General features: G+C 43.0%; 1 protein-coding gene and 1 long non-coding RNA gene across 2 annotated transcripts; one reads left to right on the forward strand and one right to left on the reverse strand.

Moving 5' to 3' along the window:
* Positions 1-35,349: 35,349 nt before the first annotated feature.
* Positions 35,350-120,603, forward strand: DRC11 (dynein regulatory complex subunit 11). The gene is made up of 19 exons (XM_083403223.1): positions 35,350-35,625; positions 36,544-36,871; positions 38,276-38,395; positions 43,413-43,604; positions 46,159-46,230; positions 56,977-57,182; positions 75,389-75,473; positions 78,533-78,673; positions 81,588-81,663; positions 86,375-86,481; positions 88,152-88,244; positions 96,068-96,138; positions 97,731-97,813; positions 100,980-101,087; positions 103,658-103,857; positions 113,209-113,295; positions 116,379-116,556; positions 118,406-118,644; positions 120,268-120,603. Exons 1-19 carry the CDS (start codon positions 35,615-35,617, stop codon positions 120,406-120,408), a joined length of 2,538 nt encoding a protein of 845 aa, XP_083259349.1. The 5' UTR covers positions 35,350-35,614; the 3' UTR covers positions 120,409-120,603.
* Positions 70,775-74,348, reverse strand: LOC310659567. Its single transcript, XR_014502814.1, has 3 exons — positions 74,299-74,348; positions 71,727-71,899; positions 70,775-70,981 (listed from the first exon to the last, which is right to left on the reverse strand). It is a non-coding gene; the product is annotated as an uncharacterized lncRNA (long non-coding RNA).
* Positions 120,604-140,377: the final 19,774 nt, after the last annotated feature.

The raw sequence follows: 140,377 nt of genomic DNA on the forward strand, positions 1-140,377 counted from the left end.
CAATATTGAAGGAATTTATACATCAGGATCAGGGAGGCTTTCTTCCAGGCAGACAAATGAAAGATAATATAAGAAATATTATAGATGTCATAGAATAGCTGGAAGTAAGAAATGAAAAACAGGCAGCATTGATATTTATAGATGCGGAAAAAGCATTTGATAATGTCTCATGGGAATTTATGAAAAAAGTCCTTGAAGGAATGACTTTTGGAGAAAATTTTAGGAAAGGGGTCCAAAGTGATATACTTTGATCAAAAAGTCAAATTAATTGTGAATCAGGTAGTAACAGATAACTGTAAAATTCGGAAAGGAACGAGACAGGGATGTCCATTATCACCTTTATTATTTATTTTGATTTTAGAAGTCCTGACAAGAAATATCAGGGCAGATGAAACTATCAGTGGAATTACCGTGGAGAATAAAATGTATAAATTAAAGGCATATGCAGATGACCTTGTAATTACAGTTGAGGATCCCAAGTACTCTCTTCCAAAAGTGTTAGAAAAAATACAGGAGTTTGGGCAAGTGGCAGGTTTTAAGTTGAATAAAAATAAGACAAAGCTGTTAGTGAAAAATTTACCAGAAAATGATAAAAAAGAATTGCAACAGAATATAGAAATAAAGATCCATAAAAAGTGAAATATTTAGGAATTTGGTTGACAACCAAAAATATTAATATTATTAAATATAATTATGAAAAAAATTGGAATGAAATAAAAAGAAATTTAGAAACATGGGGAAGAATGAATTTATCATTGTTAGAAAGAATTGCAGTGATTAAAATGAACGTATTGCCAAAAATGTTATTCTTATTTCAGTTAGGACCAGTTATAAGCAATGCAGCATGCTTCAAGAAATGGCAAAAGGATATTTCAAAATTTATCTGGAAAGGGAAAAAACCAAGAATGAAATATAAATTACTTACAGATATTAAAGACAGAGGAGGTTTTCCTCTTCCAGACCTGAAATTATATTATGAGGCTGCCTGCATTGCTTGGATCCAGGACTGGATTAAATTAGAAAATACAGATTTGTTAGATCTTGAAGGACATGATAATAGATTTGGATGGCATGCGTACTTGTCGTATGATAAAGTGCATAAAGGATTTTATAATCATATAATCAGGAGATCACTTCTAAAAGCCTGGGAAAGATATAAAGATTTATTTGAACAAAAGACTGTGGTGGTTGTCACCAACAGAAGCAATAGCAATAAAATAAATAAATAAGAAAGAAAAATAGTTTACATTATAGAGATCTCTTAAAGAAAAGGAAGGGAAATTAAAATTGAAGGATTTTGAAGAGGTCCGAGAACACATCAATGACTGGTTGCAGTATTTTCAATTAAATGAGGTATTGAAAGAAGTCAGTAAGAAAAGATTTAGTTATACTTTATTTAGATTTCAAAGAGAAATTATAGACGACAATACTAAAATATTGAGGAAGATGTACAATCTGTTGCTAGAATGGGAAACTAAAGATGAAGAAGTTAAATGTCTAATGATTAAATGGGTGCAAGATTTAGGACATAATATACAAATGGTTGACTGGGAAAAATTATGGGAGGTGGATTTAAAATTCATTGACTGTATAGCCTTGAAAGAGAATTATATGAAAATGATGTATCGATGGTATATGACCCCTGTTAAACTTACAAAAATGCACAGCACAAACTCTAATAAGTGCTGGAAGTGCAAAGAGCTAGAAGATACATTTCATCGTATGTGGTGGAGTTGTAAAGTGATCAAAAATCATTGGGAAATGATTTATAATGAATTGAAGAAGATGTTCAAGATAACTTTTGTTTAAAAAAACCCAGAAGCCTTCTTGTTAGTCATTATAGGGCAGGGACTGCCAAAAAGGGCGGAATAAGTTCTTCATGTACGCTACAACAGCAGCTAGGATTCTAATAGCCCCAAAATGGAAAGACGACAAGATAGCAACGAAAGAAGAATGGCAAGTTAAACTTATGGAATACACAGAAATGGCGAAACGTACGGGAAGACTCAGAGACAATGACAATGAAGACTTTAAAAAAGACTGGGAACCGTTCATATTGTATAAAGATAGAGGACACCGTATCAATGCTTGTTACCAGACTGTTTGCTGGATGATGGCCAGCAGACCAGAGTTGGCCAGATTCACATGTACCTGTGCTCCACTTCAACACCACCCCCCTGGCAAAATCAGAACATCATCATGGAGCTCACACCTCCCTTTCCCATCTGTTTATGTATCTTTGTGGTTCTAGCCTCAGTTTGAGAGATCTCATACTACAAAGCCAGCTCAACAGGCAAATGCAAAAGGAACAGAAAGATCTCCATAGTGCATGAAGGCAAACTGTTGCTGCAGTTGTGAAACTAACATGGCTTGCTTAAATACATACATACAAACACACACACACACACACACATATCCTAGGGAGACATCTTTTTCTTAAGGAGGTGTAAATAATTTTTTATGGGCATTAGGGTGTGTTTGACTGGCAGTGATAGCCTCTCACTTATGAGTGCTGTTAAGGGTCAGCTAAACATCTGGCGCAAATGACTCATTGCTTCCATCTCCAGCACTCTGCACATGGGGCCCTGGCTCTGTCAGAGACAATACCGGAGGGAATGTAGAGCCGATACCGGGATGTGGGCTGTAACTGTTACTTAAAGTGTTGTGCAGTCTGTTTACACAGAAGGGAAGGTGCCACTTACCATGTTTATGTTGCATCTTGGGAATGAGATGGACTATCAATAATACTTTGTGATTTACTGCAGGTTCAAGATAGGTCAATGTGCCATGAAGAATAACCTCAGGATGGAGATTAATGCTCCAGTGGAGCTACTATTTACTTTATGCCATCTGCAATGTAACTTCTGCCAGTGGTGCACAAACTAACATAGACAGGCTGCAGCATGCTGATTATATTAAAACCCTTAAGAGCTGTTTTGTCGAAAGACCACCAGGCCTAACTGCTGAATTAAAAGAAATAGAAACCTGAGGCCATGCAATATCAAAATGATCATCATCATCATCATCATCAACTTTTCACATTCCTCCCTGCTAGCATTGCAGTATCAATATGATTGAAATGTTGCAGGGCAGGAAGTCAAGAGAAGGCTGCTTTGCTTTCCAACTCTGCAGGATTGCCCTGGAGTTGCTGTTCAGAAAAGGAACGCCATGCTTTCCAGAATGACTGTAACAGTCGTACCTTGGATTTTGAACAGCTTAGTTCTCAAACGTTTTGGCTCCTGAACACCGCAAACCCAGAAGTGACTGTTCCGGTTTGTGAACTGTTTTTGGAAGCTGAACGTCCAACGGGACTTCCAATTGACTGCTTTGGTTTTCGAACATTTTGGAAATCGGACGGACTTCCGGAACAGATTCTGTTTGACTTCCAAGGTATGCCTGTATATACCTCTGCAAGTGGAAGTATGTTTGTACAGTCATTGTGGTCTAGCAACAACAGAGCTGCACAAACTTGCGACAAAAACAGAAGGGAAAATAGCCAGGCTGGGTTTTTCTTACAAAATGACCTGGTGCATTTCAAGCTTTGCCATTTTCTCCAGCCAGTGATAGTCTATTGTCATCTAGACTGATAGCAAAATTAAGACACGCACGGAATGATCCCTGCTGCTGTACTTCCAACATGAAGAAATGTGTTTTCCCAGATAGAAAGTTATTCAAATGGACCATTAATATCTCATGACATTTCCATCACATGCAGCATTCAAATTTGCCCTTTACCACCGAACCGGACCAAACGGCAACCAGTTTTCTGCAGATTGCTGTTTGCGTTTGTTCCAATTGAGTGGTAAAGAACAGGTTTTCGCAGGGAAAGCGGCAGAGCAAATGCAAAACCATTCAGACCTATCCCTAGAAAGCAGAAGACAAGCAAAAGGCTTCTTGGAACTGTGCTTTCTAGGCACAGAACAAATGGAAGTGTGGATGAGTCCCCGGTTATGAGACTAAGGTCCCATCCATGCCATGCATTTCAAGCACTATCCTACCACTTTCCCCAAAGAATCCTGGGAGTGGTCATTTGTTAAAGAAGCTGAAAGTTGTTAGAAGACCCCCTATCCCCCCCCCCGCTACAGTTCTTAGGGTGGATTAGCGATCATTCCCTCTTCCCAGCAAACTCTGGGCTTGCTCGGTAGGATAGGAGCTGTAGTCCAGCTACATCTGGATGGCCAAACTTTCCCCAGGCCTTTTCTAGCACTTAGTCAGCAATTCTGTTTATTTAGCATATTTTTAATACTCCAGGGTGGTTTACAATATTTCTGATTAAAGCAATTAAATTCAGTACAACAACCAACAAACCCAATGATAAGCCCATCTATTTAAAAGAAGCAAAACTTAAACCAATACATCTGAGGACATTATCATTACAACTGGCCTCGAACAAATGATTGATTGATTGATTATATTTCTGTGCCGCTTTTCATTCAAATGAATCCCAAAGCAGCTTACAAACAATCAATAGCAATGACATGATAGAACATAATAGAATATCACAAACACAGCACAAATCATATAGAACAATTAACAACTGTTTAATCATCAATTAAACAATTATAATTTATAAAACACTATTAACAAAACAGCTAAAAAAGAAATCTAAACAGCGCAATTGCAACCAAAGTTATATTGTAGTATTCACAAAGTATTACAGCATTTGTAATCTATAAAACAACACTAACATTAAAGGCAAACCATATTCAGACCGAATATGCCTATGTGTTTTGAAGGAAGTTGAAACTGCTACTTGTGCCCTAGTACATTTTCATTATTGCAGGGCTATACATTCTACCTCCTTCATGGATCACTGCCTTGTCGTGGCGAAGGGGCTTGAATAACTCAGAGAAGCTAAGAGCTATGCCGTGCAGGGCCACCCAAGATGGACAGGTCATAGTGGAGAGTTTTGACTAAACGTGATCCACCTGGAGCAGGAACCGGCAAGCCACTCCAGTATCCCTGCCAAGAAAACTCCATGGACAAAAACAACAGGCATATAAAAGTTATGACGCTGGAAGATGAGCCCCTCAGGTCGGAAGGCGTCCAACATGCTACTGGGGACGAGCGGAGGACAAGTACAAGTAGATTCAGAGCTGATGAAGTGGCTGGGCCAAAGCCGAAAGGTCATTCAGTTGCGGATATGCCTGGAAGCGAAAGGAAAGTCCAATGCTGTAAAGAAAAATATTGCATAGGAACCTGGAATGTAAGAGCCATGAACCTTAGTAAGCTGGATGTGGTCAAAAATGAGATGGCAAGAATAAATTTTGACATCCTGGGCATCATGAACTAAAATGGATGGGAATGGGCAAATTCAGTTCGGATGACCATCATATCTACTACTGTGGGCAAGAATCCCGTAAAAGAAATGGAGTGGCCCTCACAGTCAACAAAAGAGTGGCGAAAGCTGTACTGGGATGCAATCTCAAAAATGATAGAATGATCTCGATACGAATCCAAGGCAGACCTTTTAACATCACAGTAATCCAAGTTTATGCACCAACTACTGGTGCTGAAGAAACTGAAATTGACCAGTTCTATGAAGACTTACAACACCTTCTAGAAATGACACCAAAGAATGTTCTTTTCTTTATAGGGGATTGGAATGCTAAAGTAGGGAGTCAAGAGACAAAAGGAACAACTCTCCCTAGAAAAGACCCTGATGTTGGGAAAGATGGAGGGCACAAGGAGAGGGGGACGACAGAGGACGAGATGGTTGGACAGTGTTCTCGAAGCTACGAACATGAGTTTGACCAAACTGCGGGAGGCAGTGGAAGACAGGAGTGCCTGGCGTGCTCTGGTCCAGGGGGTCACAAAGAGTCGGACATGACTAAAGAACAACATACATTCTATATTTATAAGTCCAGAAAATATTATGAAAATGATATACAGATGGTACATGACCCCAGTCAGGTTAGCAAAAATTTATCACCTACCCGATAATAAATGTTGGAAATGTAAAGAAGTTGAAGGTACATTCTTTCACCTTTGGTGGACGTGCCCAAGGATTAAGACCTTCTGGGAAATGATATACAATGAAATGAAAAAAGTGTTTAAATACACCTTCCCAAAGAAACCAGAAGCCTTTCTTTTGGGCATGGTCGGCCAACAGGTGCAAAAGAAAGATAGGACTTTTTTTATGTATGCTACAGCAGCAGCAAGAATACTCATCGCACAGCATTGGAAGACACAAGAACTACCCACCCTGGAAGAATGGCAGATGAAAGTAATCGACTGTATGGAACTGGCTGAAATGACCGGCAGAATCAGAGACCAGGGAGAAGAGACGGTGAAAGAAGACTGGAAGAAGTTCAAAGACTATTTACAGAAATATTATAAGATTAATGAATGTTAGAAGACATCAGAATGAATGTAATAAGGTTATTAGTTAAAAAAAATTAAAATTAAAGGACCCAACATTGTACGATACAAGAACTGAATAAGTTAAGTTAGGATATTTGAATTAAGATAAAAATTTATTTAAGATAGAGGGAAGGGATTTGCTGTCTGATGGTATGATACAGGGAAGGGAGGCTTGGGGAAGTTGGAGAAACAAGTTAATGCAAGGAACAGTATGAAGATAAAAATGTTTTTATTTTTTGCTATTTTTATTTTTTTATTTTTATTTTTCTATTTGTAATTGTGTATTTTCTTCTGCTTTGTTTGTTGTTCATTGTATGTTCTCTTTATGTTTTTCTTATTAAACTTAATAAAAAATATTTTTTTAAAAAAAATATAAGTCCACCAGTGCTTTGGGGGGGGGCACAGGGGTTGGATACCCCTAAACATTTTGGGAATCTTTGTACTTTTGTCCAATCACTGTATTTATTTTTCCCGATTTGAACTATAAAATGGTGATTTTCTTGAGTCAAAATGAGAGTACCCCTAAACAGTTTTTTAAGAAAAAAAGCACTGACTCTAATCATGCAGCAAACCCCAAGCTTAACTGATGATTACTGCTTAAAATAGAGTGGTACCTCGGGTCAAGTACTTAATTTGTTCCGGAGGTCTGTTCTTAACCTGAAACTGTTCTTAACCTGAAGCACCACTTTAGCTAATGGGGCCTCCTGCTGCTGATGCGCCACCGGAGCACGATTTCTGTTCTCATCCTGAAGCAAAGTTCTTAACCTGAAGCACTATTTCTGGGTTAGCGGAGTCTGTAGCCTGAAGCGTATGTAACCTGAAGCGTATGTAATCTGAGGTACCACTGTACTTAATAGAGGACAGGGAACCAGAGATTATTTTAAAAGTGGTTAAATTCTGTGCTGCTGTTATAAAATTAAGGAAGCAAGCTTTGAATGAATCCAACGGCCAATGTCTGAATCTGTTTTAAATTAGTGGTTAAGGTTAGTGTTGAATAGTGGGTAGACATGGCAGACGACACAGCGATTTCTCCAAAGCAGCTCTTTATTTCTAAGCTGGAACAGAACTGAACAGCAAACAGCTCAGCCGGCCTGCTTTTATAGGCAGCCGGCTGTCAACATTGTAGCAACAACAACCCAGGGTTTCCCGCCTAAATAACTGACGTGGACCTGAGTGAAAACTATCTACAGTATCCCCCTGCTGGCCCAGGGTGAGAACTTCAGTACATAACAGTTAGGCACAGGTTCTGTTCTGGGCTGCCGTTCACTTCACTGGGACATGCGTAGGTGGGGAAACGGGTTGGGGTGGAGTCAGGCTTGCGGGAGAAGCCTGTCCTGTTTCAGCACCTGAAGAGAAAAGGGAAGGTGCTGCTCCCGGCCCCACCCACTGACCCACCCCACTTCTCCTGGAGTGCCTCCTCTCATTGAATCTCAGCAGGAGGGGGCATTCTGCAAGGCCTTGTCGCTCATCTGCTCTGCCCTGAGGCAATGCAGCCTGCCAGAAGTGGTGGAGCAGGTGGGGTGCCGCCTCTTGCCCTTCTGCCACCTGAGGCAGCTGCTTCACCCTGCCTCATGGGTAGGACGGCTCCGAATGCTCAGTGTCACGATGTTCAAGGGTCCCAGCACCCGGTTTTGTTTGGAATTGTGAAACTATATAAACTGTGCAGATTACAAAGGTGCAGAGAGAGGGCGCAGGGTGGGATTCACCAAACACACCCCATCAGCCGAAGCCCTGAGCAAGGCCTTCTCTGTGTGCAGTGGGCCTTCGCTGCCCCTCTCCTGCCCCTGCACAACCTCTGAAGTTGGTTTTGCAGGGGTTGCTCCAGAACAGCACACCGGCTGAACAGCCTATTCTAACAGCTACTATTTGATTTGTAAGCATAAGTTCATATAATCATAGAATCATAGAATAGAATCATAGAATCATAGAGTTGGAAGAGACCACAAGGGCCATCGAGTCCAACCCCCTGCCAAGCAGGAAACCCCATCAGAGCACTCCTGACATATGGTTGTCAAGCCTCTGCTTAAAGACCTCCAAAGAAGGAGACTCCACCACACTCCTTGGCAGCAAATTCCACTGTCGAACAGCTCTTACTGTCAGGAAGTTCTTCCTAATGTTTAGGTGGAATCTTCTTTCTTGTAGTTTGGATCCATTGCTCCGTGTCCGCTTCTCTGGAGCAGCAGAAAACAACCTTTCTCCCTCCTCTATGTGACATCCTTTTATATATTTGAACATGGCTATCATATCACCCCTTAACCTCCTCTTCTCCAGGCTAAACATGCCCAGCTCCCTTAGCCGTTCCTCATAAGGCATCGTTTCCAGGCCTTTGACCATTTTGGTTGCCCTCCTCTGGACACGTTCCAGTTTGTCAGTGTCCTTCTTGAACTGTGGTGCCCAGAACTGGACACAGTACTCCAGGTGAGGTCTGACCAGAGCATAATACAGTGGCACTATTACTTCCCTTGATCTAGATGCTATACTCCTATTGATGCAGACCAGAATTGCATTGGCTTTTTTAGCTGCCGCGTCACAGTGTTGGCTCATGTCAAGTTTGTGGTCAACCAAGACTCCTAGATCCTTTTCACATGTACTGCTCTCAAGCCAGGTGTCACCCATCTTGTATTTGTGCCTCTCATTTTTTTTGCCCAAGTGCAATACTTTACATTTCTCCCTGTTAAAGTTCATCTTGTTTGTTGTAAGCGCACAACCGGAATCTCCACTTGGTTTTCTTGCGTTGCATTTCTTGCATGTCCCTTAGGGCCCTTTCTAATTCTATTTCTATGATTCAGTGATTCTATACAGTGGTACCTCGGGTTAAGTACTTAATTCATTCTCTGTTCTTAACCTGAAACTGTTCTTAACCTGAAGCACCACTTTAGCTAATGGGACCTCCTGCTGCCGCTGCACCGCCGGAGCACAATTTCTGTTCTCATCCTGAAGCAAAGTTCTTAACCTGAGGTATTATTTCTGGGTTAGCGGAGTCTGTAACCTGAAGCGTCTGTAACCTGAAGCGTATGTAACCCGAGGTACCACTGTACTGGGAATTTTTTTTCATTCTTCACAACTGAAATGCCACAACAACCCTGTGAGATGGGCAGAGTGAGAATAGTAGCTGGTCCAAGATGAGCAGAGTAGGCATTCGGATCTCCTTGTTTCGTGTACGCAACTCTGTTTTCTATACCACAATGGCTCACAAGGTCAGGGGAACTATTAAAACAATGTGTGAACCAATAAATTGTGTGGACTTTGCAGGGCTGCTTTCCTTCTAGGTTCTGCTTTCCCCAGCCCAGCTGTTCATGGATTTTATGGTCCTGTTTGGCGGTCATAAGCTTTGCTCCATTGGGACAGGACCAGCTTCTAAACCAGTGGGCTTCCTTACAGCACTAGCATCTCACATGCTTCTAATGCTGCTTTGTTAGGCCCTGAACTAGAGAGGTTTAACATGCTGTCGCCTGTATGGGGTGGGGTGGAATGAATTGGATTTAAAAATAAATAAATAACCCAGACCACATCCTGTGGATGTTGACGTTGCTGGGATGCACGTGCATAGATATTTACAAATGCTTTCAAAATGCTATTGAAAAAACAAGTAGTAACAAATTATGAACCTTCTTGAGTGGTTCTGGGTTCCCAAGATGCATTTTAAAAAGATTTACAAGAATCGTTTAGAGCTCTTTTAATGCATCGCTAGTACTTTTAAAGAAAAACACTTTTTGCAGAGCAAATGTAAATCAATTCATGAGAGTTGTTACATGCAGTAATAGGTATCTTGAGAGCCGAAGCCTGTGAAATTCACCTTTACCCATGTAAGTGCATTCTAAGCACTAAAAGCAGAGCGCACATGTAGCAAGCATAGGACAATGCACAAAATTTTCCCACTTCCAAACACCAGCAGCAGCCAGCCTGCTTTAGTTGAGAAACTGAAAAGGAGACCTACCAGGCTATATTTTTTTACTGCTGTTCATGAGAGCGAGGTCCTTAAAGCAGGAAGCCAATTAACCTTCCAAAGTCTTATACATAAGCCTAGTACCATCAACTAACACAGTAAATTTGGAAATAAATATAATTTGCTATGTGAGTAAACACAGATATAAAAACAGGGTATAAAAATAAAAACAGAGGACTTTCTCCCCTTGTATTTAGGATACAGATCAACTCTCTGCAATCATCCCTTTCCTTCCCTGGCTGCATGAATGGGACAACCAGTGATCTGGGTGCTGTACTTCTGTTGATGCAGCCTAGAATTGTAGATTTTAAACCCTGGTTTGATGTATCAGCTACGCTGTGTGGCACTGCAAAATGCAGCTTTGGGCTTTTGGGTGACCCTGTAACCTCCAGATCTGAGGGTCTATTGCTTCATTTGTGGGGCTCTGCAAAACATGGGGTGTTCACTGCAAAACGACTGCAAAACACTGGCACCAGTTTTGTTTTGGTTTTTTTTTTATAATAATATTTATTAGTTTTCCAACAAATTGAACACAAACTACAAAAAAGAAAAAACATACAAAAATACAATACAATACAAAAAAAACACTACAAAACACTAGCATACAACTAACAAAACAAAACAAAACCCATTTAAAACACAATCCAATTTCAATATCTTGTCTTTCTTTCACTAGTTTCCACGACCTCCTCACACCTCCCTTTTTGTATTCCACTTCTATTAATTGTTTCAGCAATTGCTTTCCATCTTCCTCTGTTTTCTATCCTATAATTATCTTAACACTTTCTAACCTTGTTTTTCCCTTTAATGCTCTAACAACCTATTTATACTTAATTCCTTATAACATTTCTACTAAAGCCATATAACATTTTTCTAACATTCATTAATTTTACAGTATTTCTGTAAATAGTCTTTAAACTTTTTCCAGTCTTCTTCCGCCGACTCGTCTCCCTGGTCTCGGATTCTGCCAATCATTTCTGCCAATTCCATGTAGTCCATCAACTTCATCTGCCATTCATCCCTGGTGGGTAAATCTTGTGTCTTCCAATATTTCGCAATGAGTATTCTTGCTGCTGTTGTTGCATACATAAAGAAAGTTCTATCCTTCTTTATACTGGCACCAGTTCTGAGGGTGGATAGTTAATGAAGCTAAATCTGACTCATGTTTAGTTTGTGGTCTGCTAACACCCCTGGATCCTTCTCACATGAACTGATTATCTTCTCCCACCTAAATGCAAATTACTAGTTACCTCTTTTGACATTCGTTTTGCCCAATTCTCCAACCTGTAAAGAATATCTTGAATCATGTTTCTCTGATCTATGGTATCAGCTACCCCCATAGCTCCCATTCCCTTTTCTTGCAAGGAATCCTATTCGGAATAAGGGAATTTCCCTTAAAAGGGGGGAAACATTGACAGCTATGGCTACCCCTCCCAGTTTTGTTGTCCTCTGAGAACGTCATGAGCCTTCCCTCTATTTCTTTGTCCAAGTAATTCATGGGGATACTGAAGAACACCAGACGCAGGAGGACAGACCCTATGGAGCCCACAGCATTTCTCTTCAAGCTGTAAAGAAGCCATTTTGGTACAATTTGTCAATTACTGATCCACCCAACAGTAGCATTGTCTAGCCCACATTTTACAGCTTGTCAACAAGAGTATCAAAAGCCTTGCTGAAACCAAGATATATACAGTGGTACCTCAGGTTACAGACGCTTCAGGTTACAGACTCTGCTAACCGAGAAATAGTACCTCAGGTTACAAACTTTGCCCCAGGATGAGAACAGAAATCGCGCGGCAGCCTCGGGAGTTCCCATTAGCTAAAGTGGTACCTCAGGTTAAGAACAGTTTCAGGTTAAGAATGGACCTCCGGAATGAATTAAGTTCTTAACCCAAAGTACCACATACAGTACACAGCTTAGCCCTGATCTACTAAGTTAGTAAGGTAAAGGTAAAGGTACCCCTGCCCGTTCGGGCCAGTCTTGACAGACTCTAGGGTTGTGCGCCCATCTCACTTAAGAGGCCGGGGGCCAGCGCTGTCCGAAGACACTTCCGGGTCACATGGCCAGCGTGACATCGCTGCTCTGGCGAGCCAGAGCCGCACACGGAAACGCCGTTTACCTTCCCGCTAGTAAGCAGTCCCTATTTATCTACTTGCACCCGAAGGTGCTTTCGAACTGCTAGGTTGGCAGGCGCTGGGACCGAACGGCGGGAGCGCACCCCGCCGCGGGGATTCAAACTGCCGACCTTTCGATCGGCAAGTCCTAGGCGCTGAGGCTTTAACCCACAGCGCCACCCGCGTCCCATCACTAAGCTAGTAACTCTATCTCAAAAAAGGAGGTAAGAACGAGTCATGCACTCCTCATTGTTAAGAAACTAGTACTGGCTCTTTATAATCTTTATAATCACAGCATTCTTTTCTATATGCTCACAGACTTAATATGTGCATTTGCAATATTCTGGGCCAAAATAATTTGAAATTTGGTTTAAAATATCACAAAACAGATTTTTCTGTGGGATCATTTATATAAGCACCAATTGTCTACGTAAGCATTTTACAGTACACTTCTATGGACATATGGGGAGCAGAAAACAATCATTGGAAGGGTTCCACCCGCTCCTGAGAAAATCAGGAAGTTTGTGGTCTCTGGTGTGTTCTCAGGTTGCCCTTGAGAAAAGGATAAAAATAAAACAGGGAAACGCTGGACAGCCCTGGATCTCTTAGAAGTTTCCATTGCATGCTAAAGAAGCAAGGGGATCTTAGTTTACTTTTTTAAATGTAAAGTGGGGGGGGGGAATAAAACTACCCATTTACCACTTTCATTGCAAATACTAAATGTGTGAATGCTAGTTGCAAATGCTAAAAAGTGGTTAAAACTATACAGTGTCTCATTTGTACTGCCACTTTTCAAGTCAGACAGCCATAAAACGCATTCATTTAAGGACTACCCCACTATGAAATGCACTTTGGTAGCTCACTACTAGGGGACGCTGGTGGCGCTGTGGTCTAAACCACTGAGCCGCTTGGGCTTGCCGATCGAAAGGTCAGCGGTTCGAATCCCCGCGAAGGGGTGAGCTCCCGTTGCTCAGTCCCTGCTCCTGCCAACCTAGAAGTTCAAAAGCACGTCAAGTGCAAGTAGATAAATAGGTACCGCTCTGGCAGGAAGGTAAACAGCGTTTCCGTGCACTGCTCTGGTTCGCCAGAAGTGGCTTAGTCATGCTGGCCATATGATCCGGAAAAACTGTCTGCAGAAGTGGACAAACGCCGGCTCCCTCGGGCTTTAAAGCGAGATGAGCGCCACAACCCCAGAGTCATTCGCGACTGGACTTAATTGTCAGAGGTCCCTTTACCTTTAATCCACTGCTATTCTCCTCTAACCTCAGTGAAGCTATGGGATGGTAGAAACTGAGGTGGAGAAAATTGATAGAATCACACCTCACACACTTAGAATTGACCTGTGGTCTTCTTTTGCAGTTTTGTGTATGTTGCCCCCACATTTTTTTTACTTTAAGAATAAGTGTACAGTGGTACCTCAGGTTAAGTACAGTGGTACCTCGGGTTAAGTACTTAGTACCTTCCGGAGGTCCGTTCTTAACCTGAAGCACCACTTTAGCTAATGGGGCCTCCTGCTGCTGCTGCACCGCCAGAGCCCGATTTCTGTTCTTATCCTGAAGCAAAGTTCTTAACCCGAGGTAATATTTCTGGGTTAGCGGAGTCTGTAACCTGAAGCGTATGTAACCCGAGGTACCACTGTACTTAATTCGTTCCGCAGGTCTGTTCTTAACCTGAAGCACCACTTTAGCTAATGGGGCCTCCCGCTGCCGCCGCACCGCCAGAACACGATTTCTGTTCTCATCCTGAAGCAAAGTTCTTAACCTGAGTTACTATTTCTGGGTTAGCGGAGTCTGTAACCGTATGTAACCCGAGGTACCACTGTATTTCTCCTTCTGATCCACTCTACTTCCTCCTCTGATCCATGCCCAGAAACATTCATCATTTGCTTAATCAACACAGGCCAAACTTGGACATGCATCCAAGTGTGTACTTGAGACTATCCACCGAGTCTCCACTGCGTTGCTCTTGGTGAAAAGGCACATTTCCATCTCTTTAGCAGACAACCTCACTAACAATGACGGTGACATCTAGAGCAATGACCCTTCATCTGACCTGAATTCGCAGGAAGTATTCACATGTGAGGCAAGGTGCTTTGTAAGGCATCATGATCCCAGGCCACTTGGGGCTCTGTAAATCAAATCCAGTCCCCCAGACTTGGTTCAAAAACAAACTGACAGCCAATACAAATCAACGGAAAGAATTAGATTCTTTCTCTGCAGCCTGCTCCGGCTGAGAGCTGGACCGCAGTGTGCAGAATAAGTTGGAGTTTCCCATAGATTTTGGGGAGCAGCAGCAGGACTATAGTGCTTGCACAGAAAATAGCTGCCTGCTTCCATAGCTAGCAATTACATGGTGCCACTGGAACAATTTGGGCTTTGGAGCCAGGGAGGAAATAACAGTCCCCCTGAGCATGTATGGAGTTCATTTACCATATGACGATAATATAAGTGTGTTAAACTTAGTGCACTTACTACATGTTTCAGCATTTTAAATTTAATTTAATTATCAATATGTGGTTCCTGACTAAAGGAAAGTCTTAGTATGCACATCAAAGCTGCTATTATTTCCTTCCAGTTTGTAATAATATTAACAGTTTTAAGTGGGGTACGCTGTAGATAAAAGCTGATTTTCTGGGGGTATCCTTCCAGAGCGTGATCACGGCACCCTCCATCAACAGCCACTAATGTGCACAAATGTATATTAGAGTCATATACTTAACAGGCTTCTTTTGTTTGTGGGCATGTGGATGTAGCAATCCTGACAAAGGGCTGCAGCCCGTGAGTCAGCTCGCAAGTCGATCCCATGTAATATGCATTTTATGTTTTGCATATGTTTTGCAGCAATGGAGTGGTTCGGGGTTTTTTAAACTGTAAGTCAATGCGAAATGCTTAATTCCGCATTTATTTTCCTTGCGAAAAGGAAATGGCTTTGTAGCTGAAAGGCACCAAGTAATGAGATATGGCCTATGTGAGACCAGGTCGCAGGTTCAAATCCTGATGACATCAGAGAGGACAAATGCTAAAAGTTCACAGAAACTGATTTATGAACTAATGCAATCAGGATGGTTACCATGGAAACAGACTGGTGGGACAACTAAGGGATTCCTTTCCCACTGCTAGATTTTTTTATGCTAATTCTTGGAATGAACAATCAGATCTTTTAATCAACATTTTATTCCATATTTACCCCAAAATTAGATGAATTGAGAAGTATGTACTAACGATGTATTTTTTAAAATCAATATATCAAGAAAACACGGTCCTTTCTCTCAACTGAGTAAAAATAAGCCAGAAGAAATGCACAAAGCTGCTGGAAACTTCAGTTGCCTGCAGCAGCCCTGCTCCATTCTTCCAGCCCTCTCTGCTTTTGCTCTTCCATTACATTGTATGGCACACAATGCCGTACCTGGACTCGCTCAACTACGAGCCGCAGAATGGGTGACCTAAGTGTGCTCCCAGCCATTCTCTAGCAGCCAGGCTTTGCAGCAGCAATATCAAAGGGTACTTGTTAACTTCCTTCTTAGGCCCTCAGATGTGAAACATAAAGTTCCAGGGTAAAACTCAAGCCGCTGTGGAAATACCTGTGATTTACAAACTTCACAGTAAAGTGTGGATGGGGTAACATCCAGCCTCTGGTAGCCTTCTGCTTATCAAAATAAATGATGTCCTAATTTTACAAGGAACAAAACTTATCTTTATAAGGAATTGAACTTTTATGCTGTGCAATGTTAGAATGCTAAAACCCAGTTCCATCTTAACTGCAGAGTTCTGCCGCAAATGCGCCACAAGATAGCCTTCCGAATGGGGGCTGTTAAGTTGTGGGTAGACATAGCAGACGGCACAGCGATTTCTCCAAAGCAGCTCTTTATTTTGTAAGCTGGAACAGAACTAAACTGAGGAGCTCAGTCAGCCTGCTTATATAGAGCTACAGAACAATTGTAACTGTTGCAACATTCTAAAACTATCCAATCACTGAACGTCACTTTTCGATCCTTCATTTCCTGGCTTGAGAGCAGTACATGTGAAAAGGATCTAGGAGTCTTGGTTGACCACAAACTTGACATGAGCCAACAGTGTGACGCGGCAGCTAAAAAAGCCAATGCAATTCTGGGCTGCATCAATAGGAGTATAGCATCTAGATCAAGGGAAGTAATAGTGCCACTGTATTCTGCTCTGGTCAGACCTCACCTGGAGTACTGTGTCCAGTTCTGGGCACCACAGTTCAAGAAGGACACTGACAAACTGGAACGTGTCCAGAGGAGTGCAACCAAAATGGTCAAAGGCCTGGAAACGATGCCTTATGAGGAACGGCTAAGGGAGCTGGGCATGTTTAGCCTGGAGAAGAGGCGGTTAAGGGGTGATATGATAGCCATGTTCAAATATATAAAAGGATGTCACATAGAGGAGGGAGAAAGGTTGTTTTCTGCTGCTCCAGAGAAGCGGACACGGAGCAATGGATCCAAACTACCAGAAAGAAGATTCCACCTAAACATTAGGAAGAACTTCCTGACAGTAAGAGCTGTTCGACAGTGGAATTGGCTGCCAAGGAGTGTAGTGGAGTCTCCTTCATTGGAGGTCTTTAAGCAGAGGCTTGACAACCATATGTCAGGAGTGCTCTGCTGGTGTTTCCTGCTTGGCAGGGGGTTGGACTCGATGGCCCTTGTGGTCTCTTCCAACTCTATGATTCTATGATTCTGTGATTCTAACTATCTACAGTATCCCCCTGCTGGCCCAGGGTGAGAACTTCAGTACCTAACAGGGGCTTAATATCGCCAATGGCTCCAGAGACTATGAACATTCTTTGGAGAATCTCACTGTTTCCTTTTCCTCACTTTGATCCCTTTTTTCTCTTATGCCAAAGTACTCTGATTTCCTTTGAAGTAAGTCTTTTGGAAATCAGTTCTGAGTGAATCTTTATTATCATCACCATCTTGTTTCTCTCTCGCTTTTGCTTAAAGAGGAGCCCTCGGACTCAAGTGTAAGTGTGCTTAGAATCACAGTCAAATTCCCACCAAAGTAAAGATACAAGTGGGCTTAAATTCTCGTAATTTACCACGCTGTGGTTCAGGTTGTCCACCTCTTATGAAATATTTATTGCTGACTGTAGTTAGCCCTGACATTGAAATTGCAGCCAAACTGATGTGGAAAAAAGAAGATCTTATATAGACAGCTTGGCGGTTGTTTGTACAAAAGGCAGTCTTTTCAGGAATGCATGTAGGGAAGCTGTGGGAGCAAAAGTGGAGGATGAGAAAAAGCAAACTCAGAAATGCAAAACTATGCAGTGTTTGAGCTGTAGGTCATGAAGAGAACTTAGGTGGGGCTCAGGAAGAATGCATTCTGAGGAGGCTCCGAATTCTCAGCTCTTTCATTCTCAAATTGGGTGAAGTTGTCACCCTTTGAGGCTTTAGATACAAGAATGCAGCGCTTGGCCCCAGCTGGTGCAATCTCAGTACAAGGACATAAATTTAAGACCTACTGTCTGGAGCCAGATGCTTTTGTTTAATTATTGGTGACATCTTTTTCTCAGCTAGTGTTTAAATCACATTGATGTGAAGATTAGCAGGAATATATACAAAATTGTTTTACCACTTCCAGATGAAATTGTCTACTCCCTCTCTGTCTGCAGCAGCCAGCCCAGGCCCCAAATCTGTTTTACAACAGCACTCAAATGCTGTAGGCAGCAGAAACACAAGAAAATGTAGAATAATAGAGATGGTGTTTTTCAGGCCATCAAGTCCAATTGCCTGATCAATGCTGCATCCAAAAGGCAGGACACAAGTACTACAGCATCCCAGGCAAATGGCTATGCAGCCTCATTGTGAATGGTTTGGAACCAAGTTATTTAAAGGGCAGCCTCCAGTTATATGAATCTGCTTGGACCCTAGCATCTGCTCCAGGTACCTGCTCTCTGGCCTGTCCAGGGACAGGGCCCTTTCTGTGGTGGGCCCTCTTCCCCACTAAAAACCCCACCTGGCTGCTTCACCTCTTGTCCTTAAAGTTGTCCCAGTCTAAGCAGTCCCTGAAGACTTCTTAATGCTGCAAAGCGTTTTATTGATCTTAGTTCTGACTCTGTGTGTTTTAATTTGTTCTGGGATTTTTATTATTGTTCCATTGTTTTGTTTTAAACATTTTTGCTAAAATGCAAGGGCAGACCTTCCAAGAGTCCCTCTTTTCCAAGGATAGTCCTGGATTTGCAGAAGCCATTCCAGTTTCTGATGTGTTCCCGGAATGTCCCACTTTACCTTAAGACATCCCTATTTTCATCAGAGAAATGTTGGAGGGTATGATATGATGTCCCTATTTTTATTGGATAAATATTGGAGAGTATGGAGTTATGTGACCACCAAGCCAAGGAGATAAGTAACTATACAACATTTAGAAGACATCTGAAGACAGCCCTGCATAGGGAAGTTTTTAAAATTTTTAATGTTTTATTATACTTTTTTAACATGTTAGAAGGTTCCCAGAGTGGCTGGGGCAACGAAGTCAGATGGACAGGGTATAAATACTAATATTATTATGATTATGGAATAGAGCATCCCTATTTTCAATTGGGACGCGGGTGGCGCTGTGGGCTAAAGCCTCAGCGCCTAGGGCTTGCCGATCGAAAGGTCGGCGGTTCGAATCCCCGCAGCGGGGTGCGCTCCCGCTATTCGGTCCCAGCGCCTGCCAACCTAGCAGTTCGAAAGCACCCCTGGGTGCAAGTAGATAAATAGGGACCGCTTACTAGCGGGAAGGTAAACGGCGTTTCCGTGTGCGGCTCTGGCTCACCAGAGCAGCGATGTCACGCTGGCCACGTGACCCGGAAGTGTCTTCGGACAGCGCTGGCCCTTGGCCTCTTTGAGTGAGATGGGCGCACAACCCTAGAGTCTGTCAAGACTGGCCCGAAAGGGCAGGGGTACCTTTACCTTTACCTTTTTATTTTCAATTGAGCAATGTTGGAGGGTAAGGGCAACATTAAGAAAATGTGCTAGCATATTTAGAGAGAAAAAGGTGGAAAAATACTTTTGTTAATATTTCTCAGTCTGCTATGTTTTAGACTGGCGTGGCCTTAGACTAAATGTCTGTGTAGATTTTACTGCATGGATTTTATTTGATGCAATAAATTACATTGTTTATATGAATAATCCACAGAGGGTGAGTTAATGGATTCACTTTGCTTGTGATAATGTCCGTAGCTTCTGGGAGGCTTTTGCTTAGAAGAGGCAAGCATTTGGAAGTAATATTGGTCACTTTAAGCCATGTTTGGCTGCCTTCATCCTCCATGGAAGTCCTTCTAATTCTGCCATTCTATAATTCTATGAGGACGCGGGTGGCGCTGTGGGTTAAACTACAGAGCCTAGGACTTGCCGATCAGAAGGTTGGCGGTTCGAATCCCCACGACAGGGTGAGCTCCCGTTGCTCAGTCCCTGCTCCTGCCAACCTAGCAGTTCGAAAGCACGTCAAAGTGCAAGTAGATAAATAGGTACCGCTCCGGCGGGAAGGCAAACGGCGTTTCCGTGCGCTGCTCTGGTTCGCCAGAAGCAGCTTAGTCATGCTGGCCACATGACCCGGAAGCTGTACGCCGGCTCCCTCGGCCAGTAAAGCGAGATGAGCGCCGCAACCCCAGAGGCGGTCACGACTGGACCTAACAGTCAGAGGTCCCTTTACCCTTTACCTTTATGATTCTATGAACTCTGTCTTTTACGCTCATCCACAAGGGCAAGTCATGGGTCTCTTAGCAGATGGTTCCAGCTTCCAAATGCTCCTTGCCCTAACAATGAAAGGCCCCATCAAGAGCCCCCACCTGTCATGAAGCAGGAGGACCCACAATAGTGGACTTAGGTTTGGAGGCAGGCTCATATCGGGGTGGGGGGATGATTCTTGAGATATTTCCTCAAGCCATTCAGGACAGCACATTGAATTGTGCCCCAAAGCAAATGAAGATGAGAAAGAACCGGTTTAATGGGATCTGATCTATCAACTCCCATCAAAATAAACCTGGCATTCTGGATCAACTGCCATTTCCAGACAGTCTTCAATGCAGTCCTACACAGAGGACTTTACAATAATCTAATCCAGAACAGACCACAGGATGCATGACCAAGACCAGGTCTGGTGTCTCTAAGAAAAGGATCAGCAAAGTTGGTAATTCCGGCCACTCCTATCCATTACCCCACTGCTGACTGGGCAGCCTGAGGCGGGACTAAATCCAGGAGTAACCCCAAGCCTGCAAGCCTGCTGGCTACTTCGCTCTTGAGCTGAATGTTGGAAGAATAAGCCCTGGTTCTGGCATAACACTTCATAGAATAATAGAACCTTAGAGCTGGAAGGGACCCAAGGGTCATCTAGTCCAACCCCCTGCAATGCAGGAATCTCAGCTAAAGCATCCCTGACAGATGACCTCTGTCCACCAACTCCTGAGGGAGACATTTCCACTGTCCAACACCTCTTACTGTCAGAAAGTTCTTCCAGCATAGAGGCACAGAAAAACTGTAGCAAGTAGCTTCTCACACAATCTGGTTAATTTTAGTTATGCCAACACATCACTCCAATGATGACGGTGATCCCGTTCTGGCCGCTTTGCTTCCATGGTGCCTCATCACTCCTGGTCTCCACGTCGTCTTTCTTCTGCTCTGCGCTGCTTTTCAGCTGACTGCAGTGCTGCACTCGGGAGCAGTCAGCCTTTATTTCCAGGTGGTGGACCAGAGTGAAGACTTCTCCCCTCCGGCCCGCCATCCAGGCCTCACCCCTCAGCTTGCCCCTGATAGGGCAATTTTGAACTTCAGGATGTAAGTCAGCTGGGGAGGAGTTCCAACGGCCACTCACCATGGCAAAGTCCTTTCCCCCCTGGGTGGGTGAGGGGCTGCCACTCAGGGCCACAACCACTGCCCACCTCCGGACCAGACAAGCAGCCATTCTCTCTCTCTCTCTCTCTCTCTCTCTCTCTCTCTGTGTGTGTGTGTGTGTGTGTGAGAGAGAGAGAGAGAGAGAGAGAGAGAGAGAGAGAGATGGTATAGTTGACAAAGCGTGTTCTCCATAACAGAGAGCACGTGTTGCGGTTGGGGAAACAGGCCACCCTGTCGTGACTCGGCGGATTTGGAGAAACCCATGCCTGTAAATGGTTAAAATTGGGTTGCTGGGGATTTTTGATTGTTGCCAATTTGGAGGAGGGGTCAGAGTCTTTAAATACAGGGGCCAGACGTTGGACATCCTCTTGGCCGTTTTGCACCGGATCACCCGCCCTCCCTCCCTTTAATAGGGTGGTTTTTTCGGTTCGCTTGACCTTGCTATGCCTGTCATGGGGTCGTCCGCCTTGGTGCGGGGGCCTGGTAGGAATTTTGCCATCTGGCTGATTGGCTGGTGCCATTTGGTTTTTGCCTACTACGTAGCAAATCGTCACAACTTGTAAGGTTGGCGGTTAGGCATTGGTTAAATTGGTGCTTGGAGGGGTAAGTGCCTACCCCTCCAAATGATGCGGAAAGGGAATTCCGTTAAAGGAATCCAGGGGCTTGCCATTCTTTCGTCCTTGTCCCTGGCATCGGACTTGGGCCGTGCAAGCCCCACAGGAACATGAGGGTGAGAAGTGAGGGACTGATGCCCAGCTTCATTTTCTCACCCAATACTTGTTTCCCACGCTGGCTTCCGTTGGTGTCCGGAAGGCCAGCTCTGTCCCTGAGGGCAAGGACAGATAGTCATAACCAATGCCAAAGCAACCACTCACATTTTTTGTATTTTGAATAAAGTTGTGGCCAAAATTATGCCAGAAACCTTAACAAAAATTGATGTGTGATGTGTGAATTTTTTGGGGTGGCCTTGTGGGACTCAACACGCAAATAGTAAAATATAATGTAAATTTAAGAAATAAACAACACAGCCAATAACTAACAGTCTTCCTGAATTACATTTAATTCACAGAGATTTGTCCACTTTCCTGCGTTACTTGGAGCTGTTTTCTGTGACAGCACATTCCTGCGGTGTGCCTGTTATCTAACCGTGGAGTACTGGAATTGGGATTGTATTGACTGAGAAAGTTGGCCCTTGTAGCAGTGGTCAAAAACATGTCCTTCTTGTCTTCTTGAACTACATGATAATAGAACAGTCCGTATGTGATAATATGTATGCTAGTCAAATAGTCCTGCCTTGCAGGAAGGTGGACTACTAGATGATGAAGATGATGATGATGTTTAATTAAATTTATATACTGCCCTTGAGGTTCCTTCCAACTCTACAACTCTGATTCTATTATTTGTTTTCCAGTGTTGCTAAATTTGACTTTAAAAAACTGGATAAAAGAGAATAAAAAGAAAGGACAAGAACAGATATTTTCTCTTCATTTTTTTTTTAAAAAACCTATAGAACTATTTCGAATCATATGGAGTAGAGCATATGGATCCTCTAATCTAGTCCGTATCCCAAAGCAGGAAATCTTAGGCTGAAAGCTTCCTTGAAAGATGCCTCTCCAGCCCCGCAGGCTGCTAAATGGAAGCCTCTCCACACCTTCCTGTTCAGCTTTGCCCACCAACAGGCTGCTTTTGTAGCAAGGAATATTTTCTCATTCTTTGAGCTTAATATCACTTTCCACTATTGAAAACTGCTACTACTACCACATCCCTATTAAGGGCAAGAAAATGAAAGATGATTCTGCCGCAGCCTGGTATCCTGTCATCTTGTTCCTGCTTCAGATTGCTTTGCACCAGCCCCACCCCAGTCCCACAAGTAAGCCTTCCTAGATCCTTTGGCCTTTTCACATATGGATCAGTGGCGTAGCGTGGGGGGTGCAGGGGGGGCCGGCCACACCTGGGGGTTAGGGTTAGGGGGCGCAAATCCACGGGTTAGGGGGCGCAAATTACTTGCCTTGCCCCGGGTGCTGACAACCCACGCTACGCCACTGATATGGATTTGTCTTCCGGGCAGCCCGCCGTTACTCAAGTATTACACAACAAATTCCCAGTTTATCAGAGACTATTCTTATTCCCTGAACCTTTAATTGGATTCCCACTCATTCCATCACATGCCTTGCATTTCTATCGGTGATTAGTAAATTGCTCATTCAGTCTCCTATAGACCTAGCTACAAATAGCTCAATACAAAGAACTCCAGTGTAATACATCTTCGCTTAAATCCTCCTAAAGAAGGTGCCAGGTGACTGTATATCCAGGACCCCTGAATAACGGATCCCTGAATGCTAGTGAATTATCTGAAATGTACATCACTCTCTAATCGGCAGTTTCTTGGTTTGTGGGCAGCCCTCCATCACTTCTAACCAAGTTATCCCTTGATGGAACATTAGCCTTTTAACACTGAAACATTACAAGTGCGAAAGGAGCTCCCTTTCGTATTGCTTCATATTAATCACTCCCACTGCTGTATTCCAGTTGTGGAATGAGTCATGCAGCCAATAACCATAACCCAAATGTTTCCACTAAAGTCCCAAGGCCTTCTTTTGCATCATTTGTATAAATAACTAAATGCCCCCACAAGTGCGCGCGCGCGCACACACACACACCTGTTTTAAATTTTCACTTTCCAAGAGAAGCTGCCAAGAAAGGAATCCACTGCACCAAGCAGCCTTGCACCTCTAGGGAAGGTTAACTGCTTGTGCAATTTGGCATTAAAACCCAAGGATGCTTTGAGGTTAAACACACACCAACTAGAATTTCAGTGCACTTAAGAAACTAACTCCTTTGTCCTGTAGTTTTCTGTACAGAATTCCAGCTGTGTTCAAGGCCCAGGGCATTTGCAAGTTTTAGGGTGAGTTACTAAGTTCCTGGAAGGCAGGTCGGCATAGGAGTTTCTCCCAGTACAGTGTTTTAGCGTTAAACGAGAAGTCCAGGAAAACTGCCAATTAATGTACAGTGTGGCATGGGAGAATTTTGTGTCAGTCTTGGTAGACAGTGCCATGTCTGATGCCTCTGCTATTGTTCCTGTGCAGGCAGGAGGCAGGAGAACTCAGCACAAACAGAGGCACAAGGAGACATGGCAGCAAGACCCAGGCCTGCCAAGTCCTAAGAAGAAGTAGGTCTGGGGGCAATTTAAAGTTCAGTATGGATGGATGTGGAAGAGGGAATCTGAATGCTCCCTAGCTCATACTTTTTCATTCCATCTTGATTTTTCTAACATTTTATCTCTCTCTTGGCGGAGCTAATGTGAAGTCTCATTGGGAGTGAAAGAACTTTAAAAAACAGGTTCGGGGGCAAAACATGGGCCCTGCCAGCCCTTTAAATCTCTCACTATGGCAGATCCAATTTAATACACATTTATTCTGGCGCAAAGGAACTTGGCGTGTTGAGTGGCTCAGATGCTGCTGTGAGTGAGCACATCAAATCCTTCTAACCTGAGCCAGCCCAGGGTGTTTGGCAAAGGACATTTTTATGTCTCCTTCAGCCACAGGAGTCAACTCCTGAGGGCCAATGTCCCTTCATGCCGCCCCTAAAATATTTGAGGGGGCTGAGCCCCCCCCCCAATTGATGGGCATTGCCATTTATATGGTGTGCATGTGCCATGTCATGTGATCAATTATGCAGGGTGAAGCTTACCTGCCCCCCCAAAAAATATTTTATTCAAGTTGGCCCTCCTGCCATCTGCCCTATTCCATGGATAGAAGCCAAACTGATGGGCAGCTGAATTTTAGTTCCACACTTGAGAGGGGACTGTATCCTCCATGGTACCTGCGCAGAGATTACAGCAACCAGCACCTGAATCAGCTGCCTCACATTGTCTCAGGGTGAGGCCTCCAAATGGATCTCTTTGTTGAAGGTAGGCGAAGTGTGCTTTGCTCTGTGTGCTGAGCTCCTTTAACACACACACCCCGGCATCTGGTGTTTTTATTCTATTTAAATGACAGAGGAGCAATGGCTGTGTCACCTGTTGTGGAAATGTATAAAATACTTGTACCGTGTTCAGGATCAGGACCTTTGGTCTGGGTACCAGAGCAGCTTGGCTTGTCCCTGTGATGCCCTTGAGGCTCCTCAGGTTGTGCTGGAAAAAGACTATAAGGTGGTTCACACACATAGCCTTGGGTCACCTACTCACAACACACTTTTGTACATAGCGATTTGCATTTGTACACACCATCATCATGCGATCACATCTGAAGTGGCAGCTGCAAGCTGTGTTGTCTGTACACTCAGGGGGGCATGTTTTTGTTAGGTTGCGGGTGAACATATCAGACGACACAGCGATTCTTCAAACAGCTCTTGTTTATTCACAGGCCAGAACAGAACTGAACTGAAGGGTTCAGCCAGCCTGCTTATATAGAGCTCCACTACAGTGCAACTGTAACAACTTTCTGTAACTATCCAATCACTGAATGTCACTTTCAATCGCTTATTTGCATATGTGGACCTGAGTGAAAACTATCTACAGTATCCCTCTGCTGGCCCAGGGTGAGAACTTCAGTACATAACAGTTTTCAAATGAGTGCACAACACTGTTCTCTGTTTTTGTCCCTTCAATTAGTGCTTCCTTTTAAAGAGAGAGGGGTTGGCAAATTACTGCACAGCTTCCTGTGTGCCTGTTTCATTCATAGACAAGTTATCAACATGGTGTTGTGGAGTGTCACAGCCCTGCCTCAAAAGGAGGCACCCTGAGAAAACGCTCTCTGTGGACACACATAGGGAGCAAGCCCTTGAGAAGTGCATTCTTGACACAAATGGATTACTTTACAATCGCATCTTACTCAGGGGTTTGGTTCCAATGGTTCTGCGTATACACAAAAATCATGTACAGTGGTACCTCGGGTTACATGCGCTTCAGGTTACATACGCTTCAGGTTACGGACTCCGCTAACCCAGAAATAGTATCTTTGCTTCAGGTTGAGAACAGAAATCGTGCTCCAGTGGCATGGCAGCAGCAGGAGGCCCCATTAGCTAAAGTGGTGCTTCAGGTTAAGAACAGTTTCAGGTTAAGAATGGACCTCCGGAACGAATTAAGTGCTTAACCTGAGGTACCACAATATACCCAAAGCCTTGGAGTTGCTCGGTGGCTAGTGGGTGATAGCGAGGGGAGGGAGACAGAATCCCCAGTGCTGCCAGAACCTACAAGTTGAGCAGGTTTTGCTCAGCGAACAAGGTGGGGATATTAAAAGAGCTTTTTGCACCAGGTAAGCCAAGTGGACCCAGCACAAAAAGAGCTTTAAGTCCTCTGATTGGATTTAACTTGCACAATTTTAACCTGTCTGCCTTCAGTCATGTATGGTTGAAATTGCACAAATTAAATGTGTGCAAGATGAGATTGTACTGTATAACAGCAGAATGTGCGTTATTGAATTGACAAATAGGGTGGGGCAGGGATGACACGAGGATGACATGCACCCAGCACCCCCAAAAAGTGCCTGCATCCAGCACTGAATGCTCATTATTGTGCAGTATGTACGCACCCCATGAGAGCTATAAATCATGCTGGCCACAATACAGTTCAGCACAAGGTCCTTAAGGAGCAGTCTTAATCTCTGCCCTTTCCTGCGGTATAAAAACTAAACTTTTTATACTAAACTTTATTTCAAAAATTACATTTTTCACAAATGCATACACTTGAATTAGTTCTTTTGTCTTATTATTTCCACACACAACCTTCAAAATGTCTGGCTTGTGGGTTTCCTTTTGGCTCCGCTGAAAGGCTTAGGAATGGCAGCACGTTAAGTGAAAACAGAATGCTTTTTTCATTAGTCTTATGGCTCAGGAGGCAGTAACACTTCAACACACAGCAGCAGTTTGAAAAGTATGGAGCCAACAATCACCACAGTGTATTTGATAAACTGGGGCAGCCGCAGTTCGCAGGAAGTGCCAGGGTGGCTAAATGTGTGAACAAATTACGGATGTATATGTTCTCATAGAATCAAACTGCATATATTACAGGCCAGTCATTTTTCCTCTTGAAGGGGGGCTACAACAATCTTCCATTGTGAAAACCAGACTTCCAAGGACTCAGTATAAGTGATTAATTTCTAAAATGTGGCACAAACCTATCTGGAAGGTATTCCTTTGGACTTTGAATCGCATGTCCCCAATTTGGGATTAGTGAGACAAATGAACTGTGCACATGTTCAAAATACCCTCTTGGTCATTTTTGCTTCACAGATTGTGAACAGATTCTGTTGTGAGCCCTGGTTCAAAGTACAGTAAGCTCTGGATCCCTGTCAGGTATGACACACACAATATCCTGTTCATTCCAGTTGAGGAAGTCTGTGATGAGCCTAAAGGCAGCAGGGGGAGCAGAGGAAAAGAAAGAAAGAACTACCGTATTTTTTGCACTATAACACTCACTTTTTTCCTCCTAGAAAGTAAGGGAAAATGTCTGTGCGTGTTATGGAGGGAATGCCTACGGGTAGCGGGGGGGGGGGGATCTGCTGCAGTCGTGAGCAGAGGATCCATGGTTCCCCTTCCTTCCCTACTCCATGGCTCGCTTTGAAACAGCAAAGCGGGAGAAGAGCCGCTGAGTGGGGAGGAGAGAGAGACAGAGAGCCTGCTTGCTTTAAAGCAGGCTTCTTCAACCTTGGGCCTCCAGATGTTTTTGGCCTACAACTCCCATGATCCCTAGCTAGCAGGACCAGTGGCCAGGAATGATGGGAACTGTAGTCTCAAAACATCTGGAGGCCCAAGGTTGAGGAAGCCTGCTTTAAAGGAGCAAAGCGGGAGAGGAGAGGAGCCGGTTGGTTCCTTTAAAGCAAGCAGGCTCTCTGTCCCTCTCTCCTCCCCACTCAGCTCGCTAAAGAGCAGCAAAGTTTTTCAGCTCGCTAAGCCGGGGATGAGCGGGGAGGAGGGAGAAAAGCAGAGCCTGCTTGCTTTAAAGGAGCAAAGTGGGAGAGGAAAGGAGCCTTCTCCCCTTATACCCCTCTTCTGCATTATTAGCAGCATCCTTCTCCTTGTCCCTTGAGTGCTTTTCCTTCCCTCCCCACTTAAAACGTGGTTACAAAGCACGGATCCACATGGATCCTCAGGATTTTTGCACTGGGTCACCCCAAATTCACCATCAGATCACATAACATGCCCATGGCTACATCTTGCACCAAAAAAATCACGCACTCACTGTTGCCTGGGGCCGCAGTGGTGCAAAAACATGGTTACAAAGCATGGATCCACATGGATCTTCAGGATTTTTGCATTGGGCTACTCCAAACTCACTGTCAGATCACATGTCTATGACCACAGCATGAACCACAAAAATCATACATCCACTGTTTCGTTTAGAATATTTTTTGTTCTTGTTTTCCTCCTCTAAAAACTACATGCGTGTTATGGTCGGGTGCGTGTTATAGAGCAAAAAATACGGTAGATGGAAAGAGCCTTCCATGATCCCAAATCCTTATATGCACAGTAATAGATTAGATAGAATTCTCATGCTTCTTTAATTGAAGTTATCTGAAGAGTTGCTGAACACACAATTTGTTTTCAACTTCCCTTTTCAGGAGTCTACAAGTCACACAATACATACCCTCCAACATTTATCCAATCAAAATAGGGAGAAATACTATTCCTTAATAATAATATTACTATTTATACCCCACCCATCTGACTGGGTTGCCCCAGCCACCCTGGGCGGCTTCCAACATACGAATTTAACAACATAACAAACGTTAAACTTTTTAAAAAACTTCCCATTACAGGGCTGCCTCCACATGTCTTCTAACGGCTGTGGTGTTACATATCTCTCTGGCTCATGGGTCACTGTCAGTTTGCATTTCTCAGTGCAGATAGTATTGATCTGATGTGTAGAGATCTTTCCTATTCTACTTAATTCAAGAAGGTTCTGGAAGTTTCTCTGTGTGAAATAACTGAGAATTCTACCTTCTGAGTTAAAGCACTATTAATATACTGGTTATAAACATCTTGTTAGCGATTTGCAATGCAATTCTAGTCCCTCAAACTCAAATATTACAATACTAGAAATTTACAGTGCTATGCAAATTACAGCTTCGACTTTCATTTATAAATGCAGCTGATTTTTTTAAAAAAAATGTTGTTAGGATTTTTCTCACACTGACACCTTGGATATTGAAACCATTGTTCTGTATAATTATTATGATGGAGGAAATCTCTTTCCTCTCCCAATAAAATATAATGAAAACTGGGCAGGTGCTAGTTTCTCAATGGTTTTACCAAATTATCCACAAGGTTTGGCCTGCAAAGTATATTTCTTAGTCTGTGTTTTCTCAATGACTTATGGAAACAGTGTCCATTTTAAAGGACAGCAGGTGTTAGAACAATGAGTAGCCGCCTCCTTCACATCTGTGCTACAAAAGCTGCATCAGTGTTTACAAGAAACAGGATCATAAAAAACATCCTGCCACTAGAACACACACAGTCACACAGAGAGTTGCTATTCTTCCCCCCTTTTTTCTCACACACTGGAAGGTTTATTTATAGCCTGTCAATAAAAGCATACCTGCTTGGAAAGAGGGGGAAACGATTCTCACTTCCATGGGGAAGTGATGCAGAAGCAAATGAAGGGAAGCCCTTCTCTTGACCAGTCTGTTTTCCATTCTCTTGTCCGCTCAAACCAGATTGTTAACCCTTTGGAAATGCTTTGGGATATTTGGGGAAACAATCCAGTGCAAAGTAGGCACACTTGTGAAATATTAAGCATGCACTTCACTGTCTCCCTTTGAAACCAAAGGAACTTTCAAACTTAATTTTGGCCGACTTATCATAGAATCATAGAGTTGGAAGAGACCACAAGGGCCATCGAGTCCAACCCCCTGCCAAGCAGGAAACACCATCAGAGCACTCCTGACATATGGTTGTCAAGCCTCTGCTTAAAGACCTCCAAAGAAGGAGACTCCACCACACTCCTTGGCAGCAAATTCCACTGTCGAACAGCTCTTACTGTCAGGAAGTTCTTCCTAATGTTTAGGTGGAATCTTCTTTCTTGTAGTTTGGATCCATTGCTCCGTGTCCGCTTCTCTGGAGCAGCAGAAAACAACCTTTCTCCCTCCTCTAGGTGACATCCTTTTATATATTTGAACATGGCTATCATATCACCCCTTAACCTCCTCTTCTCCAGGCTAAATATGCCCAGCTCCCTTAGCCGTTCCTCATAAGGCATCGTTTCCAGGCCTCTGACCATTTGGGTTGCCCTCCTCTGGACACGTTCCAGTTTGTCAGTGTCCTTCTTGAACTGTGGTGCCCAGAACTGGACACAGTACTCCAGGTGAGGTCTGACCAGAGCAGAATACAGTGGCACTATTACTTCCCTTGATCTAGATGCTATACTCCTATTGATGCAGCCCAGAATTGCATTGGCTTTTTTAGCTGCCGCGTCACACTGTTGGCTCATGTCAAATTTGTGGTCAACCAAGACTCCTAGATCCTTTTCACATGTACTGCTCTCAAGCCAGGTGTCACCCATCTTGTATTTATGCCTCTCATTTTTTTTGCCCAAGTGCAATACTTTACATTTCTCCCTGTTAAAATTCATCTTGTTTGTTTTTACCCAGTTCTCTAATCTGTCAAGGTCGTTTTGAAGTGTGATCCTGTCCTCTGGGGTGTTAGCCACCCCTCCCAGTTTGGTGTCATCTGCAAATTTGATCAGGATGCCCTTGAGTCCATCATCCAAGTCGTAGATAAAGATGTTGAATAAGACCGGGCCCAAGACAGAACCCTGTGGCACCCCACTAGTCACTCTTCTCCAGGATGAAGAGGAACCATTGATGAGCACCCTTTGGGTCCGGTCAGTCAGCCAGTTACAAATCCACTGTAAAAATATGTTTTACCATATTTGCCAACTTAGCATGTAACAGGCAAAAACAAAAAACCACAGCTAGATTTACAAACCAAAGAGAAGAACGTCCCTTTTCAGCAAAGGGGAAATACAAGTGTACTATTTTGTGAACACCAAAGACCAAATTTAGCACACACCATCTTGGTCACCTGCAGGGTGACTTCTGTTGGGACAAAAGAGACAGGAGGAGTACAGCTCTTTAATTCTTGTGGACCTCTCAGTGACTTTTGAGACCACTGACCCTGGTATCCTCCTAGACAGGCTGTCTGAGTCGGGTGTTGGAGGCACAGCTTTGGAATGGTCCTGCTCCTACTTGGCTGGCCAATTCCAGAAGGTGGTGCTGAGGGACTTCTGGCAATTGTGCTTTGGCATCCTGCAAGGTTCTCTCTTATCCCCCATGCTGTTAAACTTCTACATGAAGAAACTCCTGGGTGGGGTAATATGGATAAAGGAAGAGAAGTGTCAAGAGGTAAATGACAACAAGTTCTATCTTCATCTTTCATCAAAACCAGAAGAGGCAGTGGGCATTTTAAATCAGTGCCCAGGTGTGGTAATGGCTGAAAACCAATAAACTGACACTGTCTAGGTCTAGGTGTGGGGGAACACTGAAGGGGATGTTTACCCCTATTCCCTCCAGCCATTTTCTGTTCAAAACCATGCCTCCAACTGTTTCCCCACCCATCAGAAGCAGCTAGCTACTGCACTTATGTTGAGCTGGCAAATGGTAGACAGTTGAGATTCCATCTTCTACTCATTTTCTTATGCACACATATAAGATTACTGGGAAAGATATAAACTAAGATGCCACCATTATGGTATTACAGTTCAGACAAATATAATCTATCATGTGATTGTGGTTGGGGTGTGCAGGGACCCATTAAATATGCAGTTTCAAGAGGATCAGTTTCACTGGGGTTCAGGGCATGCATTTCACATGCCCTTCTCTCTGATGCTCTGTTCTCCCTCTCCTGATTCATGCAGCATCCCACTTTCTGCTTTCTGGTCAGCCCATTTTTCTTCCCCCTGCCCAGTCTCCCAGTTCACTTCCTCTCTTCTCCTCTTTCCTTCCTACTTTCTGCTTAGCTGCCACACTTGAAAAGTACTTTGAGCTGAAAGAGGAAATGAGTAAGAGGATAGCTCTTCCAACTTCCTCTCAGCTTTATGTACTTCTCAAGGAGAAGGGAGCGAAGTACCCTCACCTGATAATGGAAAGGGGGTTCAGAGGCTTCATGGGCACCAGGGGGAGACCTGGAGGGCCCTAACATCAATTTTGGTTTCATCATATTTCCACGCAGGTGTAGTTTTAAAGCAACAGATATATGTAGAAAGGGTCCTTGACCAGCTGTATTCAGCAAGAAAATGTCGTGGGATAATATCCTTCAGCCATGTTTTAACCCGCATATGGTACAGAGGCAGTTCTATTTCGATTCATATTAAAAACATTAAAACTTGACAGATTGCAGGTTGCAGAAAATATTAAACATTGCACATGTTCTGGCCATCACTGCTTAGTTTCTAATTTCCTGATATTTACTTTTTACTATACTACAAAAATGACCTCTAACCTCCTAACTGGTTAAACTTTGACACTGTTCTGGTGTTGATGTATTGTGAATATATACACTGACCCTTGCAAAATGTTAAGCCAAATACTTTTCTAAACTATCTGCTAATAAATTACTTGGCTAATAGCCAGAGGTTTAGTATTCCTTTATTGCCCAAACATCTGGTATATGTTAAGCGCAATTTGTATTGTGTGTAAGATTTGCAACATTATCTGTTTTAGAGTGGCATCCTACATAACATACTGGTGAAAAGAAGAAGAAAAAAACCCACCCTGTTTTCCCATGAAAATATTTCATAATAAAGTGTATAATGCCAAGCATAGTTTGACCTAGATTTGTTTATTACTATTTTAAAATCTACCTTAACTTGCACAAAAAACCACGATTTAGGTTTTTTACTCTGCAGTAAAACTTGTGGCATATGGCATAATATTTAATATCTGGCCAACTCCATTTTTATTATTCATTACATTTTATATTTGTCACCGTGGGGTCACTTCTCTGTAAGTATGGAGTGGGATTCCTCCAATTAAATTTGAACTTTATGTCTTTCAACTTTCCTCCAAAACCTTTAGGTCCATGCACTATGTGCAGCCCTGAGGAACATGCTGCTACCGTATCAAAGTCAAACAAAACAAACTACAGTACTGTACTGACCATCTTGGCTTGAATTGAGCATCACTGCAGCAGTAGGTCCTTGTAGCCAGCAGCTGTTCCCCACACCCTCAATGGTGCCCATGGACAACATTAGCTCACAGACTTCATTACAAGACAAAATGAAGTAGCCAGGAAAGCTTATTAGGGAAGGTTATATGGCCTGAGGACAGTTAGGAACCTGAAATTAAAACTACCACTCATGCTGAAAAACAGACCTAAGTGCCAATCCTATGATTCCAAAAACATAACTGCACTTGTCCTTTGCAGTGCAAGATAAAAGGGATTGTATTCAGAGAGTGGAAATTATTATTTTGTTCACTTGTGAGTTCAACAAAGGGTGTTCAGGGTGATGGTCAATAAAGTAGTATTAAATGAGTTTAAGGATACGTCCTGGAAGTGGATGCAGGTGGGGAAGTGGACTGATGTGGACTGAAGAGGGAGAAGTGAAGTGAGAAGGTAGTAAATCACATCTATGGGTAGCTGGAAAGTAAATGTCAAGGGAATTATTCTCCCCACCCCCACCCCACAAGTCTAACCACATCTACTCAGAAGTAAATCCTATTGAATTCAGCAGGCTTACTTCTGGCTATGGGTTAGGACTGTACGGGGACCTCTCTCTGTGCTGCAAAGTGTTTGGGGACAGGATGGTGGTGGCACCAAAAGAAGTTTGGGGGGGGGTGTCACAGAAAGAGCAACATATATTTCTAGCTGGCAGAGTTGTGCCCTACACGATCTCTGAAAGACAATAACAGGAGTGCAGCAATTAGGGGGTGTTGGAGGGCAAGCTCCTTGTTTGGGGGGGACACATGCTGCCCCCCCCCACATCCAGCACCACCCTGTCTTTTATTAACGTCCTCTTATACCCTTTTAAGGGACGCGGGTGGGGCTGTGGGTTAAACCACAGAGCCTCTTGGGCTTGCCGATCAGAAAGTCGGCGGTTCGAATCCCCGCGACAGGGTGAGCTCCCGTTGCTCGGTCCCTGCTCCTGCCAACCTAGCAGTTCGAAAGCACACAGTGCAAGTAGAGAAATAGGCACCACTCTGGCGGGAAGGTAAACGTTTCCATGTGCTGCTCTGGTTCGCCAGAATTGGCTTAGTCATGCGGGCCACATGACCCGGAAGGTGTACGCCGGCTCCCTCTGCCAATAAAGCAAGATGAGTGCCGCAACCCCAGAGTCGGTCACGACTGGACCTAATGGTCAGGGGTCCCTTTACCTTTATACCCTTTTAAATGTGGTTGTGGGAGTGGATGGGGGAAGAGGAGTTATTGGTTAGTGGCTTTTTGTTCTTGTTTTTATTACGTACTTTGGTGTTTTTATCTTGTATTTTCATGCTGTGAGATCTACGGATGTATACTCCTCGGCGATATATAAATTTAATTAATCATAATCATAAATATTGTTTAGTTATGACATATGTACACATCGCCCTCAGGGCGCTGCACAGCATAGAAACACAAAATAAAAGTCGTAAAATTTAAAGATTTAATGATTTACGATGTTAAGGAGACTAAGTTATACAAAGAGGTTAAAATTAAGACAAGGATTAATTAAGACAGAGGATAGGGACTTGCTGATCAAATAGGTGTTTTGGAATACAGTGAAGGGAGGTTTGGGGAAGTCGAGAAACAAGTAAATGAAAGAAATATCATAAAGATGAAACTGTTTTTATTAATGGTTTTTTTATTATTATTATTCTGTTGGTTTTGTGTTGTGTTGTATTGTGTATTTTTTTTTTTTTTTTTGCTTTCTTCTTTTTTAGTTTTGTTCTGTTTTACTTTTTGTGTAAAAAAACCCAAAATAAAAATACAAAATGCTTAATAAAGGCGAAGAGGCAGCATGGCCCACCCATCACTTCCTTGCTCTTCTGCCTTAGTGTTTGGGGGGGGGGGGGCATAGCAGCAGCAGCAGCAGAGCAGGTAGGCAGCCCGGCGGGGGGGGGACCGGAGACAGCCCCCCCCAGGAGTCACGTGGCTGCTGCCCCGCGGGCCGCCCTCGCCCCCTCCGCCTCCGGGCGTTCCCATAGCAACCTCCCGGGGCGCCTCCGCCGCCGCGGGCCTGGCTGGGCCTGGCGCCCCGTTGCTAAGCAGCGCCTGGAGCAAGAGGCGAAGGCTGCGGCTGTGGCCGTGCAAAACCCGGAGCCCGGCGGGGGCGGCTTGGCTTCGTGCGGAAAGAGCCTTCTAACAAGCCGCCCCCCCCCTTCTAGGAACAGGGTCCGCGGCGCCCCACTTCGTCGAGCCCGCCAGGAAGGGAAGTCGGGGCCGCCGCCGCCATGTCCCACAAGTAAGTGCGACTCTGCCCCGGCGCCTGGCTCGCTCGCGGCGAGAAGGAGGCTGGCTCGCTCCTCGGGGCCCAGAAGCCTCTTTCCTAGCAGAGGCGCCTCCGAGGAAGGGCCCGATCCCGGCAGAGTTCAGCCTCTGGTTCGCCCCAAGGGAAAACTCTCCCCTAGGTGCATATTTGTAAGAGACACGTATTACAGTACGATTCAGGAGCTCAAGTGCTCCTTGAAGATGATCCGAATAGCTGGGTCGCTTTGCACGGAAGAAGGCAATCCGAAATTACTTTGGCCTTTCAACGTCGTCATCACAAATACTCTGAATTCTGCCTAGAACCAACTTTGAAGCCAGTGCAGCTGTTCCATTAGGCGAGCCATGCTCTGAAAAGTTTCCCCCGTTAACATTCTGGACCAAGGAGTTGCCCAGTTTCAAATGCACCCCTTATGTAAAGTGCAATGCAATAATCAAGATCTGCTTCCTCCAGAAACAGGTGTCATTGGCACACCCATTTCAGCTGGGCCAAGGCCCTCTGGCTGTAGCTGACTCTTGGGCATCCAGGGTCAAAGCCAGGTGCAAAAAAAACCACTAAGCCACAGACCTGCATTTTGGGGGGGGGGGGGCGGTAATCCCATTCAACATTGGTTAAATGTAAGTACCTGTGGATCCCATCGGACTTGGTTAAGGTTACCAGACGTCCCCGTTTCCTGGGGACAGTCCCCAGATTTACAAGTCAGTCCCCATACAAAATCCATTGAAGCTGAAAAGTGTCCCCAGATTCATTGAAAAATATCTGGTAACCTTAGACTTGGTGCTGCTTACTTCTAAGTAGACATGAATAGGGTTGCACTATTTGCCACATTTTACTTCATTCTCTTTGTATGTACTAAAGTGTTCTCTTCCCCAACCCCCCAACCCACTTTATTAGCACTTACAATAAAATGTGGGCGGAAGCCCAGGAGTCCCTCAACTGCTTGTTACAGAAGGAGATAGAAGAGAAATCCCACAAACCACTGAAAGATCGCCAAGTAGTGTTTCAAATGCTAGGCACTTTCTACGTCAAGTATGTGCAGATATTTCGAAATTTGGAAGCTGCTTACGACCAGATTGTTCACCCACAAAAGCGTTTAATTATTCGGCAAATGCTTGATGGAGTAATGGGTCGTATTTTGGAGTTAAAGAATGAAATGGTGGAGCTGGAGTTGTCAGAATATCATTACTTTGATGACATTTTACAAGATCTTAAGCTGGCTCCTGTAAGTATAGTCCCTTCATGTTGCTTTTCATATTGTAGAATCAAATCCTAAATAACTGTTTGTTTTCTTTAAATAGCTGACTTTTGTTCATCTTAATATAGCTGTCCAATTGTTCTCAGTTGTAAAAATCACGTGAAAAAAATTCAAAGAGCCCCACTCCATTGAATACTTGGTTCTTGGTTCCACTTCCATTTTTCAACTATAGTATGTGAGGTTTTTTCAGTTTCACCATAGAAATGCAAAAAGCTGCTCCAACCCACAGCAGGTTAAATCTAAGCCCTGGCTACCAAGTGCAAAGAAGATAGTAAGGATGGACCTAAGCGGAGACATATCACCTTCACCTGTAATCAAGGAACACATACAAAAACTGGGCTTCAGTGAGTTGGGGTGGGGGGAGCTGATAATACCCCCGCAAGCCTCATTGAGAATCACGGATTTAATTTATTTCTCTCATACAGCTCCACCTGTTGCCCACATCGTGAACTGCATCAAACTTTCATTTTAAAAAAGATGTTAAACTGTAAATTCACCACATAAGCTATGTTTACATTCTTCACACAAAGCTACCTTTACAAAAGATGGCTACTGAGAACCTTCAGATTGCTCCTTGAGAACCCCTAAGTTCCAAAAGCAGTTTTCAAAAGACTCTTTCACCAGGGTGGTTTGAGGGAAAATAGCCTATCAGTGGTGCATCCCCTGTACTAAGGGTTAGCAAACCATAAATGTCTCATTCTTCTCCCACATGCAGAAATACCCACATCTGTGTCTTTGGCTAGCCCTGATCCGTGTAAGCACTTTATCCAAGCAAGAAATACAATACATTAAAGAAATTGTATAGCTAATTTCTAGACAACATATTGAAGTTATAGCATTCTCTTATTTTACCTGTAAAGGCAGATTACCAAGATAGTATTTGTGAGTGATGTTCAAATATAAATAACACAGCTTTGGCATTCTACAGCCTATTATGTTAGTATAAGTTGCTCTTTCCAACAGTGGGTTGCACTTAAGGATTTCTTATGCAATAATTAGTAATGAATAAGTACACTCAACAGGTATCTTCTGTACTGCAGCCCGATGCAGTACCTTTTGTGCTTTTATTAGCATCTTCAAGTGTTCATATATCACATTATCTTGTTGATTTATATCCCATTTCATAGCCGAGCACTCAGTATAAGACAACTGAAAGGCAACATAACCAGATTCAGGAATCCCTTCATTGGGATTATATATTGCTGAAATAAGTTAAGACAATTGCAGAATAATAGCAACTTTTATGCACATCCATAATTCAGCATTCCCAGAAATGTATGTTTAATTGGGCACTTTTGACTGTTTTGTAGAGAAATTGTATTCATTGAATGACCAGCATGATTTACAAAATTAACTTTTCCTCTCCAATAGGAAAACATTGAAATTCCAATCCCAAGGTACTTTATTAAGGAGAAAATAAAGGTGTTGAAAGAGAGGGAGAAAATCCTTGCTCAGATAATGCTTGATGCTGGGATGTATGATGGCGAACCTGTGAGTATATCTGTGTCATCAGTTCAGGCAGGGCTGCTGCAAGAGATGGTTCTACCTCCTGCTGTCCTCTTCTTCCTCTGCTGCCATTGCTGACCCATTCCTATTCCTATTCATCTTCTCCACCCTTGTTTATCTGATGCCTTAGTGGTGATAGCAGAGGCAGTTTCTCTTCCAGTCCCTGCTCTTCACTTACTCACTCTTGGAAGGGCCAAGAGCATCCTTCCTCGCAGCCAGGCCTTCTGGGAGAGGTGCCAGGAGAGTGCCTGCGCTGCCATCAGTGCAGTGTCTAGAATTCATCCTTAAACCTAGTAAAGAAAGATGTCGAGCGTACTTTAAAATGTTATAACATTTCCAAAGTTTAAAGCACAGTTTTAGCGACTGTGGCAAACCACAGTGATGTCTCTTGGCCACCTTGGCCGGAATATATTGCATTGAGTAACGACTCCTAAGGCCTCCCAGGTTGGGTGACCAGGGATACCAGCCGTAGCAGGAGGGCCAGCTGGTGAGATAACCAGGCAATAATAAGGCGGGCTAGGCGGTGGTCCAGGAATGCTCCAGTTTGCACCTGAGAGGTGTATGGGGTATTGGGGAGGGGTAGTGCCTCTGTGGGGGGAACACCTTTGTTCACCTTTTGCCCCCACCCTGCACTCAGCTCTCACCTGTGGCTCCTGGAAGCTGTCAGCCACACCCCAGGAAATGCCTTTGACTGGCCGGCTAAACCAGGTGAGGGTGGCTGATGCCTCTCAAACCCTCAGTGAGTTAGGGGCTTCCGCTACATGCAAAGAGAGGCTCTGGCGCATTGAGCAGACGAGACCAACAGTGGACCCAGTGGTCAGGAAGGTGGATTCTGCATGTGCTGTAGAGGGAAGTGAGGGGCAGACGTGGCTCATCAACCTGGCAAAGGAGCCCTCTAGGAGAAGGAAAGCTCTGATTTTAAACCTCTGCTGACTTGTGGGAGAAGAAAAGGCTAAGGAGCAAATCCGACACAAATCTGGAATGGAGTCCTTAAGACAGTTGGACAGTAGGCCACTTTCTGGCAACTCCCGCAGTCTTGATGGTGCCAAATGTCTTACTCTGATTTCCTTTGGGCTCCATCAGCGAGGCTGAGAGGGGTTTTGCCCAGGACCTCCATACACGCTGCATCCTGGAGCAGTCACTTTGGTGCTGCTAATGCAGCGGTTTGACTTCACCCCTGGAGGTGCACTCCATTTTCTCTTGAGACAGATGGATGCCACTCAGCACCACCTGAAATAGTTGTCTCATTCTGCCACATGATTAGACCAACTCTTAATACAGGGATAGTGGTAGATTCTGGAGCACCCAAGGAAGGCCCATGATCCATTCACCTCTTACATCTGTCATCCTGTTTCTGAGTCCTCACAGCATACCTTTCCCTGCAGGAGTGCTAGACATTTGGACAGAGAGCAGATATTAGGATTTTTAGGTAACAAAGTTATCTTGTTTCCTGAGTTGATGGAGACAAAGCAAAATTATGATCCAGGAATGGGGAGTGCTGTCAGTTGGTTGCATGATTACTGTATCCTAGACAGATATTCCTGTTAGTATTTCCCCCTCTGGTAAATTATAAATGGTGAGCCCCTTCATTCAGGAGTGTGTTGCTTTTATTGTCTTATATAATGCACCATGTAAATGGTCCAATACAAAAATAATATTATAAAATAACCTGTTTAGATCAGGCTGTGAATTATCTTGGAATTCTTTTTAAAAAAATGCTTTATTGATTTTAAAAACAAAACAAAACAGTCAACAAAAACAATCCAAAATCGATACATATTACAAATTTTTTTTAGATTCATACATACGGTAACTAATTCCAACATGACTTTCATTGTGGTTCTTATATTACATTTTCTCCTATACACTTTCCTTTCTCTCTCCTAAGTTATTTCAGTTGTATTGGTTTTGTAAAATTCTCTTACTTCATGCAGAAGTCAATTCAGGCCTGCCAAAGAATTTAGATTTTTACAATGTTCTTTTAGTTATACTCTGTAAATGCCCCAGTCTCTATTAAATATCTGATCTGTATCATCTCAGAGTCTTGCTGTCATTCTTGCTAGCTCTGCATATTCTAACATTTTGGTCTGCCAATCTGATTTGGAAGGAATTGAGTCTCCTTTCCATCCTTTTCCCATTAGAATTCTTGCTGCTGCTATTGCATACATAAAAATTCTTCTTAATTTTTTCGGAATTTCATTACTCATTATACCCAGCAGAAAGGCTTCAGGCTTCTTAGGGAAGGAACATTTAAATATTTTCTGAAGCTCATTATATATTGTATCCCAGAATTCCTTTTTTTTTTTTTTTTTTTTTTTTGCAGTTCCACCACATGTGGATCCTCGTGCCTTCCACTTCCCTGCATCTCCAACAAATGCTTTACCTGGTTTTATACATTTTGGCCAATTATACAGGTGTTAGATACCATCAGTAAAGCATTTTCATGAAATTCTCTTTCAAATCATAGCACGCAGTGAATTTCAGGTCCTCCCTCCATAACCTTTCCCATGATTCCATTTGGCTATTGTAACCAAAATCTCTGGCCCATTGGGCCGTAACTGATTTTACTTCTTCCTCCTTGACCTCCCAGTCAAGGAGAAGTCTGTACATTTTAAGAGAGCGGGGTTTTTTTAATTAAATCTTTCTTGAGTCTTGAAAGTTCTGTGGAAAAGCCTTTTGTTCATTTGCAACCAATCTGTTAAATGGGTTCGGATTTCTTCCAATTTTTTAAATTTTAGCCTATTTTCCTTTTCTTCCAATAAATCTTGGTGAGTTGACAATTACCTCTCGTGTTTTTTTCTTTACCGAGAATGCTTCTGTTGGGGATAGCCTCCATGGCGTTTTTGGCTCTAGTAAGTCCTTATACTTAGCCCACGCCATATATAACGATTTCCAAACCATGTGGTTCAAGAAGCCTTTTCATATCCTAGATAAGCATGCCAACCGTACTGATTATCGAATCATTCCAGATCCAGCAAATCAGTGTTTTGTAGCGTCAACCATTCCCAGATCTAGGAGAGACAAGCTGCCTCATGATAGAGTTTCAGATCTGGCAGTAACATCAGTTAATAGCTTGTGCTTAATCCTGGAGTTTTTACCCTGTCAGATAAATCTTGAGATGTCCCTCTGCCAATCTTTGAAACAGCTTGCTCCCCCTGATCATGGGAATTGATTGGAACAGAAAGATCATTTTTGGGAGCGCATTCATTTTTATTGTAGAAATTCTTCCCCCAAAGGAGATGTTTAACCTGCTCCAAATCTCAAAATAATTTTTTAACTCCTTCCAGGTCTTAACGTACCGTACTTTTCCGTGTATAAGACTAGGGTTTTTTTACTAAAAAATAATGTTAAAAAGGGGGGGGGGGTAGTCTTATACACGGGGTCATGTTATACACAGTATATACACATAAATACAGTAATTATCCTGAAATAGAATAATATTTTTTGCCATGAGCCATATACCCAGGTATTATTTTTTTTTTTTTTTTTGCTAATTTCCAAACCACAAATTTCTTGTAATTCACTTTTTTCCTGGATCCCCATATTTTTTACCAGTAATTTCGGTTTTTTGCTATTGAGTTTAAAACCCGCCACCTGCCTGAATTCGTTCATCGGTTCCAACAGTCTTGTTAAATTTTCTTTTGGGTTTTCTGTGGTTATAATGAGGTCATCTGCAAAAGCTTTTAATTTGTAGGATTTTCCCCATACTACTATACCTCTTATCCTCTCGTCCTCTATTATTTTCCTATTCAGGGTTTCTAATACTAGAATAAATAGCGGTGGGGACAGTGGGCACCCTTGCCTTGTCCCCTTCATTATGTTGCAACTATCTGTGATATTGCTGTTAATGATAAGTTTGACTCGCTGCTCCAAATATATTGCCTCTATTCCTCTGCAAAATGCTTCTCCAAGACCCATTAAGTTAACTTGTGTTTTCATAAAGCTCCAAGAGATGTTGTCAAATGCCTTTTCTGCATCTACTAGCATAAGTACTGCTGGTTTTCTGTTTCTAGCTTCTAGGTATTCTATTCTATTAATAAGGTTTCTTATATTGTCATTTATCTGTCGTCCGGGAAGGAAGTCTGCTTGGTCCTCATGGATTATTTCTCTCAGGGTCTTTTTTAGTCTTTCCGCTAAGATGGCTGCAAAGAGTTTGTAATCGTTATTAAGTAATGAAATTGATCTGTAGTTTGAGATGAGTGTTAAGTGTGTCCACTATTTGGGGATTAGCGTTCTGTATTGGTTTCCTTCCAAGTCTCTGGTATTTTTCCTTTGGTTAGTATATCGTTCATCACTTCTTTTAAAGGTTGAGATATAGCTTCTTTCATTTTCTTGTAATAGCAGGCTGACAGTCCATCCAGCCCTGGCAACTTCCCTGATTTCGCATTCCTGATTACCTTGCAATCCACATGCATTATTTTTCTTGTTAGTTATAAATAATGTACTTATACATAGATTTTCTAACAGGGGTTTGGAAGAAGCAGGAAGTTTATGCATGTAAATTTTAATAAAACGTAGTAGAAGTTACTGACATTGCTGAAGTTTGTAATGTCTTCCTCCTTCTTCTAAACCTTAGGGTTTTTTTAATTTGTAACATTTGCCTTTAATCTGAGGCAAACATTACAGCCTTGTGAGCCGTTCTGTGGTGCACATTGTCATCTGAGTCAAAAGGACACTTCTTCCCATGTCTCCCTCCTGCCTTCATAGGTTCTAGAGAACCTGGGAAATGTTTCCAGGGTGTCTGACATCCACTGAAAGGACTTTGGTGTGCTGAAAAGCTTCCCATGGCTTCTGATACCTAGTATGCTGCCATAGCAGCAAAGAAAAAGTGGGGAGCATAAATGCAGGAGTATAAAATACATGCATTCTGATGGAATTTTGTGCACCTGACACATTTCTGCAAAGAAATAGGAAAGAGCGACGTTGTTTAATTGGAATTCCTCTTGGACAGGATAAAGACAATGTATTTATTTTTGTCCTATGCTTCCATTTTATGTTATAGAAAAAAGATGTGAAGCTCATGTCCTTAGAAGAAGCGATTAGAACCATTCAAATAGCTGAGCGGGCTCGTCAGGGCCGACTCCGGGCTACATTCATGAAGCAAATCTATCTGGAAGAAAAGAGAGAGAGGCTAGCCAGGCTTACGGGTGAGAAAGGCCTAGATATAGATGGTGCTGTGTTATTCATTCAGAAGGTAAAATATCTTCTTTTTAATCAGAGATATATTGCTATGAAAATGGAATGCATGTTTAGTTGCCTTTGGAAAAAGAGAATAATCTATATTTAAACTAGTAATCCACAATCTCTTCTAATCCTGGCATGCTTTGTTCATTGACTTGGTTTTTCTGAGATGTTTTTAGAGGTCTCTTGGAGAAAGCTCGGGGTTCTTTATGAAAGTTCTGTAAGAAAAAGCTTGGAAAGCCTGGATCTGTGATAATCCCTTATTCTGCTGCCAATAGCTTCCTGCTGTCATTACTTCTTCCTGCTCCTCAAATGTGCTACCACCTCCCTTACCAGGGTTGTGTGGCTCTGGAGGCAGCAGCTTCTGGTGAGGTCTTGTGGAACTCCTGCAAGATCTTTCTGGAAGCTGCCACCGCACAACTGTGGTGCTGGAGGGTGACAATAGAATCATAGGACTCTGCTAGATTGGTAAAGAAAAAGTGTTTTATATGTGTTGTTTATGCATTATAACACTGTGACACCAGATGGCGCTGTGGAGTTCCATTTTTTCCCAACGCGATTTCTCATACAGTGGTACCTTGGTTTGCATACGTCTTGGATTACAAACACGTCAAACCCAGAAGTGGTGTCCCGGTTTGCAATCTTTTTTTGGATTACAACCCGTTTTTTGGGGGGATTACAAACAATTTTTTTTTGAGGCCCCATTGGTGAAAGCGCGCCTTGGGTTACAACCTGTTTTGGTTTACAAATGGACCTCCGGAACGGATTATGGCTGTAAAGCAAGGTACCACTGTACACAGTTTGCAACACATTTAATTGAAATGTTTCTTTGATGTGTCTAGATCTGGCCATAGAATCTTAGAGCTGGAAGATACCCCCAAGGGTCATCTAGTCCAACCCCCTGCAATCCAGGAATCCTAGCTAAAGAACCCCTGACAGATGGCCAACCAACCTCTGCTTTAAAACCTTCAAGGAAGGAGAATCCACAACCTCCTGAGGGAGACCGTTCTACTGTGGAACAGCTCTTGCTGTCAGAAAGTTCCTCCAGATGTTTAGTCGGACTCTCCTCTCTTCTAACTTGAAGCATTGGTTTGAGTCCTGCCTTCTAGGTCAGGAGAAAGCAAGCTTGCTCCACCTTCCATGTGACAGCCCTTCAGAGATTTGAAGATGGCTATAATATCTCCTCTGAGGCTCCTCTTTTCCAGGCTAAACATACCCAGCTCCTTCAACTGTTCCTCATAAGGCTTGGCTATTAGACCCTTGATCATCCTAGGTGCCTCCTCTGCACACGTTCTATGCTCCAGAGTATGCTTTGACACACCCAGGCACTATAGTTTTCTGTTCTTCCTGGCTCAGTTGATTGAGCCAGGAGGAACTGGGGGAAACAACAACTCCAAGACAATGGATTCTACAATACTGAAATCTGCTGTGACGTTGCCAAACAGCTGTTTGGTGAGCTGTTTGTTTCTCTGATAAAAATGGCATCTTTGGCAGGATAGGGGCACTTACAACAATAGGGAAGAATTGTAAATTGCCAAAAATATTCTGCTCACTTAACAATTTTTAGTAAACAAATATATCAGGTAACTTATAAGATATAAAGAAAGATATATCATAATATTGTAATATTTGTAAGAAGTCGTGTCACTGAATGCATTCAAGGGATGGTACTTGAAGCCACCAGGATTCATGTCTTCAAATCTTCCTTGTAACCCTCGACTGACTGGGAATATTTCAAATGAAAGCTGAGTTGCCTTTGTTTTTAAATGAAAAACTTGTGATAATATTGAAGGAGTAAGCTTCCTAAGACATTGAATGGCAAACAGATTTTTTATGCCTAGAAGAATGGGCAACCACAGCCCTGTGGAGCACATGCAGCCCCTGAAACAGCTGGAAAACCCATGGGCTCTTGCTAGAAGATCGAAAAACATTCTAGTTTTTATTTAAAAATATAAATCCAACCCTCATATTTGCAGAAAATGTGTTATGGGAAAATTGTTCTTGATATCAATCAATGTAAATATGTATGGGTGATGTTATTTATCCTTGGAGCAGACTCATTGGGGGAAAATTATTAATTTGAATGTGTCTACCCTGAGTATGAATTAGTTGGATGTTACCCTATGATCGTAAAACGCTTTTTGATGAAAGCTTAAGAATTTCCTTCAATTCTTACAACTGTACATTACTTCTGCATTTGAAAAGTATTTTTGTGGAAAAAGGATGTAGCTTCAATGATTAAGTCATTTCTTTACATAGCATTTGTGTGCATAGTGTTGTGCAAAATTATTTGAAAAGACAGAGAGAAATAAAGGATTAAAATGGGTTAAAAGATAAATCATACAAATTCCAAATGAATTCACAGAATTATCACCTCCAAATTACACTACAAACAAAGCAGGAAAGATTAAGACCCAATGCCAAAACCCCCAGATGGTAACTGTTAATGATACATTGCTAGATTTGGAGTCTGTTTTTTCCTTCCTCTATTTGTTTTTCCCCTTGCTGCTGTGCAGGAAGTTGTAAAAAGGGCAATTAATCTCATTAGGTTTGTATTCCAAATTCAGCTTTGGCGTGGATATGCCCAGTGGAAGAAAAGTTTGAAACTCAGAGAAGAAGAAATGGTATTTCTAGGGATGGTGAGTCTTCATGTACCTTTCCTTCCAATTTGCCATTTTAAATAATTCCAGATTTCAGATGCTATCAAATGGGTGTTCTAAAACTCTGTGTTATAAAGGTTACCTGCTAACAAGAATAAATGTCTACATCAAAACAGTTCCCAGTTGTCATTACAAATACTGTATACCTAACCAAAATAAGAACAGAAAAGTGATAATTTGGGTCAGGGGTGAATGTAGTATATCACTACTACCACTAAGTGGCAAATGAGGAGAGAAATGTCAGCTGCACAGCTGCTCCTTAAGTCATCACCTAACATTGATGATACAGGGATGTGGATGGCGCTGTGGGTAAAACCTCAGCGCCTAGGACTTGCCGATCGTCAGGTCGGCGGTTCGAATCCCCGCGGCGGGGTGCGCTCCCGTTGCTCGGTCCCAGCGCCTGCCAACCTAGCAGTTTGAAAGCACTCCTGGATGCAAGTAGATAAATAGGGACCGCTTACCAGCGGGAAGGTAAACGGCGTTCTGTGTGCTGCGCTGGCTCGCCAGATGCAGCTTGTCACGCTGGCCACGTGACCCGGAAGTGTCTGCAGACAGCGCTGGCCCCCGGCCTCTTGAGTGAGATGGGCGCACAACCCTAGAGTCGGACACGACTGGCCCGTACGGGCAGGGGTACCTTTACCTTTAACATTGATGATAGAGTAGCTTCTCTCCTACACCAGTACTGAATATGACTCATTTAAGTTAATAAATATTACAATTTCCTTTGATATCTGTGCACAGTCCTTGCTATGTTTTGCCTGTCTTTCTGTCACTTCCGGAGGTAGCACTCAGGGAGGATTCCCATAGCGCTTAGTAGAACCGACACTTTGTTGCCCCAGGGCAGAAGCATCTTGCATCTCAGGGGAAGGGACTGCTCATTCCCCACACTTCATCCATTTATTTCTTAACCATGGTATACCACTTGTTGTAGGAGAAAACATCACAGTGGAATTTTAAAAAGGTAAAACAATAAAATTATCTCTAAAGATTTTACAGCCATAATTTAAAGCTGCAATAGAATAGACTAAAACAGATTAAAGCTGTTTGGCAGGGGCCAAAAAGAACACAGCAAAGTCACTGGCACTGATACTCCTAGTGCATGTGAGAGCGAGGAAAGAAGAGAAGAAGAGTTTGGATTTGATATCCCGCTTTATCACTACCCGAAGGAGTCTCAAAGCGGCTAATGTTCTCCTTTCCCTTCCTCCCCCACAACAAACACTCTGTGAGGTGAGTGGGGCTGAGAGACTTCAGAGAAGTGTGACTGGCCCAAGGTCACCCAGCAGCTGCATGTGGAGGAGCGGAGATGCGAAACCCGGTTCCCCAGATCACGAGACTACCGCTCTTAACCACTACACCACATTGGCTCCTATTGAACCCCATGGGAATCTTTGCATGGGTACTTCTCCCATACGGTATACCTACAGAAATGAGGTTAAGAATAAAAATTACAAGCAGGTTTTAATGTGCTATTTATTCCAAACCAATCTTGTAAATGACATTGATGTGATTGAAGAGCATATCAAAAGTTGGATCAATGGTACTTCTCATAGTCATACACCCCTGCCACCCACTAGAAATGATTTGGATATTGTTGTTGTTATTTATTATTATTATCACTGCCCAACATTTAAAGAAAGCTTCCTCTGCCTAATGGGTTTCTGAAAAATATTCGAAGAGTGGCGAAAAATACTCTCTAAATGTGTGAGAAAGAAAGATACTTAGCATTAACACAATTTCTATCAACAATTTCTGTCTCACTCCCCACCCATATGTAATTGCAAGGAACCAGGGTGGGAAAAGGAAGATGACTCCTTTAAACCATAGGCTGATGCCTTCCCATTGGTAGAGGAATGTGTCCTGCTAAATCATAATTAATTAATTAATTAAATATTTATACCCTGCCCATCAGGCTGGGTTTCCCCAGCCACTCTGGGCAGCTTACATCATAACTAAAAACATAATAAAAATATCAAGCATTAAAAACCTCCTGATACAGGGCTGCTTTCAGATGTCCTCTGAATGTTGTCTAATTCTTTATCTCCTTGACATCTGAAGGGAGGGCGCCACCGCCAAGAAGGCCCTCTGATGAACCAGGGAAGTGGACGCTAGTCTAGATATGCTAGATTTAAATCACTTAGTGTCTTGCCAGTCAATTAATATCCAGTAAAGAGAGTATGGGTGGGATTAATTCAGAATAAAAATGGCCTTTTGTTATTCATAAGTCCTGGTTGTGATCCTCTTTAAGATCATGTTCTCTTCCATGAACACTTGGGGAACCTGGTAGGTCTCATGCACGTTCGTGTTGGTGTTCATGTGGGGTGGGGCAGCAGGTAGTGATCAAGCCCCCTTTGATATATGATTGTACCAGCATATTTTTTTTTATTACTATAAAATTATTTGCAGGGCTTGCTTTTCTTACGCATTCAGAGTTACATGAATTGCACATGGTCCTCTGTTGTTTTAAACTTATCCTCAAACAAATACTGACGTGTCTAGTAAGAATGACTAATTTTTCCTATGGGGGAGGAAGATACAGTGGTGCCCCGCAAGACGAATGCCTCGGAAGACGAAAAACTCGCAAGACGAAAGAGTTTTTCATTTTCTGAGTTGCTTCGCAAGACAGATTTCCCTATGGGCTTGCTTCGCAAGATGAAAACGTCTTGCGCCTTTTTTTAAAAACCGCCAATGCATTCCTATGGGAAACCGTCGATACACATTGGTGCTTCACAAGACGAAAAAACTCGTAGAACGAAAAAACTCGCAGAACGAATTAATTTCGTCTTGCAAGGCACCACTGTATTCTCATCTGGGTTGCTTCTTCTGCTCTAGGAGGCCGGACTATACAAATCAGGCCATCGTTATTCCTTGCGTGGGAGAGAGCTCCCCCCCCCCCACAGTTTTTCTGTCCTTGCTGCTCCAGGAGTCAGGGTCAAACTATGTCCTCACCTTCCCTATTTCTTAATCTAGTTTTCCTCCATCTCTCACTTCACTTTTCTTCCTTGCTTCTCTCTGCCTCTCTCCCTTGTTAAAAGCCTGTGTGGCTTTCTTGCTGGCATAATGAAGGAGCCAACTCCAGCCGGCCCAAGACCTTCAACACTCCAGAGCAGCCCTCAGCATGTAGGAGGGCCTTATTCCTTGCCAGTGGAGAGGAGAGACAAGTTTTGGATGGGTGGTGTTAGTTGCATGCAGGTCAGATATTTTGCTGTTAGCTCATGTACATGGAAACATGATTTCCTGTCTGCCTTGTATGACATGCAGACAGTCTTAGAGTGGCTGCCCAGAAAAGATACTGTTTCAAGTCCTGGAAAAAGTCAAGCCCTTCTTGACTAACTGAGCTATGGATGACCATATACAAATACTATTTTCTTAATCACTTTTAGAATGTACTTAAATGCAGCTTTTTCATGTGAAAGGACATAATTTGACCCTCAGTAACTTTTCCTCTCTGTCTCTTTTAATGTGTATCTTATATATATATATATATATATTTAATTACATGGCTTGAATAATGTATTTTATTTCCTCTTGTGCTTCAGCTAGTTAGAAAAGTAAATCTCTCCATAGAATGGCTCTCATTATAAATAATATAAACTGTGGTCAAAGAAATAATTAGATTCCTTATAGCAAAACTTCAAGCTCTATAAATAAGTAGAGCGTGAATATTCTTCAGCTCCTGCAAACGGGAAAATAAGATAGCTCAGGGGTGTCAGATGTCTGTTTCATTAAGCATATCTGAAAATGCCATTTTGGCTTTATTTATTTTCTGCAGTTACTCTCTTAGAGTTCCTTGTTGTGTTACTGATCTCATTAATCCAAACTTTGACTACTTTACATCCTTTTATACTCTAAAATAACCGTTGTTTATATATCTGCTGGTTTTTCATTTCACAAAAAAGTAGGATGCTCCCTGGAAAAAAACTTGTGTCAAATAAACTGGACCAGGACCTTTGGAATCCAGAGGACGTAGAGGAATGAAATTCTGGGGAAACCTGTTCCTTAAAGAAAGAGGAGGAGGAGATTCACATTGCATTCCAAATTTAGGAATCTTCTTGTCCCCAAGCTGCACCATGTTCAGGTGTGACAGCAAACCCCGGTCCTAAGCCCCTTTGCTCTGTATAGCTTAGCAGCACAAGCCTGGAAAAGAAAAAAAAGTTATCCTTTACAAGGATAGAGCACTATAAGACTTCTGAAGCAGGCTAGCAAGGTTTTCCTTGTTGGTGTTAAACTGCAACACTTTGCGGGAATTGGGATTGGGTGTGTGTGAAATTAGATTTTTAAAACTCCCATAGAGACAAGGCAGTTTTTTAGAGGGAGGAAGTGGGAAAAGGCACCTTTTTACTTTTCAGGAGATACGCAATCGCTAGGCGTACAAGAAATATGGATTGGTCTTATTGTACTAGTGATATAGTGAAAGCAGCTTAAAAGACACAAAATTGGTAAATTATGCATTTTCCAAAAGTGAGCAAGAGGCTGCCGCCATGCAAAAAAAGGAGCCCTATCTATCAAAGGGGTAACACCTTTGGTTGTTGTTGTTGTTTAGTCGTTCAGTTGTGTCCGACTCTTCGTGACCCCATGGACCAGAGCACGCCAGTCTTCCACTGCCACCCGCAGTTTGGTCAGATTCATGTTTGTAGCTTCGAGAACACTGTCTAACCATCTCGTCCTCTGTCGTCCCCTTCTCCTTGTGCCCTCCATCTTTCCCAACATCAGGGTCTTTTCCAGTGAGTCTTCTCTTCTCATGAGGTGGCCAAAGTATTGGAGCCTCAGCTTCACAATCTGTCCTTCCAGTGAGCACTCAGGGCTGATTTCCTTAAGAATGGATGCATTTGATCTTCTTGCAGTCCATGGGACTCTCAAGAGTTTCCTCCAGCACCATAATTCAAAAGCGTCAATTCTTCGGCGATCAGCCTTTGGCAATTCCAAAGCCTAGCTATGCCTCTGGCCACATGGGAAACCCATGTGGCCAGAGGCATAGCTAGGCTCCCATGTGCCCTTGGCCAGGAGCTGTTTCAGCGCCCGCCTTGTCCGTTTCATTCCTCTGCCAAGGCACCCAGAGCAGTGGAGTGGCCCAGGGAATGCACAGGCAGGCAGGCGGGCTCCAAACCGGAGTGGAGAGGGGCGGTTTTTGTGCCTCCCTGGGCCTGCACCTTTGGCAGGAGCCAAGCTGCCCAACCCCTAGGTATGCTCCTGCGTGTGGCAGGCCTGTTTTGAGCATGCACTGTTTTAGTAATCTCCTTTGAATGAGGGGATTACATTAGTAAAAGAGGTTTAACAGCACACCTAGAACGTTATCAAGAAAGCAGCTATTTCATTGCAACATTAGTGAATTTAGCAAGAACTCTCATTGTCATATTACATTGGTAAAATATTTCTTTATTGCATTATTGAGCACCCTACATTCAGAACTGTTGCTCTGAGTTAATTATCAGCCAACCTGCAGATTCCTAGGGCCAACACCAGAGTTTATTTTTATTTTTCAGGTGAATCGAAACTGTGACCATCATGCATGAAATCCAACGAATTCCCATTTTTAAAAATGAAAATAAGGAGTTTTTTCGAGAACAAAGCATACTTTGTGACTGATGGGCTGGAATGGTTTGTTTCATGGACTAATGTCCACTTTTGCCTTATCAATTTAAACAACAGTTTAAGACAAAGCTCATCAAACATTAGATAAGCATTTTAAGTTAATGGGCCATATAGTCCTATCATTTGACAAACACGAGAAGTGCATATTGCAGCCTATTTTTACAGAAACATCAATTATTAATAGGCATATTATTGCTGACAGAGGACCCAGCTAAATATGTGAATTTCGTTATCCTGTTTTGGGTCATTAACTGTAGGAAGCTTGTAAACATAATGGTTTCTATTCACATAGGAAACCTTCATTAAGATGTATTATTCTACTGCTGATATGACCATCACATACTACTAAATATGCAGCCTGCATCTAAGACGTATACATTTATTTTTAAATGAGTAACTGCTCATAGGGTGTGTTAACAAATTTGAAATTTGCACAACTAGGAAAAAGCTTGAACGTAACAATATGAGGCATTTCTAAAGGAAAAGCATAGGTGCAATACCTCCCAGGTTTAGGAAATCTACATAATGGGTAGAGTGTAAAAGGATCAAGTGTTTGCTTTGGTTTGAATACCCACAATCGCTTACGCACAGATTTTAGTAGGCATTCTGAAGCTTGGGGCACAATTGAAAATGGCACAATGAAAGCAGGTTATTAAGAAGAAGATGAAGAATTCAGTTCTAGGATTTCAAAAAGCCAATTTCATTTCACGTGGTACTTACAAATTCACTCATGCATCAAAATACATGGGAAAAGGCTAAGTTAAGGTGCCTACTTAAGCTTCCATGTCATGTAAGAGGGAAACACATTCTGCTGCCTCACATACTGTGCTCACGTCTAGTTTGGCCTCCACATTTCCATTTGATGCCTCAGCCACAGTCTCCTTACTCTGTTGAATGGGAGCAACACTGATCAGTAGTAAAAAAAATAATAATTGTAAGATACTTTTAAATCTAACCCTTAAATTCTGACAATCAAAGGCAAGGAGGTGTCAATAGGAACAGGTATCTCCAAGAACCTTGTTTGGAACCGTGGCAATAGAAGTTCAAAATGCATGCTTTAATTTAGAGAAGGTACCAACAAGTTCAAAAGAATGCCAGGGTGCTTCATAAGCTATGCCTAAGGAACTATATAAGGCAACATTTTTTTCTCCAGAAAAGTGAATTCTTGTCTAAGGAGAATGGAAAGGAGCACAATTCTGGCAAAACTAATAGAAGTGGGGCAGAAATTGAGGAGCATATCACAAATGCATGGAGACTAGGGAACTGAGTGAAAAAGTGATAAGAGAAGTTATTAGACTTACCAATGAATTAAAATTGATGTCACTAGGCCCAGATAACACCCATCCCAGAGTTCCAATAGGAATCAAAGGTGAAACTACTGGTTGTCTTAACAAAAGCAAGCAACTTGTTAAATTGGCTTATGTTTTAGAGGATTTAAAAATAGCCAATGTAACGTAAATGTTTTTTAAAATATCAAGAGGCAGATATGGACAATTACAGGGCAGTTAGTTTATTGTCCTAGGGAAATTGGTGGTAAACATTATTAAGTTTATCAAACATACAATAAAACATTTCTTTCTGAGTAAGGATCAGCATCACTTTTGCAAAGGAAAATCCTGCCTCAAATTTAAGTCCTTTGAGAGTATTAGCAACCACGTGGATCCAGTAGACATATTTAGACTTTCAAAAAACTTGTAACAAACTCAAAGGTTCCTGAGCGAATTAACAGTATGTACCAGTAATTCGAGGATAGACTCATGGATTGCTAACCGGTCAAAGAACAGGAAGAAGCAGGAATAATGGAGAGATGGGATCTCCTTAGCAGTGAAATGGCTACATTTATTGATGACTTCCAATTATTCTGGATACTGCGAATTTAAATTGGTTTTAAATAGCTCCCATAGCATTGCTCCAAATTGAGCAAATGGACAACTGAACACAGTACTATTTACTAGAAAGCAACAGCAGATTATTATTAGCTTCAGGCATTGCTGTCAACTTTGGGAGCATGTTGGGCTAGATGGACTAGGCGTGGGACAACTATTGCAAGCAGTGGCAACTGAAGATGCAAGCCCTCCCTTTGAATGACTGGCAGTTCTGCTGTGGTCCCTAAACTAGTCATCCATCTTCCTTCCCTAAGGCAAAAACTGCTCTTGCGGGGGGAAGCAGCTAGGAAGAGGTGGTGGCAGTGCTCTGAATTTATTGTGATGCTAGATTATTTAGAGTTTTTTGCGCCAAGTGCCTTTTCAACTATACTTCCTGTCACCAAAGTTCCCACTTTTGTGTGTGACATGAGGCCATCCTCCCTATCATCTGTTACGGGATTTAGATTTGAGTGCAGCAGATTTTGTTGAAAACCTATGCTCTGCTGTAGTATGGACAGTGCAGAAGTTGATTCTTGGGCACTGAGTGGAAGGGGAATGTTGGTATGGTGGCTGGGAGCAGTGGCGTAGCGTGGGTTGTCAGCACCCGGGGCAAGGCAAGTAATTTGCGCCCCCTAACCCGGGGACGCGGGTGGTGCTGTGGGTAAAAGCCTCAGCGCCTAGGGCTTGCCGATCGAAAGGTCAGCGGTTCGAATCCCCACGGCGGGGTGCGCTCCCGTTGTTCGGTCCCAGCGCCTGCCAACCTAGCAGTTCGAAAGCACTCCGGGGTGCAAGTAGATAAATAGGGACCGCTTACTAGCGGGAAGGTAAACGGCGTTTCCGTGTGCGGCTCTGGCTTGCCAGAGCAGCGATGTCACGCTGGCCACGTGACCCGGAAGTGTCTCCGGACAGCGCTGGCCCCCGGCCTCTTGAGTGAGATGGGCGCACAACCCTAGAGTCTGTCAAGACTGGCCCGTACGGGCAGGGGTACCTTTACCTTTACCTTTAACCCGGGGCAAGGCAAGTAATTTGTGCCCCCCCCCGCTGCACTGTCCCTCCCCCAGATACTCCCTCGCTCTCTCTCCGCACCGCACCGCACGCCTGGCACCCTCCCCTCCACAGTGGGCGGCGACCCGGCGGCTCGGATCGGATTCGCACAGCCAGCACTGCAGTGAGAGAGAGTGAGTGAGCCAGGTAGGGGCAGAGAGCTGTGAGTGCGAGCGCCCCCCCCCCAGATGTTGCGCCCGGTGCGGCCGGCCCCCCCTGCACCCCCCATGCTACGCCACTGGCTGGGAGTGAAATCTGAGCGAGTTTAATACTCAGGCTAAGGCTGCTCCTCCCCCAGGGAGTCCAGATGGGTCAGCAGAGGCTACATGGAACCAATGCAGAAGTCTGGCTAGTGTGAAGTTGAGCACAGGATTCAACTATTAATTTTTCCAAAACATCTACAGTCACAGTAGTAGGTAAAAATGAACATCTTTTCTTGAAATGTTGTAATAAAAGCAGCAAGAAGGCTGAGCTTTTGCTCCCTATGCTGGTTTACTTTTTCTTAGATGAAGCTATTAAAATAATGGGAAACATCTATAGTATTTTTTTATTAAAGCATTTTACTCTTTTAATTTTTATTTTATCCATTTTACCACAGTTCTCCCCCCTCAGGGGAAGTGGATTTTCTCACAGTCTCTTACCAGCTGCAAGAAAATGCCAGGAAGCAACTGACTAAACAGTGCACATAAAATTTAAGTGAACAAATTAGAAACAATACTTCACTAATTAAACAGAACCAATGGGAAGTGCAAACATTGGGAAATTCAATTTAAAAATCCTAGGCACCCTTCTGACATGGATGAACATTGCATTTCTTAAACAGCAGTCTTCTCACCCGCCTTTATGAAGCGTCCCATGACCCAACACTTAAAGCATTTTTCTACAGTATTGCTAATTGACAATGAAACATTCATAGTAATCCACTGTGTACATTCAGGGATTTTGTCTGTTTTATTTTTAAAGAAGCAGGTCTTTCCTGATGTTGAGAAGATTAAGTTAAGACTGGGAATAATTTGATCCAGCAGCATTTACTATGCATCCTTAGATGTATAGTACAGGCTGTTTACTACTGTTTTAATGTGGAAACTTGATACTGGACTCATTTCAGTCAGTGCTGTGTCAACCAGTTGTAGTTCCAAAAATCTCTGTGAAACTGATAGTAAAAATATCGGCAGGAGTGGTTCAAGGATGGGGAGATGTGTCTTTTATGGTGATAATTGGTTGAAATACCCTTTACTCATGAGAAACACTGCATCCATTTATGGAATGAAAATGTGACGATCATATGCACACTATTCAGACAATCTTCCATCTGTGAATTAACTGATGACTTTAAGTTCTTACGGTGCTATCATAGACTATGAGAAACTTGTCTTCCAATATCTGTTTAAAGTAAAAAATGTGATCGATGGTCCCACATATAGCATGGTATTGAGAAAGGAAATGCTCTGTGGCAGCTTATCCACTCTCTGCAGCTGATCATCTGCAACTCTCTTGAGCTGTTAGCCATTGATCCATCTAGCTCAGCAGTGTCTCCTCAGATGGTGGCAGCTCTCAGAAGTCACAGGCACACTTTCCGCTGTGGTAGAACCTGCAAAGCATGCCTTCCTTCCTTCCACCACTCAGCAAAGAGCATGGCTTGATTTACCACTGAGCCATGCCATATAACTGATCTCCATGTGGTTCACACATTCAGGCATTTCTTAGGTAGCGCTTGCCAGTGTCACACGAGTGAGTGATGTAGGCTGTGACCTCATCCTAAACCAGGTGCTAAAGATGAAAGTAGAAGTGGAATGAAGGAAATGGGCTATTATCCAAAACAAGACACATAAGTGAACATATTAAGACAAACTGGGAAATAACATTTGATTGTGACAGAACTTGAAATAATTGCCTCTGATGTTAGTACAGTGGTACCTCGGTTTACGAACTTAATCCATTCTGGAAGTCCGTTCTTAAACCGAAACCGTTCTTAAACCGAGGCTTGCTTTCCCTAATGAGGCCTCCCGCCGCCGGTGCCCTTCCACCATTCGGCTTCCGTTCTTAGACCAAGGTAACGTTCGTAGACCGAGGTAAACTTCTGGTTTTGCGGAAGTTCGTAACCTGAATCATTCGTAAACAGGGCTGTTTTTAAACGGAGGTACCACTGTACCAGAATAACACAGTTAATAAAACCAGGAATACAACATGGAACTTATTTTGATGTTTATTCCTGCTTCTTTTTTAGATTCCACCTCCTCATTTCAAAAAACCTAGCATTTCAATACTGCGTGCCCAGAAGGTGGATAATATAAGATGTGAACTTCAGGAGAAACATGAATTAGACTTCCAGAAAGCTCTAGTCAGCATCAAAGAGCGCGTGAAAGAAATTGAAGGCCCTGACATCAAAGAGAGCCTCCAGGACCAGATCCGCCAGTGGTTCATTGAATGCCGGTGAGGAACTAGCAGATTTATATATATTACCACAGCGACTACACTTGTCATTTTATCTAATCCCATTGGAACTGCTTTTGTGCATTTAACGGTTTTGGAGAAACACTTGTTATTCACTTGTTAGATTATTAGGCCATCTCATTTCTTTGCGTCATCGTTACTCCGTGAGCCTAGAGTTGCTCATGTTGTAGGAACTCTGGTTCAGAAATCTACAGCAGCAGATTGCTTATGTGCTTTTGCACATGTGGATCTACACTCCCTGCTTCCCTGCATAAAGGAGGATTTGGTGCAATCATCGCTTCCTAGACCCCCCACTTGCTTGTTTACAGGTTTCTAGTACTACTAGACTGGGTCCCTCCTTGCTGTCCTTCCGCTAGCAGGTGAAGGCCGCCTTGTTCCAACAAGCTTTGGGGAACTGGCTGCTTTTGATTAAATGGTTGGTGCTGTGCTTGTTTGTATTGTAATTGTTGGTATGTTTAAACACATTTAATTGTATTTTATGATTGGTTTTTCTATATTTGTAGCAGTTCTTGTTTTCATCTGTAAGCTGCCTCGAGTCCTCTCAGGGAAAAATATGGGGTATAAATCAATATAAATACAGTCCTACCTTGGTTTTCAAACGCCTAGTTCTCGAACGTTTTGGCTCCAGAACACCGCAAACCCGGAAGTGAGTGTTGTGGTTTGCGAACTATTTTTGGAAGTCATAGAATCATAAGAGTTGGAAGAGACCACAAGGGCCATCGAGTCCAACCCCCTGCCAAGCGGGAAACACCATCAGAGCACTCCTGACATATGGTTGTCAAGCCTCTGCTTAAAGACCTCCAAAGAAGGAGACTCCACCACACTCCTTGGCAGCAAATTCCACTGTCGAACAGCTCTTACTGTCAGGAAGTTCTTCCTAATGTTTAGGTGGAATCTTCTTTCTTGTAGTTTGGATCCATTGTTCCATGTCCGCTTCTCTGGAGCAGCAGAAAACAACCTTTCTCCCTCCTCTATGTGACATCCTTTTATATATTTGAACATGGCTATCATATCACCCCTTAACCTCCTCTTCTCCAGGCTAAACATGCCCAGCTCCCCTGACACGGCTTCCGCGGCTTCTGGTTGAGTGCAGGAAGCTCCTGCAGCCAATCAGAAGCCACGCCTTGGTTTTTGATCGTTTTCGAATGTCGAACGGACTTCCGGAACGGATTCTGTTCGAGAACCAAGGTACGACTGTATAACAATACCTACGGTACAAAGATACAGTCTCCACCCACTTTCACTCCACCGATCTTTGCCTCTCTACCCACATTGGGTAGAAGAAAGTTTGTCCCCGCCCCCCATGTGCTGAATGCAACACCATGTTAGGGATTGTGAACTGCAGTCTGAATCTCAACTGCAGAAGTTACTATGATTAATTCTTCAAAATAGGTCAGTCTTCCCCGGTTCTGAAGAGTTAAGCATTAAGATGCTCCCATTGTAGTTAAAGCAACCCAAAGTTCTGTAGAATGTCGGGATTTAGATATATCTGAAGGGGAATCAAAACATTAATCAAGTAAACACTGGGCCTTTTGGAGAGGGACTCAGCCCGATTCACAATCAAGGCCTTAACCCACCCTGTGGCCTCTGGCTAGAACACATTAGTCTGAATTTCATGGAGGATTTATGTGTTTCTGAAGTGCCCTGGGGAACTCTAAATTGGCATTCCTGACCTAATAACAGAAGATCTAAGTAATAGTAGCTTTCATGTACATACTATGCATTATTCTGACAAATGTAGATTAATTTTTTAGATGGAGAAGAAAGAAATGCCCTTTCAGACTAGGTTTAAATGGATGGCGGGCCAAGTGCAATGTCAACAAGCTTTCAGAGGTTTGTGGAAAGCAGGAGTCAGATGGGGAGAGGGAGTGGAGGATGGAGACAAAAGAATGTTTTCCATAATAAAAGATAAAATAATAGTGCTTGTGTGCTGATGTGAATTCTGTATTTCTCTTCACCATACTTGTACATTCTTGGTCCAAAGATAAATGTAATATTAAGTATAAGTGCTTGATATTATCTGATTCAATCAATCCATAGTTCAGAGAGTTTAGTAATAAAAATAAGCCCTACTAAAGCTTCACACTTGTGCAATTAAATCAAGTTTACTGTCTTTTTTCCTGTAGTGGTAATAAGATGTTTTTTAAAGCATGTAGCTTTGAGCTTTTTCTTTTGCGTTTTCGCCTTCCCACCCCCACATCCCTCTCAAAGTATTTTTACCCTTCCCCCTATAATTTACCCCCTTATCCTTTCATACTTCATTTGTGCCTTAGTCTTCATTCCACCCTGCAATGGCCAGTTTCTTTCATCTCCTCTCTGGCTGTTGTGCATTCACTTCTTCCCTCTGTAAGAGCTTTCCTCTATTACCACCTTAATTTCTAATCCTCCTTGCCACCTTTTCTTTCCCATTTCTCCTTCTCCTCCTCTTACCTCTCCTTTTATCTCACTTTCTAATTTCCCTCAATACCTCCTCTGGCTCTTTCATCTCAGAGAAGGGAAAACTTTCACTTTTCTCCCCCCCCCCCCGATATCTTGGCACCTTTACCCACCAAAGAAGGAATTCTTGGTTCAGGAATTGGTCCAGCCCAGAGCTATAGCATAGCTTGGAGGTAGAGGCAGATAAGTGAGGAGGAAAAGTAGGCAGTGCTTGAGAAACCCCTGTTCTAGGGAGCATTCTTAGTTCATGTGGCGTGGCTATGAAGCCCGGTGAGCCTGGTGTCAGCAGTCATCATATTGAAGCACTTAGAATCATAGAGTTGGAAGAGACCACAAGGGCCATCGAGTCCAACCCCCTGCCAAGCCGGAAACACCATCAGAGCACTCCTGACATATGGTTGTCAAGCCTCTGCTTAAAGACCTCCAAAGAAGGAGACTCCACCACACTCCTTGGCAGCAAATTCCAAGGTCGAACAGCTCTTACTGTCAGGAAGTTCTTCCTAATGTTTAGGTGGAATCTTCTTTCTTGTAGTTTGGATCCATTGCTCCGTGTCCGCTTCTCTGGAGCAGCAGAAAACAACCTTTCTCCCTCCTCTATGTAACATCCTTTTATATATTTGAAACCTCCAGACTGTATCCTTTTATATATTTGCCAAACCTCCAGACTGAGAGTGCCCCCCCCAACTTGACTGAGAAACAAAGGAAAAGACTGTAGATCTGTAGAGTTGGAAGGGATCCTGAGGGTCATCTAGTCCAGCTCCCTGAAATACAGGACTCTCAACTAAGGCACCCACGACAGAGGACCACCCAACCTCTGCTTAAAAACCTCCAAGGAAGGAGAGTCCACAACCTCTTGTGGGAGCCTGTTCCACTGCTGAACAGCTCTTACTGTTAGAAAGTTCTCCTTGATGTTTCGTCGGAATCTCCTTTCTTGTAATTTGAAGCCATTGGTTTGGATCCTGGCCTCCAGAGCAGGAGAAAACAAGATTGCTTAGGACAGCTGTTCAGATATTTGAAAATGGCTGTCATACCTCCTCTCAATATCCTCTTATTCAGAAGAAACACATCCAACTCCCTCAAACCATTCCTCATAAGGCTTGATTTCCATATCCTTGATCTTCTTGGTTTCCTTCCTCTGAATGTGTTCCAGCTTGTCAATATCCTCCTTAAATTGTGTCGCCCAGAACTGGACATAGTATTCCAGGTGTGGTCTGACCAAGGCAGAATAGAGTGGTACTATGACTTCCCTTGATTGAGACACTAGACTTTTCTTGATACAGCCTAGAATAGCATTAGCTTTTGCTGCTGCATCACACTGTTGACTCACGTTAAGCCTGTGATCTAAGACTCCAAGATCCTTTTCACGTGTACTGCTGGCAATCCAGGTGTCCCCCATCTTATATTTGTGCAGCTGGTTCTTCCTGCCTAAGTGTGGAACCTTACATTTGTCCCAATTGAAATTTATTTTGTTAGTTTTCATTTTGTCCCTCCTCAGATATATCCTGCTTGGTCTCCTTGCAGGCCATACATTTCAGATGGGTACAGCTGTACTGGTGTGGCTGGGGACCACTAGGAAATATAAATCGCCCCAGAGGCCCCTACAGTGACATTGAGCAGTCTTACATTTCGCAAAGAGCTCAAGCCAAAAAGAGCACCAGGCATCTAGCTTGCCCCACCCTACTGGGTGAGAAGCAGTGTCCTTCGTATTTGAAGCAGGATGACTGATGACACATGAAGGCATCTTTGAAGGAGACCCACTCTCATGTGGACATCCCAAAATCTGGAGTTGGCACTGTTGGCTGTGCCACATATTGACCAGTAATCAGTCTAGCATATTCTTCGTGGGCAATTTCTTAGCAGACAATTTGCGTGGAAAGTGTTCTCTGAATGTAGAAAGTTTGAAAATGATTGTATTATTAATCATTATAGGAAAAGAATAAATGCCTGGCTAGATAATGCATTTCTTGATTAATAGATAAGCAGTCAAAACAAATGGCTAAGCGTGTTGGTCCACTGAACAGAAGAGAAGTATTTTAGGGGGAGCAGAAGGAACAGACTGAAGGTTAGGAGAACACTGTAAAGAATGAACACATGGAAGAGGGAAACATCTAAGAATTGCTTTGCAGGAAAATTTTACTCAATTTGAAACCTGAAAGATATATTCAATTGTTGTTAGTTTAATTGTGTAACCCTTTTCATACCATTAGTGTGAATCATGTTTCTTTCCAAAAAGAGGGTAGTTAAGCCCATATGTAGTCAATCTGTTTTATTGAGTGCTGTGGGATTTACAGGAGGCCAGAGACACTGATGTAGCTTCTGTGCAATGGCAAAAGTCGCCTGCTTTAGTCTAGACATAAATATATGGGGTTGCCGACAGTAATGGAGGCAGCTTGGGGGCTTAGGAGAGGATCAGCCAGAAGCCCCTGTTTCTTACATTTTCTGTACTTGATTAAACAAATAGAAAAAGTTATTTTGCAGTGATACAGCCTGTTGAACTCCAGAGTCAAGCCACCAGATAGAATATTTTTCCTATTGCACTAACGTTTACAAAATTTGAAATGCTGAGTTGTGTCACCACAACAGTTGTAAATAGTTTCTTGATTTTGAAGTGTTTGAAAATGATCACATGTCAATTTTTAAGCAAACCAAATTTTCACCTCCTGGACTAATATGCAGATTATAATACTGTTATCATTTGGATTTTTCACTTCTCTGAATTTTGTGACGTAGTTCTCAGCTCAAAAAATTGTACCAAAATGCATAAAAGCATGCATAGAAATGCATACATTAAGATTAAATGTGTAGTTAAATACAGTGGTTTAAGAACAGCTTAGTTTATGAGCAACTTGGATTAAGAACGCTGCAAACCTGGAAGTAGGTGTTTTGGTTTGTGAACTTTGCCTTGGAAGCAGAACATGTTTCGCTTCCTGTTGAGTGTGTTCCATTTGTAAATTGAGTCCCCTGCTGCTATGGGAAAGCATGCCTTGGTTTAAGAACGCTTTGGTTTAAGAACGGACTTCCAGAACGGATTAAGTTCGTAAACCAAGGTACTACTGTATGTATTTTGCAATGGAGTACATAATTTATATGTAGGTATTTAAATATGAATTTTTTAATGCAATTTTTTTAATCCAAAGATTTTTGAATGTGCTAACAGGACATCACTGTCTTATGAACCAACTCAAGTAAAACTGACTTGGACCCGAAATAGGGTAAATGTCCATCCCTGGAGAAATCCAGGGCTGCCAGGTCACCTGAGGCTTCCACATGTGCTTTTTTCTGGAGTTGACATCCTTCGTTTACTCACTTGCTACAATGCATCCAGACAATATCAGCCCATTGAATTCTTCTATTTTCTGTGTTGACTCCTGTGGTTTTTCAGAACTCATTTCTTGTGTGAGCTGGGTGAATTGTATTACAATTGCAGCACCAGGTTGTCTAGTTGGGGCAGGCATAGTAGTATTAAGGCCTTTAATTGCTGCTTTGCCTTTTATTAAACACTTCAAGTCAGCCCATTTTATTGCTTCCTGATGAGTGTGGGTGGAGGATTAAGCGATGAACAACTTGTAAATTGCCCCTTGAATAGTGTTAATTGCCACAACTTCGGCCTAGGGTTTGTTTTGTTTTGTTTGATTTGTGTGGGGGGAAGGCATTGATTATAGTTTTCATCTCTTCTTTTTTTTCTTTCTCTGTTTTTATAACATTGGCGCTTTTCCATGTTGTCAATGCTTAGCTAAGGTTGTGTCTCTTGTTTTGGGGAAGTTCCTGTAAAAAGTAGATTTATCCTGGAGACCTGTGCTGTTGGTTTAACCTGCAGATCTGTAAAGAAGACTTCTAAGCAAGTATTACAATCACTAATTTTGCATTTTCTTTATTCAGTGCTGTAGTGAAACAGTACATATCCAGAGATGAACTGGGGTTTCCATAATTCTAGCCAACCTGGAACAGCAGCAACTGAAATCCTTTTCACACATTCAATCCTGAATGCACAGAATGTGTGTGTGCCCCAGGAAGGGAATATTAAAGGCTAGATGGGCGTTCTCTAAACCTTTGGATCCAGGGAGGACCTCTTCAAGAGGGGCTGTACCACCACATCTTACAAGGCAGTAGATCCATCCAGTCAACCTTGTAGTGGACTTTCCCAGCCATGATGGACAGAGATCAAGAGGGCTATAGGGTAGGGTAGAGGCTTCTGTAGAGTTGAAAAAAGATGTGCTGTTTTCATTCCTATCTCCTGACACACCCCTGTATTGTGTGGGGAAAGGTGTTGTTTTTACTTTGAAGCACAGAGCCCTGCAGCCCTAGATCCCTAATCTGGCTAATTCTCTCTCCCAGTTTCCAGTTTTGTCCCTTTTTCAACTGACACTTCAACATTCCATATATCTTGGAAGCTCACAGAACCTCTGTAGAACAAATTACCAGCCTTCAAGTCACATTTGCAAGCATCTTTGTAATGCAGTGTTGGTCTGCCAGGGGGCCTGGTGCCTAAAGCCAGATCTGTGTACAGCGTGTCCTTGTGGATCCTGCCATCTTCTATTCTATGGACATGACCAAGCCAGCTAGATGTCACTGGGACAGGAGTGCAAACATGTTGGGAACATGGGCTTGGGAGTGCTCATCTGTGTTTGAAGCTGTCTTGAAATGGGATGCCCCAAATCTTCATGATGTGGAAGGCGTTGCCCATAGCTCACTTCCATTAAACAGAGTGCTCAGCACACAAGCCTGGTAGACCTTCATCTTGATATTGGATATTTATGTTCACATTATTTGGAGAGGCAAGCTGTTTCCGTAGCTGCCTTGCCAGTACACTTATGCAACTCATCAATGATGAAGAGGTTGCTGGTTATGGTGCAGCCCAGGTAGACAGAATCATCTATCACCTCAAACGTGTGATCACCAACGCTGATAGCATCCTGACCCAGGATGTTGGCCTTTGTCAGGCTGATAGTAAGTCCAAACTCCCTGCAGGCTTGGGTAAAACAGCTGATAGCTACCTTGGAGTGTGCTGTCAAGGCTGCATCATCAGCAAACAACATCTGTATGTGCATGTCTGATTACAGTAGGAATTGCGTTTCAGAGTAATGGCACTACTATGCTAAAAGTCTTTGCTTGTCCATGGGACAATCAGGAGAGGTGCTTTGGATTATCTTGAGTGTACAGTCATACCTCGGAAGTTGAACGCCTTGCGACTTGAACGCTTCGGCTCCCGAACACCGCAAACCCGTAAGTAAGTGTTCCAGTTTGTGAACATTTTTTGGAAGCCAAACGTCTGACGCAGTTTACACGGCTTCCAATTGAGTGCAGGAAGCTCCCGCAGCCAATTGGAAACCGCGCCTTGGTTTTCAAACATTTTCAGACGTCGAACGGACTTCTGGAACAGATTCCGTTCAAGAACCAAGGTATGACTGTATAAGGGACAAGGTGTATAAGGGACAAGATGATAAGGCAACCTGGTCCTAAGCTATTTTGGCTCTGTGTACTGCATAAGAGCCAGTTCCTAGGAGCCAAGGTCTCTTCACCCTCCCAATAAAATATTTGAGGGGGCCAGTCCCACCCCCCAGTCAGTGGTATTTAAATGGTATGGGAGAGCCCCGTCATGTGATTGATTATGTAGGGTGGGGCTTACATGCCCCACATATTTTATTCAAGTTGGCACCCCTGGAACATGGAACTTAGCTCAGTAATGCACTGGGTTTACACAGCTTTCAGCACCAATGTTGTGTACTGATACAGAACTTTCCAACCAGAAGCCCATCTTCAGAATTCTGCACTCAGTGCAATCAACCTAAAGGGCAATATCCCAATCTGAAGGTTACCATACCAAACGATCTCTGTCCATGAATGGTCATAGCTGGCAGACCACATACTTCTGCATACCTAGGGAGTCCCCCAAGTATACAGAAACCTTACCTTATTTTAGGGATCCCTGCTTTGACTCCAAATCAGGCAATTAAGCTTGCTATTTGAGGAAACAGACATGGTAACTACACGGATAAAAACACAAAGCTGTCGGTTTCTCTTTTGCAAATATGAAAAGTGGGAGCTAATGAGATTGGCATCCCAAGGCACTGTAATGTGTTTTTTGGACTGCAAAGCTAACAGAGTTTTTCAATTAGCAGCACTGATAAATGGGCTCTCCGCATTAGACTAGGGCTAGCTTCTAATTGAAGACATCTGGTTTATTTCTCTTCATCATCTTTCACACTTCAGAAGTCACAGAAAGCACGCCAAGGATCTGGCCAATTTGTATCAGCTTATGCTTTGTGTTAGGAATCTGGAAGGTATTTTATCTTCACTGTCCAGCGTCCCTGAAAAGTAAATAAATTAAAGATTACATTTCTGTATAACTAAACTGATAGTCTAGTTTCTCTTTTCTCCTAAGCATAATGGTTTATTTAGAGCAGAAACAAGATAGTGTGAAACCATTGTAACCGCTTTTGTATATATGCTATTTATTCCATTCTTGTTCGAATAAAATCATTATTACCATGAATGAAACTTAATAGTTCTCTTAACATGCAGTGTAATGTTCTGATATAATAATGTCTAGTGTGTGCTAAAAATTAAGCATAGGAACAACAGTCATCTAATTTTTTTTTTTTTAATGGTAAATTGCCTTCTCCGATTTCTTTAGTAGAAAATGCACTTGTAACCCTCCTTAATCAAAGTGCCTTCTCAAGCGTAACAGTAATGTCATTAGCACAACACTGACATGAGGCTAAAAAATGCCTTGCACAATTCAAAATATTGATTATAAAAGATTTAATCCAGGCATAAATTACAGTCACTTGTAAGCATAGACAATCTAGAGGCATAAATGATTCTTCAAAAACGTCAGAAAGGAAACCATTTAGAACAGAAGTACGCAGCAGCCTTCAAGAGAATCAACATAGCAAAATAGCTTATTGTTACTGGCTGTGAGGTAAATAAATTCTTGGTTTCATCCATATTTTCTAAATAAACTGTGTTTGCTGTGCTGGGGATTTGTGGGTGGGTGGGGGATTCTTATAGCATGCCATTAGAATTGAATTAATGTTTAAGTTAGTTTAGTTCACATATCATATTAAGCCAAACTTTGAATTCTGGTAAATTTGCTTATGACCTGCATTAAAATATAGGCTGGCACAAAAATAATTTTTCAATGGGCTGAGTGAAGGTTATGTGTTAGTGACTGAAAAGCAAAGAAATCCAAAATTGCACAGTTCTTTTCATTTCATCACAATGTTGTGTTCTTGTAAAAAAGAAAGGAAGGATCTAACATAGCCACTTTCGATTGTTTTTTCAGTGCTTAGGCTTATCGTTTGTCCATTATTTGTGTGAGGTAGTCGGAGGTTGGATTCATGACAGAAACATTTATGACCCTATTTCTGACCCTATCCTTGGAGGCCACTGCAAGCCATGGCAGCTTCTCCATCAAATGCCCATAGTCCATAACTCAGTGAAATTATGCAGTCGAGTTTCCTGCATTTGGGGAAATCGCAGGGATCAGCACATTTTGCAGCCAAAGTTCTGATCCCTGGCATCTTACCTCTGGCAGCAGTAGCCAATGATCTAGGTCAGTATAAGACGGCTTTCTGTGTTCATAGCATAGCTTACCATGCAAATCTTTCATCCCTTATGAACACTCCACAAAATGTAGAAAAGTGAGAAGTTCGAGAGGATTTTCTGACCACATTTCCTTTTGGTTGGCTTCTGGAGAAGCCAGCTGCTGTTCATTTGAGCCTGGCTTCTCCAGTTGTTGATATCCCCAATATCCCTTTCTTACTTGATAACATCAGACCGAAATCTTAACTGCTGCACTTTCTGGTTGTCCATCTCGGGAATGGTTTGGATGTGTCAGATGCTTTCTTAAGTCGGTTCTTTAGTGAATGACAGAATTTCAGAAATTTCTAGTCTCTTGCAGTTTAATAGTGCAGGCATGTAGAATTTTTCCCTTTTTCGGTGCTTCAGAAGCCAGATCTGAAACACATCACCATAACTAGGATGCTTTTATAAGTTACAGATATTGGGTTTCTCCATTTTTTCCACACTTCCGCCTCCTCCATGTAAGGGGCAAAGCAGACAATGATATCACAGGCTGGGTGGGGGGTGAACCTCTCTGTTTGAGTGCAATTGCCATGTGTGCCCATTCAAAATCAGCAGCAGAGATTATGAGGTCTGGAAGCAGGGATTTGAGCCATGAAGCAATAAAGTGTGCAGAATCATTCTCTTCTGCTCCTTCTTAAAAAAAAAACCCAGAAATGTGGAAAATCAAAATAGGAGAATCAATTTGCATCTTCAAACTTGTTGCATATATCCCTCTTTTCATTCTTTGATCTTTTTGTCATGGATTTGGCTTAATTCTTTTGTTGCTGTACAGGCAGCCTCCTGCTTACGCAGGGGTTACGTTCGGAGGTACCTTGTGTGTCGGGGAAATCATGTAAAATCGAAACCCATTGGAAAGCTGCAAGCATCCCGTCCCATCTCCAGCCTGCCCCCATTCTGCCCTTTTAGTGACGTTTCACTGACGTCTTTATGACGTTTCTGGGTCACTTCCGGGTTCGGCCTGATGCGCTTACACATGGTTGCGCACGTACTGAACATGCGTAAATGGGGGGGGGGCTGCCTGTAGTTTCTGTTAAAGAGTCTAGCCCCGTGTTGAGTTCTGCCAACTTCGTTCCCATTGGGAGCGTTCGCTCTTTCCAAGTGTTTTCAATAAGCTCCTTTATGGCTTCTTGTGCGCTGCAAACTCTTCCCTTTAGATATTCTTACCATTTTCTTTCTCCAAAGAGGAAGAAGCCTCTTGAGGGCAGCGCCATCTTCTCTGCCGGCTGCATTAGTGTCCTTGAATGCATTAGTGTTTTTTGAATAAGATCTTTTCTTTTCAGCTTTTTAGAATCCTTTTGCTCAGCCCTCTCTTTTCTTCAAGGTTTGGGGTTTTCTTAGACAGCAGGGGGCTTTCATTCCAAGCTGTTTTTCTGGGCTTTGGAGCATAGCTTAGAGTTTAAGCAGCCCTCTCCTTTCCTTCACGTGCCCCTGAGTCTCGGCCTTTATCAGTCTTCTCCAAGGATTCACTGTTCTATATTAAGGCTGTGCAGCCCTAGACTTACTACTCGGGCGGACATTGCATTGAATACAGTGGGACTTATTTTTCTGAGCAGACGCGGGTTTTTGTGGCCCCTGGGCCTTTCTGAAGCATCTCTTGGGGAAGATTTTATTGCTCAGACATTCACTGCTATAACAATCCCTCCTTCCCAAACAGTTTTTATTATGTAATAAAATTATGCAATAAAAACAAAAATAAATAAAATTTGCCTCATAGCTGGTTATAAAGAATGACTAAAAGGTGGGATTTTGAAACACAGAGCCCATTACTCCCCAGAAAGATTGTGCTTCTTACATTGCACAGTAATTTTTCATGTCTTGTTTCATAACAAATCTAACATTCCTTATAATCTTGAAAATGAGTGCAGCTATCCTTATTCTCAGAAGAACTATTTTTTATTATCTTGACAGAGCCCTTTAGGCAATTAGGGAGAGGAGTTATGGCGAGAGGGAGAAAGGAGCAGCTCACGTAAAGCCATGCAGAAATATAGAGATTAGGTAGTACACAGTTGAGTCTATTACTAGGGAAATGTTTAGGTTAGAGTTGTACTGACATAAATCTCCATCAGTACCGCACTTTGAAGGATACAGAGAGTAAGTTTTAAATTGAGAATGATTTGCAAAAAGGTGGGTAGGGAGAAGTCTGTTAGCGTTATTTGGAGTGTGCAGTCTGCAACTCCTTTGTGTATTTTGACACAATTAATTCACTGCATACCTTAACTAAAATAATTTGGAATTCTTGGCTGTCTTTGGGGCATTTTTTGCCAATTACACTTGAGGGTCCAGGTAAATAATATGCTTTAAAAAACACACACACATTTAACTCAGTTCTAACCAAATTTCCAAGTAACTCATAAGCAGAATGAAACAGCTACATGCAGGTAAGGGAGGGAAAAGTATTTGGAGGGAAATATAGCATACAAGCTTATTTCACAAAGTGAAGACCACTCCATGTAAACATTGGAATGTTGTTTTACAAAACTGTGAATATGTACATCTTACACACAGCATTCCTCATATCTTTACCCAAAAGAGTCTCTGTTATTCTATCTCACTGTGCTTTTCAATTTATAAAAGAGTGTGTTTTGAAATATTTTTTATATATGCTTGTGGCAGAGCCAGACATTCACTCATGGGGAACTCTGTTGCCTCCCATTATTTGAAATATGTTTTAGCTCCATCTTAATTGCCCTCAACTGCTATTTAATACTTTCCTCCCTCCCCACTCCTTGCTGTCAAATATTCCTTCCCTCCACCCCAATTTTGTCCCTCTGACACATACTGTAAAACGCTTCAAGAAGCATCTATTTCTGCGCACTGAACCCTGCAGAGGCTGGCCTTAGCTATTTCAGACTTTGTGTGGCAGAAAACCTGGCTTAGGCTGCAACCCCAAGCAGTGCTTTTCTTCTAGGAAAAAAGGTGCCAGTACTCCAGAAAGAAAGCACGGATCCTAACCATGTCTTCTCAGAAATAAGTCTCATTTACCAGTATTTCTGTGGGAATTCCTCCCAGGCAAGTGAGGTTAAGATGGCAGCTTTAGCCACCAAGGCGGCTGCTTGAACACAATCGTTTGTTCGGTTTTTATTGTTTCCATGATTGTTAATTTCAGCAGTATATTTGAGCTTTCACATTATTTAATGCTACTTTGTAAATATAGCAAAATACAGTGCAGGTTTAGTATTCATGTGAAAGCTCAAATATAATGGGAAATTAATGTTAGGGAAACATTGGGAAAACATATATGAATGCAGCCATGAAAAATCACAGGTAATCACAGCTCCCTGACATATATTTATATAATGCAAGTATTTACAAACCTCTATTTGCCATATTCACACTGACTTTATAATTGTATTCATGAAACATCCTGGATGTGAAAATATAATGTGTGAACTGAGAGTACTTTGTAACAATTCAAGGGATTTCCAACTTTCCCGTGAGTTGCACGCTGTTGCACCTTTTACTGTGTATTTTATTGTTAGCCATATTGGGCATCCACACAGAAAGGCAAGATACACATTTTAACAAATTAATAATAAATACAACCAATGTTGAATTTTCAGGACCTTTTTTATATATTACAAATTCTTTGAGTGAACCCCCCCCCCCTTTCCACAAAGAGGTCCTTCTGCTACTACATACAATTTTTAGAGATCAATTCAACATGTGCTGCAACCAAACACCCAGGACTGAGTATTGCTTGGGTTCCCTCTTTTTAGTCCAGGGATCACCAGGGGTGGTACTTAAGCAGCACCTTCCTATTGGACAAAGAGGAGGAAGGGCCAGTAAATTTAGTTGTTTTACCTGTATTATTATTATTATTACTACAAATAATCATATTTTAATTATTTTTATGTATTGCCTTTATTTGTGACTCACTATGTTAAATGCTTGCAAGTGACTTACAGTTATAAAAGCATACAGAATACAAAATTTTACAATAACTTCAAAAAGGGGAATGAACATTACTGACTAAAACTGGTCATCTTGCAATAACAAAAAAAGGGATGAATACAAGCCGTACTCTTCCATAAAGACATTTATACATAGTTTTACTTGTATGCCACCTTTCCATAGTTCAAACCATGCTCAAGTAGCTTACAACAGGAAAAAACCTCATAATTTCAAACATAACAAAAATAGCCATAAACCATAAATAAAACATCAAAAAGTACGCAATCAAATTGAACAATTTCCATGTACATCATAATCAAAAATAAAGATACATAAATTAATATAAAATAACAGCAACAACCCCACCCCAGCAAAAGCCCCTAAACAGCACCCCAGCCCAAGAGTGTTCAGCAGCTTTAGCTTTTGTAGTTGGAGTCTGTCAGGTGGGCAAAGGCTAGCAAGGCAGGGAGCAGGTCTTCCAGGCCTCACAGTCAAGGTGCCCTCTGACTACCTTGAGTCAAGGCTGTGAAAAGTATTCCCAATGCCCTCCAGTTGTACTGGCAATTAAGGTAATTAGGTCTGCCTGTCTGCAAGCCAATATGTACATACCTGCGTTTTCTGCATTCTGCAAGCCACACTGTAGAGGTCCATATGTTTATTGGATCAGAGATTATGGGAGCAATACAGCTTTAGAATTGCCAGACTTGTGCCACCTCACAACTTGATTAAACCTGAGATGTTTGCCACAACCAAGTTTCATGCGTGTTTCCATTGTAAGGTGGCTGCAATGACGAAAGGGGCATACCAATCTAATTTTAGAAGCATTCTTTCTCAGAACTATGCTCTAATTGGAGACTAAAGAGTATGATTAGAGACTTCCTTGCAATTCAGTGCTGGGTATTTTTTAAAAACTGGGGAAGCTCTTTGTAGCTGAAGTACTCTTAAAATAATTTAAGTTCATCATAATACTATTATTTATAATGAGAATATTTTTTGTTCATTTGCTTTAATAAACTGTGACATAGTTCTTTGTTATACTACTCACTTTTCTTTGGCGAAGATTTTCAAAAATACTTGAATGTTGTTACAAATTCAGTTCTTTTGAGACCTACAGTATAATTGTAAACATGCTTGCTTACAGGTGAGTCCCAAGGAATATAGTAGGTCTTATGTGTCAATGTAGTCATAGGAGTAAAAAATGAAAGGATTGCATTCAACTAAGTTATATATAAGTAGACCCATTAAAATGAATGACCCGAAATCAATCATGCCTGAATAGGACTAGTATTGGATGCCACCCAAAGAGGGCAACATCTCTGCACACTGGAGGCAAAGAGAGAGAAAGTGCTTATTTTGAATGCTTTCAGTTAATCTGCTACACTCCAACATAGGCTAAAAGTGAGCTAGAACTATGGCTAAAAGGTATCCGGATTCTTGCTTATGTGAACATAAGGAATTATTTCAGAAAGTCAGTATTGAATCTACTGCCTTTGGAACAATTCTGGCTTCTCCGAACATTTAAACCCTAATGATCACTGTCTCTTATGTGCTGTTCTGGTGGTACCTACGGGACCGCCTCTCCTGGTATGTCCCACAGAGAAATTTATGGTCTGCAAATAAAAACATCCTGAAGATCCCAGGCCACAGAGAGGTTAGGCTGGCCTCAACTAGAGCCAGGGCTTTCTCAGCCGCAGCTCCAATCTGGTGGAACGCTCTGTCACAAGAGACTAGGGCCCTGCGGGACCTGACATATTTCCGCAGGGCCTGCAAGACAGAGCTGTTCCACCAGGCCTTTGGTCAGGGCGCAGCCTGACTCCCTCCTCTGGCAATCTGCACAGAATTTTGCTTAATGGTTGCCATCAATTTGATTTTAATTAATTTTATAATGAATGTTTTAAAATGCTGGATTGTTTTGATTGTTGTTAGCCGCACTGAGCCCAGCTTTGGCTGGGGAGGGCGGGATATAAATAAAATTATTTATTATTATTATTATTATTATTATTATTATTATTATTATTATTATTATGGCTGTGCAGTGCCAGGACTCCTGCAGACCTGAGGAAAGTGTGGATCAGTGTCCCTGGCATTATCTACACTGGGTAATGTTGTACAAAACTCCTTTTAAGGTGGAGCCTTTTGGAGAGTAATGGTTCCCAAATTTTCACTTTAACTCTAAGATAGTAAATGAGCATCATAGGGAGTACGTGTGTGAACCATGGAAATATGAGAAGTTTCTTTGGCCCTCTGAAACTGAGCCTTTTTTATTGGATATAACTGTCCTGAGTTAAACCATGAATAAGTAGGCCTAGCAGAATCTAAAAAGGAGTCATAACTGCAATAAATTACAATCGCAGCCTTAAAACAACCCCAGATATTAAATATACATTTTAGGCTGCAAATAATTTTTATTACTGCATTTTGAAGAACAGGATAATCCAGTTGATGCCCCAACATTGGGCAGGATCCAGCAGGCACTGTTGGCAATGAAGCCCTCTGCCTTGATCTTGCTTGTGCTTGGCACTGGCCCACAACACATACAGTTCACAGTGGGAGGTCAGCACCGTGTTCCTCTTCTTCTCAGTGCCTGAACCTCAACATTACTCTTGTTCCAAAAAGGAAGAGGGCTTCTTTGTGCCCTACATTATTGATTTACAAAAGGTAATTCAGCCTTCTCTCTGCATTGAAGTTCTTTTTCATCTGCACCTAGCTCTTTGGAACATATTTGCAAGGTCTGGATGTTGTCGAGAACAGCATGTCAGCCTTTGCCACTGCAGAGATTCAGCTGGTGTACATATGTTTAAAATTTGACTAATTGCATAATGTTGAGGCACAGTGCAATGGAGCATAGCGCAGATGTACAGAGCCTGAAACCAGTGCCTCGTGCTGGACCATCTTTCCCCACAGAGGACATGACAGATTAATAATGGGAACAGCTGAAACTGCTGAAGAATTGACTTGGGGGCAATCAAGGGCTGCAGTGAGTCATTAGTTATGCTTGTTTTTAACAACACATTTCTCTCTAATGTGGCCTAAATATGAAGCAAGCCAAATCATCTGTACTTCAGTTCTAGTGCCAAGTGCCATTTTTCAAATGCATGCATTGAAAGGCAGTAAAAAAATAAAAAAGAATAATCTGGCATGACTTTTAATATTTAAGTTAAATAGAAAATTGGATCTGTACCTTATATTTGTTCTTCTTTGTTAGAAATAATTCTGTATGTAAAAACCATTTCCCCCATCATGTTAAAAAAATATCTGGGAAACAAAGAGCCATTTACTGCTCAGCTGTGGGATTTACTCTACTAAAAGTTGAAAATAAGGGAAAGAGAGATGTCCTTTATTGGGTGAGATAGTTCACGTTAAGCAGATTCTGCCCCTTGTCCAACACTTAATTTTTATGGACAAGGAGAACTTTGCAGAACCAAGGGAATGACTTCAGAAGGATGAAACACAGAGTTTCATTTCCCACATGTCAACAAACAATTACTGAAAGGTACTGTGTGGGCACTGAGCTTGTCAGAGAATTTCTGAATTAGATGGAACAATCTATGAATGCAATTTCAGGAAGCTAACTTACATGAAAATGTGGTCCAACATCTCATTCTTACAGTTTTGCCTCAGTAATTTAGAATATAGGATGAAATGCATGGTACTTAACAGAGTAAGACTAATGTAAATGATGTTTAGGGCAGTTGCAAGAGAGTAATCACAAGAACCCTTTAAGATGGGAGCAACCCATCTCCATTGCATACATTTGGAATAGAGCGGAAGAGAACACGGCTTGCCTTAGAAAGGAGTTGCATTCATGTCTTGCGGATATATACCTTTTTTTTTGCTCTATAAGACTCACTTTTTCCCTCCTAAAAAGTAAGGGGAAATGTGTGTGCGTCTTATGGAGCGAACGCAGGCTGCGCAGCTATCCCAGAAGCCAGAACAGCAAGAGGGATTGCTGCTTTCGCTGCGCAGCGATCCCTCTTGCTGTTCTGGCTTCTGAGATTCAGAATATTTTTTTTCTTGTTTTCCTCCTCCAAAAACTAGGTGCGTCTTGTGGTCTGGTGCGTCTTATAGAGTGATAAATACGGTAGCTGTCTCTACCACATCACACTTCATCTCTAGTCATTTGCTTCGCCTGCCCACATCAAACTGCTTTTGAGTAGGAACACCATTTTGCTGATTAGCCATATATAATTAGCTAACTGTTTTGAATTAATACTTAAAAACAACATGTGGCTCTGTGCTGTTTTTGAAATGGAGCCTTTTCTCTCACACAGGCACATGACAGGAAAATTTCCGGACTACCCTGACGAAGAACAAGGCGGTTCAGCTATTCTTTTTGCTGAAAAAACTCCAGAGGAGGTATCATTTGTTTCAGACATAAGGTTAAAAAAGGATTATTGTTTATTCCCTTTTTGAAACAATGTATGGTAGGCCCAGATTTATAGTACCAAATTTGATCTTACTGGGTTGGAGCCACAGGTGCAGCCAAAAAGGATATCAGGAGACCCCAAATTAAAATTAAAATCTCATCTGGAACTCAGAGGTCTGAACACAGTTGCGCTAGGGCTTTTTTATCCCCCTTCCTAACTCATATTCGCTTTAAAAAAACCTGTTACGTGACTTCTGCATTAGAGAATTTGATTCTGAGGCACTGGTTACAATTTCTAGACGCCAAACGGTTCCTCTGCAGAGTCCTTTAATGAGATCTGCCAGTCAAGTCACATGAAGGTTCCACACATGTATTAACAATTTCTGCCACATTCCAGGAGCCATTCCCCACCCCATCCCACATCTGGAAAGCAATGCGAAAACCAGCCTAAAGTATTTCTATACTCACAGAACGCTAGGCGTGCAAATCTCCGTCGGGGCAGGGCAGTATGGTGCCTTCCAGATGTTGCTGGACTCAAAGCTCCCATCTGCCTTGAGCATGGACTGAACGCTGGGGCTCTCTGGGGGCACCACATTGACTATCCCTGGTTTATGCTACTGGCCACGCTTCTTCTTCAGCATGTAACTACGTACAGTTGTACCTCGGGTTACATACGCTTCGGGTTACATACGCTTCAGGTTACAGACTCCGCTAACCCAGAAATAGTGCTTCAGGTTAAGAACTTTGCTTCAGGATGAGAACAGAAATCGTGCTCCAGGGGCATGGCGGCAGCAGGAAGCCCCATTAGCTAAAGTGGTGCTTCAGGTTAAGTACAGTTTCAGGTTAAGTACGGACCTCCAGAACGAATTAAGTATTTAACCCAAGGTACCACTGTACTGTGTTAACATTGCCCCATGACAGTGTTCCAGAAGTTACTGTTTCTTTGGTAAAGACTAGCCTACAGAAGCCCATGTCATAATAAATCTATTAATCTTAAAAGAGCCGCAAGATTATATAGTGTCAGCGTTTTGGAATTTGTTACATATATAGGGACACTCAGAGTTGAAGATTTGGCACTGGGTGTCCATATTTAGGAGATACAGCTGTAGAAATGAACCTCACTCAGCTGCTGTGACCTTCTAATTTCTCCACGTCTCCTGGGAAATGTGGGGTGGGGGGAAGAGAGGGGGGTTGTTTCATAATGGGGGGGGGGTCTTGCGCTTGGATCCTGCTTCCAGGTTTCCCCATAGGCTTCTGGCTGGCCATTGTGAGAACAGGATGCTGGACCTTTGGCCTGATCCTGCAGGCTCTTCTTCCGCTCTTGTGTTTTTATTTTTCCTCTGAAATAATTACCGTATAAGTGTCACCATTTCCATGTTACGGGTGGGGTGGGGGGCTGAGATTGTGTCGGCTGCTCTAGACAAGCCACTCGGGTGAATTTGTGATGGATGATATGTGACCCTCCCATGTGCAGCTTGGACTATTATCTGCTTCTCCGGGCAAAAGATTCCAGGTGGGAAGGAATCTACTCAGTTTCTTACTAGAACCCCAGATCCACCAGGTGCAAAAGACAGGCACTTGGAACTAAAAATTCTGAGCCTAGAAGTTGGTTTTGAGTACCAGCATTAAACAGAGCTCACGGCCCTTCCACAGGAAAATTCAGTTCTGCTCGCCCTCTTCCCCAAGCTTTTTAAATAAAGGTAAAGGGACCCCTGACCATTAGGTCCAGTCATGACCGACTCTGGGGTTGCCGGTGCTCATCTCTCTTTATTGGCCGGGGGAGCCGGCGTACAGCTTCCGGGTCATGTGGCCAGCATGACTAAGCCGCTTCTGGTGAACCAGAGCAGCGCACGGAAACGCCGTTTACCTTCCCGCCAGAGCGGTACCTATTTATCTACTTACACTTTGACGTGCTTTCGCACTGCTAGGTTGGCAGAAGCAGGGACCGAGCAACGGGAGCTCACCCCGTCGCTGGGATTCAAACCGCCGACCTTCTGATTGGCAAGTCCTAGGCTCTGTGGTTTAACCCACAGCGCCACCCGCGTCCCAAGCTATCAGCAGTATAATTTACTTCATTGCATGTGGGGGTGGCTAATCAGATCATTCATTTGATTTGATCAGCCAGAACTCGTATCAGTAGATCCTGATCTGCCTTGTGCCCACTCCTGATTACTGTTCATGGAAAGCACTAAGCCTATGGGCCTTCCTGCAAGGTGAGGCACATGCCTGTCTTTTCTACCCCAGGCCAGGTTAAGAGTACTTGCTGAGCAATGGGCTGCTGCAGCGTTCCCCAATCTGGTGCCCTCCAGATGTTTTGGACCAGGACTGGCTAGTTTTCATGTTACAGTTATTCTGTGCCAATATCTCTAAAGTACCGTATTTTTCGCCCTATAGGACGCACCGTCCCATAAGGCGCACCTAGTTTTTTGGGGGGGAAATAAAGGGAAAAAATTATTTTTCCCCCTGGCGCAGGGTTGGGGAAGCCCGAGCTTCCCCCGACCCCAGCCCCCAAACAGGCAGCTCTCTGCAAGCCGTGGGAGCCCAGCGCTGGCTCCCGCTGCTTGCTGAGAGGTCCGCGAAGCCTGCATTCGCCCCATAGGACGCACACACATTTCCCCTTCATTTTTGGAGGGGGAAAAGTGCGTCCTATAGGGCGAAAAATACGGTAATCTTTTTAGCTATAGACAAAAAATGAAAAGGTATTTTTAAAAATAGCACAGTAAGAAACATGAATCAGAAAACAGGAGACTGATAACGAATCTGATAGTGGTAGCAAGAACATTGATTGCTAAAGGTTCCTTCTTTGGAGAAGTGGCTACATTAAATCTTATGATTTGATTGTGATTAAAATAATAGTGATGATTCGTTTTTGTTCAGGGTGGGCTGATCTTTGTGGCTGAACTCTATATCGTTTAGCAAGAAAATATTTATTCAAGATAGCATAAAGTTGCAAGGGTTGACTATGTTATAAATGTTTGTTACATTTGTTGGTTTGATAGCTGGAATGAAGCTAGTTGTTTTGTTTAGACTCCTTTCTTTATTCTGCCAGGTGGCTGCTGAAATAATTGCTAAAGAAGAAGAAGAACTGAAAAAGAAGAAAAAGAGAAAGGGGAAAAAAGAAAAGAAAGAAAAAGGGAAAAAGAAAAAGCAAGGGAAAGAAAAAGAGCCGAAACCAAAGAAGAAAGAGCAGGCAAGCAATGCTAATGCACAACTGTTTTCAAATTTTGTTGATTCAATTAATTTTGGGTAGAATCTGGATGAGAACTATGTGTACACTTTGAGACCCACAATAAGCTTCTGCTTAGGCTTCCAGCCAGCCTAGAATATGAGCCATATGGACTCTCAGAGGACCCTTTCTTTGTTTCCCACCCTCCTAAAACTTTCCTCCACTGTCTTAAATAGTTCCTAAAAACCTTAGCATCAGAGCAGACTGTCAGATTCAAACATGAGTGCTTTACATTGCCATATATAAGCACAGGGGAAGAATCGAGGAGGAAAGCTATCTGTGTTTCTCTCCCCCCCCCCCCCCACATCTCTTTCTCCATTTCTCCTCTTCCCCAAGTGACAGCTGTTACTGATATAAAGAAGCCAAGCATGAGGAAAGGGGTTGGGACTTGCAAGTTTAGCCCCACATCCAAAGCTATTTGACTCCTCCAGCCGTCACCATGTTGAGAAGTAATGTGGAGAGCTTGTTTCACATGTGGGGGCTTACAGCACAATCTAGAACCCTGATTATCCACCCTTTAAATTGCAAGGGTAGCCCCTATGTGTATTTATTCTTTTTTTATTTAACCAGATTTATATACCACTTCATTATCATTAGAGCAACAGCACACAGTGTGTGGGTTTTTCCCCCATATTTTTCCCCCCTATTTGTGATCATTAACATTGAGTGTTATGAGAAGACTTTACAGGGTGGGAAAATCTCATTTCCTAGAGAATCCAGGGGCATCTAATGAAGCTGAATGTTGAAAGATTTAGGACAGGCAAAAGTACTTCACACAGTGCCTAGTTAAACTGTGGGATTTGCTCTCATAAGAAGCAGCGATCTCCACCAACTTGGGTGACATCAGACCAGTGGCGTAGCGTGGGGGGTGCAGGGGGGCCGGCCGCACCGGGCACAACATCTGGGGGTTAGGGTTAGGGGGCGCAAATCCACGGGTTAGGGGGCGCAAATTACTTGCCTTGCCCCGGGTGCTGACAACCCACGCTACGCCACTGCATCAGACAGATCACAAAGCCACCAATGGCTGCTAGCTATGTGAGCCAAGTTTCACCTCTGCTGTCCTCCTTTACACAGATGAGGCAATCCTGATTTCATACACCCAATTGGGATTGCACAGACCGATGAATCGGTTCAGCTTGTACTGCAAGAATGAGCATCTTACTATAAATTACCAAAAAACAAAAGTTACGATATTTGGCAAATCTAAGAAAACGTACAATTGGTCGCTTGAAGGAAGTACACCGCAGCAAGTATTCTCATTTAAGTATCTCAGTGTGGTCTTTCAGTGGACAGGCAGGTGGTTTGCACAGGTCCAGTCAAGTACTCTTAATAGCTGATAGAACTTTAAACGGACTACTACAATTCCACCGTACAAAAGGGGGTAACTGGGTGCAGTTTTGAACTTTATAAGACCAGGGTGTTGCCAAAGTTGTTATATGGAGCGCCACAACCAATTTAGATTCACTGGAGAGAGTGCAAAACAATTTTTTGTGCAGATTCCTGCCAGTCCCTACCTCTACAAAAATAGCACTACTCTGTGCAGAACTGGGTGTAATGCCCAATAAAGCCAAACCCCTTAGACTGGGCTTGCTTTTTGGGTTAAAAGCTATTTCAAAAAATATCAAAATCCCTCGTTACACCTTTAGAACACATGACCCCAAACTCATGTAAACGTGAAATTCAATTTGCTGCCAGAAGGTTGGGACTCTCTGCCTCCTTTCTTGTGTCGCAGGTTTTTGAGACGGTTAAAGCAAAGGCTTAGAGACACCAAGATGCAATCACAAACTGCTGAGATCAAGATCTGTCAATCTAACAAATTGCATGCTTTTTTTAATTCCATTGTCTCCATCCTACCAAGATATCTGGTAGATTTGCCAAATGTTAAAATTAGTGTAGCCTTCCTGCAGGCAAGACTAAATGTCCTTCCGTTAGCAGATTGGACAGGCCGACATAAAGGAATTTCTAAGAAGGACAGAGTTTGCACGTGCAACTCTATGTCAATAGAAGACATCACGCATGTTCTCCTTGAATACCCTTTTTATGATGACCTTAGAAACAATTACATTCACCCATTGTTAAGATTGCAGAAGGGAAGGACGTCTCTTGCAAAGACCTGTTTTTTGTTGTCTGATGTAGAGAGGTATATGTACTTTGGAGCATCCAAATTTTTTGCCAAGGCTTTACAAATTTGTGAAATAAAACTTAAAGGGAGAACGGGAAATGGTTTACCCTTTAAAGGTCGGGAAGTAGAAATATAAACCACTATTATTATCAGTATTCTTGTTATGGTTATTTTTAATGCATGTAATGGCTGCTCACTAAACACAGTAAATCAAACTGAACTGAATCTGTCGGAGGCAGTAAGAGTCTGAATATCTTTTGTTGGGAATGGCAGGTTGAAACAGTGCTGTTCTGCTTGCAAGCTTCCCTCCCATGGGCACTGAGAGAACAGGGTGGTGGGTGGGTGGGCCATTGACCTGACCCAGTAGACTCTTCTTCTATTCTTTTGAGCCCCTAATTCTTTTTACCAGATCATAGGGACTCCAAAACACCAGCACCTCTAGCTTTGTTAACCCCATCCACTCAACCACAGTTTCCAGAAACTGATGAAGAACAATACTGATTAGGTCGGGAAAAGAAAACTTATCACTCCATGAAATATTAGACAACAAGGATGTCTTCTGGACATCAGTGCTCCAATTTCAGCCGCCATGAGAGTGAAATTGGAGCACCGATGCCCCGATGAAAGGAAGTGGAATCTTGTTGTATGGCGACCACTGATACCGCCCACTATTGATTTTACCTGTTTTGTAACATCAACTTTTAATTATTTGTGTTTCTAAGTTATTGAGGTCAAGGTTTTATTTTGTAAATTAAGGAAGAAGAAGAAGGTTGGAAAATGTCACCTAGTAATTTTCTTCCGGTAATGGAAGCAGGAAACAACAAATACAAAGGTAAGTAGAGAAAGCATAGTTAGCGTAAATGTTGACTGTAAAATTTAATGCATGATATTCAGGCAAGTCTGTGGATCTAGAGTATACTCCATTTCTGGGTACAATCATGACAGCACAAAACCCTTTAGCATGTGCCTAATTCAACAAATGAAAATGTAGATTGAACATTCAAGCTTTAAGACATACCTAACGAGATAAATTTATGTGGGTTCTTTACCATAGGGCTTGTTTACCATAATATGTAAGCAAGACTTCAGAAATACAAATGAGGGGGGGAATATATATATATATTGATTTATGTTCTAAATATGCATCTGGGGATTTCAGAGCAGCTTAACAGGATATGGTATGGTGGATTTCTTCATCAAACAATTCCATTTGTCACGTAGACACGGTGGCAAGAGGAGGGTAGTGTTAATTTCTTGAGACCTAACTGAAAACAGATGTGTGCATATTTCAAGGAGTTGCCAGTATAGGAACTCCCACTCCACTGTTATAAAAACCGTACATATATGAGAGGAGGCCAGCACAACTTGTGATCTACCAACCCAAATATCAGGCAGCCCACCAGAAGCGTCATAAACCTCCATTTCTTGGGCCGGAAAAAAGAGCAGGTTGTCAAGAAGCTGAAAGGCCAGGGTAGGGCTGGAAGGCTGCATTTGGCTTTGTTATGAGTCACAGTTTCTATAAGACTATGCCGGGAGCTGGAAAATTGTTTGGTGGAACAAAGGAAGGCAGCTGGTGAATTTGCCTCTAGCTTAATTTTCCTGCTTGGGATGATTACATGTGGAAATACACTAATGTCCCCAAGCTTTTACTGTTTAATACAGATGGTGTGTGATACTTGAAGTGTTATCCTAAGTTAGTGTGGGTGTGGGAGTGTACACACACAGAGATATATACAGATGGGGGTTGTAAAAAGTGAAGTTAGAAGGAAATGAAATGCAGTAAAGATTGTGATAATTAAGTTTTTAGCAGAAGTAATTCATAGCTGTGTGAAACTGTTGAATTATGGTCAAAAGTTTTGGTGCTATCACATGTGTACTGACTGAGACAAAGAATTTTTAGCATTTTTTGCGATAACTGGCTTACTAATGCCATAATGTTAGCGTCTTGAAGAACTGTTTTGTGAATTGGACTTCTGGGGAGGAATCATGGTGGATTAGACGTCTCTTGTCAACACTCCATTGACAAAGATAATTATGTGGTGATTAATAACAGCCAAGCCATAAATCTTGGTTATCACATTATCTCTGGAGGAACAGAAAAAACGGAATCATAGAATCATAGAGTTGTAGAGTTAGAAGGGACCACAAGTGTCATCTAGTCCAACTCCCTGTAATGCAGGAATCTTTTGCCAAAAGTGGGGCTCAAACCCACAACCCTGAGATTAAGAGTCTCATGCTCTACAAACTGAGCTGTCCCAGACTTCTAGAGTCTATAACAGCTAAGAGGTGTTCCAACTGTGATAAATTTTCATTTTATTGTGTCCCAGTGGGGTAGCGTGGGTTGTCAGCACCCGGGGCAAGGCAAGTAATTTGCGCCCCCCCCCTCCCGCTGCACTGTCCCTCCCCCAGATAGTTCCTCTCTCTCTCTCCGCACCGCACGCCTGGCACCCTCCCCTCCACAGTGGGCGGCGACCCGGCGGCTCGGATCGGATTCGCACAGCCAGCACTGCAGTGAGAGAGAGTGAGTGAGCCAGGTAGGGGCAGAGAGCTGCGAATGCAAGCGCCCCCCCCCCCCGATGTTGCGCCCGGTGCGGCCGGCCCCCCCTGCACCCCCCACGCTATGCCACTGTTGTGTCCTATTTTTTGGCCTTCCAGTTTCTGCAGATGGTGGAAAGGGTCTGAATTGCCTGACAGACTTGAGCCCTGCAGAGAAACGGGGGGAAGTGCCAGGGCGAGGCACACCGAAAGCCCTGAGAGGGTGCTTAGGGTGTCAAGAGGTCCAGCAGCCCACAAAAGGGCTCTCCTGCAACCCCCAAACCCCAAATAATCATAAAATAATAATAAATAATAAAAGTGATGGCAAAACAATAACAATATTTTAAAAAACAAGGAATCCTGTCCATAGGATTATATTTGTAAAACAGATAAACATTTTGGGGGGAAGGGAAGAGAAGAAGAGAAAGGAATGTTGGAGCATTGGTATATTCTGTGTGTTTTGTGTTTTTATTACATTCCTTCTGAAATTCAAGTACTAAAACTAGATGACTTTGCAGATTTTTTGCAAGATACTGTCACAACTATGAACATATTTCACATTTATTTGAATAAAGGTTACCCTATACATACCTTACTAGTTATAATATGTGAACATTGTGACCTTAACCTTCTTACCATTCCTTCGAGGTAGAGTGAAGTCTTTGCTTGCCTTGTCCTTAGAGAAATGGTATCATTCATCTGGTTACATATAAGTACAATAAATAAGTTCTTTCTTTAAAAACCCAGTGTGGTCCATCAATGAATAACAAATAACTAGGTCCTAATGTCCATGTGAAAACATAACACTCCAAACTTGCTGACCCACCCAGAAAACTGTAAAAATCAAATAATCTATATAATGGTCATATTCCCCACAGGCTTAAAGTCCAAACTCTGGTAACCCTGATGGAAGTGTCTTTTTAACCACTACCTTTACTAATACTGCATGCCAGCTTTCTCAGCTTATATATCTCAGTGCATCCATCATATTATTTAAAAGCTTAAGAGCAACTTTTAAAAATTAATGCTTTTCAGCATAACCCATTTTGGTTGCATATGAGAAAAACTCACTAAATGTTTGTTTTAAGAACCTAGGAAGAGCCTCCTGTTCTCACAGTGGCTGAACAGTTGCAGTGAGGATCCGAGTGAATCCTCACAGGTCAAAGTGGCCATTCTGTAGACATGTTATTTCTGTAGAGCAAAGCCTCCAACTTGTATAGTATTTACAAATATATGCAACGTGAAGGTCTTTTGAGGGGTTCACAGCATTTATACCCCAAGAGGGTTCTGCTGCTTCCATAGCCGCAGCCTTGGATTCCAGCAGAAACTGGGCATGGTTCTGTCTCCCAGCTGCAGTTTCTCACTTCTAGTTTTCACCCACATCACACACACACACACCATTTCTCATCCAGCACAGAGCCACTTCCTTTGTTGCCTTACTGGCCTATACTTAGAGGGCCATTAACTCACCAGGAAGCTAGCCTGGGTATTCCAGGAATTACTGTATTTTTTGCTCTATAAGACTCACTTTTTCCCTCCTAAAAAGTAAGGGGAAATGTGTGTGCGTCTTATGGAGCGAATGCAGGCTGCGCAGCTATCCCAGAAGCCAGAACAGCAAGAGGGATTGCTGCTTTCACTGTGCAGCGATCCCTCTTGCTGTTCTGGCTTCTGAGATTCAGAATATATTTTTTTCTTGTTTTCCTCCTCCAAAAACTAGGTGCGTCTTGTGGTCTGGTGCGTCTTATAGAGCGAAAAATACGGTAAATCAGTTCTGGATCCAGGAATTAGAAGGGGGCTCGGGAATACAGCCGCCGCCACCCCCAGGGAAAAACTCATAACACTATCAACCTACCTGATTAAGTCACATATTTCACAAAACAGGGCAACCTTTGTGGGGGGGGGGAGGGGTAGTGCAGTATGGCCATGGTTGATTAATGCCTTTGCTGATCCAGATCAGTGACTCAGGAGAAACAAAGTAGATACCCAAACATATTTTGCCAGGACAAATTTGCCCTGCTGATTCCTGTGTTCAGCTCGCAATACTGGCATTTGGTGCCAGTCCTTCATTGTGCAGCTTAGAACATTACAGAAGAGGAAACATGGGAGAATCAGGAGAGGTGAGCTGGGCCTTTTAAGTAGTACTACGTTCTCCTCAATATTCTGGGCATAAAGCTTGGCCAAGGACAGTGGTGGGAACCTGATCATGCACTCTTGGAATCTTGCTCCAAGGTGATTGACAAGCATTCTCAAACCTCTTCTTTGTAGGCACACAGGGAATGAGCAGCAGTCTTCCTCATTTTATTCCAACAGCTTTGCAGGGATAGGCAGAATTAAATCATAATGGGGGAAATTATAATATACATCATAATAAGACAAAAAAAAACCCATGAAGAAGCATCTTCCATGCATGATATTTATAACTATAATATGCCCCAAGTCTCCTTTGAACTGAGATTCAAACAGGCCTTGTGCACTAGTATGTTGCTGGTGGTCTGCCTTCACCAAGAAGACAGATGTGTCATTCTTTTCCTCTTCTTATGGAGGAGTTAAAAAGGTTGTTAATTTCAGCTGCTCTGTTGTAGGGTTCTTTAAAAAAAATAATCTACTAATAATATAAATTATGAGTAGGTTTCATTAAAAGCCACAAACCTACATCAGAATAGCTGAAATTAAGCAATTTTATAACGTTATATTTGCTATGGACTATGTAAAAATCAGTCTAATACAATTGCAACTAAAAGTTGAAACTTAATCATTACAGACAATGTTGGTTTTCCATTTCAGAATATGATTTCATGCAGTAAACTTGATGAAGGCGGCAGTCCTTCTGCAATCCATGGGACTTACTCCTGAGTAGAGATGTATATGCATGCGGTGTAAAGATGCTAGGGCTTGTTACTGTTATCCAGTTGTCAGATAATAGCAATATAAACATCACTGTAGAGCTACTTTTAAAAAATATAAAACAAAGCGAAAACGCCACTCTCTTTTTTGCTCTTGGGTAATAGATGTTTGGCAAAACAGAGATGAGGGATGGAACTTCTCACAGGAATATGACCCTGAACTGATCAAGGAGGAAAAGAGGAAAGAAGTTGAAGAAGAGATCAGAATACAGGTGAACTTCCAATAGCAGACCACAAACACTGGCTGTTGCCAAAGAGAATTTCTAGTAAAAGCTTGTTAGGCATATTAATCGACGGACATCGGTCTGCCTTTCCCCAGTCACTCTGTGCTATGAAGTAGCTAAAGTATAGTCCTTTGATAGTTCCTTTGGTTAGAAACGGGGGCTCTTTTACAATGGAAAGTTGCTTTGAGACATTTGAATAAATGCCAACAACAGTAGTTACTTAGCATTTATATACCACTTTAGGACATTACATGCATTATCTCGGGTCTGATCTACACATGCAGTAGAATGAGGCGAGAATAAGATAATAGAGTTCTTAGGTGACAGAAGAGACTGTACCATAAATTTTCAGGTTGGGATCAGATTTTTAATGCTCTTCTATGTAATCAAAAAGAATTAGCAGGGAGAGTTGTGGGATAAAACTTTTCTATTTGATATGCCAGTTTTCATTTTGAATGTGAAGTATTTAAATCATAATCCCCCATCTCTAATCTCAAGTAGAGACTATGCCACCTCAGGAACCTTGATGCCCTCATTCTGCTAAATGTGTAGATCAGTACCGTATTTTTTGCCCCATGGGGCGCACCAGCCCATAGGGCGCACCTAGCTTTTTTTTGGGGGGGGGGATAAAGAAGAAAAAAATTATTCCCCCCCCCCCAGGCACGGGGCTGGGGGAGCCAGAGCTTCCCCCGACCCCAGAACAGGCTGCTATCCGCAAGCCTAGGGAGCCCGGCGGGAAGTCATGCACTCCGCTGTGCGCCCCAGGCTTCGGGCAGCGGGCTGCTATCCGCAAGCCTAGGGAGCCGTGCGGGAACTCCCGCGGGCTCCCCAGGCTTGCAGATAGCTTGCTGAAGCCTGGTGAGCGAGAGGGGTCGGTGCACACTGACCCCTCTTGCTCTCCAAGCTTCAGCGAAAGCCTGCATTCGCCCCATAGGACGCACACAGATTTCCCCTTCATTTTTGGAGGGGGAAAAGTGCGTCCTATGGGGCGAAAAATACGGTAATCTGCGCAACAAGGATTGCTTGCAGAAGCTGGATTTCCCCCTGGATTTCTAATGGGGATTAAGGGCGGGAGACTCTTGCTGCCTTAGTGGCTTGCCTAAGGCCACCTGCAGAGTAAGAGTGAAACTGTAGACTTCCCAGTTCACACCCTTAGCCACTAAACTTCACCAGCTCTTTTGCTATGCTTCCCAGGGTCCTCAGCACAATGTAGGATTGGAAGAGATCACTTCATTCCCCTCATGAATGCCGTAGTAGTATCTGAGGTGTTTAATCACCTCAACATAAAGCCTAGAACCTCTGGGCAGCAGCTGCCCTGCCCAGGAGACTCCATTAATTTCAGACCAGATATGGGCCCTGAATAATGTGAAGTCTCGGATGAAAAGAATTCATAAGGGATTGGTCAAATCTGATAAAAAATATGCTTAATTTTGCCATTAGCAGGCTTCCAGTTCCCGCCCTTCTGCCTCCTGATCTTGTAAGATTTTACACGCCCAATCTTACAGTACATAGCAAAAACAAATATATATATATACCAAAATTTGATAGTGCATGTTGTTCACCTATTTCCAGCACATGATTTGTGTTTTCTGGTTAAAGAGACTTTAGGAGTAAAAAACATGCCTTTCCAGACTCCCTGTATATATCTGTCCAAACAGGTTGATGAGCTAATGCGCCAGGAACTGAAGAATTTAAAGCTAGCTGTGGATAGAGAGATAGAGAGAAAAGGCCAAAAAGGCAAAAAAGGGAAGGTGAGTAGACGTTTATAGCTATATTAGAAGCAGAATTACTAATTAACTAGGAACCAGTGCAGGCACTGTTTTCTACAAGTTCCCAACAGAAATAACTGCTTGTGGTTTATATTGCTTCAAACAACAGTGAGATGTAGCCAAGAGTTTTTGTTGGCATATTGGATGTGGTTTGTCTGGAGCGAGACAAACCGCAAGGCCAGATTCAGATGTAATGGCAGAAGCAGGAAAGGAGCAACGTGTCTGTGATTTTTCCTGTGAGTACCTGCACACTTAGTCCTAGTTTTACTCAGGCTTCTGTGTGAACTGGACCTGTTTCTCAGCTGTCCATAGGGCAGAAATAAAGAGAGAGCTTTTCACATTCCTGTGAACTTTTATTCCTAATGTCTGCTATCTGTCTTCTCCTTCTCCATTTCTAGAGTTAGCTGTTCTCCAGAACAATTTCTGCTTGAAACAATAATACAAGTTTAATTCACCAAGTAGTTTATCTCAGAAAAAAAGAGTTAATTCAGTTTGTAATGAAGAGCTTTCTTCAACAAAAACATAACTCACAACAGTCCACAGGCTCATAAAACATTAGTTCCACTTTAAATGTTCAAATAAATGTCAGCTACTGGGAGCTGCTGCCAGCCTGAACCCAACACCTAAAGCAGTTTGAGTAAAATAGAATAATCTGCACTTACAATTTTCATATCCATGAAACAGCTGGTCAGCTTGGAAATACAGTGGTGCCTCGCAAGACGAAAAGAATCCGTTCCGCGAGTCTTTTCATCTTGCGGTTTTTTCGTCTTGCGAAGCAAGCCCATTAGCGGATTAGCAGATTAGCGCTGTTAGCGGTTTAGCGGCTATTAGCGGCTATTAAAGGCTTAAGGGATTAGCGGATTAGCTGCTAAAAGGCTATTAGCAGCTTAGTGCCTTAGAAAAAGGGGGTGGGGAGCGGAAAAAAACCCCCAGGAATCGCAAGACATTTTCGTCTTATGAAGCAAGCCCATAGAGAAATTCGTCCTGCGAAGCAACTCCAAAATGGAAAACCCTTTCGTCTAGCGGGTTTTCCGTCTTGCGAGGCATTCGTCTTGCGGGGCACCACTGTATACAGAATCTATGGATGTGCCAGGAGACCTTGAAAATAGTATGCCTTTGGGAATGCGGCAAGTTAAAGAAGGGAAATAAGCCTCAGCATGATGTGAATGGACCACTTAATAAAACAATAATTTAAAAAAAAAAATATTATTTATATGCTGCCCATCTGACTGGGTTGCCCAAGCCACTCTGGGCAGCTTCCAGCAAAACATAAAAACACAATAAAACATCAAATATTAAAAACTTCTGACAATGTGCGTGTGTGAAATGCCAGGAATTGAAGAGCATGGCTCTTTAAGTGCCAGAAGATGCTTCATAGATTTTGATACTTCATGGTTTTATCCATGCATATCTGCACATGCACTAGAGACAAGGCGCACTCACCCACTTACTTTGAGATGCAGCTTCAAGGGATCCTGCAGAAAGAGCCGATCCCTGCTAGCAACTTACAGATCAGGACAACAGCAGCAACTTACAGATGATAACAGCAGCAGCAGCAGCAGCAGCAAGGCATGATCAGAAGGCAAAAATAAAAATAGGAACAGACTAGGATAAGTGATTTACCATGGAGAAATAACAACTCTCTCTCTGTGTGTGTGTGTGTGTGTGTGTGTGTGCTTTATTGAAATGAAAGAAAAGTAGCAAACAGAAATTCGTCCAGAAAAATAAAAACTGTAGTTTTTACATCAAATCACAGCAAGTTCTTCTTTCATCTATAACGACTTCCCATCTACCACTTATTTCGTCAAGCGCACTATCCATTTTCCTTTGTTAATTTTCATTCACGACTTCTTATTCTGTTAAGTATTCACAGTATCACAGAAGGCATTCAAGGAAACAACAACAAAATAGAGGCCATCCCTTTTATAATAAAGCACTTGGGGTATGTGCAGTTCCGAAACATTTGTCCAGGTATCATATCATCAGGTGCAAGCAATTTTATATATATATATATATATATATATATATTTAAAGAAAGTAGGACATTTCAACAAATATAATTTAAAAAGGGCACACCTTATTTGTAAGAAACTCTTATTTAAATCAGTTCTCCTAAGATAAGTTTCTCTGTTCGTCAGGATTCAAAAATAGTATAAAATGGTAATTTAAACCTCAGAAAGCCGTGTAAAATGAAAGCATTCCATGCAAGTCCAGTATTTTGCTCTGGGGCAGCTTGATAGCAGGTTCCCTTTACAAGTGGAACTGGAAAGGAACAAAAACACAGGTGTCTTTCTGTATTTCATATTTGCCTTCTGCTTTCCATAAACAAGTTCATACTGAGCAGGGCTCCCGACAACGCCAGCTACACCAAGCCCTATTTCACTTAAACTTATAAAAGCAATATAATGAATATATCAAATTCATAAAAATAACACACAAAACAGTTCAATAGATTTTTTAAAAAAATGAATGATAGTAATATTAATTACTACCTAGCAAATTATCAATTAATTTACTAATCCAGTAGCATTGCATTAGACTAAATAAATAACATAAATAGCTCTCAGTGCAGCAACTGGACTGTGAAAAAGTTTCCCAACAGAGATGGCAAATAAAATAATTTCACTAGCCAGAACCTTCCCATATGAAACAGATTTGAAGGAAAGATCACTGATGTCTAATGATTGAAAATCATGTTGGATATAGCTAAGAGAGGACCACTTTGCAGGTGTCAGAAAACATGTCTATTTTGCTGGTGCAGCAAAAAATGGGGCAAAACTGGAAGACATTTAAGTAGGTGGTTAGGAGGGATTTGGGGACGCGGGTGGCGCTGTGGGTAAAACCTCAGTGCCTAGGACTTGCTGATCGCATGGTCGGCGGTTCGAATCCCTGCGGCAGGGTGAGCTCCCGTCCGGTCCCAGCTCCTGCCAGGCAGTTCGAAAGCACCCCTAAGTGCTAGTAGATAAATAGGTACTGCTTTATAGCGGGAAGGTAAACGGCGTTTCCGTGCGCTGCGCTGGTACTGGCTCGCCAGAGCAGCTTCGTCACGCTGGCCACGTGACCCGGAAGTGTCTTCGGACAGCGCTGGCTCTTGGCCTCTTAAGCGAGATGAGCACGCAACCCCAGAGTCGGTCACGACTGGCCCGTACAGGCAGGGGTACCTTTACTTTTACCTTTTAGAAAGGGCTTATTTCATTTTATATCCACATTTGGATTGACTTTGAAATAATCTGAGCAATTCCCGATTATTTTCTTAGGAGGTAGCTTGGTTTATTTCATTGTTGCATAGAGTTTGGGTTTCATGGACTTAGAATTTGAGACTTCAGTGAAGAATTCAAAACACACATATCCACCAGCACCTTGATTCCCCCCAGCAAAAAAGTGCGTGCATTCAACAGAAAAAGCCACGAAGAAAAAAATCAAAGATGCAAATAAAGAGGGCTGCTGCTAATTAACTGTTTTGATATGTTTTTGTGGTTTTCATTAAATGTGTTTCATTAAATTCATAAGGGGGTTAAAAGAGTTTCTCTCAAAAGGAAGTTTTTCTGTGGCATGAACTAGAGCACGTAGGAAAGCCACAAACAAAAATATTTTCTCAGTCTCTGCTTAGCACATGCCAATTTTTCCGTAAATCTTGATGTTAATTAGAAAGACTTTTCCCACAGTATACTGTATATAAAACTTCCAAATTACTCTAGTGGAGAAATTGCCTTAAGGAAGCTAACAGTTGGCCAATATGCTGAGCATATGCTCATTGTCTATGTAAGCAGAAATGATCTAATCTCCATGATGTGATCATTTTTAAATTAGGGAAAGATAATGGGCCAAAAGATAATAGACCCTAAAGAAAAGAAACAGGGATGGGGAAGAGGAAATTGGTGCATCTTCAGTGTCTTTGCGGTGCTAAACAAAGATGTATTGTGTTATGTATCCCATAAGAAGCTTTGATTACTAATACCAGATGCATGGATAAAAAATGTTACTGTAATATGTTGTTATATTTGTAAATCCAGTTTGATATTTGATGCACTTTCTGGTGATGCCCAAACCGCTTTAATGATAGAATCCGATGTTGCATCAGTAGAGCTTCTATTTATTGATTAACTGATACCTCAGACTGCCTCTGTGTCTGTCTGTCTGTCTGTGTGTGTGTGTGAGAGAGAGAGAGATCCCTTGCGTCATAAGATGTTCTGCAAGTATCCAAAATGTCTTGCTAATAAATGTGCATCTGTCTGATAACAGATGGTCATGTGATTCCTGTTGGGCCTTTCCAAGACAGGACTATGGGATCACCAAGTGAAACTGATACATGTCAGTGGTGGGTGGGGCTGGTGCCAAAACTGGATAGGACCCAAGGCAACTCCACACATCCATCCATTTACACACACAAGCACCCACCTCATTCATTGGCTTTCTCAGTCACTCATAACGCTCAGAATCATTGGCCATTGCAGGTCCCCTGCCTTCAATGAGTCAGTCACTTTCCTCAAATCAACAGCCTTTTAGTTATTACTGTTTTTTTTTAATTAAATCTATATAGTGCCCTTCATCTGAAGATCTCAGGGTGGTTCGCAAGATAAAAATACAGGATAAAAGCACAAATGAATAGTTAGAAGAAAAGCAAAACAATAACAATAACCCCCTTCCCACAAACACATTTATAAGGCGGTAGAATATTAGTCAGCCACAGGCCTGGTTGAAGAGGAACGTTCTCGCCTGGCGCCTAAAGATGTATAATGAAGCTTTTTAAGAAGTTGTTTGATAGCTCTATTGTTTCATGTTTTTCCAATCATTCCAGGAAGTGCTGTCATTGGGAATCTTGCCCCCACTGCCTCCTCCATCCGCTGCTTCACCAGTTCCTCAAAAATAGCTTTACACGCCCTTAGGCAGACACAGTTTTATTTTGTCTTCGACATTTTTAAGCCTAGCAGGAGAAAAAGAGGGGTGGTTGGGGAAGCCGTTGTGCCAGAGTCTCCAGCTGTCTCTTCCTGGAATGAATGAAATGCTGGTACAGTGGTGCCCCGCAAGACGAATGCCTCGCAAGACGGAAAACCCGCTAGATGAAAGGGTTTTCCGTTTTTCAATGCGCTTCGCAGGACGAATTCCCCTATGGGCTTGCTTCGCAAGACGAATTTTTTTTCCGCTCCCCACCCCCTTTTTCTAAGCCGCTAAACCGCTAATAGCCTTTTAGCAGCTAATCCGCTAATCCCTTAAGCCTTTAATAGCCGCTAATAGCCGCTAAACCGCTAATAGCGCTAAGCCGCTAATAGGGTTGCTTCGCAAGGCGAAAAAACCGCTAGACGAAGAGACTCACAGAACGAATTAATTTCGTCTTGCGAGGCACCACTGTAGTTGGGAGCCAGCATCAGGCTACCTGGGCCACTATAAGTGATCCTGGCAGGCTTTCACCTTTAACTCCTCCCCCCCAACTGCCCAAAAAGCAAGAAGGGCGCTGCAGAGGTGTGTGCTGCGATGTCTGGGTTGTATGTCACTCTACTGTTTCTGAATGTCACTGCTGTTACTCGGAGGAGGGCAGAGGTTGAGCCCAAAGGCTGTCAGGCCAGTGGAAAAGACTCTCAGGTCTGGCTCCTGCCTGTGGGCCACCAATTCCCTGCTGCCTTAACAATGTTCCAGGCAAAATCATGTAATACAGATGCCAGAGAGTTGATGTTGTGGCAAACCCCCTCTTAACTACTGCTCAGGTTTTGGTTTTTATGAAGAAGACTCTTCTAGGGAGAAGCTAAACAGATAAAAGGTTTTATTTTACAGAACAATTGGTAAAACAAAAGATGTGTTAGGAGATAGAATTCTTTCAAGAAACAGATAACTATCTGTCCTCTCTCTCTCTCTCTCTCTCTCTCTCTAATTTGGTGGCTGTTTCCTGCCAACCTAGCAGTTTGAAAGCACGTCAAAGTGCAAGTAGATAAATAGGTACTCCTCTGGCGGGAAGGTAAACGGTGTTTCTGTGCGCTGCTCTGGTTCGCCAGAAGCGGCTTAGTCATGCTGGCCACATGACCCGGAAGCTGTACGCCAGCTCCCTCGGCCAATAAAGCGAGATGAGCACCACAACCCCAGAGTCGGCCACGACTGGACCTAATGGTCAGGGGTCCCTTGACCTTGACCTTATAGGCTTCTCAAGGTGGTAAACACATAGCTTCTTCACAGTTATTTCACCTCCTTAAACTTAATTGTATAGTTGTTACATCTTAGGTCTTAACATTTGGATTCTGATACTTCTATAAATCACACTCCTGGGACTCCTCTGGTCGGATGACAGCGCCAGGGGATCACTACACCCCTCTTAAACAATGCCAGGTCCTCTTGTGGTTTCTCAGCATGGAAAGAGGTTTTAAGCTCTTGTCCTTTCTTTCAAGGCAAGGCCTGCTTGGTCTGCCAGCTGTGAGACTGGTAAGGGTGCTCTTCTCTGTTGAGCAGCACTTACACTGCCAGAAGCGGAGGGGACAGAAAAATGTGATAAATTTGAGGCCCACAGTGTCTCATAGGCTATACGGCACGTGCTGCTGAAATCTTTGTATGCCTCAATTAATGAGATTGATGCAGTGATTCACAAGTTGCAGCCCAGACCACACAAGTGTCCTGCAAGTGGGACCGAACTTCACCTTGAAAAATAGAATCATAGAATCATAGAATCATAGAGTTGGAAGAGACCACAAGGGCCATCGAGTCCAACCCCCTGCCAAGCAGGAAACACCATCAGAGCACTCCTGACATATGGTTGTCAAGCCTCTGCTTAAAGACCTCCAAAGAAGGAGACTCCACCACACTCCTTGGCAGCAAATTCCACTGTCGAACAGCTCTTACTGTCAGGAAGTTCTTCCTAATGTTTAGGTGGAATCTTCTTTCTTGTAGTTTGGATCCATTGCTCCGTGTCCGCTTCTCTGGAGCAGCAGAAAACAACCTTTCTCCCTCCTCTATGTGACATCCTTTTATATATTTGAACATGGCTATCATATCACCCCTTAACCTCCTCTTCTCCAGGCTAAACATGCCCAGCTCCCTTAGCCGTTCCTCATAAGGCATCGTTTCCATGAAGGTTGGAAACTGAAAATGAAGGCTGTGTGTTGGAGGATGCATCCAACATGTCTCCTCAAGAGGGAGGAGGACCATGTAACGTTGAAGAACATGGAAATAATCACAAGGAAATAATGACACACCAGGATTCCCTGGCCCAGCCCATGCTGCAGCTGGGCTGGAATTCCTCACCAGTGCGTAGCCAGAACAGTCCCATGTGAGCCACTGCAGACTGGGCAAAGGGGAGAGAATAAGGCTCAAGGGAAATGTTAAATGTTTTGGGAGTTGGTCAAGAAAATACAAGTACAGTGGTACCTTGGTTTAAGAATAGCTTAGTTTATGAACAACTTGGATTAAGAATGCTGCAAACCCGGAAGTAGGTGTTTTGGTTTGTGAACTTTGCCTTGGAATAAGAACATGTTTCGCTTCCTGCTGACTGTGTTCCATTTGTAAATTGCGTCCCCCGTTGCTATGGGAAAGCACGCCTTGGTATAAGAATGCTTTGGTTTAAGAACGGACTTCCGGAACGGATTAAGTTTGTAAACCAAGGTACAGCTGTATTTGAGTGTAGTTAAGTGTGCTTGCAATTTTCATCCAAGAACAAATTGCAAACACTAAAGTGAAGAAAGCATAAACAATGTGTATAATATATATATATGGGCAGGAGGAGTTAAATCACTAGAGGCCACTAAAACTATTCAGAATCTTGTGCTAACTTTTAGCTGGGTGTAGAAGTATTGCCTTTGCTAACTTTCTCCATTTATGATCCTTAGAAAAAGAAAAAAGGGAAAAAGGGTGGAAGGAAGAAAAAATCTAAGAAGGAGAAAGATCTGACTCCTGACAGGTAAAAATGCACCTGCTCCTCTGAGATTCACATTGACACATCTCTCTCTCTCTTTGCTTTGTTCAAACACAAAAGAGAGTCAAAGTTGGCATGCCTAAGCCTGAACCTGGTAGCTCCAATTCCTTAGCAATTATGGAGAATCTAACATAGAATTCTTTTAAAATGGGTAACATATAGAGAGAGATTTAGATAGGAAATGTCAACCACCAATTTGCAGAGAGTTCATTTTAGGTTATATGTACTGTGGACCTTAGTTCTGTGCATTTTCATCATATCTCTAATGGTTCTTTGAAGAATTGTCATTAAATTTTATTCCTTGTGGCAGGTGTAGGAACACCTGGTAGTTTCAGATTTGTATCAGATTTTCCATCTGTTTTTAACATCCCTGAAATAGGACACTAGCTAGTCCTTCTGTAATAATTGAACAAAGCAGCATTTATTCCCTATATAAAACAAATCATAAAGTATAATCCTTGATGCTGCCTTGTAGATTGCTGCCCATTGGGCTGACGGTAGGAAGCTTAGGGTAAATAGTGTTGCCGGCTGCTCTGGAAGCTCTTTGATGCCATATTGGTGGGGTGGACATTAAAAAACAAGCAAACAACAAATAGCTGTAGCTTTACTACCTTTGCCACTTACCTGACACTTCAAATCTAAATGTCTTTCGTTGTTTTTTATTTAGATTTTTCCAGACTACCACAAATAACATGACTAAACTCCATCTCCATGCAAAAGAGTTAATGCCATATTCATTGAGTGGCGGGGCTGCGGGGAGGCCACCCCACTCTCTGAACATTACTGACTACCATTTCCAATATTAAATACAGAATAGTGCCCCTATGATTCATTCACAAACAAGGCTGGCCCAAAACATTTTGGCACCTGAGGTGAACTGCACAATGGTACCTCTCCTGCCAGCAAAGAAGGGGTGGGTGAAGATTGACACCAGAAACAAGGCTGGGAGGGGACCAGCAGCTCCTCCTCTTCACCAAGAGGCCACTGTAGAGGTGGCATTGGGAGGGCTGCCAGGCAGCTGGATCTGACGCCCCTGTGGATCCTGCCACCTGAGGCGGTCACCTCACCTTGCCTCATGGGTGGGCTGGCCCTGTGTGGTATTATACCACTAACTAGGTCCAAGATAAGATCTGTGTACTACGAAGTTGCCTCCAGCATTTCAAAATACACGATCTTTTTCTTTCTTTTTAAAAAATACCTTCCTAAGAGCTGCTTGTTCACCCTGTTCTACTGACTTGCAGGAACTTTGCAATGATGTTGAACAGTGATGTTATGTTTCAAATAGCCTGGAGGTAGCAATGTGAGAGGACTTGTGTTGGGAAAATGTTTAAACTCCAAATTTCTATGAAATAATTTCATTATTGTATTGTTAGCGTTCCACAGTATTTCATAACTGCTAATAGATGGAAATTGCTGTTAATGTTACAATAAGTGTGCAAGTGTTTTCCCTAAAAATGAAAATGTACATTTTAGCCATATGCAGACATTGCAGATGCTTACACAAGGGTGTGTTTTTTAAGAGATTATTTGCATTTTTATCTGCAAATCTGGGTGTTAAATTATGTATCTCTTTGTAGGACCATTGATTCTCTCTACCAGGAGCTGGTAGAAGCACAGATATTAGTAAGAGCCAAGAAAGTGAAACTCTGCGATTATGTGGGTAAAGTATTAAGACAAGCCACGCCATTCATACCGATGTAGCTGGTTCCAGATATAAAAATTAATATAAGCTTAACTTCTGACTCAGTATGACAGTTGAAGCAGAGATCTTCAGGATTTAGTCTGTGATTTATAATCTTCATATTTTCTAATTCTGGTGCTTTGTCATTTCTACATCTGGCTGGCACCAAATACTAAATTAAACGATGCTTCCAATAGCATTTCCCTACCTGTGTTTTGAAGTTGTTTCTTGGGAAGCTGCAAAGGTCAGACTGTGCACTTCAGAGATGCCACAGGAACTGAGCACAATTCTAGTCTCATAGTTAAATCTGTTGCAAAGGCACTGGCACCAGCCATCTCCAGGCTGTTTCCCCTGACAGGCTTTTAAAACCTGGGCAGAGAAAAGTAACATCCACATCAGCCCTAAATATAGAAGAACGTAAGCATTTATTCAAACGCATAATTTAGACCAAGTTAAAAACATCTGATAGAGTATAAGTGGATTCCACTATGGTGCCCCTTCTCTGACTCGCTTTTATACTCTGCTCCAGTTATGCAAACCGCTTCGGGTCCTGATGTGCAAATCAGCCATCCAGCCTGCGTATGGGGGCAAAAGACCAACCGAACCATCCAGTAGCTGCTGCTTCCCTCTGAAGTTTCACTCGGGGTAGCCAGTGCTCATTACCCAAACCCTCCTGCAGTTTATCTGGTAAAGCAAATGATTAGTGGTTCTTGGGCTGAAACAATCTCAACATATGCTCAGACTTTTAATGGCGAACAGGTCTGGGTTGCTGGCATGGAGCTGGATATTCTATTAACTCTTGCGCCCCTCTGAAACAGGCTTCACAAGCCTGACCCTTTTCAGGATCTGCCTCATGGGTCAAATCTGAACAGGTAGGCAGGGATATCAGATGATGTCAGCGTCAAAATCCCTTGTGCTCCAATCTCCAAGGCAGCAAAAGATGGCAGCGTAGAACGTCCCTGTTCAGGGTTCCTTCCAACCAGCCAGAATACTCTTCTCCACCACCCGCACATAGTTTCCATTCCCCCTCCCAAACTACAGTCAGTATTCTATGCCCACTGTACATTGATGTGTGTGTGTGTGTTTCCTCTCCTTATGGTTTAGTCTTCTAAACATTGTTTGCACTTCCTCACACCTTGGTTTTTATCCAACCCCGCAAATACTTCCCTTTAGTACTCGGGTGGGGGAACCCTTTAAGCCTGATGGGCTAGATCTTGCCCACCCACTGAGGGCCAACTTTATCAGGTGGGCAGGACCACCTGCCTGTCAATCATCTGACATCAGGGAATTGTTCAAAGATGGTTGCTACACTCCAACCTCCTCTGAGCATACCTCAATCCTTTTAGCTGACAGTCAGCTGGTGGTTGCTTAGAGGGAGCCCCTTTGAAGTCTCAGCATAGGGGAAAATCTCCCTAGAACTGGAAGACTTTCCCCTCTGCAGAGAAAGCAGCTTGTATTCAAAGTGATGGGAGAAATGCTTTGAGTACGGATTGTGCTTTTGGGTGATACAAACATCAGCTTTAACAGAATGGATTTGCTATTGCCATATAAGATACCAGAAGCTGCCAAATTTGTCCAACACTAAAAAGATCTGCCAGCTTTACAAATCCTTAACAACCAATGGGCAACTAAACTGGTCATTTATGCCGTATTTTCAGCGTTCAAGGTGCCTCACACCCATTGCCGCACTCTCCTCACAGCAACCCTGCGTGGATGCTGGGGATAAGTATTTTCATAGGGAAGAGAGGAGGCTGAGAGTTAGTGACTTGTCTCCTCAGGCCAAGTGAGTTTGTAATTGAGATGAGACTTGAATTAACAACCTCCTGCATCACACCTCATTATCTTAGCCAGGGCACCAGCACTCTCTACTGTGGGCTTGTAAAGAAAACACCCACTTTTTCTATTTTTATGATTCAGTCTTATTTAATTTACTGTTTGATAAATTTGCATTTATCAAAGGCACATAAAGGTTTCAAAAGCAAAACATTTAAAATATGTTCATGTAAATAAATACTAGGGGACCCAGGTGGCGCTGTGGGTAAAAGCCTCAGCACCTAGGGCTTGCCGATCGAAAGGTTGGCGGTTCGAATCCCTGCGGCGGGGTGCGCTCCCGTCGTTCGGTCCCAGTGCCTGCCAACCTAGCAGTTCGAAAGCACTCCCGGGTGCAAGTAGATAAATAGGGACCGCTTACTAGCGGGAAGGTAAACGGCGTTTCCGTGTGCGGCTCTGGCTCGCCAGAGCAGCTTCGTCATGCTGGCCACGTGACCCGGAAGTGTCTGCAGACAGCGCTGGCTCCCGGCCTATAGAGTGAGATGAGCGCACAACCCTAGAGTCTGTCAAGACTGGCCCGTATGGGCAGGGGTACCTTTACCTTTACCTTTTAAATAAATACTAGCAATAAAAAGTTTGCATAAATGTATGCCGTCAGTACAGATTATGCTTCTACTGATGGTGATGATAAATGGTACTCTTAAGACATTTCTCCTCACCGCATGTCAGTCCTTCTTAACCCTGTGATTATATGTCCATGGGTTACATACTCTGGTGTCTCAGCGGCTAGAATCCACGTTTCCATGCTGAATGACTCAGCTAGCAAGGAGAGCCACTGTGGTCCCAGAGACAGCACACTGGATGCCAGCTGCATTTAGAGACCTGTCAAGCGCACCCACAATCAAGCCCTTGTTCTTTACCTATAAAATTGGAATACTGTTAACCTATCTCACATCAGTGCTGGAAGGATTCAATCTATTTAGTTTGTCCATGAATTCTACCCACTGTGCAGTTGTCATTTTTATGTACTTGCCGATTGATGGTATACTTGTGAAATAATTTACACATTTGTAGAAAAATAGCATGAGGGTCAAAATTCAAGATCACATTCATTTAAATTGCTGGCTGAATATTTCCACTTCTATTTTTATTTTGTATTCATGTTGGGGGATGCCTTCCAAAACCATATTAATAACTATTAGAACTCATAGATTCCAAAACCATATTAATAACTATTAGAACTCATAGATTTAAATCTGTTATGGCTTAACAGGATGCTAAACTTGTACTCCCTGGCAGTTTCTAATGTCCGGAGTTACACATTTTGTAATAATACAGTATCACCTATGAAGAAGCCTTTGTCTCTTCCCTGTAGGTGAGTACAGCTATCTGGGGTCTACCCTTCGGCAGAAAGACATAGAACCAATGCCCTCTCTCACAGATGTCAGGCAGCTCATCGCTCTGTATGGCATATTGCCATTAGGTAAGATCACAGGAGAAACCATGCCTTGCTTCCTGTCAGCCTCATATACTTTTACTAGCTATGACAGTGCTTGATTGATTTTGGTTGAAAGCATTCTGCAGAATTCTTTTTCAATTAAGTATTCTGAACTGATACAGTATGGTTTTAATAGCATACTTAAAAGGGGAGCGTGGTTGCTGTGTGCTTGACATGCCGTTTCGTTGCCATTTCTTGTTTGCATGTTAACAGTTTGGGAGCTGTAGCACATAAAGGAAGTCACCTGGGAAAGGTAATAGCTAATACAAGCTCCAGTGATTATAAATTTAATCAAGTTAGGGAAAAGGCTAAGGTTGCAATTTACCTTTTACAAGCCAGCTAATGTGTGTTGCTGTTGAACAATGGAAGCGTTTCTGGAATTAGTCAGCTCATTTCATATATTGGAGAAAGTGCTTTTAATTGTTCTTGCCTTCTAAAACTCTAGAAATTAATAACCAAACATGTATGTTTTCTTAAATGTACTATCTGCATAGTATATTGTTCCAATATGATAAGTATAAACCTTTACTCCGGGAGGGGGGGAGGCTTTTCCTTAGGCTGCAGTAGAGCTCCTGTCACTTTTCTGAACATGATCCAGTCAATTTCACAGAAAGAACATCCTATCACACCTCCAAACTGGGACAGTTTGCAGATTTTCAGAACAAATCCATGTTAGCAGTAGGGATGGAAGGATCTGTCAATTTCGGTTTCTCATTTTTCCAATCTAGAATTCTGCAAGATTTTTGCAATTTAAAAAAAATGTGAAGAGTAGTCAGCATTTTTGTGTGAATTTCTCCCAATAAACAGGTTTTTGTTTGCAGTTTCTCCCAATATAATACTTGTTGTATATAATTTCCATGAATATAATCATCTTTAGGCACATTTCCCCCTAATATATGCATTTTCCTAAACATAGTTTGGATGGAGAACTGCATCACAACATTCAGATAAGTGTGTGTTTCGAAGGATGGCTGTGTTTTTGTTCTCAGATTATATCGCAAACTGCTAATTTGTAAATTCAGCTTTAAATACCACATTGGCCCAAATATAAGCCACACTTTCCCCACAAATTCTGACCATGAACAGTTAAAGTGCTGCTTATATTCGCGACCTTGCCAAAATTGGCTTTTAGATTGGCGGTGAGGCGGCACACTGTTACGGGGAGCCATTGAACTGGTCTGTGGCAGCGCCACTGGTGGATTTGGCGGAGCCTGACTGCAGCGCTGGGACCACGTGGGCTCCAGGCACACTGCAGAAGCCTTTCAGCTGTGAGGCAGCGTTCCCCAAGCTGAGCAGCGGCTGCAGCCCACGCAAAGTCTCCTACACACTGCAATCTCTAGTCAGCTGTGAGACAGTTCCTTTACAGCTGGGCAGCGGGTGTTTTCCGGTTACTGTATTTGGCAGCAGACGACCGCATGGGCTTTGGTGGTGAGAGTGTGCTTGTTTGGGACGAGTGCTTGTTGAGCCCCTTTTCATTCCCCCCTCCCTGTGCAAGCTTTGTGTGTGTGTTCCTCGTTGTGTAATTGCGCTTCGTTGGGCGGGTGCCTTTCGGAATTCCCCCCTCTCCAATTTTAAGGGAGAGGCTTATATTTAGGAATTGTCTTTTTTTTCTTTTTCCTCCTTGAATTTTAAAGGTGTGGCTTATATTCGGGTGCGGCTTATTATTCGGGCCAATACGGTATGAACTGAACTGAATTCTCTCACCTCACAAGCCATGGCCAGAAAAGGTGTGAGAACAATTAGAAACTCCCAAATAGCAAGACTGCAATCCAGTCAGAGTTACACACTTGGAAATCTTGTTGATTTCAATAGGATAGTTAAGTACTTGCTCTTTTACTGAAATCATTGGGGCCTACAAGTACATAACTTGCCAAGTGTTTTGCCATACTGAATTTCTGCAGATGCATTACTAGATACACTATTTGTAGAAGGGCGGGTGGATTTTCTTATCTTTGTCTGTTTTCTAAATGATTTAGTTTCCTGCTTGGCAGGAAAACTATTTGTTTCCTGCTTGGCAGGGCGTTGGACTCGATGGCCCTTGTGGTCTATTCCAACTCTATGATTCTAGAAGCAAGAGTTGTTTTTAAAAGTTTATTGGTGATATCTACTCAGAACTACATCTTATTGAATTCAATGGGACATACTCCCAGGAAAGCGGAGTTTGGTCAGAGTAGACCCATTAAAGTCAATTGACTTCAATTACTTAAACCCATAAATTTCAGTATGACTATTTGGAATTGCCTCTAGGAGACGACTCCATATTTTACTTGTTCCGTTTGTAATTATTATAGCTCTTATCCTGTTGTATTGTGAAAAACTTTAATAAAGATCTTGTTGGGGGCGAAATGAGTCTATTCAGAGTATGTCTAATGTTAAACATCTCCCTACATGTTCCAGCTGCTGACCTGAAAACAAAAGCTCTTGGTTTGGCACTGTCAAGTCTTCCCCAAAACCACTAATGCCTGGGTCAGCACTTGGGAATCACATGGTGGAATACTGGAATGACTACATATGTACCTATTCATCGTCATATTGTTCCCATTTCACCTTCATAGGTTCTCAGTCTGTACATGAGAAAGCACCTCTGGTGAAAGCCTTGCTTTTGGCTGGACCCGAAGGAGTCGGGAAAAAGATGCTTATTCATGCTCTCTGCACGGAAACGGGAGCCAATCTCTTCAATTTATCTGCAGCTAATATTGCTGGCAAATACCCTGGCAAGGCTGGTCTGCAAATGATGCTTCACATAGTGTTTAAGGTAGGAACACAAAAGATCCTCTCATTTTAATTTTTTCCTGCAAATTTATATAAAACTGTATTTTAGTTGTACAGTAAGTATTCTATTCCATATGCTAATACAGTGGTGCCTCGCAAGACGAAAAGAATCCGTTCCGGGAGTCTTTTCGTCTTGCGGTTTTTTCGTCTTGCGAAGCAAGCCCATTGACGGAGTAGCGCTATTAGCGCTATTGACATTTTAAGGGCTAAAAACGGCTTTTTAAGGCTTAGGGGATTAGCGGTTTTGCTGCTAAAATGCTTTTAGCAGCTTAGCGATTCAGAATAAGGGGTTTTGGAGCGGGGAAAAACCCCGAAAATTTTCGTCTTGTGAAGCAAGCCCATAGGGGAATTCATCTTGTGAAGCGCCTCTGCAGACGGAAAACCCTTTCGTCTTGCGGGTTTTCCGTCTTGCGAGGCATTCGTCTTGCGGGGCACCACTGTAGGTGATTTATTGTGTATCTCATTTTGATTCATTGTTATAATAATACAATAATACATTAGGGAAGTTTTAATGTTTGAATCTTTATTCTGTTTTTAGTCCTCTGTGGGGAGCCACCCAGAGTGGCTGGGGAAACCCAGCCAGATGGGCGGGGTATAAATAAAAAAATTGTTGTTGTTGTTGTTGTTGTAAATAAAATTGTAAGGCAGGCCCCACAAATAACCCAGAGATGCATTTTAAATAAAAGCACACATTCTACTCTTGTAAAAACACGCTGATTCCTGGACCGTCCGCGGGTCGGATTGAGAAGGCGATTGGGCCAGATCCAGCCCCCAGGCCTTAGTTTGCCGACCCATGGACTAATCCTTCACTAGTAACCCCAGTTCTAGCAGAGAGTGTTAAATTGCTTACCAACTTAAAGTTTCAAACATGACAGAGCACATGACACACTTGGGAAGTAAATAATAAGAATTCTACTAACATTTTAATCATTCTTTTTAACTGCCTATTTGTTAGCAACATCTTTTTTGTACAGTGGTACCTCGGGTTACCTCCTGCCAACCAAGCAGTTCGAAAGCACATCAAAGTGAAAGTAGATAAATAGGTACCGCTCCGGCAGGAAGGTAAACAGCGTTTCCGTGCGCTGCTCTGGTTCGCCAGAAGCGGCTTCGTCATGCTGGCCACATGACCCGGAAGCTGTCTGCAGACAAATGCCGGCTCCCGTGGCCTATAGAGCGAGATGAGCGCCGCAACCCCAGAGTCGGTCACGACTGGACCTAATGGTCAGGGGTCCCTTTACCCTTTACCTTTACCTCAGGTTACAGATGCTTCAGTTACAGACTCCGCTAACCCAGAAATAGTACCTTGGGTTAAGAACTTTGCTTCAGGATGAGAACAGAAATTATGCGGTGGCAGCGGGAGGCCCCATTAGCTAAAGTGGTGCTTCAGGTTAAGAACAGTTTCAGGTTAAGAACGGACCTCCAGAACGAATTAAGTTCTTAACCCGAGGTTAACCTGTGCGTCAGAAACAATGCTCAGTCTCAATGAGATGGAAAATCTGTGATGGATGCTCCTACATACGAAAGAAATCATTAATATCCTACACATAGAAGAACAGCATTTCAGGAATGAATGTCCTGGTATAGTCTTCTCCCTAACATATAGCTTTCACTGTTGTTGGTTATTTTTTGAAAAGAGGAACATCATGTCAGATGCAGGTGTACCACTTTAGTGATAGCTAGATGTCAGTGTCTGGCACCTAGTTGTTGGCATCCATCCGTCTCATTTGACTATTCTTGATTCCAGTTCTTGTGTGTAGCCAAGAACTGGAAGACTCGTTCTTGCAGTGCATAATCCAACTATGGATCTCCCTCCCGCAGCAGACAGTGATGGCCACCAGCTTTGATGGCTGGCTTTCAAAGGGGATTAGACAAGTCCATGGAGAAGAGGACTCTCAGTAGCTACTAGCCATGATGGACGGCTTTGCTCTACTTTCACAGTCAGGGGCAGCCATGCTTCTGAATACCAGTTGCTGAAAGTCACAGGAGGGGCGGGGGGCTCTTGTGCTCAGGTTCTACTCTGTGTTTGGCCACTGTGAGATCAGGATGCTGGCCTAGATGGGTTGTTAGCCTGATCCATCAAGCTCTTCTTAAGTTCTTACTCATCTGAATGTGGTCTACATAGCAAATGCTCCCATACTGGCAGTTAAAATACAGATTTGGGGCTTGATAACTAGAACTCAGAAAGACCCAAGTGTAGTCCCTTCTCATATTTTATAATTATAATACCACTTGCTAATTGCCAAGTATTATTTTAGAACTCACAGTGATGGTGAGGTAACTAAGATATTCCATTTACCAATTGCTATGAAAAATTAAGAGATTTTACTCAAATTTATTCCCAGGAGCAGAGATTCACCATTAGGCAGCTTCTTTGTCCATAAAGCCACTGGCTGGTGGTTATTATAACATTAGAGAATCTTAAGTCATTAAACTTGTTGTTGCTGTTTAGTCGTTTAGTTGTGTCTGATTCTTCATGACCCCCTGGACCAGAGCACACCAGGCACTCCTGTCTTCCACTGCCTCCCGCAGTTTGGTCAAACTCATGCTGGTAGCTTCGAGAACACTGTCCAACCATCTTGTCCTCTGTCGTCCCCTTCTCCTTGTGCCCTCCATCTTTCCCAACATCAGAGTCTTTTCCGGGGAGTCTTCTCTTCTCATGAGGTGACCAAAAGTATTGGAGCCTCAGCTTCAGGATCTATCCTTCCAGTGAGCACTCAGGGCTGATTTCCTTCAGAATGGATCAGTTTGATCTTCTTGCAGTCCCTGGGACTCTCAAGAGTCTCCTCCAGCACCATAATTCAAAAGCATCAATTCTTCGGGGATCAGCCTTTCTTATGGTCCAGCTCTCACTTCCTGGGAAAACCATAGCTTTAACTATATGGACCTTTGTTGGCAAGGTGATGTCTCTGCTTTTTAAGATGCTGTCTAGGTTTGTCATTGCTTTTCTCCCAAGAAGCAGGCGTCTTTTTATTTTGTGACTGCTGTCGCATTTGCAGTGATCATAGAGCCCACGTCATTAAACTAATATGCTTCAAATGTAGAATATCTGAATATTTATTTTCATAATTTTTTTTGTAAATATTGTTCAAAGCTACGAGCTTTGTGAAAAAACAAGTAAGGAGGCTCACCTGGTGCCTTTGTTACATTAGTCTAGGCGCCAGGCAAAAACATTCCTCTTCTCCCACCCCTTTGGCTATTTAAGCAGTCCTTTTAAATTGTGTGAGGAGGGTTTATACTTTGTTAACTATGTTGTGTAATTTTGTGTTTTTATATTGTAAACTGCCCTGTGAGCTTCGGATGAAGGGTGAGCAACCAACCCCTAAGCTGAACTGATAGGCTTTCTAAATAAAAATGATGGGCATGTGAAGCTGATGGAATTAGATGGGGGAAACAAGGAGGCCCAGAGCTTCGTCCTCAACTCCGTGTTTGCATCAGGGGCCTCTGGTGGAAGAGGGGAGCTCTGTGGCAAAGCAAGGCAGAACTCACGCTGGGTGCAAGGCAGACTGAGACAAGGCAAGCGCGAGAAGGGTCTGGGCTGATCTCAGGGCTCAGGCTGTTTTCTAGGAACACAGAGCTCCAATGTTGCGTTAGCAAGGAACAAATGTGACCCCTGCCAGCCCTGTATAGCAGCCACAGCTGCATCTAATGGTTAGCACCACCTGTACTGAAAGGTGCTAAAGGGACTCAGCCCTCTCCAGCAGTCTCCTAGAGTGGCAGAGCAGGGGAGACTCTAGCCTCACAGGTTCTTCAGTAGAGTCCAAGGGTAGTAGATATGCTGGGTCCAGGGGTAAACCCGGGAAATGGTCCAGGACCAGTCCAGAATCTGAAGGTTCTGCTAGGAGTCAGTCCGACAGGGTCAAGGCAGGACACGAGGCAGGAAACCAGGCAAGGACAGGTACAGGATCTCAGACAGGATCTAGCATACAGCAATGTTGCTCCCGCAACCTGGGGTGGGGTCCGACAGCCTTTTATCTTTGTCGGGGTAGCGGCCGGTCCTGATCCCCCAGCGACTCACCTCCCTGTTTCGCCCAAAGGTGAGCACTCCTCCTGCGAGTACTCAGGTCTCTCCTTCTCTCAGACCTTAGTCTCTGCAGCTCGGGAGACGTTGGTGGGTTACTAGACCCAGGGGCCGCCTCAATCCAACTGGTAGTGGAGCAGCTGTAAGTGATGGCCCAGCTGAAGGCAACGAGGTCATCTCCGCATCTGGAGCCAGGGCAGGCTCAGGCCCTGACTCTGCCCAGCTGGTGTTTGTTGCAGGGGAACCTGTGCAGACTGGGACTGGCCCTAGACTTGGTACAGATGATGCCTGAGGCAATGGATCCAGTGCAGACTGAGTCTCCTCTGGGTCCGAATTTCGGCCCGAGTCCCAAGCCATCACAGTAGAGCCACACCATCTGGGAGAGGGATGCTGGTCTCACAGGTGTGTCAGGTAACAGCGTTTCTGCTTGCCCCACCCCTTCCGAATTGGGAGTCCTCAGCTCCATCACCTGAAGAGGATTTGCATTCCTGGTTCCCCACAGAAACCTCTGCCCTCCCACCATTGCAGATTAGGACTTAAAATTGCCCAGAATTTGCTTTTGAAACTTTCCAAAGCAGTTAGTGAGCAATACTGTGGCTGCTGTTCAAGAACTAATAGAATCACAGTATTGTAGAGTTTGAGGGAACCATGGGGGTCACTGAGTCCAACTGTCAAGGTGGTGTCTCCCCTTCACATTAACACCCCGGCACAGTCAGCTTGGTATTTACAGACTTTATTACATATGTACAAGAAACAGATGGGATGCAGGTGGCGCTGTGGGTAAAACCTCAGCGCCTAGGACTTGCTGATCGCATGGTCGGCAGTTCGAATCCCCGCGGCGGGGTGCGCTCCCGTTGCTCGGTCCCAGCGCCTGCCAACCTAGCAGTTCGAAAGCACCCCCGGGTGCAAGTAGATAAATAGGGACCGCTTACCAGCGGGAAGGTAAATGGCGTTTCGTGTGCTGCGCTGGCTCGCCAGATGCAGCTTGTCACGCTGGCCACGTGACCCGGAAGTGTCTGCGGACAGCGCTGGCTCCCGGCCTATAGAGTGAGATGAGCGCACAACCCTAGAGTCTGTCAAGACTGGCCCGTACGGGCAGGGGTACCTTTACCCTTTACCTTACAAGAAACAGCTACAGTTCAGGATTATGCGTCCAAACCCATTGAGTCATATTTGGGGAGTGGCTTCCTTTGATTCCCGCGCCAAACGTCTTTGACCCGTACGTTTCATTTTCCTCCTTTGTCTGTGCTGATTTGAAAGCTCCCTCCCTTCCAGAGTGTGAGCTCCCTTTCCGAGCCTCTGGGCGGTTGAAGGGCTCTGCATTATCCCTGAGCCCCTGCTCTCCTTGGCTACTCTCCGCCCTCTCTTCCGCTTCCTCTGTCTCTGGGCGGTTGAATCCCCAGCCCCTGCTCCGCCTCTTCTGTCACTTCCTCCTCCCAATTCTCCCTGACACCAACCGCCTGCAGAGCAGGAATCTCAGCTCAAGCATCCATGACAGATGGCCTTCCAACCTCTGCTTAAAAACCACCAAGGAAGGAGAGTCCACCACCTCCAGGGAGGGACCATTCCACTGATGAACAGCTGTTACCATCAGAAATTCATCCCTGGAGTTTAGTCGGAATCTCCTTTCTTTTAACTTGAAGCCATTGCTTCAAGTCCTATCCTCCAGAGTAGGAGAAAACAAGCTTGCTTTATCTTCCATGTGACTGCCCTTTAGGTATTTTGAAGGTGACTATCATATCTCCTCTCAGTCTCCTCTTTTCCAAGCTAAACAGACCCTGCTTCTTCAACCATTCCTCATAAGGCTTGGTTTCCAGACCCTTGGTCCTCTTGGTCGCTGTCCTCTGCACATGTTCCAGTTTGTCAGTATCCTTCCTAAATGGTGGCTCCCAGAACTGGACACCTTGGCTTTGTGGAACATGTTATGCAGTCTTTTAGCCAATGTGTGTTAACTTTTGTTGCAAATTTGCTTGTCATTCATTTATAATGAATACAACATTTGTACTAAAGTGTTAGTAATATGCAAATTTAAATTTAACAAGTGTGGTTACTCAGTTAACCAACTGATTAGCATATTGATTAAATGTAAATACATTTTACTGTTTGGTAACAAGAAAAAAAAACTGATTGTCTTTCTCTCCCTGGGTTTTGGGAGGGAGGCACTGACCTTCGGAGTTTGGGAAATTGACATATTACTTGTAATTCGCTGATTCTTCCAGAGAGATTGGGCACTGGAAGTTCTACACTGGTGTGTGCAAATCACAGGTGATTATAATCATCTGTTTTTCAGCTGGCTATACCAGTTAACATACTAGCTAAATTTAATTTAAACAGAATTGTAGAAGGCACTCATTACTTCCCCAGTCAAAGGTAGTTTTATGTTATCTTGAGATGCAAGTACAGTTGGACCTTGGTTCTCAAACACCCTGGTACTCCATGTTTTGGCTCCGAAATGCCGCAAAACCCAGAAGTAAGTGTTCCGGTTTGCGAGCATTTTTCGGAAGCCGAACGCCCGGCGTGGCTTCCAATTGAGTTTAGGAAGCTCCTGCAGCGAATCGGAAGCTGCGCCTTGGTTTTCAAACCGTTTCGGGAGTCGAATGGACTCCCGGAACGGATTAAGTTTGAGAACCAAGGTACCACTATATATTTACATAGGAATGACTTAGTTAATGTCACTATTTTATAAAAGCTGAGTAAACAAACAAGTATAGCATTTATGTTGTGTTAGTGACCAGGCCAATGACATTGGAAAATAGGTATACATTATGCTGAAGTAAATGTAACAGATTACTAAGTATAAGTATCTTATAAGCATCAGGTAGAAAGGAACAGATCCATAAAATAAATCTTGAGTTAATATCACTTTATATCTATATAAGCAAATAATTAGACTTGCCTTTTAACTTCATGATAACTTGCAATCCTTTTGGTCTTTTCTGACCATGTATTTGTAATGTATATTGTAGTAGTAGAAGAAAAATAATTTGAATAATTGCAAATATTATCAGTATTTGATGAATTAGGGTCTGCCAATTGAACACCTAAACCACAATATATCCAGATTTCTGAGTATAAATGTTATTCTTGTGAATATCGAGCAAAACACGAGATAATTCTCTGCTTAAAAGCATGATTATATGGTTATTTGGTTTCTGAGTCTTTTTTTCGGCTGATGTCGCTGGATGTGTAAAGTATTTCTGTGCAACCTTGAGTTTAAAAATATAACATTAAGAAATAGTCTTGAGGCTACAAATTGCTCACACATAATAGAAGCCTCAAACAGCTGTTTTTATTGCTACTTCTCTGTAATAGAAATAGACTGCAATCACAACATGAGAACAAGCAACAAAGGAATAAACTTCTGCTAAACAAGCATTAAAGGGCTGGTTTACAGAACATTTCCTGAAAACAAAGGCTGAACAGTTGAGAACAACAAGCTTCATCTGTCATGAAATGCTATCACAGTCTTCACTTAAAGCAGTATTAGAAAGGTTAAGGAGCCATCTGCTGGTGGCTGCAACAAAATGAAGAGCAAAGCACTCTAATAAAATTTCAATTATAAATTAATTGCATAGTCCATTTAATTATACATAGATTCAAACTACTCATGGATAATTCAAATGAAGTACTTTCATTGGAACATACAGTCTGCTACATATCTGCCAACAATTTCAATTAGATACCAGTGGATTGTGGGTGTCTCATTTGGTTAAAAAATACAGCAGAACAGCAGAATCTTGATCAGATCAAGACAACAGAATACCCCTCTTCTACACATAGGCTAATCTGCTCATTAATAGTTAATTCTTGTAAACTAGAAAATAGAGACCATCAGATAGATGATTTATCTGAGTTAATATAAAGTGGGAACACTCCCTGTTTTGCTTTAGGTTATTTAACAGCAAAACAAACAGTAATATTCTAGGATCTACGCCTGTCTATTTAACAATATTGATTATACTGTAGAAGCTTAATTGTACAGTGTGTATAACTGATCAGCTCCTTAGAACAAATGTATTTAAAAAACAAAAATGCAGGAAGAGAAGGAAAAATAGGAATTCCAAAGTCACCTAGTTTAAAAATCCATAATTTTAACTAGAATTATTTACAGAATAAATGGGTAGAATTATCAGTGAATTTATTATGTACTGGCTAAAGGGTGCATTTTATAATGTTCTTGGGTTCAGCAGGGTAAAGGGGTGTCAGGGGATACATTGTGCTCCTTCTGGGGTAGTTTGTCCACCTTTTGCCCCCACCCTCAGGGGCACTCAGCTCTCACCTGTGGCTCCTGGAAGCTATCAGCAGGCGATAGCAGCCACACCCCAGGAATGCCTTTGACTGGCCAGCTAGTCACCCAGGTGAGGGTGGCTGATGCATCTCAAACCCTCAGTGAGTTAGGGACTTCCACTGCATGTGAAGACTGAGTGGACAAGGTCAAGAAGGCTGTTTCTGCGCATTCTATAGAGGGAGCGAGGGGTAGATGGGGTTTGTCAACCTGGGAAAGGAGCCCATCTAGGAGAAGGAAATCTCTGATCCTAAACCTCCACTACCTTGGCATCTTTGGGATAAGAAAAGGTTATGGCAGAAGTTTTTAACCTGTGTGCCTCAGCACCCTTGGGTGACTTAATGATTGGTCAGGGGCGTAGGGAGGGGCAGCTGCCCCCTCAATAAAAATCAGTAAAAATGCAAAACTAACTGAGGTTCTGCCCCCCCCCCCAAACAAGAGGCCTTCCCTACCCCAACAAAAATCCTGGCTATGCCCATGGTCAAGGTCCTCCTCTCTTTCCTCCCCCCCCCCCTTCCTCACATCAGCCATCCTTCCTTCATATCTGCACATCTCTCTGAGTCCTTATCCCTCTCTCTCTGTCTCTTTCCCTGGCCCAGCCAGAGTCCTGCTCCTCAGTGGCGTAGCGTGGGGGGGTGCAGGGGGGGCCTGCCGCACCGGGCGCAACATCTGGGGGTTAGGGTTAGGGGGCGCAAATCCATGGGTTAGGGGGCGCAAATTACTTGCCTTGCCCCGGGTGCTGACAACCCACGCTACGCCACTGCTGCTCCTGCTCCTTCTCCTCTCCGCCAGTCCCGTCCAGATTCCTTCTCTTCCTCCTCGGCAGCCAAAGGAGCCCCATTTGAAAGTCGTTCCCTTGGCTGTGACTCCTTTGACTGAAGTCAGCGAGGAAGAAACTGCATGGTCTGGGAAGGCACAAAGAAGCTCCCATCCCTGGAACATGGCGCTGGGTCAAGATGCAGAACTCTCGTCTTCACTTAGCCTGACTGGTATATTGTAGTGTTATGACGTGAAACTCTTTCACCTCTCAGGTCGCCAAACAGCTACAACCATCAGTCATATGGATTGGAGACGCGGAGAAAACTTTCTACAAGAAGGTGCCTAAAGCTGAAAAGGAGGTAAATCCAGTTTTCCATACTATAGTAGCAGAATCACAGGTTCACAAACAAAAGGTAGCATTTCACAGCATCACAAGACTGAGTGGCTAGCCTTTGTTTTTCCTTTGAAAAACAGACTGCCTCTCATCCTCCACTGGTTGGTCACGAAACATATGCTAATTTCTGGCTTGTACAGAATTCTACACTGGGCCCTATGGAAATGGAAAAACCAAATCATTTTAAAAGGCAAAAAGGAGAGGCGAGTTTAAAAGTAAAGGTAATGGTGACTTTATGGAGAACATTGAAACCAAATTTTCAGTTTTGTATTGATGTTAGAATCTGAATTTTTTACTTTTTAGAAATCAGTTACATATAAGACACTCAAATGTGAGTCTTGAACAAGCACAGATGTATCAAGCTTCAGATCTTGAAACTCTTATCTACTCATTAATATGTCTTAATTACTTTCTATTCATCATTTGTTTTCGTGATAAAATGAAAACAGCAAATTTGCCTATTAGTGAAATATTAGTTGAAAAGAAGCTTTAATCCTGCAGATGTTACCCCTTGATTTTAGTTCTAAATTTGGTTGTTTCTAGGTGTAACTGCAGAGACATATGAGATAAGCTTTTCAAAAATTGCATGTAAATATTGAACCTGGCTTTGAGGTGACTGATGCCCTCTACTGGTTAAAGTTGGCATGAACAGCTTGCCACACTGATCTCATGGAATAAAGCTTAACGTGTTATTGGGCCAATGTTCTTCCACAAACTCTTTCATGTACTCTTATAGCAACAGAAAGTACTCCATTAAATGTTTTGCATCTCATACCCTAACATGAAAGAGTCCATTAATCTCAAACTGTTCCACATAAACACTTAAACTGTGACCAAGCGTTGATTTTGTACCCTTTGTGTGTAAACGTTTGAAGGTTCATAGAAGGCAGTCAAGTCAAAATGAAGCACATTGATTTCAAAGGGAGAATTTAACAAATGATTAAATCTCAGCCATCAATATTAGTGAACGCAATAAGTGTTTAGAGTTGGCTGTTAAAGCTGGTTAAAGCTAAGAGTCTGGTTACATGCAAGAATAGCCTGCCTAGTCCAGCATCCTGTGCTCACAGTGGCCAAACAGGGAGCAGAACATGAGCCCCCCACTCTCTCCCCTCCCCTGGTTTCCACCAACGGGTTTTCGGAAGCATGGCTGGTTCAAACCGTGGAAGTAGAGCAGGGGTATCCTGGCTCGTAGCCCCCAAGGACTTGTCCTATCCTCCTTTAAAGTCATCCAAGTTGGCGGCTGTCACTGTCTGCTGGGAGAGGGCATTTTGATCAGACATGCAGGAATAGCTTCTTCTTCCTGTTTTCAGAAGCTTCTGTTCAGAGTGCTGATTGACGGGTTCTTGCCCACTTCCTCTTCTCCTTTCCATGGCAGCTAATTCAATTTGAAATATTGAAAAGGGGGAATTAATTAGTTGAATGAATGTACATATAGCACTGTAAGAGATGAAGATGGGCGAAACATCATTCTGTACCTTATGAGATGCTGCTCTAATGAGGCCCCTAACTGGGTTTTCTGGCGTATGGGGGCTGCTGCTTGAAGGGGGAACCTTTCAAGTCCCCTGAATGTGAATGGAGCAACCCTTACTCCAGTCCCAATCCAGAATACCAAAGCACCATCCAATTAATTACTAGTATATCTATCAAATTTAGTTGCAGCATTTACAAACTTGTAATTAATTTAAACCAAAAACTAGCTTCAGAGTTGTGCTTTGAAAAGAACCATTTCTTTAGCATGGACAGGAGGACCATGCTAAAGATTAGTGCTGTACTTTGACTCCTGGATTCTAGCCTTGAAATCTTGTTACACAAGACTTCTCCCTATCTAAGCCAAGTTTTCCACAGATACAGCAGAGATCAAGTATATTCTTTTGTGGATTGAGTATTTTTTATTCCTAAGTATGCCACAGTATTTTAACTTAATAGTTACATGTGGGTCCCACTTAGCGAACACAATGTTTTTCCTGGAAATCGTTCGTTGGGTGAGTGTTCACATAACGAGTCCACAATTTCCATTATTTCCTATTGAAATATTTCCAATCCGGGATTTGTCTGATCTCTTCCCTGCCCCACTCTCTTAATGATTTCTTCCTGAAATGGCTTCAGCCAATCCACAAAAGAGAGATAAAGGGGGGGGGAATGTCTGAGCTCCCTGATTTATCCGATTTTTCCTCCTCTTTGATTCGTCTGATCTGCCCCACCCTTTGATTTCTGCCTGAAAATGGCTGTCGCTGGCCAGCAAAGCACAAAAAAAGGAAGTAAGGAATTCATCTGTTTGGATAAGTGAATCTGTGGGGCATATAGTGGGTTTTGGGCATAATTCTCTTAAGTGAGGATAAGTGAATTTTCAGATAGTGAGTGTGCAGATAGCAGGACCTGTGTGTAATTGGTATGGGAATGATTCCATAACTTAAAAACTGTTATCTGTTTACACACTCTTTCTTGTGTATATTAATAGCTTTGTTCCAAAGTGTGATCCATCAGGAAATAGGCTGCTGGAGTAGCAACATATATTTTACTGTAACATTGGAACATCACAATAATGATGTCAGAACATTACTTTGATACTGTCGCTAGATCAGTGCAGCTCAGCAGATATATAAACAGAATGTCTAGGAATTATTCCAATAATATTAACCTGAGTTTTAGCAAGCGTCTCAAGGCAGAGTTGTTAATTTGTAAATTCAACAAGGGTGGGTCTGAACCTGTAAATGAGCCTAAGCAAGAAAAGGAAGGACAGAATCACCATGACAAATCCTAGCAAATATTTGACCATGACAAATCCTAGCAAATCCTAGCACATATTTGTGCTATGAAGATTGAACAGGCTACCCAAAAAAGCTTTTGGTTTACTGTAATCAAAGCAAGTCCTGCCAAATAGAATTGACTATTCCTGCAAATATACGAGAAGTCTAATACTAAGTTATGCCTTCATAATCATAAAATCAAGTGAGTTTGTTCTAAAATTGTATATTGGTCCAAATAAAAGTTTCACATATGATACCTACTCCTATCTAACATTTCACTTACTTGTATTTGATCTGGAAGTTGGAACCCAGACGACTGAAAAAGCAACTTCCTAAAATTTTGAAAACCCTGAAAATTGAAGACAGAGTATTGCTAGTAGGAACCAGTAAGCGTCCCTTTGATGCAGACCTCAAACCCTTTTGCAGAGTTTACAAGAAAATCATTCTGGTTCCAAGGCCAGACTACTCATCAAGATTTGGCAAGTATCTGAAAACGTGATGAAACATTTGTAAAGTGCATTATATTAAATAGGCTGTCAGAAATGCATTCTAGACAAAGTTGTTTGCAGCGTGTGTTGTGCCCACAAGAGTTTCTCTGGGTTTCAAATGTGTCCATGGGCACAAAATGATTGGTGGCCCCTGGACTACATATTGTAACATGTCCCCTTCCAAAAAAACACCATCAGGAGTAGCAGACTATACAGTAGTTGGCTGCACAGTAAAAGTCAACCATTGGCTTGTTTCACTAAATCAAAGTTAAGATGAGGTGCAGTTTGTTTGCGTTCAGATGTAGCAAGTCACCACCATTGATTGAAACAGAAGTGAAAGTTTCTGATCTCCAGAGGAGACAAGGAGAGAGGGAGCATGCAAACCTGCAGGCCCTAAACCAGTGTTTCCCAAAGTAGGCAATACTGTCCCCTGGAAGGCGCTGGAACGATCCAGGAGGGCGGCAGGAGCCTCGGATGCAATGGGGGGAATTGGATTATAATAATGGGGTGGTGGAAACGTAAAGAAAGGAGAAAATTTTGAAAAACTGTTTCATCTGTTGTGTAATGACACTTCCTGCCAGTGGGGTTCTGTTGTGGGATGAGATGCCTCCCTTGAATCTGGCACTTGTTCTCAAGGCAAGAGGTTTTCCTGGGTTTGGGTGAACCCTTTTCGTCTTCACTCAGCCTGGGAAGTGGATCATAGCTTGCCTGACTATTTGGCAGGCGGGCTGCAACACCAAACCTGCCCTGCCCCTGGGGTGAATTGGACTGAGCACAGGGGGGCAATGAGTTGTGTTTTTGTTTAAGGGGTCCATAAGCCAAATAAGAGGGACGTGGGTGGCGCTGTGGGCTAAACCACTGAGCCTAGGGCTTGTCAATCAGAAGGTCGGCGGTTCGAATCCCCGCAACAGGGTGTGCTCCCGTTGCTCGGTCCCTGCTCCTGCCAACCTAGCAGTTCGAAAGCAGGTCAAAGTGCAAGTAGATAAATAGGTACCGCTCCGGCAGGAAGGTAAACAGCGTTTCCGTGTGCTGCTCTGGTTTGCCAGAAGCGGCTTAGTCATGCTGGCCACATGACCCAGAAGCTGTACGCCGGCTCCCTCAGCCAATAAAGCAAGATGAGCGCTGCAACCCCAGAGTCGTCCGTGACTGGACCTAAAGTTCAGGGGTACCTTTACCTTTTTAAGCCAAATAAATTTGGGAACCTCTGTCTGAAACCATTCTTTATGGTACATGCAAAGTAGGCCAAGGTTTATATTTTTTTACAGAGGGAAGGTACAATCACTCTCATACTGATGATTTGCCCTGGGATCTTAGTCTAATATGGAGAAATGGGTAGCCAAATTTTCTCCAGGGTTTTAGGGGTGATATAACCACAATTTATAGAACAGTACTGTAGAGTTGCCACATAGTTGGTCGCATTCATTTTAAAAGCAAGCAACTGAAATAAGCACCGTCAGAGCAGATTCCTGCAGCCATATGACCTCTGCTGAAGCAATTGTACTTTTACCTTTGGGGAGAGTTTTGCAGGATGAGCCAGTCCTGGGAATGATTTTGCACACACAGACAAAGGTTATAGCTTATTACATTCTGTGTCAGTTTTTAAAAAAAATATTGCATCAGGATATGAGGAACCACAATTTTGAGATTAATTGTAGTGTCCATTCAGAGTCTTCTGAAGAAAGTCAGCATGGGATACCAGACATTCTCGTTGTTTCTTAAATTAGTAGACATGCAGTCAGATGCTTAAACTTACTATTGTGTTGCTAGAGCTGCTACTGCTTACACAAGCAGGTTTCTGAACATTCAGGTCATAACCTGGTTGTCTTTTATTATTGGACAGTTTTATGGAAACACGTCATTGAGCAGAATGGAGGGGTATTCTCCAAAAACCTGAACATCAGCTGCCTGGCACAGGTTTCTGATGGTTACACTCAGGGACACATAATCAAAGCAGTTCAAGCAGTCTTAACGGAGCGACGCCTGATGCAGCTAAACAAGAAGCCACTGACTGCTGCTGAATTCCTGGTGTGCCTAGCCAGGCAGGATCCAGTTTACAAGGAGGAAGAAGAAACATACAAGGTAGTGCTTGCCTGGTGATAATCCTTTTTGCCTTAATTAAACAGAAAAACAGAGTTTTGCACAGCACTTTCAAGAGTATGGTTTGCCCCCGGGGTCTCAACATATATTTGGAGGTGTGTGTTAACATCCTGATTTCCCTTCACCTCCACAGATTTGGCATGCTGTGTGTGTTGCATACAGTACAGATATGCCTGATAACCTGTGATCTTTTGACCATCCTGATTTGGAGGGATAACGACTCCGCAGCATCTTGCACACCTGCCTTGCAGTCAGTTCTCACACATTCCATGTAGATACTACATTCCCCTACTGAGGTGAACTAGGGTGGTACAGTGGGGTCAATCCTGATGTCCCACTGCATCCTGTACACAATATATGAATGAGCCTTTTACTGTGTTTTACATACTGTATAACCCACCAAAATGTCTTCCAGCAAAGGGCAGGATACAAATTTTAAAAATAAATGAAGGAAATACAATAATGTGGAATGCAAGCTGATATTCTCTACCAACCATATTGAGAAAATGATGAGAGGGCAAAATCTGTTGGTGCAAGAAAATGTTTTGTTGACGAATTGGTTATACAACTGTCCCGTATTTACAAAGAGTTAAATATCCCACTGAAGATGACCAACATGCACCGAAACCAGCTATCTAGCATCTAGCCTATGTCTCATCAGTACATGTAGAAACATCATATTTTTTATTCTTTTATCACGTTTATATTTAAGCTTTCTTCCAGCAACCTCTGATTCTCCTGAGTCCACAGTCACATTTCAAATGAATATTTATTCTATGGAATCAGGCACCCCACTTTAGAATAACAGAAGTACTTTCTATTATTACTCTGCAAAACATGACATGCCTTACATGACATGCCTATAGTAAGAGTGCCCGTCCACAATGAGAAATACCCATTATCCCAAGTTTGTTGAGATGAATACCCAATGAATTCATTCTGTCAAGAAAGAGACCCATCTCAAAAGCAGCCATTGCCTACTTCTTGGGATACCGGCAGTGTTTTAAGGCCAAAGAATTCCTATATACTGTAGTATTTGAAAACCAAGTGTTGCAAAATGATTTTAAAATTTTCTATCTCCTAATTGTAATCATTGCCCGCTTGCGTCTTCTTCATTTTTGTAAAAAACGAAAACAGTATTAAAATTCCTAGCTGACATTCCTTGTTTAATTTTTGTAAAAAGAAAGAAAGAAAATCAGGAAAGCCTGCGACAAACAGTTAATGATTTCCCCGCTCACTGAAATCAGATAACCCAACTCACTCACTCATCTTGCGACATTGCCAAATTTCAAAGAACAGAATTTTCAACTACAGTTATATACCCTGGGAAATAGGGTTGATCACAGAGATTGTAATGCTATCATAACTATAGCAACTTAAGTACCACAGCTATGTATTCATGTTAATGAGCCACTTCAAGCAGATGATTGCTACTGTTCTCGTTATAATAGCGTTCTCAGGAGATCTAAAGACTGTGATGCCGCTTCTACATGAGCCACCCACAATTAGGGTTCTTATCTGAAAAGGACTACAGCGGGCAGAAAAATACATGTTACTTGCATACTTTCAAGCTTCTAAAGAAATTATTTCCGTCTGATTCTGTAGGCTTGGTATGCAAGGACTCCTTTGGGGAAAGCTCGAATCAAGTCGCTGACCGTGAATGAAGACACCGGAAAGGGGAAAGGGAAGGGGAAAGACAAGGGGAAGGGGAAAGAGAAGAAGAAGAAAGGGAAGAAGAAGAAGTAGGAGCGGTTGCTTGCTACTCAACACAGCTGATAGCATTGTTACCTATTGAATGGAGGGGGGGGGGGAGTCTTCCTTTGAAATCACAGTTCCCTGCTTGATATCCCAGAACAGCCTATATCTAAAAATGTATTGAACAAGGCATCAGTGTGACACTCAAATCCTTTAAGGTAAACTAGTGACCACTGAACTTTACTATTAATAATAATAATAATAAATTTTTATTTATACCCCGCCCTCCCCAGCCAAAGCTCTATTGCTACCTAGACTATTTCTTATAAACTCACATAGGATAGATTCTTAGAAATGTATTATTAAATTTATGGTAATCTGCCTAAAAATGTAATTGCATATTTAGATGTTTGTTTTTTATCATTCCTCCTCCTTCACGCTTTCCCCATTGAAGGTGCAGCTTAAACACATGCAAAGGAATCTCCTTGGGGCTCCACAAAGCCCCATTTCTCACTTTCCACCTTCTTCATCAGCCCACAAACAGCTGAGCAGTGAATGGGGAGTCCCGAAACTTGAAGAACTTGTCAGTGTAGAGAGAGGGAGGCACAGAAATTCCTATTCCTTGGGCATGGAAGTTGCGGCAGGTAGGAACTCAACTGAGCATTAAGGGGATGCTTCTCTGTGTTACAGGTCATATATGTTTATGCCTGACAAAACTTTTTCAGAATCTGTATGTATCTGTAGTCTTGATGTATTCTACTTTTCAATAAAATGTTCAGAGCTCAAAAGGTTATTTTCTATTTTAATTTAACTTCCATTTCGAAACACTGTATCCAAACCACTGAACATAGATGATGATTATTTTTTAAATTACAGGGGCCTGCCTGGGTATCAGGTTCCACAGATTCCAGAACCAATGAGTCCAAATTTCAGAAATGTTTGGATTGGCTGGAGTTCATAATCGACAAAGCAAATGACTAGGTGCACATGCAGTTTTCAATAATATCAAAAGATGCAGCCAGTTCAAAATGTGACACTATGTATAACTTACCGGGGGGGACGGGACACAGTGGTTTCATTTTAACTGCACAAACAAATTCAAGATGAATGCTAGTTGCAAATCAGAATGAACACTCGATAAAGACCAGATCCGTCTGTGTAAGCTTTGCAGAAGCAGATCGGGATGGAACAGGTTGTCTGGAGGAGCATTACTGAAAGCCCTTCCATATAAATTTCCCCACCACACACACACACACACACACAGAGAGAGAGAGAGAGAGAGAGAGAGAGAGAGAGAGCGCTAGCATTTCAGGACAAAGGCTAGACTAGAAGCCTGCCTCCTGATGTCTCGTTTCCTATGTGTGGAAAAGCACATTTCTGATTTCCCTCATTGACAGAGATCCAAACCCCATACCCTTGCACAGTTTCGGGCATTTGTCTGTATTTGTTATGCTCACTTCCCTTTTCCAAGCAGTGAGAAGTTCCAGGATTTGTTTCCTTTGGAATAAAGGCATTGGAAGGTTTCTGGCATTTTATAATGTTTGTGCCTATTTACAAGTATACAGGTTGAGCATAGGTGGAGATACAGCCTTTAACTGCTCCAACAGACACCTAGACTTTGCTGCAGCCCAACTTAGGTCCAGCCCAACCCTTCTTATCATAACATAATATTTACTAGATGGCTTTCAAGTCAATACTGTGAGGAACTAGTCACGCCTCTCATGGGAGGAAGTTCTCACTACAGTGAAGGAAGGAATTGCAGAGGAATCCCTTTCCAGAAGACCTAAATGAACCCAGGTGTCAGGGGTTCAGGAGTAGAGGCACAGGAGAGGGAGGAAATAGAGAGCGAGGGGGAGGAGTCCGAAGGAAATGTCAGCGATGACAGCAATCCGAGGTCTCTGAGTCTTTCCAGTGAATCGGAAGATTCACAGAAAGAGGCCCCCATGGTCAGGGCAAGGGGGGTGCCGAGGGGGACACCTCAGGAAGAAGGGGCCAGGGGGGACTCAGAGAGCAGCAGTTGGAAATCTGGACCAGCGTCCACACCAGAGTGCAGTAGAGGGGAGGAGTCCCAGGCATCGGGATCAGGCAGCGCGCTGACAGCGGGAGGACATGAGGCAGGAGTGGCCACGCCTCCATCGGAGAGCGAGGAAACGGTCGAGAGGAAGCTGGAAGGCTGCGCGCGCGCGCGCCAAGTTCAAATGTACAGGAGGGTGCAGCAGTTGGCAGCCCGGATAGGGAGCCAGGTCCTAAAGCCCGCCGAAGAGAGAGGGAGGAGTCAGGGGGGTCCACGTCTGCGTCGGAGGAATCCAGGAAGGAAAGGACCCCGGGGGGTAGCAGGACCCAGAGGAGAAAGGAGAGACGGAAGAGGTGGAGTAAGGCTAGAGTCTTAAACTGGTGTACAGGGGGCGGGGATTCAGATGGAGCTTCGCCGGTCTAGACCCTAGACGTAGAGCTGGGGCACTGAGGCTTGGAAATGGAAACTATACTTCAATAAAGACTTTGATACATTACTACCGGCTAGCGTTGGTCCTCTGTGAGCTGGGACCAGGAGCCAGCTCTGACACCAGGGTTTCAAAAGTAAAAACTAGTGGCTTGTATTTGGCATGGAAGCAAAGTGGCAGCCAGTGCAGTTGCTCCAAGGCAGTGGAATAGCCTTTCACTAAAGGAGCTTTTGTATTAACAGGCTTCACTCCTATCTTCAAGAGCAGCAAAAAAGTAAGTAACCCAAACGAGAGCTTTATTTTTGCATGTATTATGGAATCGAGAAGTGGGACGCGGGTGGCGCTGTGGGTAAAACCTCAGCGCCTAGGACTTGCTGATCGCATGGTCGGCGGTTCGAATCCCCACAGCGGGGTGCGCTCCCGTCGTTCGGTCCCAGCGCCTGCCAACCTAGCAGTTCGAAAGCACTCCCGGGTGCAAGTAGATAAATAGGGACCGCTTACTAGCGGGAAGGTAAACGGCGTTCCGTGTGCTGCTCTGGCTCGCCAGATGCAGCTTGTCACACTGGCCACGTGACCCGGAAGTGTCTGCGGACAGCGCTGGCTCCCGGCCTATAGAGTGAGATGAGCGCACAACCCTAGAGTCTGGCAAGACTGGCCCGTACAGGCAGGGGTACCTTTACCTTTACCTTTATGGAATCGAGATTCTGTGAGTTAAAAGCACCTGATACCAAGGCCTTCTCCAGTTTTGAGTGGGCCCTTGGGAGAGTCTTACAGTGGATTTAAGTTTTGCTTCCACCACCAATGGTGGCTGCAGGCCTTTCTCAGTGTCCTCCAGATGGCTCCCCCTCCTTTTTTTTTTACAAAAAACTTTGCCACCGGTGCTTGTAGGGAGTTGCAGCACAAGCAGAACTCTTCCTTGAGTGGTTTCCAGCTGCCATAATGGTTTCCACCCAATGCCTCAGGATCCCAGTGCAAAACCTTGAAGCCAGGGGTTGGTGGAGGCAGGAAGAATTGCCACCTATAAGTTGCTGAGAACTCTGCTAGTGACCACAAAAGGGATATTTTTTAAGGGATTGTATAGGACAGCCATCACCAGTTTGGGACCCAGCATCTGCCCAAGGAAGTTTGGTGCTGCTGCCAGCCTGGTTTGATACCAATATGTGAGGGCACTATCATTTGAGAAACAGTATGCAAATACTGTAGAATAAATGAAAGTGTTTTAAAACCACTATGCTTTGGGGGGAACCTGTGCCCACCCCCAGATGTTGTTGGAATCCCAAGCCCACTCATGACATGATGGGAGTTATAGTCCATCAACATTTGGAGGGCCACAGACTCGCCCTCCCCACCCCCGCTTCAGGCTCTTCTCCTGTCAGGATTTTGTGATTGTCTAAATAGTCTCACAGGGACGCGGGTGGCGCTGTGGGTTAAACCACAGAGCCTAGGGCTTGCCGATAAGAAGGTCGGCGGTTCGAATCCCCATGACGGGGTGAGATCCCGTTGCTCGGTCCCAGCTCCTGCCAACCTAGCAGTTCGAAAGCACATCAAAGTGCAAGTAGATAAATAGGTACCGCTCTGGAGGGAAGGTAAACGGTGTTTCCGTGCGCTGCTCTGGTTCACCAGAAGCGGCTTAGTCCTGCTGGCCATATGACCCAGAAGCTGTACACCGGCTTGCTCGGCCAGTAAAGCGAGACGAGCGCCACAACCCCAGAGTCGGCCACGACTGGACCTAATGGTCAGGGGTCCCTTTACCTTTACCTAAATGGTCTCACACTCATCACAGGTAGTCCAGGCAGTACCAAGAGCCCTGACAGCATGACGGGCACCCTTAAAATAGGGCGGAAAACGTCTGACCACCTTCACTATGGAGAGGGACTTATTTTCCATTACACTGACCCACCATTTCATGAGGCAACTTTTAAGCAGGGCATTGACCCTCTGTTGCTCAAATATGAACCACCATGAGTACAATATTCTTTTTAAAAGGCTATGATTTAAAAGCAAATGTGCAAGGAAATTCACTGAAGAGTGTTTCAAAAGAGGCCTGCTTTCGCCTTCCTTTTACTGATTGCTACTAAAGAAATTCCAGTGCAATTACTCAAGTACTTTTGGCAGAAGGAAGTGATTCATCTACAGCAGACTAGTCCAAGGTGACTAGAAAAAGAAGATGTCATGTTCTCATTTGTAAATGAGATGGATCTACCAAATTTTAGTTAAATTATTTATATCCTCTATTATTATTAAATTACTGGGTGTTCATTGCAAGAACAATCATAATGCCTGTAATTATGGTAGTGATGATGTGAATGTCAGACTTTCATTGCAATTATTCTGAGCTTCATCATAAGATAATTTACCAATAAATTGAGTTAACTACTTTTTTTAATCTAGAAAAAGTTGCACGGTATTATGAAATTAAAACATCTTAATTACTGTGAATGGGTTGATGATTATGATTTTGTCTGATGGAGACCAGGAATTTCACAAAAGAAAGTTAATGTCCCATTATGACCTGGAATTTATCCCCAAACTTCTAAAGTCCAGTGCGCGCATACACATGCACATAGAACTAGTTTGTGGCAAGTTTTAATTAGGAGACGAAAGTCTTAAGAAAGGAAGCTGGGAGTCCAGGCTGGCCCAAGGCATTTGGCTGCCTGGAGTGAAGAAAGGAGCCTGCTTCTATTTCATGCACAACAGATGACCATCCTGGCTGTTGAATCTCACTTCAGTGCATCGGGAGTAAAAGGCTTCACAGGGACGCGGGTGGCGCTGTGGGTTAAACCACAGAGCCCCTTGGGCTTGCCGATCAGAAGGTCGGTGGTTCGAATCCCCGCGACGGGGTAAGCTCCCGTTGCTCGGTCCCTGCTCCTGCCAACCTAGCAGTTCAAAAGCACATCAAAGTGCAAGTAGATAAATAGGTACCGCTCTGGCGGGAAGGTAAACTGCATTTCCGTGCGCTGCTCTGGTTCGCCAGAAGCGGCTTAGTCATTCTGACAACATGACCTGGAAGCTGTACGCCAGCTCCCTCGGCCAATAAAGCGAGATGAGCGCCGCAACCCCAGAGTCGGCCACGACTGGACCTAACGGTCAGGGGTCCCTTTACCTAAAAGGCTTCACATATGGAGTGTGGACCAGGCCCAGTAAGATTTAACTGCCAGCTCAGGTGGCTTCCGCAGGTAGAATTGGGAGGGGAAACTATCCTGTCCTTTGCCTCAGGCAGCAAATTGTCTTAGGCCAGGGGTAGGCAACTTAAGGCCCAGGGGCCAGATGTGGCTCAATCCGGCTCATGGACAGTTCAGGAATCAGTGTGTTTTTACATGAGTAGAATGTGTCCTTTTATTTAAAATGCATCTTTGGGTTATTTGTGGGGCACAGGAATTCATTCATTTTCCCCCCTCCAAAATATAGTCCGGCCCACCACATGGTCTGAGGGACGGTGGACCGGCCCACGGCTGAAAAAGGTTGCTGACCCCTGGGTTAGGCCAATCTGTACAGGAGACAACTACTCTTAAACAGGTTCAGTAGTTTTGCTATCTCCATATAAGAGCCTAATTGCTCTCTTCAACACTCTACTTCAATATTTGAAACACTGCACTGTAAATCTCCAGGGTGTCTCTTACCCAAAGGAAACTAAATCCAACAGTGCAGGCCATAAAACCTCTTACTACTCGGGGAGGTAAGATACACTTAATATATTATTTTAAAATGCTCAGATGCTCTTCTGCACAGTCCAGGCTTTAGACATCCCACAACATAAGTGTTTAACAAGGCTCTCTGTAAGTAGCAAGACCCTTTGGAGTTCCTACAAGTGCAGAATGAGATTTTGGGGGCAATGAGTACTTTATGGGGGAGGGACTCTGGAAACATTACAAGGCAGTCTTCTTATTGGCTACGGATCCACCATCACATAACATGGGTGAATTTCACTGCTAACAAGTGACGGGGGTTAAATCAATAGCAACTTTTGCTCATTTTCAGCTGAAACCTATGGAAACATTGTGCAAAGCGAATGCTTCCATTATGGTGCCTTGGCATTAGCAATTATCGGATTCCAACCCACTACTCTCCTCATTCTTCCCAAAACATAGCTTTTGTCCATTTATGGACAGACAGGGGCAACAACTCTGTCTTTGATTATATAACAAAGACCTAAGCAAGGAACAGACTGTGTCAGATCAGTAACTGCAGATTCACTAGGCTTTATTGAGTTGCTACAAAGCTTATATAATTCTTATAGAAACTTAGACCACAGGGCTCCGTCACAAACACCCGTGTTGGTTTGTTGGTTTGTTTTCCTTTAATAGTAGCCACTAGGAACAGGAGCAAGCAGGATTAGGACTGTGACATGCAGGGAGGTGAGGTTGAAATCCTTTCCCACCAAAAATACGTCGCCATTTACCAAAGTTGGCATTTGGAATAGGAGAGAAGCTCATGTTTTCATAGAATCATAGATTTTTAGCGTTGGAAGGGACCACAAGGGTCATGTGATCCGATCCCCTGCAATCCTTTGTCCAATGTGGGGCTCAGACCCAAGACCCTGAGACCCAGGTCCTGCTCTGCCGACTGAGCTATAGAAGCATCATTCAGGCGGCTAAAAGCAGCTGAAGGGCATTTTTGATGGAACTGTGGCATAGGGAAGGTTTTAAAAAACTTCCTGCATACTGTGACCCTCATCCTGCTATGAACCCAACACAACTGCTTTTGTTAAGCGGGGAAACAGCCATGTGTATTCTTTATGGAAAAAGTTCAGCTTATACATTATATTAGAGCTGCCATACGTTTGGCTTTTCTAGGACATTCAAAGGCAGAAATGAGGTCCGGGGGGAATTTCAGAAAGGCAGTGCTTTATCTGGATCTTAGGCAAGTCTATTGGAAAAAAAGCTCAACAACTTGGGGGGGGGGGCTTGGTTTTTTTCTGAAATATGGCAAGCCTACATTATATGCCACTTTCAAACCCCAGCAAAGTCATCTGTCTTCACTGTTTCCAACTAACCAGAAACCCACTTTTATTTTCTTATTCGGAGTTCTATAACAGTGATTTAGGTATACAAGAGAAATCATGGAGGCATCCAAAGGTAAAGGTAAAGGGACCCCAGACCATTAGGTCCAGTCGTGACCGACTCTGGGGTTGCAGCGCTCATCTCGCTTTATTGACCGATGGTGCCGGCGTTTGTCCGCTGACAGCTTCCGGGTCATGTGGCCAGCATGACTAAGCTGCTTCTGGCAAACCAGAGCAGCGCACAGAAACGCCATTTACCTTCCCACCAGAGTGGTACCTATTTATCTACTTGCACTTTGATGTGCTTTCAAACTGCTAGGTTGGCAGGAGCAGGGACCGAGGAACGGGAGCTCACCCCGTCACGGGGATTCGAACCGCCGACCTTCTGATCAGCAAGTCCTAGGCTCTGTGGTTTAACCCACAGTGCCACCCGCGTCCCTGGAGGCATCCAAACTACCTTTCACTTTACTGGGCAAGTGTAAAATCGAGTTTTTGAGACACATATGATTGCATGCAGTCTATACCACTGTGATTGAACCAATGTACAGTGGTGCCTCGGGTTACAGACGCTTCAGGTTACAGACACTTCAGGTTACAAACTCCGCTAACCCAGAAATAGTACCTCGGGTTAAGAACTTTGCTTCAAGATGAGAACAGAAATCTTGCAGCAGCGGTGCAGCTACAGCGGGAGGCCCCATTAGCTAAAGTGGTACCTCAGGTTAAGAACAGTTTCAGGTTAAGAACAGACCTCTTAGAGGCGGACTGGTTGAGGGGTCTTGGAATACAACAAATGGCTAGGCTGAAGAAGATAAAAGACAATAATATCCAAGAGCTAACTAAACAGATAAGAATTGATGAAAAAGAGTTGATCAAAAATCCAAAAAGTCATGAAATATTACAAAAAATAAAGATATTGCAGTCCCATATCTCTAGTATATTAAATAAGGAAGTATTAAATGGGCAAAACAAAGGTATTTTGAGTCCGCCAATAAGCCTGGTAAGTTGTTAGCATGGATGATAAAGGAAAAGCAAACAAAAAAAGTTATAAATAAAATTTTGGACCAAGGGGAGGAAATAACAGACCCAGTAAAAGTAAAAATAAAATTCTTAAACTTTTATAAAGATTTGTATAAACAAGAACATTTAGAGATTAATAAAATGGAAGAGTGTTTACAACAAAATAAATTACCAAGAATTGAAAAAGAAGTTGAGGCCCTAAACTCCAATATAGAAATAGATGAAATAGCACAAGTAATAAAAAAATGAAGAGTGGCAAATCGCCAGGTCTTGACGGAATCACATTAATGTACTATAAGAACCTGGAAGAAGTAATCCTCCCTACATTACAAAGAATAATGAATAATATACTGGAAGGGAAAGATATACCACAATCATGGAAAGAAGCATTGATCACTCTAATCCCAAAACAGGGAGTGGAGTTGACAGACATGAAAAATTATAGACCAATCTCCCTATTGAACACAGACTATAAAATCTATGCTGGGGTGATGGCTAATAGATTAAAAAAAGGCTCTAAACAAAATAATCAGCAGAGACCAGGCAGGCTTCTTACCGGATAGACATATAAAAGACAATACAAGAATAATAATTGATCTGTTGGAATATGTCAAAATGAAACCAAGTAAAAAGATGGCCATGTTATTGGTTGATGCAGAAAAAGCTTTTGATAGAGTATCATGGAATTTCCTATTGGAAACTTTCAAAGGTCTGGGTATAGGGGAGAAAATAATTAATGGAATTAGGGCGATATATGATAACCAAAAAGCAAAATTGCTAATAAATAACGAGATCACCGAAGAGTTCAGCATCGAAAGGGGGACAAGACAGGGGTGCCCTCTCTCCCCACTTCTTTTTATTGCCACCTTGGAACCACTTTTAATAGCAATAAGAAAGGATAAAAATATAAGAGGAATTAACCTAGGAACTCGATACTACAAAATTAAAGGCTTTGCCGATGATGTAATTGTAACCACTGAAAATCCAGTGGAAAGTATTCAAAAAACGCTTGCACAACTGGAAGAATTTGGGAAGGTCTCTGGGTTCAAACTGAATAAAAGAAAATCCAAATTATTAACAAAAAATTTACGTAAGTTGGAACAAGAGGAACTGGAAAATACAACAGGTTTAAAGGTAGCCAATAAGGTAAATTATTTGGGGGTTTGGATCACCAATAAGAATATAAACTTATATAAGGACAATTATGAGAAGAAGTGGAAGGAAATAAAAAAAGAATTAGAGACTTGGGGAAAATTGAATTTGTCCCTGTGGGGGAGAATATCCACAGTTAAAATGATGGTATTGCCAAAGATGATTTTTATGTTCCAAACAATACCTATAATTAGAGGCGTAAAGTGTTTTAAGGATTGGCAGAAAGACCTTGCCAAGTTTATTCGGCAAGGGGAAAAACCATGCATAAAATTTAAGCTACTAACAGAGTTGAAGGAAAAAGGAGGCTTTGTGGTCCCTGACCTTAAACTGTACTTGGAGGCAGCATGCTGGACATGGATTAAGGACTGGATATTAATTAAAAACATGGAAGTCCTAGATCTGGAGGGATGGGATATTGTGTACGGGTGGCATGGCTACATAGGCTATGACAAGGTTAAATCCCACAGAGGATTTTTAAATCATATTGTGAGAAGGGCATTATATGAAGTATGGGAGAGGAGTAAAAAATCAGTAGTAACCAAAACACCATGGTGGCTGTCACCAATGGAATCTATGTCGGTTCATAGGATGAATATGAACAGCGATTGGCTAACATATAAGGATTTAGTAGAGGAAACAAGTAGTGATCTGAAAATAAATGACCTAAGCGAATTGAAACAGAAGGGAATAACCTGGCTGGAGTATTATCAATTAAAAGCCGCCCTTGAAAAGGATAAAAGAACCAAAGGATTTGACAAAAAAATATCCTATCTGGAGAAGGATATTTTATATAATAACCAAAAGACACTTTCTAAAATGTACAAACTACTTTTGAATTGGCAAAGAAAGGAGGAAGATATCAAAGAAATTACAGTAAAATGGGAGAGGGACCTGGGACATACGATCAAACCCAATATTTGGAATGAATTATGGACTAAAAATATAAAATTCATGGCTTGTTTCCTTATAAGGGAAAATCTTATGAAAATGTACTATAGGTGGTACCTGACCCCTGTAAAACTTGCAAAAATAAATAAATCAAACAATAACAAGTGCTGGCGATGTAAGGAACAGATAGGAACATACTACCATATGTGGTGGTCCTGTCTAGAGATACAAAGATTTTGGAACATGATTTATGAAGAGATAAAGAGATTGATAAAAACTACATTTAGCAAGAATTTTTACTAGGAATGGTTTCAGATAATATTCCCAAAAACAAAACTAGGCTATTTATGTATGCAACGTCAGCAGCAAGGGTTGTAGTGGCAAAACACTGGAAAGATAAAAATACACCCACTAAAGAGGAATAGGTAGTCAAATTGTGCGAGTACTTGGAGCTCGCAAAGCTGACAGATGCAATAAGAGATAAACCTAAAAAATTGGTGAAAGAAGAATGGGAATGTTTAAATAATTATTTAGGGGACAAGGGCTCAGCAAGAAAGATCTGGCTATGTTTAGAATGATACCGCATAGAGAAATGTTCCCTGATACCAAGATGAGGGATTCCTTTGGAATGCGGATAGAGTTAATTGATAAGAATAATGATTTGTTGTGAGCTTGACGGAAGTGTACAATAGATGAGCTTTCCTGCTTTGCCTCATCTTCCTTTTTCTTTTTCTTTGTTTCTTTTTCTTTTTTCTTTCCCATAATTGCTTATGTTCTGTGTCATGTACTTCGATTTTTTTGTAGTTTTTTGTAGTTTTTTTTCCATTACTATTAAGGAATTTTCCTTTGTAATTTTGGTTGTCTATATTTATATGTGCCTGTTTACATGTACCTGTTTAAAGCAAAAAAAAAGTAAAAAAAAAAGGACCTCTGGAACGAATTAAGTTCTTAACCCGAGGTAGATCAGCCAGTTTCCAAATACCCAAAGTGCCTTTGCTAAGAACGTACCATTCTGCTACGTAATTGCAAATTTGCATAATTTCCAAATCCACTAGGTATGAGGCAAGTCTACTCCACACCTGTGTGTCTTGACCAATAAGAAAGCAAAAACTATCTAGAGTTTGAACTTTGGAGAAAGTAAATGCTAGTAACCTAAACATGCAAGCAGCTGAGAACAAATTGTTTTTAGATTGCTTTGGCAAGGAATAAAATAGCACAGTTTAATGTATTTTAGTCAGAGCATTTCTCGACTGCCCTTCAGCAATGCTCTCAAGGCAGGCCTTTCATGTACCGAGAATGAATGAAGAAAGAACAATGCTATTTGACCTTTGAATTCTCTTTCCAAACATAGGACCACAAATCCTTGTTGCCCATAAACAAAGCACACACTAAATCATATTTGCAGAGGAGCAACAGTATGCGCCTAAGCTGATGGGATTCATGTGGTTCAAGAAAGCATTGCATTAAAATAGAAGATAGTTATACACCTCTGAAAATGTCATGAAGTCATAGTTTCATAGTGCATGCCTGCAGCAGTACAACCCTGAGCAATGCCAAACCCTAGATTATTGGACTTTGGACCCAAATCCTTTTAGCAGATGTGATCCCCATAGCCACTATTGCCTTTGAATACAGCTAGTCACATACTGAGCATTCTTCGTTAGAGAGGTTTAGAGAAAGGGTGCTTGTGAAAAAGCAGCTGGAGTCCATTCCTTTTTTGGTATGGGTTTTATAAACAGCCCTGAAATATCCAACACAGTTGTGTCACTTCTACTATACCTGCTTTCTACATTTTTGCCACTAATGCTCTGATTCAGCAATTAGTCTCCCCATGCTGTCATGAGCATTTGATTGCCAGCTCGTTTCCAGGACCAATTCAAAGTCAATGTGTAAAGCACTAAAAGACTCAGGGCCCCCAAACCTGAAAGACAGCCCCCTTCCCTAAAGACCCTCTCTGGTGCTCAGGTTGGCAGAGGGGCCCTTTTGGTGATTCCGTCACCCACAGAAGCATGGGATGGTGGTATCCCAGGAGATGTGCCAGTCCCTAAGCTGTGGAAGTCCCTCCCCACAGAGATGTGTCTGGCACCATCCCGAAACAGTTTCCAGACTTTGACACTAGAAATGTATATTTTCAGGACTCATCCTATTATTTGTGATTGCAATTTTTGGGAATGTTTAAATTGATGTATCCACCTAGGGTGAAGGGCAGGAAATTTAATTAATTAATTAATCTACATAATAATGATATAATATGATAACAACAACAACAAATTATTTATTCCCCGCCCATCTTGTTCCATTTTTGCAAACATCTACCAGATGCTACTATGTGCAGATCAAAGGGCCCCAGTCCACAGATCTACCTTACAAATTTATACCTTACAAACTGTTGAGGTTTGCTAGAGGATGGCATCCCAAGGGGCAACAGGATCAGAGCTCTAGGTCTAAAGGGAGCGAGCATTCATCCAGCTGGGGACAAAGGCAGAAAGCATAACCCAAAGTTGTAAAACAAGATTTCAGCAACAGGAAGTAGGAAGAAGGAGGGTGAGAGCAGCTTGGCCCAGGAAATATTTTCTCAAGTAGCTCAGATTGAATAGCAAACCTTGGGCCCAAAATATTATAGACCAGATGGAGTGGGTAGCACATTTCAACCTGTCATTTATTCAGCAGAAGGTGCTGCCTTGATGATATAAGGTAAAGGTAAAGGGACCCCTGACCATCAGGTCCAGTCGTGGACAACTCTGGGGTTGTGGCGCTCATCTCGCTTTATTGGCCGAGGGAGCCGGCGTACAGCTTCCAGGTCATGTGGCCAGCATGACTAAGCCGCTTCTGGCAAACCAGAGCAGTGCACGGAAACGCCGTTTACCTTCCTGCTGGAGCGGTACCTATTTATCTACTTGCACTTTGACGTGCTTTCGAACTGCTAGGTTGGCAGGATGATATAGGATGATATATTGGCCTTGATGATATGGTACCTGCTTTAAAAATAATAATAATAACAGTGGTCATTTTCCCCCATCCTCAAGTGCACTACTTCTGATGGGGATGAAAACAAGCTCTAATGCACGTCCCATTCTTTGGGCTGCAGGATATTTCAGGCCGAGAACAATGGCACATTGCTACCTGCAGAGCTTCAAGGCCCTTTTCGAGTTCTTTATGCAGATGTATTCAGTTGTAGGACGTATGTTTTTTGGAAAATAATGTAAACTCTTGTACATAAGACTAAGAAGCCCCACATCAATAACCAGCACGAGGGCTTGTCCTCCTTCCCAACCGCGGTTCTTTGTGAGCAGCAAAAGATCTCCATTTCGCCTCCATGCCTCAAAGCATCTTTAATGGCACACCTCAGCATTCCATTCACACCCACACCTGAGTGCAGCTCATTGTTTAAATGCCCATTAAGAAAACAGAATATGCCTTTTCTCTCAAGCAAATACAAAACTCTGTAATACAAAGTGAAACTGACTGTTCTATTAACGTCCATCCTGCATCAGGAAGTTTCTAAAGGGTGGAAATTTTATAATTGACTTTTCTGCTAGTAGCAAATGTCAGTTTTTCCTTAATCCTTCATAAGTCAGTAAGGTGTTTCAACAGCCTTCAAGGCTACCACCACAACAGGACTTACAAATTAGCACATTTTTCCGCTTTTCATTAGACACAATGCAGAAATCTTCTCATATTAGGGTTTCTCGCCTCATTATTGAAAGTACTAGTACTTTGGAACTTCTGGTAGCAAATTAGAATGTGCTCAGCTAGGGTCTATTGTAAAATCAGCACTTCAAAAACTATCACATACTTGTTCCTCTTTAAGCACTGGAAATATTGGAGTCTATTTTAAAAAGCCTTATGGAGTCTGTCTAGCCTTGCAAATCATCACTGTGCTATGCTGAGCTCCCTTTTATTTTCTGAGGGCGCAAAGCCATTATTGTTCTTTCAAAAATAAAAAGGGATCGTTCCTTGCTGTGATTAAAAATTACTTGAGGTAACGGGCTGTATTAAAACCCCAAATCATTTAGAGCTCTCCTCTCTGGAATTTGCTTTGCAAGTTTCTGGCACTGTGGCATCGACTGGATTGACCTCCCCTCCTAGTGAGCAGGTGACATTACACAAACCTCCCAGGATCGGGAAATGGGGGCTTCAACAAGACTCTGATCACTGCCCAGAGGGAGGAAGGAAGAGGGCTCTCTAAAGATGGCATCACATACCAGCCACATGCTGTCCAATAGAACTATTTTAGCACGTCAATCAAAGGGGGAGATGCAGCTCCAGCTAATTCCCAGCTACACTTTCCCTACAAACATAAGATGTTGCCGGAGTTCATAAGGGAACTGCCATTTCCTGCAAAGGTATTTTCTTCTGACACATTGCAAACAGGGGGCTCTTTCTCCTACAGAACAAACAAGCACTGGTGATTCTTTTTATGCATTTCTCAGATGAAAGAGAGCAGCATGCTCTCTCCCTGGCCCTTCTGAGTCAGAATGACCCTCTTTCTGGATTCCATTTTCTGCAGCCAATTGCTTGATTTTTAAAGGAAGGAAGGTGACTTCCTGGCCCACAAGCACAGCAGAGGGTGCCTTCCATCCATGGGCAGCATGCTATCATATTTGTACTGCTATCCTCCTGAGGTCAGTGCCTGAGTATCAAAAACTTCATAGGGATCTCTGGGCAGAAGGGGAAATCTGACAGACGAGTTGAAATGTTTGCAAGAGGACTTCAGAAAAGGCAGCGCTAGTAATTTCTTTTTTGAACCCATTAGGGCATAATCTAAGCCCCTGCAACCTCATTTCATTGCCAAGGAAAAAGCTTCAGGTGAGGAAGGGCCAGGCAGTGCCAAGGGATATCACTTGTTAAAGAAGAGGCATGCTTTCTGCACCTGATAACAACACTGTTTCCAGGTAGTGCGCTCTCTCTCGCTCTCTCTCTCTCTCTCTCTCTCTCTCTCCACCTGCAGGCATATACACACAAATATATCAAAAGGCTTGTGGGCATTCCACAATTCTGCCCAAGTATGCAAAGCAGGGAGTGTGGCATTTAGTAGCATGACAATATGAACTTTGAGATAGGCATGTCTCTAAATGTTCTTGTCTTCTAGCTGCCAATACAGAATCTGGCAAAGCCCTGAAAGGCAGCGACTGAGGAGAATGAGGGGCTGCACACCATTCCAATCTGCCTTGCTTCTCCCCATGACTGGCAGAAGGAGAATACAAAGATTCATTTACATGTCTTGCAAAGCTCAGTTGTTCATGGAATTGATTTTCTGTTACTTTGCAGCAGAATTTTTATCTATTTTCCATGTACAGTGGTACCTCCGGTTATGAACTTAATTCATTCCGGAGGTCCGTTTTTAACCCAAAACCATTCTAAACACGAGGCGTGCTTTCACTAATGGGGCCTCCCGCTGCCGCTGCGCCACCGGCATGCGACTTCTGCTCGCATCCCGGGGCAAAGTTCACAACAAGGAGCATCTACGTCCAGGTTAGCGGAGCTCGTTACCTGAAGCATTCGCATGGAGGACGGTAAGTAACCCCAGGTTCCACTGTACAAACTCCCTTGCTATACTTGAGGCATTCTTATTATTCTTAGGTGGTATTAAGTGTCACACTGGGTTGAATATTTGAAGCTTGCAAGATGGGATGACCCCCCCCCCTCTCCTTCCACAGCACACTCTTCTGGGGTTTCTCCCAACCTCTCCAGCACCTGGGGGGGGGGATAGAGGGAGGAGAGGGGGAAAGCCTCATTGTACAGGCCATAGTCCTTATGCATGGCTTCTGCCAACAGACTCAATAGGTAAATCCTACCTATTATTAGTAGTAAAGAAAGGAAGAAAAGTGTGTAAAACCTATGCAACATGAGGTGTGCAGGTGTTCTGTTGCATGGATGTTGCAACCAGGAGGACGGGAAACTTAAAAAAAATTATATTTCAGGAACCAACCTTCTACTGAGATGTGAAAATCCTTCTAGAATTTCATGCATTTGTCATAGAATAACCTGGCTGAATAAATGTGTGTCTTTAAGAGGTACTGACAAGCTGATTTTAAACAGCTTTCAAGCAGCTAATAATACTGCAAATGCAAACCTAGTCAATGGAAGAAGAGTTTGGATTTGATATCCCGCCTTTCACTCCCTTTAAGGAGTCTCAAAGCGGCTAACATTCTCCTTTCCCTTCCTCCCCCACAGCAAACACTCTGTGAGGTGAGTGGGGCTGAGAGACTTCAGAGAAGTGTGACTGGCCCAAGGTCACCCAGCAGCTGCATGTGGAGGAGCGGAGATGCGAACCCGGTTCCCCAGATTACGAGACTACCGCTCTTAACCACTACACCACACTGGCTCTCCAGTGGACTAGGGGGACTAGGCTAGTCCCCTAAATGTTCTGATTAAATTAGAGTATTAAAGCCTGGCGCCTCCTCCCCAAAGCCCGGGAAGCTTCTGCCTGGCTTAGGGAAGGAGGCGTGGTGCTCCTGTGTGCAATGTCACTTTCCCATAGCCCTTGCAAGCTGGCGCCTCTGGCCCTCACTGTTCCCCTATGAAAAATGTTGTCAAACACCACTGTTAGCAAACCCCTCTCACAGCTCAGCAAACATGGATAGCTATAATGCAGAGATCCAGCTTAAAACAGTGGATTTGTGTTCTTCGCACCAGAGAAGCCTATAAATAGGAGGGAACACTTAGCAGAGCAGAATATTAATGGCCTATGGCAGAGTTTTCATAGCATTATATTGTTTCAGGTCAAGGTACAGGGAAACTCCGGGCTTTGCAAACATCTCTTACTGTTAGAAAGTTATTCCTGCTGTTTAGTCGGAATCTCCTTTCTTGTAACTTGAAGCCATTGGCTCAGGTCCTACCCTCCAGAGTAGAAGAAACCAAGCTTGCTCTGTCTTACATATTGAAAGATGGCTATTATATTTCCTCTCAGTCCCCTCTTTTCCAGGCTAAACATACCCAGGTCCTTCAACTGTTCCTCATAAGGTTTGTTTTCGAAACCCTTGATCATCTTGAACGTGTCCAGAGGAGGGCAACCAGAATGGTCAAAGGCCTGGAAACGATGCCTTATGAGGAACGGCTAAGGGAGCTGGGCATGTTTAGCCTGGAGAAGAGGAGGTTAAGGGGTGATATGATAGCCATGTTCAAATATATAAAAGGATGTCACATAGAGGAGGGAGAAAGGTTGTTTTCTGCTGCTCCAGAGAAGCGGACACGGAGCAATGGATCCAAACTACAAGAAAGAAGATTCCACCTAAACATTAGGAAGAACTTCCTGACAGTAAGAGCTGTTCGACAGTGGAATTTGCTGCCAAGGAGTGTGGTGGAGTCTCCTTCTTTGGAGGTCTTTAAGCAGAGGCTTGACAACCATATGTCAGGAGTGCTCTGATGGTGTTTCCTGCTTGGCAGGGGGTTGGACTCGATGGCCCTTGTGGTCTATTCCAACTCTATGATTCTATGATACCCTCTTCTGCACATGTTCCAGCTTGTCAATATCCTTCTTAAATTGTGGCGCCCAGAACTGGTCTGACCAAGACAAAATAGAGTGGTCGTTACTTCCCTTGACCTGGACACTTGATGCAGCTTAGAAGAGCATTAGCTGTTTTTGCTGCTTGTGGTCCACCAAGACCCCTAGATCCTTTTCACATGTACTACTGGCAATCCAGATGTCCCCCATCTCATATTTCTTCATCTGGTTCATCCTGCCTAAGTGCAGAACCTGACATTTGTCCCTCTTGAAATTCATTTTGTTAGCTTGGACCCAGTTCTCTAATCTGTTAAAGTCATCTTGAATCCCGATTCTGTCTAGCTACCCCTCTCAGTTTTGTCTCATCTGCATTTGGTGTCATCTGCAATTCCTTCATCCCAGGTGTTGAACACAGAGGCATACCTAGGCTCCCTTGCACCCTTGGCAAGGAGCTGTATCCGTCCATCCCCCTGCCCATCCTTTGTGCCCTTGGATCCCTGTTGGGGAGGTGCCCAGAGGAGTCTGTTGCTCCTGACAGTCCTGCTTCTGTGTGTCACGTTCCTCCAGGGGGTTGTCTTCTGCTATAGGTGATCTTCCTCCTCCCTAGCATCGCTGTTCAAGGACAGTCCATTCTGCTCTTTTGAGAAATTCCTCATCTTGCTCAGTAGCTCACGTAGCTGTATTTTCTCTTCTTGCCCTTGCTGCAGGTGTAGTTTTGCACGTGCTCAGGCCGGAAGGCAAACATGGCACAGCTGTTGCTGGTCACTGCAGCAGCTTCCTTGGCGTCCATGTCTCTTGGTCCTGCGTACATCAGGCCTCCCCCTCAAAGCGCCCTCACAGACACCCCTGCCTACACATCCTGGTCATGAGCTTCCAAAGGCTGCAATCGGCTAAATAGAACTGCTGCTGGCTGCTCACACCTCCTGAGGAACAAAAGGTGGTGGTAAAAGGCATTGTGTTTCATCTGCTGTTTGTAAAACATGTTTCAACATGTGATAAAGATTAGCTATCCAAGCAAGCCAAAGTAAATTTGTTTAATTTTGTTCATTTTCAGCCATTTATCAAAAGGAATCAAATTAAATTAATAAAACCAGCCAGACTTGATTACTCAAAATCAATTCAACTGAAAGAAACAGTAGTGGAACATGTACGATTTTGATCCAGGATTAGTATATGCCGTGCAATGTGCTATCAAAACCATGCAGAAATGTGAAGTCAAATGAAAAACAACCCTTAAGCTCAGACACGGTTTGGCATTTGTGGACTCTTAGTTGTTTGACAACTAAGCCGTTCGAGAACCAAGGTACCACTGTATAACAAAGCTAAACACACTGATTTCTAAGCAGCTTCCTCCTGTTACAACATGGCTCTTGGAAGGCCGGTCAAGAGCTCTGGGGCCGGAGCAGCCCAAGCTGCAAGCCATTTAGGCAGCTTAGATTTATGTTGGTGGGACTAAAATTAGTTTGCATCCAAGCAAGTGTCCTTAATAACAGTGTTGCAAAATGGGCTTTAAACCTTTTGACAAAAACTGTGGTTTCCGGTTGTGTGGATGAGCCTTACCAGAAGCCCGTCAAAATTATTCATTTGTCACAGCTCTTCCTTGACTGTGGGTGGACGAAGGTTACTTTGCACTTAGACATCACACAGGACGTTCGCAGCTGTGAAGTCTCCCATCTGAAGGGGGAGGGTCCTGTATCAAGGACCTTCTTCCCATTCCTCTGCATGACTCCTCTAATCTCCTCCATTAAGGCAAGCTGATGCCTCTGCTCTCCCCTCTTCCCATCACCGCATAGCCAGGCTGTTTGTACAGGGGGACTTTCAAGTGAAACTTACTCAGTGCTACGCTGTACTTGGTCTTGGAGACACAGCACAAGGCAGGGGGAACAGGGGCAGGTTTCTTCCTCTGTGCTGTGGCCCGGAAGGAGGAAGGGAATCTTCCACATCCATCCAAATAAGCATCCTAGGGAATCCACAATGACTGCTCTATATCAACTCCATTCTTCTTCAGCAACCAAGCTGATAAATGAATGTGGTAAATACCTGAGTGCTCTCCACAGCTCCCAAGCAAAAATCAAC

The sequence above is a fragment of the Podarcis tiliguerta genome (genome assembly GCF_965153285.1).
Source record: "Podarcis tiliguerta genome assembly, chromosome: 1".
Classification (NCBI taxonomy): Eukaryota; Metazoa; Chordata; class Lepidosauria; order Squamata; family Lacertidae; genus Podarcis; species Podarcis tiliguerta.

Bases quoted from the DNA above. Each gene is read 5' to 3' on its own strand.
- DRC11 (XM_083403223.1), top strand. The intron at 78,674-81,587 runs GCAAGCAATGCT...TTGTAAATTAAG, and splicing joins AACCAAAGAAGAAAGAGCAG to GAAGAAGAAGAAGGTTGGAA. The intron at 113,296-116,378 runs GTAAATCCAGTT...TTGATCTGGAAG, and splicing joins TGCCTAAAGCTGAAAAGGAG to TTGGAACCCAGACGACTGAA.